General features: G+C 34.4%; 1 protein-coding gene across 3 annotated transcripts; it reads left to right on the top strand.

The window, feature by feature from the left end:
- Window positions 1-29,746: 29,746 nt before the first annotated feature.
- On the top strand, window positions 29,747-63,873 carry B4 (imaginal disc development protein B4). Of its 3 annotated transcripts, none has more exons than XR_001848265.1 (6): window positions 29,747-30,599; window positions 35,450-35,692; window positions 35,812-36,176; window positions 36,261-36,837; window positions 58,172-61,051; window positions 62,417-63,873. XR_001848265.1 is itself a non-coding variant. In XM_017622173.1 (5 exons), exons 1-5 carry the CDS (start codon window positions 30,311-30,313, stop codon window positions 60,799-60,801), a joined length of 4,104 nt encoding a protein of 1,367 aa, XP_017477662.1. In that variant the 5' UTR covers window positions 29,747-30,310; the 3' UTR covers window positions 60,802-61,377. The 3 variants fall into 3 exon arrangements, 1 of the variants encoding a protein (XP_017477662.1); XR_001848266.1 differs by having other exon boundaries at window positions 58,172-61,038; XM_017622173.1 differs by lacking the exon at window positions 62,417-63,873 and having other exon boundaries at window positions 58,172-61,377.
- Window positions 63,874-144,179: the final 80,306 nt, after the last annotated feature.

A 144,179-nucleotide genomic window follows, 5' to 3' on the forward strand; every position in this document is an offset into this window, starting at 1 on the left:
AACTAGAACTAGGGATTTAAAGCAAATGACATGTAAAGATACTCGTATGTACGTATTTATTTAAAATATTAAGCATACTTATTGGCACTTGTGGATATTTAACTTCAACAAGTAAAGAAGTATAAGTTCAGGCGAAACCCAACCTAAAATACCCGGCGCATGTATTAAATATCGGTTTTCAGCAGCTAAACTACTATTAGCGAAATTTTAAAAATTGTGTAATCGTTTAGGGCCATCAGAAGAAGTTCCGCAGATGGCCACTCTATTGGAAGCAGAATGAGAAGTGTAGAACATTATGAACTTAAATCGGTTGTCGTCTATCAAATTGCTTGTCAAAAGCACGACGATGTTTTCAAATCCAAAAGTCGCTACTTGCACCCAATATACGGCGTATTCACTACATACTACATATGTATTAAGGCAAGCCCCTAACACATAGCAAACTACGAAATACTATGCGCTCACACGCCGCCGACACGTTTAAGAGAACTGTTGAAAAGCTCGCGCTGTCAACTACAGAAGAACAAAAGTAATATGCGAAAAAAATTCGACACTAGCAATTGTACGAGTAAGAGAAAAAAAACCCATTACGAACGGGAAATGAAGTAGTGAGAAGAAATTAAAGTTTTATATTTACTTTTCGTTAACTTTTTTGGCAAGTAACAGAACTTTTTCGCACTTTCCGCAAACTAACTTTAACGAGCACAACAACAAGTGCTGTAAATAGTTAATGTGAAAAAAGTAATCAAAGCAGAAGTAACAAAAAAAAACAAAAACAAGTGGTAAAAGCAAGCAACAAATGCCACAGTAAAAGTAACAAAGAAATCAACAAAAATAAAAGTAATAAACTATAGCGCAACCAATCGATCTAACGAGTCATTCCAAACAGCCCACACAAGTACTTGTGCATACACCTATGTATATGTACATATGTATATGTGTACACTAGGGTGGTAAAGTCGGAATTTTAATGCTGTCACTCCCTAGGATTGTTGTATATCGAAAAAATGTACTCCTATATTTTTTATTTTGAAATCACAAAATAAAAACAACTTTTTCTAGAAATGCCATAGAATTCTTGAAAATCAATAATTTTCGGTCCGAAAAATGTGATTCCCTTCAGGAGACTTCCAATAATATACCCTATTATTTGTTTAAAAATTTTTTTATACTAAATAAAGGCATTTTGGTGGACCTATAAAATTTAGTTACTATAAAAAATGGTTAAATAAATAATTGGGAATGATTATTGCGAATCACGTGAAGAGAAACAGAGTATTCCGATCGAAACATATTGGTTTTAGAGAATTCTATGCCATTTCTAGTAAAAGTTGGTTTTTCCCTATATAAAATACATTTGAGCGGCTTGAGCGACCTCTAAATATTTTTTTGATTAAAAAAAAAAATGTTGGTATTTTTTTCGGTATAGAACAGTCCTAGGGGATGAGAGCATAAAAATTCCGACCACACTTTTTCATATGCATTTCCAGACCACCCTACTGTACACACATGTCTGCAATCTGACTTGTCCAGCACACTCAGCGCTTACTACATAGCTTAGTTCAGACATATTTCAAGCCATCATCATTACAGTTAGTTCCTAAAATAGTGACTATCGCAATTTTTCGCACTTGTATGCCAATCTAAAATTAAAATAGAAAAAACTGGTTTAAGAACATGCAACGTAGACTTTCGAAAAATTGCAAAGTTTTCACGCTGCCAGACGGAAAAAATGGCAGGGAGTGGGTTAACATGCAAGAATATGTAAAAAGAAAGGTTATAGGAAAAGTATTAGGAATTTGTGTTGAAATTGGAGCTAGCGAGCACTACCAAAAAAGAAAAGATGACAGTTTTCATAATAAACAAAAAGGAGTAAAATTGGTGGAATTGGGAAAGCGTTTATTGGTAGTATATTGCAGCAAAAACGAGTCGTCTGTCATCTCAAATTGACGGTTGTAAACCTGCTGCTTAAAGCCTAAAGTAGAAATTTTCGCACTTACATATATACAAACTTAGGTGTATATGTAAGTATATGGCAATACGTCCGTTAAGCCTAGAAATGCGCTAGCATAGATTTTGTCACCGTTCGTTTGGCGATTATCCCGAACCGATTTCCAAACCAAGAACCCTAATAGAAAAGTATTTTTTTGTAGATGAAGTTTTAAAAATGCTTGAAACTTACGGCCAAAATCGTTAAAATTTTCCGTATTTGTGTATAGTTGTTGTTGCAACCTGTTCGATTTGAGTTGTTTTAGGATTTCGTTTTACTTCGTAAATATTTGTAATAAAGCTTTGCAATATTGGTATATGTGATGATGAAGAAATGCTGTATATGATAGCGTTTAGGACAAAAAGTGAAGGAAAAATTTAAGATAAAGACGAAAATGAAAATAACGCGAAATACATAAGTAAATGAAAAGGGTAAAGGGGTTTATTGAAATTTTTCGATAGGAGTCCAAATCAACTCAGTCATAAAAAATTTAATTATCGAAAGTTATCCGGTTACCTGAATTCATCAAAGTTTATAGTTATCGAAGTTTATCGAGTTTTGGATGTTTATTGAGTTATCGAATTATTCAAATTGGTCAATGCTTATTGAGCTGTTGAAATTTATGGTCACAGAAAATTAGTTGTCGATAGTTATCGAGCTATTTTAAGGGATAACTATCGACAACTAATTTTCTAAGTTTATAGGATTATCGAAATTATTATCCTAAAAAGACCGTCGAATATATAATAAAGTGTAGTCACGTTTTAGTTCTAAAGAAGCAGATTTTCTGGTAAGTAATTTTGTACCAGGCAGCCGCTTTGGTGGTGGTTAGCGGTGCGCGCTACCACTCCGTAGGGCCTGGGTCAAGCCCTGGTCAAAGCAACATCACAAAAAGAATAAGGAAAAATGTTTTTTTCTTAACAGCGGTCGTGTTTCGGCAGACAACGCAAGCCTCCGGGCGTATTTCTGCCATTAAAGACAGCGGAGGAAAAGCTCGGCCAAATATTATTATTATTATTAATTTTGTACCTTATATATTAAGTGACGTGCTCAGTTAGAAAACCTCTCCAAGGGTCCTAAAAACTCGAAAAACGGTCTTATTTTTACTGCCATTCCTAGAAAAAATAATTAGTCTCGAAGTCTTAGTCAAGCTATATTCCGATAAATAATTTAATTATCTCTAGACTATAGAGCTTCTTACTTTTCTTTGACCAAAGTAAAGAGTGTCCGCTTACCTAAGACACAGAAGGGCTCTGGGCCGATAAAAGAGGTTGATGCGTCTTTCTTTTCCAGTTTATCGGTATATTCATTGATTAGAACAAGATTGTCTTACTTAGTATGCGCCTAAATCATGGATGTAGATGTTACTTGATGATATTTCAGGGCCTTAAATACGGCTTGGCATTGGCAAACCTCCGAGTGCATTTCTGTCATTCTCATAAAAATACAATCGCCGTTCGAAGTCGGCGTAAGTCCATCCACTTTGTGTGACACGGTCAAGGCGCACGCCACAAATCGGAGAAGAAGCTCGGCCAAACACTAACGTATGTGTAAGCGCCAATCTATTATTATTATTATAATAACGGCTTGACCAAAAGGTGTTCTTATTCCGTTAGTTTCACGTGCCATCGAAGTTCCGACTATAAAGGAATTGAAATGTATCATTGTAAATTTGCGTTTCCTACTTCATCCAGCTATAAAAATTGCACCGAATTTAGCTGCATTGCAGACTGATAATTTAAGTTTTGCTCTTCGACATCTGCTTCTCTTCAATATAAATATGGAAATTCGTCTTTGTGTATAGGCCAATTCAGTCCATGTGAGAGCGCAGATGATTATGACCGGTTAGTTAACCGATAAGCAACTTGATGTTGGTTCCATTCAAAATAATTATTTCTTTTCCAGCAAAAGGCTAACTAGCGCAACATATAAATCACATATTCTTATACAAATGAGTCAACTAGAACTTCTGCCATAAATTCAAATAAAACATTCAGAATTTTTCAATATATTCACTATGTCCCAAATGCATTTCATTTCCGTTTTACGATTTCCAATTAAAATACATAAGCTTACATTGCAAAATCGTAACTAAATAAAGGCAAAATGACTTTAATAGCATTCGTTTGGGTCTAATATATAAGTAAGTATGTCTGTATATTGGCACATGTAAATATTTACATTAGCTCGTCAGCGTTGTTTGAATTTGTATGTTTACTTTACTCGGATTTCGATTTCATTTTCACTGTTCCAATCAATTTTGGTTCATTTCATTTAATTACCCACAATTAAAAATCTCTATAAATTCGCTCATCAAAAGCAGCTATTTAGTGCGGTATTTGTCGACAATTTTATTACCAACAACAAGTACATCACTTCCGGCCAATACGCCAAACCGCCCATCTACCCATGCAGGCAGCCAGCCAGCCAGTCAGTCATCCATTGCACTCAGCCGCTGCTGGTAGCAGCTTCATTTGTCGATATATATCTGCTACTCGTGCGAGAGTGAGAAATGGGAAAACACATTTAATTATCCATAAACAGAATGCCTCCAGCTGCGCGACACTTTAACGCGCATTCAGCATTGCCGGTGCCCGTCGCCATCACCCCGAATTGGTGTGATGTGATCGGCCGTAAAGAAAATGGAAATTTGCAATTTTATTGCAATCATCTAACGGTGTAGCTCGCATCACCGCTCCAGCTTTTAGCGTGGCAACAATTCGTCTCACATTTGTATTGGCTCCTATTGATTTTTGGAATGGCCATAGAATTTAGAATTTCATTTTTGATTTGTCGCTTAAAGTTTGGTGACTATGGATGGGCGTATTCTTTTGCAACTGAGCTACAAAATAAAATAAAAATAAGCGACCCGACGCGTTGTGTTGTTAAGTGGAAAATCTGCTCTATTGTGAATCGTTAAATTTTTGTGAAAATTTAGTGAAATTTTTGTTTCCTTATACACATTTCAATTGGTTGTTGTGCATAAATCGCATTAAACTAATCACATGTTTCATAGCAGATACCAACCAGAGATGCAGTTTTTAAATCGATTAAATCAAAGATCGATTTTTTGTCGGAATCGATCCGTAAATCGATAAAAAAAAATCGAGAATCGGAATTCGATTAATTCGGTTTGTCCCGGAAAATCTATAAAAATTTATACAAATTTGAAATTGAGGCTGATTCCAAAAATGAAGGACACTTGGCACCTCCCACATTATGGTAAAGAATTAGGGGTCTTATTTATACTACAACAAAAACTACAGAAATTGGAATTGGATTTTTTGACCTTAAATTTTTATATGAGAATTGAAGTCGGTTTTGTTTTTTGCTTAAAAATTAATTTTTCAATTTCTTTTTTTCGACGTAATTTTGCAGAAATGTATTTTTCCTTCTCAGAAACTTGAGAACTAGCTCTGAGTAACAGTTTAAGTTTTTTTTTGAATTGTACTTTTTCGGATTTTTTGAAAAAAAAAAATGTTTTTTTTCGGCGTAATTTTGCTTCTCAGGAACTCTAGAAGTATTGAAAAGCTACTCAAAACAGTTTTATTTTTACTTTTTTCAAACATTCTATTTTTTTCACTTTTTTGAAAAAATGTTTTTTTCGGCGAAGTTTTGCAGTATTTTTTTTTTCCTTCTCAGGGACTCTTGAACCTTTGAAGAGCTGCTCAGAACAGTTTTAGTTTTAATTTTTTTCAAAAATTTTACTTTTCCGACTTGCAAGTTTATTAACCAGTACGTGTGTAAGCATATCAGTAATTAAGTACTACAAAAAATATATGTGACCTTACATAAGTATATTTGCATGTGCTAAGTGCAATGTGCAAGTGTAATATATACACTCAAGTACTTACTCTAAACAATACCTTAATTCCTTTCAATAATTTCACTCCCAAATGCATTTCTCATTTTCCGCACGCCGATACTCGTTGCCACTAAAATTACGTTGCTTTCATATGCCAAACGAAAAAAAAACCCAGTTGTTTCTATGCATTCAAATTATGCCACCTGCCAAATAAGTTTTCTGTTTTCTTTCAATTCTCCAATTGTGTGCCTCGCCATCTCCGCTGACTTACATACCTACACATGTATTACTGCTTGCATATACCAAATCATACCGGGGTTTCGTTGCGCTCATTCAATCACATTTTGCTATTTATTACGCGCATTTGAACTCATTAATATGCAGAAAGCGTAAGCAGACTGTACATACAACAAAATCGAGTCAAGTCAGTCAGTCGTCAGTCAATCAATTATTTGTTAGTTGTAGTTGTTGTTGTTACTGCTTCCGATGTTCTTATTTCTAAGTATATATGTATGTACATACATTAGACCGACCACCTTACCAGCAAACAAAAAAAAGTTCGACGTACACCCCTGCCGCCGTGCCCGAACGGCCTTGCCTTCCAGAGCCCGAAGGCACGCAGTCTGATAGTGCTGTTAGCAGCTGAGTTTTTGATAGAGATATCTATCGGTAATAAATCAAGAAGGAACTTCGGACAGAATCCCATTGCTTTGTATTCCACTTTGCTTTTTATTAACAACGTAATTCTTGGTAAAGCGTGGCTACCAGACCAGCGCTACATAAGAAGTAGCTGTGTACATCCACTGCAGAATTTTTGATTTCAAACCCTATCTGTTGCCTGCCATTATTTTGAAAAGCATAAGGTCACTTTTCCCAGGTTAGCGCTCGATAAGTCGACTTTCTCCCATGCTCTACGTTCTTTGGAAAACTGCAAAATTTTGTATCTTTTTCCTAATCAAGACCAAACTGATTTACACATGAAGCCGTGTGGTATTTTATATTTATGTTGGCGTAATCCAATAATTCATGCTATTCGTTTCTCTTTTGTGTTAATAGGCGTCAACTGGAAACACCAACTGATGTCAAATCCTTCTCCAACTGGTATTTTTATCCTCTACCATACCACCAGCGGTTGCCGCATTTCCCATAGATTTACAAATATTGTATTTTTTGTTAATTTTTCATGTAAATTATTTTTCAATAATAATTTATTAAACCGCTCCTGAATTTTGAAAAATTAAATTGTCATTTTGAGTATAAATATTCTCTTATCGGATCTCTTTTTCTCTTTTCAACACCGCGGCACTCTGATGTTGGGGAATGTACTTTAAATGTAGTAGCAATATAGAAGTATTACATATATGACTATTTTTTAATTTTAGTATTTTTTTTATAAAAGCAGTGTTTATTCTTTAACAAAGGCCATATAGATCCAAGTCTAAATGTGTGTGCAATATTTAGAAAAAATCAACAAATATTCGTAAAAATTTCGAACATTTCAATTAGATTCCATAAAAAGATTTTGAGTATGTATACATATAATAATTTTATAATTTTGATTTTATTCTGAAGTTTGAAAATGTATTTTTTGCTTTCAGTTCATTTGTATTATTTTTTTTTTTAAACTTGGTTAATTTTTTGGTAAAAAGCTTTAAGTCAATCAAAGGTACAGTAATTTTTTTTGTATTAAAGTAAAATTGAATGTTTAGTGCAAATAATGCCTTTTGAATTATTTTCCTAGGTATATGAGAAGTTGGTAAAAAAATTCAATTGATTAAAAAATAAATTTTTTTATAAAACCAGAATCGAAATTTTTTATTTTTTATTTAGTTGCCCAATACATTGTCTAAGTGCTATCAAAAAATTATAAGATTCGAATGAATGGTTGCTGAAACATTTCAAAAAGTGTAAAGTGCCTGCATAAAAATTTGTTTGCAAATAACTCGTCAAAAAAAAAAAAACAAAATTAGTGCAAAATCTTTGGTGTCAATATTGCACACCATGTTAACTTTCGAAATCGGTCAAAGAAATATAAAAAAATCGAGATGTTAATTTTGGGTGGCCCAATAGAGAAAACTTGACTCTACATTAAAATTGAATGGGTTGGAAAACTGCATACTCAAAATATTTCTAAGAAATCTAATTAGAATCGAAATTTCTACAAAAATGTGTTGTTTTTTTTTTTATATTGCACAAACTTTGAAAGTTGATTTTTATTAAAAAAAAATAAACTATGCTTTTATAACAATCAATATTAAAATATAGTAAGCCAAATATTTAATAAATGAGTTTCCTAAAGTTATGACTACATAATATGCCGAATATTTTAAAGTGACGACCTTTACGTTTTAAAAAAGAGGGTATTCTTCTAACATTGCCTTGTAAAAAAACATTTGATTCGAAGGTGTACGGCGAACTTTTCGTTCTGAAGCGGTCTAATGTACAGACATGTAACGTACCTGATTATATACAATGAGTTTACAAATTTATTGAAATGCATTCATACTCGTATTTTTTTGTTGCCGTTTTAGCAGCAATTTGTATTGACGTCACGTTGTCAGCTGTTTTCAGCTGTCAGGTGGCACAACATACGAACGACCATTTTTCCATTGATTTAAATTGTGGGTTTTTTGCATTGGGTTACTTTGCGTTTTTTATAAACTTAATTGCTGATTTTCTTACAGACACAGCTGGTTTTGTGCACGTTCGCAATTTTAGCAAAAAAAAATAAATAAACGAAAGTGCCAAGCCCATGTTTTGGTTGTTCTTTGATTAAATTAAATTGTTTTATTTTTATTATTTTTTTTTTTTGTATTCTAAAACTGTTATGACTAGAATTTTGCTACAGAAATTATTTCGGCAATTCGTTGCTGATTTAAATAAAAATTTGCATATTGGTCGTATACCTCATTTAAATATATGTACATAGTGTCGAAGGCCTAAAATAGTCAGCACTCAATAATTTTTAATTAGTTATAATATTTTTTCATTGTATTATAATATATTTATAAATAAATAAATATTATTGGTACCTTTAAATCATTATTGTGTGAACTTTTTGTGAGCAAAATTTAACCGGCTATTTTTGCATTTTTATTGTTTAAAATTTTTTTAAGATCTTCAGTATTTGTTCGCAAGAATGACCATCTAGAATTGTTTGCGATTTTTTTGCAAATTTTTAGGAATGCTCGTGATTTTCTCGGCATCTCATCGAAGTTTTTTGATGCGTCGGGGATTTTTTTGGATACATTTTTGGTATCTTTCAGGCTTTCAGGATTTTCCCGGAACTTTTCAATATTTTGTGCCTAATCAGGAGTTTCTTAAGACCATTCTTGTTCTATTTGCCACTTTTCGGTAGTTCGGTAGCAGCTGAATGACCGCCTTCAAAGATATTATAAAATGCGAACTGTTAGGAAATTTCGAACATATCTTGGGTCTTGGAGCCTCGCCACAACGATGAGAATAGATCCAACAAAAATTTACTTGCAGGCGAACTACCTACCACAAAGGTATTTGCTTCAAGACTTTCGTGAATGATATCTTCTTCGTGGCGACATGTAAACGCCCCCGTGGGATAAACGTCATCCTCGCAACACACAAAATGAGAAATATTAATATGCAACTTTTAGTGTAGACGAGAGCGATATTCTAGGATGATTTATATTATTTCACCACATAAATATACAAAAAGGTGGGGGCCATTGTGAAACAAATAAAAGTTGGCGCTTCAAATATTTTACTTGTGCTAGGCAGAGTTTCTCCTCCAATTCAGTTTAAAATTGGGTCGGGCCTTGTCTATATTCCCTCCGGGCTTTGTGAGCCTCCGAAGATCATCTGACCGTCTAGACCTTGTAGTCTAAATGCAAGCCCCACCGGCGGTCTCACCCCCGAAATTCAAATCAATGCCAGGGACTGGCGAATATAGCACGCCGTTGTCCTATTAACTAACCCAGTTGAACTCCTTTTCTGACAATCGCGAACTAGTACGGAATCCTCGTTGGAGGATTTTTCATAGACCTTCAAAACTCATTGCCATGTCGAATTTGTGGCAACACCTGTCGCAACGTTTTATCAATCCCATGTGGCGTTGCATTAGATTGGAATTGCTTTGTCTATAGGTATTAACGCACACTTTAGCGCCAAATAGCAGATTATGCAAATACATACATGCATACATAGTATTCGCATATATAACACAATCAATACGAAGATAGTTTACTACTTGTGGTTTCGGTGCTAACCGCCTTGTGGTAGACACATATTCGTTTATATGTATGTATGTATGTACGCTAATCAAGTCGAAGACATAAATAGTATACACACGTTTTGATGATAATTTGTGTATTTTATGTGGTAATATCTTAAAGACACAAAAACTTGGTAAAATCGAAGTGTAAGAAGCGCGCGGCAGTCTTTGAGAGATTCTTGCGATTGTGGCTTTCGCACGTGGATGACTAAACATACGAATATTTGCGAACAGTTAGGAAAAGGCCGTTCAAGGCTTCTCTAAGCCAGTAATTTCCAAATTGGTCCAGTTGGACTCCAAGGGGTCCACGGTAGACTCGACGGGGGCTACGGTGGCGTGAAAAAAATATGGGGGTTCACCTGAACCTAAAGTTTGGAGTAAAAAGTTTTACGATTTGGTTGTTACAAGTTTTGTGTTTTAAAAATGTGATAGATAAATATTTTTCGCTTCACTTTAAAACTCGAAGGGATCAATAAAAATAAATTATTTTATAAATAGTACGTCACAATAAAAAATCATGTCTATTTTAACAATCTACTTGTTGAGTCATAATTAATTCTTGCCACAAAAATAGGTCAAATTACCTACAGTGATATGGTGCGCAGGCTACGACAAGCCTGCGAGCGTACTTCAGCCATGAAAAATGGTCTCATGAAAACCATTTGCTGTTTGAAAGTGGCTTAAACTGCAGCTCCGTCCATTTGTGTGACAACATCAAGACTCGCGCTACATGTTGGGTGGAGAAGCTCGACCAAATACGAAGAAATATTATAGCGATATTTTTTATGGAATTTTCATAATACTTTTTAGAAAAAACGTTAAATCTAAGTTCCCAACAACGTGACATGTCCACTTTGTAACAAATAAAATTTGATCAACAATTAGCCAAGACAATATTCTAAATTGACGTACGTGTCAATTTCGCTACTTCACTTTGACGTTGGTGCTGCTGTAGCCGTCATCAGCAGCTGAGTTAACAAAAACTTTGCTATAACCATATCCACAGGCATTCACAGTTATTTGCAATCAAACGAACTTTCAACTATTGACAGCGGTAAGGATAGATTAATGCAAACGCAAATGACGGCAACAATGTTAACAAAAAAAATTTTAATTCGCAAAAAAAATGCTTAAGTTACACGTGCCTGTAATTGTGCGCACACACATGCGTATAATTCCAACAAGTACAAAAAAATTACACTTGAAACAGTGTTTAGAAAAAAATTTAATGTAATGGATGTACGTACTTGTATGTAGTACGAGTACTTCACCACCCACAATTAAACTTCTATGTGTAGAAGGCAAAAAAAAAATATATACGCAAATTTAATATGACGTTAAAAATGCAGCAATGCGATTAAATTGCGGCGCAAGGCTCAGCTCTTAAAATGCTAAAAGGTTGCATAAATATAGATATATGTACATTAGGGTGGTCTAAAATAAGTAAAGTCGGAATTTTAAGGCTCTCACCTCTGGGATTGTTCTATATGGAAAAAATTATACCTCTATTTTTTTATTTTGAATTTAAAAAAAAAATTAGAGGTCGCTCAAAGTTGTCCATGTATTTTACATATATGGGGGAATAACAAATTTTCATGGAAATTGTATGGAATTCTTGAAAATCAATAGTTTTTGATCGGAAAACTCTGGTTCCCTTCAGGAGACTTCCAATAACAATAACCAATTGCTTATTTAAGCATTTTTTTATATCATTGCATTTTCTGGCATTTTCTAGGCGTCTTGGCGGACGTATAAAATATAGTTACTATGAAAAGATGGTTAAAGGCATAATTGGGTATTATTATTGGGAATCTCCTGAAGAGAAACAGACTTTTCCGGCCGAAAAATATTGATTTTCAAGAATTTCATACTATTTCCAGGTATTTTTTTTTTCTGTCTAGAAAAATCCTAAGGGGTAAGAGCACTAAAATTCCGACTTTACCTTTTCACTTACATTTTTGGACCACCCTAATGTGCAATACGTATCTATGCAAATATCTTTTGATGTGTAAATATGGTTGAAATAAAACACGCCCATCACATTCAGCGGATAAGGTATTGTAATGCAAATACTTGTGCACACTTATCTACACTTACATACATATGTATATGTATGTACATATGTATGTATGTATGCATTTCTATATAGGAAACAATTGTGTGGCGCACAAAACCTACAAAAGCGATGACATACATATATCAACAACTCCCACTTGCATTGTTTATGCATACATATATATATATATATATTGAACATATAGATATAACAGATATTTGCATATAGTTACGTATAGTATGTATATACATACATACATACATACAATGTATAATGTATAAACATTTGTATAAAATACTCATAAGTATACATTAAGTTTATGCAACGCGTGCAACACTTAAAATGGCAATGACATGTTTGCCGTCATCGTTTGCAGGCATCGCAAGCAGTCTTAGGCGATGCATCAAAATGCACAGTGACATCAGATACCTATAGGACATAGTATAGTATATAGTATAGGTGGAAGCAAAATAAAATGAATTGTGAGCACTAAGCTGCTTTTTACTTTGTAAATTTTTTATAAATTCTTTTTTAACAGGTAAGAAATATTCGGAGATTTATCGTATGCTTAAATCAGAAATTTTTAGTTTCGAGTATCATCCATTCCGCGAAAGCTTAGAAATACATACATAATTTGAGGTCAGAACACGTACAACCTCCCCCCTAAATACGGCCTTGGCATAATGTACGGTTTAAATACTTTAATTGTTTTGTATACAAGGTCGAAGCCAGCCTTTCACCTAGGGGGCAGGAGTTTATATAGAGTGAAAAAATGTTTTTAATAAAATTTGTTTGCACCAAAAAATTCATATTTTTTTTCAATTCTACTGAATTTTTCCTTTTAATTGATACCCATATTGTTACTCTACAGTGTACCAAATCTTTTAAATATTTTTTTATTCAAACATATCCTAAAAAATTCCAAAGTCCTTTAAAAAAATCCTGACGTCAGAGAGAAAAATTAAAAAGGCCACTTTTTATAAAAAAGTAGGAAGTAGTTTTCAAACCCATTTATTTATTATTTATTTTATGGTAGGAGATATAGAAGCAATTTTTTCGATTTAAGTTGTTGAAAAGTAATGAATATCTAAATCACAGGACTAATCCCGGTAACCCGGGATTCCGGGATTGTGATAACAACATCCCGAAAATCCCGAAATCTTAAAATGTTAAAAAATTAACATCCCTACTGCATACTAATTTTTTTAGAAAATCTGAACAGAAAGTTGCAAATTATTGAACTTCCTGAATTTGGGATATGAATATTTCGTCATAGCAACGTAAAGAAATGTCTGTTTCAAGAAGAGAAAGGTATATTCGAAAAGCCTACAGTGCAGTAAATGCTCAAACCTTGTGCATACCCCAACCTTGTTTTTGTATAACGAGATAGCCTTTTTTCAACGCATCTCTCTTTCGTTGGATAACTATTGACAATTCTTACGTTCCGTTTCTTTGCTATTAAATGATTTACTTCTTGCAACACTTTCAACGGGGCGATAATTTTAGGTTGTTTTCTTGATGATGTGCGTGCACACTATATCACATCTGTCAATTCAAATGAAGTTTGACAAGCTGTACTATGTCTGATTAACTTGAACGTGTAACTACAACGCAATCGAATTTTACCTTCATTTGATTGATTGGACGTGTGGCCGAGGGGTTAAAAGTGCCTACTAGTTACAAAGCTGCGTTCTTCATAGTATATAAATTTCTTAACTTCGCTGAGAGATCCTACCCAGCTTATAAATGAACCACTGTGCAATACTGCACCGTTTAGCTTTTACGATAAATGAGTGTTAGTTACCCTGCCGAGTTGATATCAAAACCGCATACAAAATATGTATACCCACAAACGATTAATCAAAGGAGGTCATTTTGAGTCTAAACGAAAAACTGAAATTTCATTAAAAATGCAATATTCGAGTTAAAGTTTGTTAACAAAAGAATTAATTATTTTGCGCAATCACAGCTAAAATGTTCTGAGACTGCCTCTGTATATAGCAGTAGTACAATTATCACGATTGTATTTTTTACTTTTTTGCATATTTATGTACATATAGACGTATATACGTATATAATGCCCAATTAATAAAAACTCACAAGTTTGTGTGCAAGCTAACGGGCAAATACAATAAAATTAAACGTACATATGTATGTATGTAGCCTAAAAAATATTTTCGAAATTTCTCTGGAGTGTTAAAAATTTTTTTATTAACATAAAAAATTATTTTAGGCGCATTTTAAAGATCTTAAAGATGCATCTTCTTTTTTTTGTGTAATACAGACTTTTTAAGATTTTAATTTAAATAAATAGATTTCACGTAAGGCTTTTTGCTGTGATATTTATGGATACATGTCAATATTATATTAATGGCCAATACTGATATGTGTGTATTAGGGTGTTCGATTTTTCCGCTTTTTTCCTAGCCCGGTGTTCGAGGTTTTGGCATAAGGACAATTCGACCACATATTTGCTTTTACTTTTTCCCGTTTGGATAACGCTTACAATTAGTCAGATATGAAAGCTAAAAATAGAATAAATCTATTAAAGCTAAGTATGGCTCTCAGATAATTACTAAATGGAATAAGTTCAAAGTTACTCGTATTTGAATTAGATCTAAAGTTGAACTAATTTTTTCCTCAGTTGAGGCGTTTTTCAAAATTAATGGCTTAGTTTTTAATAAAATCAATATTGTCTTTTTAACCGACTTCAAAAAAAGAGGAAGGCTATCAATTCGTCGGAATATATTTATATATATATTTTTTTTTTGGTATGAATGTATAATTTACTAGTACAACTCATGCTAAGCCACACCTCTTGTTAAAATTAGATATTTTTTTTTAACTACTTGCTTGATAAGATTGTGACGAATTATCTAAAAGAAGCGTGCGTCATTCTATTATTCATAAGACTACGACTTATTTGTCACTTTAACTATTATCGATTTATCAGCCCCAAATCCAAGGTAGAAGAGTGATTATTCTCTTCCAGCAACGACATGAAATGCATTTTAATAGTACCTACTTACTTTCAAATGGTTTCATATGCTCATCGGAGCATACTTCTGGCGTACCGGGAAGAACGACTGTTTCCGAATTAATTGAGAAGTGGCGATTTGAAACATAGGTGCAGCTTTAATTTAGAAATCATTAAGGCAAAATAAGTTCGAGGTGTTTATTTTTGATTACAAATAAAACACAAAAAAAATCAGTAAAAAAAATCACACTTAATGGGGTTCACCGAACTTAACAAGATTTTATCGTTAAAACGAATGCCCTTTTTTCGGGAAAATTTCGAGCTTGTATAAGCGATTATCTTGGCAATGAGAAAACACCATCCACTGAACCAGACCGACTATGCAAATATAGGCTAGATATAATAGATAGGCCATTCACCACCTGAATTCAATCAACGAAGACCCATATCAGCTCATCTATTATCTCTATACCCAATACCAAAAATGTTATAGTTCAATTTTCAATCAAATTTCAAATCACTTGGAATGTTTAGATGCTGGTATGTAAATAAACTGCGTGAAAACTCGATTTCAAAAAAACTGCCTAAGATATTAAAGAAACCGGTTAAAGCCAGTTTGGAAAAACCGAGTCAACCAACCTAGTGCTGACAGCAAGGATGGTGATGATCGGGGCAATCTGGACGGTGGCAGGGATATCGATGATAGGAACTTTGCTTGGTAGTTGTTGCCTACAATGGGTGACCATCATGTCCCGTTTCAACACGCAATAAAAGCTGAAATATCAAGGAACTCACATATATATTAATACCCAGTCAATACTCTTCCGCTCTTGGCTCATATCTTTCAAAGCAGTTAATAACCTAAATATTCTGCCTTTCGAAATTTTATTGATTGATTAGACAGCAACCCCTACTAAATCAATATTCCGTCGTTTAATATCGATAAGGTTTCGCAAAATTAGTACATTTTTATGACTCAATTAATCAATGATTTGATGACAACTAAAATTTTCCGGCATAACTAGAACGCACACTCATACACTGTTGTCCGACTGTAGATTTGTATAGCTGATATGATCTATTGTTGGCATTTACGGATCACAGCATACCGCATTTCCTATCGCAATTCTTACGTACATACGTACCTGATAAGATGACCCACTTCAGAGCACAGTTATCTAACTGACTATGACAAATAATATAATAAATTATGCAATATCAGTAGATATTCTGGGTTGCCATAATAAATAATAAATAAATAAATATAATAAACATGGGAGAATCTTGCGAAAAATTTTTCCGGATAAAAGTGCTTTAAAAACCTTTAGTTTTTTCAGTTTTTGACAATTACTTATATTATTTATACAATTTGAATTGTTTCGACCGGTGCAACTCAACACAAAAATCTTTTATAAATAAAATTTTATAAAACATTGGTTATTGCCAATTTGCATTTAATCTAAAATACAAATGCTGAGGAGCAATGATATTTGATGTGAGCATTTTTTTTTTATCTCGTAAGTGGCAACTCAATTCCAAAAATTATAAGAATATATGTATATACATACATCCGTCTTCTATAAACCCGTTCGTTTGATTGCATCTAATTTCGAAATAACAAATATTTTGGTTGGTGGCAACCCTTTTTTCAAATAGCTTCAAAATAAGTTTTGTATGAATACTTCCTCTTTTGAAATATTTTGAAGGCCTTTTCAAATAAGTTTTTTATTTCATTATACATATATGTATTTATGTATGTACATGTGCAGCTTGCAACCCTATTTAAGTTGTGTCTAAAACCAAAGCAAGTAATTTCATAACAATTTTCAATGAATGTTTTTACTTTACAGATATTGAAAATTTTTTAAATTTTTCTATAAGTAGCAGCACGCCTTAAAATTTGTTTCAAACTAAGTTTTGTTTAAAAATTCTTTTCATTTGATACACCTATCGGAACATTTTATTTAACCGACCTGCCATAAAAGGTGGCAACCCTGTTTTTTTTTATAAAAATCAAGCTGTCTTAAAATCTTTCATTTTCTGGCATTTTTTTTTACTTTTTCCTGTACGCTAAGAATCCTACTCTTTCCTTTGTTATAGATGGCAACTCTCCTTAACATTTTTTTTTAGCTACATACGGTTTGCTTTAAAATACCTTTCGCTTGATACCCATATTGGAACATTTTATTTAGCTGGCCAGACATAAAAGGTGCCAGCCCGGTTTTTTTAAACACAAATGACGCTGTCTCAAACTCTTTCGTTTTCTGATATTTTTATTTTTTTTTTCTCTACGCTAAGAATCCCATAAACTCGTTCACACTCTCTTTGTTGGTACTACCTGCTAACTTCCGCCTGTCCATTAAATACATACATACATACATACCGCAGTTAATCGGCGGTAAATATCCACTGAAATTTAATATTATTCAATCGCCTTGTAGGCTTCCCCTGATAAGATTACGCACCATAATAACAAAAGCAACAAAAACAACCATACCGCCGCATTTATCATCGAATTTCACCCACTGCACTCAATATTCAATTTAATTTGCTTACATATCTTCCTTTCAGAGAATACATACATACATACACATAAATACTTACATACTACTTTACACAGTAGTTCAAAGTCAATTTCAAGGTCTTCTCGGTTGGCAACTAAAATTCATTTCAAAGTAGATCACCAGAGCCCGGCCAGGAAGGAAGCCAACGAGTGTGGCGTATCAAAGGTTGGGGAAAAAATAAACAAAAAATCGAAAAATAAGAACGTCATTCCACGAAACGCAGCCACAGCGACAACGCAGCTATAAATTTCAAATTATTTATTTGCATTTGGGGTTTTTTTTTTTTTTGTTGGTTGTTGCTGCACTCAATCAACTCGCATTTGATGCGATTCATGACGTTGGAATGTTGTGGGTTTTGGGTTATGCGCTGTTGTTGCGGTAACTACATACATACACATAGCGCTGTTTTTACAGAGACGAGTTAACTCTCATTCGGCAGTTAACTAAATTTAAAGTTAACCGCCGAATTCGAGTTAATTCCCCACTGTAAAAACGGCACATATGTTGAAAGCTGATTCAATATTCGATGCTTAATATCATTTGGTTAGTCTGGCAGTTTAGCGCGTCAACTGAATACCCAATTTGCCACAGGTCGAGGGGGAGTTCGAATCGACATCGTTACGACGTCGGTCTGGTGAAGTCGTTTGGGTGAACTCAAAACGGCGTCAAATCGATTTAATTTTTTCCATACAAGTGTACTCTATTACACTAAAATTTAATCAGCTATAAAACTGTATAAAAAAAGTTTAAAATTTTTAGGAATGCTTGCTGATTTGTTTTTTTTTTTTTTTTTTTTAATATTCCACACAATTTGAAACTGGATTTGTATGGTTTTCGTTAAAGATTTTGAGCATCGTTTTGCAATTCGCTAGTATATCGTTTTTCGACGGCGAGTTCACCGGCGAGTCGTTGGCGAACGTGGCCGGCGAACAAATTGTTCAGCAGAACGAGTCGGAAACGACGTTGTTACGAAGTCGTTTGGCAAATTGGGTATTTATTCCGTTACTGCAATGGACTACTAACTGGTGCCATATTTTCTTTGGCATTTTTGGGAGGCCTTCAAAAGTATTCGCTGCTAAGCACTCCAGTACTTATTTATGCCTCTAATACAACACATATACACACATACATTTCTAACTACATAAATATTTTCGTTTCATTGCATATTCTTTGCTTGGAATTAATATCTATTCTTTTATTTATTTTTAAGTATTAATCCATTGAACCGTTAAGTCGCACCTTCATTGTTCACACCCGGTGTACTTTTCTATCTTTCTATCTACATACTCGTATCTACAACAAATATCTGCCTTTACTTTCTTTCTCTTTTGCTCATATTTGCTGCGTTTATAACTGCGCATTGTCATTATATGGCCTGATACTCGAGGTATTTAAATTTTTTTTAAACGTTTAGTATTGCCACTTTTTCTTCGCTTCCCGCTGCTAACCTACCGCCGTTGGCAACTGGCTCTTAATGCGCGCACGTTATTGACCCCCACTGGCGGGCTTTTTTATATTTGTACGTTAAATATTCATACATAAATATAAATATATGTATGCGTGTACATACACTACTAAATATACATATTTCTTCGCTTTTGTATATCGAAATGTGATTCATGATTTTTTTTTACATCGACGACAGTTAATGAGCTCATAAAATGTCTGTTGGTAATTGTAATTATAAAATTTTATCCCATGAAAAAAAATCATATTCTATTAGAATTGCAGCCGTTTTCGGTTCGACAATTCTCTACTCGATTAAGGTCGGCTCTGTTCATTACATGAAAAATAGATTTATGAAACTAAAGAGGAATTAAAGACCAGATGCCAGAAGAAGCCTCTAATAAATTTAGTATTCATTGGGCATTAATTAGCCAGCAACTAGTTCGTCTCGGATCGATTTTCGTCCCATCAATTTTCGAACAATTCTTTATGTTGGGACTTAAAGATTAATTAGTCGGCAACTAGTCATTTAAACATATGAATACTTTGTCATTAATACATTATTTACTAGTTTAATTGGAAATTTATTAGTGCTCAACTAATCTTTTAAGAATGCACTCGGGCTTTAATAAAACTCCAACAAATAACTTTCGATTGAAATTAAATATTAATTAGTCATCGGCTAATGCTTTAAGGGTTCCAACAGACAGCTCTCGAATAATTCATCTCAACTAACCTATTATTGAACATAGGTTTGTTTGTTGTTGATAGTGCAATAGAAGATGGACTGTTCTTCGACTAATTCCTTCCGGACACAATTGGATTTTAGATAATGTTCAACTTGTGTTTTATGGTTCCAGTCGCGCACAAGGCAGTCAAAATAATAACTTACTGTTAAATTAAAGACTGATTGGACTACGATTGGAATTTAAGTGGTTCCATTTAGTTACTTTTGAATACAAAAGCAAACTGATTAGTCTTAGTCCTGAAGAAGCCGCTCAATGTATTATCAATCAGCGCCTTTCGGGTTTTAAACACTGATTAGTTCCCAGCTATCCCTTTGGGTGCAATCGCTAATATTGGAAGTAGTTCGTTCCAATTGATACCTTATATGTACAACTGCGTACTAATTGGGGCTCGACTAAACAGAATATATAAATAGGGTTGAGTTTAACCCACTAAAGTCCTAAACTGGCCAAGGCTTTCGAAAAAATGCTCGTAAAAAATACCTAGGCATAGACAAAGCCATAGACGTAGACTTATACACACATAGCAATAGACATAGATATACACAGATGTAAATATAGTCATAGACATAGACATAAACATAGACATACGTACAAACATACACATAGACATGGATATAGACATAGACAAAGCTATAGACGTAGACAGGTACAGACATAGCAATAGACATAGATATACATATATATATATATATATATATAGATGTAAATATTGGCATAGACATAGTCATAAACATAGACATACATATAAACATAGACATAGACATGGATAGAGACATAGACATAGCCATGAACATAGACACAGACATAGACATAGATATACACGGATGTAAATATAGTTATATACATAGACATAAACATGGCATATACATAGACATAAACATAGACATAGACATAGACATAGACATAGACATAGACATAGACATAGATATACACAGATGTAAATATAGTTATAGACATAGACATAAACATAGGCATAGACATAGACATAAACATAGGCATAGACATAGACATAAACATAGGCATAGACATAGATATAGACATAGACATAGACTTAGACGTAGACATACACATAGACTTAGACATAGACATAGACTTAGACAGAGACATAGACATAAACACAGACACAGACATAGACATGGACATAGACATAGACATAGACATAGACATAGACATAGACATAGACATAGACATAGACATAGACTCTATACGGATCAGAGAGATTATGCGTGGAAGAAGTAAAGCTTCATAGAAAATCCAGAAAGAAGTTTTCAATATATGTACATATTTTTTAATATACTCATTTAGTTGTCTATGTCTTTGTCTATGTCCATGTCTACGTCTATATCTATGCCTATATCTATGCCTATGTCTATGTCTATGTCTATGTCTATGTCTATGTCTAAGTTTTGCTTTTCTTTGAACAGGCAAAGTATTGTATTCAAAGTTCTGCGACATGCTTGAAGTAAATGGCGATAAGTCGCGATATGCTATTTGAAATGAAAACATTTAAAAGTGTTACATACAAAACCAATTTTCACAAATATAAAATACCGAAAACTAGCGAATGAAAAGATTAAAAATTATTTTAAAATGAGGCTATGATAGCGCATCTGTCCGCATTCGTTACGACAGGCCACCTGTTGAATGCCATGGTAATTGTCAAACTGACAAGGTTGCCTTGATCCAAAGATAAATGGTGGGGTGGACAGTAAAATATACATAGTTGCTGAAAGACTGCTTAGATATGTGTGTACCTACTTATTTATATTCTAAAGAGCCACGAACTTTCTATTGCATAGCAAACAAAATTTTATAAGAAAAATATACTCAACTAAGTACTCGAAATTAAAAACAATTCCGTTATTATCTTATTAAATTTGTATTCCTTACACTTAATAACCGCAACCGCCCCCTTATACTTTTCTCGAAAGTCACTCGTATGTACAATTTTAATTAAAAAATCACATAAAGTGAAAATTCTCAAACAAATCATAAAAATCACGTCAACTTAACGTACATGCAAACATGCATACATATGTGCAAACATACATATGCACGTACAGATATATATGTATGTATTTAGTATGTGGATACTTGTATAAACATTTCATAAAATTTGAAAAAGTTGCGATTGAACGTTGAGAAAGGGTTGGTGCGGGCGAAATTTGTTGGCTGAAAAAAAAAACGAAAAACAACTACAAATAGATGAAAAAAAACTACAAGTGGCAACACAAAGAATAATTATTGACTTAGAAGCTATGTATGTAGAAATATGGGTGTATGTTTGTACGTACATTTTATATATAGTTCTAAGTATTCGCTAGCAAATGTACACTCTTTGCACTTAAACTTACTCGACTTTATGTACTTAAAGTATTCACAATGCATATACATATATATATGGACATTAGGGTGGTCCAACAATGCATGTGAAAAAAGTTAATTCCGAATATGAATGCTTTCACCACCTAGGATTGTTTTATGCCCCTCACGCTCACCATTTCAAGACAAGCGGTCAGGTACAGGCATGACTTTTAATTTCGATGAAACTGAATTTTTATTTTTTTTTGGCTGGAATAAATTTGTTGGCCTACTTAAATATAAGTTTTTTTTTGAATAAAAATCGATATATGGGTATTTGTTTTCAAAAAAATAAAAATTTTTCGATATTCATTGTTATAATTTTTTTGTTTATTTTTATGAAAATTTTTTCGAAATTATAGTTTGCAAAAAATTATATTTTTTTGTTCTTTTATACTCTTTCACAGGAAAATAAGCACTTTGAACTAAAATCGGGCTGAATCCCTATTTAGTAGCTAATTTTTTTTTTCGGAGGTATGATTTTCCTAGTTAAAGTACATTTTTGAGGTACAGAGTACAACGTAGGTGTACGACGTTTATGTGCACCAATTTATCTATGTATCTGCCTATTGACTACATTGTACATATTATCTACCTCAAAAAAAAGTACTTTTACTAAACAAAAAAGTCATATCTCCGAAAAAAAAATTTTGCTACTAGGGATTCTGCTCGATTGTAGCTCGAAGTTACGATTTTCTTGTAAACATTATGAAAGAAAAATATACATATATGGTTTCTGAAAAATTTAATTTCGAAAACATTTTAATAAAAAATGTATAAAAATGAAAGTCGATAATTTTACCGTTCTTGAAGTGGCAACATATGAGTGAAAAAATTGTTGAAATCCATTATTCCCCAGATATCGATTTTTATCTAAAAAAAAACTGTTTATAAGACGTCCAAAAAATTTTGACGAGCCAAAATCCCCAACAATGCATAAAAAAATGAATATTAAAAAATGGTTACATAAATTATTTATTATTATAATTGAAAGTCTCCTCAAGGGAGTTTTTTCAATCGAACAATATTAATTTTCAAGGGGTCTATACCATTTCTTCGAAAAATTGTTTTTGTTTTTCCCCCATATAAAATACATTTAAGACTTTGAGCGCTTCGCGCGATCTCTAAATATTTTTTTATTTCAAAATTAAAAAACAGGGGTTTTTTCGGTATAGAACAATCATAGGGGTGAGAGCACTCAAATTCTGACTTTACTTTTATTTTGGATTACGCTAATCCACATATGTACATGCATACATTTATGTGTACATATTTGGATACTTACATATAAACACATTTCAATCATCCACGGCACAAGCTGTTGCTTGCTGAAGGGGTATTTTGTTGAAGTGGGGCACCCCCACCCACTGCCACCTTCTCCGCCAACGCTGCCATCGCCAGCACCTTCACCAACAGCAGCAACAGCCAAAGCGGCGACGGTGACAGTGACAGCCCATGCGACAGTGACGACGATCGCTTGTGATTATCACACTTTAGCAGCTGACGCTCGACAGCGCACAGTGCCAGCCACATAGAGCTTATCGCAAATCATCAAAGAACCGACCTATGTAATATACATAAGTATGTACGTGCATATAGATATTTATGTACATATGTACGTGCATATGTACGTGCATATAGATATTTGCTTATACCTATGTATGTATGTATACATGGAAGTATAGAAACAGTGGGTGGAGGTGCGGATTAAACGTGCTTATAATTTTGCGATTCCTCTATAGATATGAATTATTATTATTATTTTGATTATACTTATTTCAATGTTTTGCTTATCTACTTCAGCGTATTAATTTTGTTTCCTGCTTTGCCGATTCGTAGAAATCAAATATATATTGCAAACATTTCTTTATATAGATTTTGTTCAATTAATATTTTGATCTTTAAAGTATTGTAGTGCAGTTAGCTCCAGAAATATTTAATTTTAATTTTTCGCCGTATGCAGCTGAAGGTTACATTTCTAAAAATTCATGTAGCATGTATGTTTGTAGCTATAGATATATATACATACGTACTTATATCACAAATGATGCAAAACAAAATCAAAAACTGCTAAAAATTGCTTTAATAAGTAGTGAATATGTTTGTAGGTACCTGGTAAATTCAATGCATCCAAATTTTGGCATTCAAAATTATCTCTTTATTCTTTAAAGATCAAAAACATTGAAATATAATCCGCCATTTAATTAAAATAAAACGTCTGTCTAAGTGAGTGAGTGCTATTGGAGGAGTCTTAATACCATCCCCATGGATAAGCGGAACAATGGGATATTCATTCATTTCCCCTTGTTTAGGTTTTTCAATTGATTTTTGGTTTAGAATATAAAAAAAAAAACGTAGTTATTGCATATACATAAGCACACAGGTATGCACTTATGTGCATATGTATGTACTTTTATCACTTCCTGAATGTGCTAAACAAATAATCATCAAAAACAAAGTATCCGCCAAAGAAGTATTGCTTAGTGATAGCCAGCGTTTTCCCTCTTATCGCAATCCCACCTGCGAGGTAGTGTTTATTTATTTCATTGGGTATCATTCATACACATACATATACATGGGTATGTATAATTGAAAAGCTTATCACCTCATCCATTTATAATTTCAACAAACCTTTCTGGTATTTCATAATCGAATGATTGGTTGAAGTGCATACCCAGAAATCAATTAACGTAGTTGGTAAGTTTATAATTGTTTTGGCAGCGGGTTTGTTAAGCTTTTATAGTTCAATAGTATATGTACATAAATTATATACTATGTTTTTATATTATTATTCTTTTAGAATACACAAAAAAGTCTTATTCTCTGGGAAATGCTTCAAATCGGTGATGGGAAGCGCTGTGCTTTCATGTAGAGCTTTTTTGTCTTTACATCAGCGATGGGCAGTGAGAGCTTTACTCTGCACGCGCCTATACAAAATGTATAGAGAGCTTAAAAGAGCTTTGCCCGCGGGCAAGGCGGTGTCCATCACTGCTTTACATACATAAATATGAACATTTTAAATGGAATATTCACCTGTTAGAAGCTCTTCACATATGCCCATGACTGGATAAAATCAGTCATGTTAAAAACGCTCGCCATTTTAAGAAAGCTCTCCATGGGCGCTACCCTCATATTAAGCTTAAAAAAGCTTTTATAAATATTCTCCCGCGGAATACGATTCAGTCGTATCTAAAAGCTCACCTTATTATAATACACAACTTATAAATTCGAGCACTGGGTAAAAGCTCCCTCTATTCATCAATGTTTAGAGCCTCCTTCTACTAGATCAGAGTTGGGCGCTTCATAGCCATGCATGCGAAAGCTTTTAAAAGCGCCCTATAAAATTTTTTTTATGGTTGGTACAAAATTAAAGTTTTCCCTTGGGAGCCAATTTTGGGGGCGCAAAATTCTGGGATGGCCCTTAATTTTTAAATTGCATAACTTTTTCAAATGTGAAAATCGAAAATGAGCAATTTATTCTGCTAAGACTTGCTTCGTAAACTAAATTCAGAAAACTGCAGCTCGCCGCAAGGCCATTATATTGTCAAAAATGAACCTGAAGAAGCACCACAAAGATGTGAATATAAAGTTTATTAGTGTAAATTGTAACTTTCCTCATTACCACTTTGAACCTTTGCCGCTATTTTAACAAAGAGGAAATAGGTAAGTCTTCTGACTAATAGATTATTTTTTAACGTCTCAAATTTCTTGGTACGAAAATTATTTTAGGCCAGCAATATTAATTGCAGGTTAAGACATTGTTTGTATGAAAGGAGCCATAAATAAGGAAGACTCGAAAAGACTATTTGGTTGGGACGGTGGGAAAAAAGGCTGACAAAGAGTCTAAACTTAAAAACCAGGCGCACAGCCTTGACAAGTTCTATATTTTGGATAAAAAGTTAAAACCCTCAAATCTTAGAGATAATCAATGGTCATCTTCATTTTTAATCGATCAATTTTTTCATACTGATACTGATGAAATTGATTCTGTTTCGGTATCTGAAAATCAAAGCGTCCGAAAAACTGTCTAAGTGAAGGAATTTCCTTAGAAAAAGCCCATACTTATTTGATCAGAAGTTGCTTGGAAGCTATAAATAGATAGATTGATAGATAATATAAACGAAGCACTGCGACCAGTAGGTCTATTGTGCCCTGCATATGTACATTAGGGTGGTCCAAAATTGCATGTGAAAAAGTAAAGTCGGAAATTTAATGCCGGGGGTGGCGGATTGTAGGTAGGATTGTTCTATACCGAAAAAAATATACCCCTATTTTTTATTTTGGAATAAAAAAAAATTTGGAAGTGCTCAAAGCGCTCAAAGCTTTTCAGGTATTTGATATGGGGGAAAAACAACTTTTCGTAGAAATATGTAGTGTGAAATTCTTGTAAATCAATATTTTTAGATCGGAAAACTCGGTTCCTATTCAGGAGATCCCCAATAGCCAATTGTTCCTTTAACCATTTTTTCATGTTAACTATATTTTATAGGTCGGCCAACCGCCCCGGAAAATGCAATGGGGAGACCAATAAAAAATATTTAATATATATTAAAAAATAGTTAAATAAACAATTGGGTATTAATACTGGAAGTCTTCTGGGGAGAACTACAGTTTTGCGATCGAAAAATATCGATTTTCAAGAATTTTTTACCATTTCTACGAAAATTTGTTTTTCCCCATATAAAATACATGAAAAGCTTTGGGTGCTTTGAGCACTCGGTAAATATTTTTTTATTTCAAAACAAAAAGTAGGGATACATTTTTTCGGTATAGAACAATCCTAGGGTTTGGCGGAATTAAAATTCCGAATTTATTTTTTTTGGACCACTCTAATGTACATACATACATATGCTGCGTTCGCTCGATCTTGGCGGTTGCAATAAATTGTTAAAATATTTTAAGAAAATACGCCTAAGTAGATAACCAATGTCAGTCGGATTTCTCTAAAATTGAGGCAAACATACGAAAAGACAGGCAGACGGACTTTAGCGATGTAAATTTGTGAGTCTATGCTCTCCTCCTCTTATAACTACAAGTACTTACAAAAACCGACAAAATTTTGTAAAAATGCCTTAACTCAGTTTCGATTACGTCGGATTATAACCGCGTAAAACTTGTGCGGGTGCCGGACGATATCGATATCGCTTGAAACTGTGCGACTTATGAGCTGGCCAGGGGCGGCATCATCGAGGTGTTATCGCCAAGAGAAGAGACAGTGGGAGCTCCCTTGACTACTTGTGGACTTCGATTGGATAGAGGGGCCTGTGGTCAGCGCAGCCAACGGTGGAGGAAAACCAAGGCTTACGCTACTGCGAGTTCATTCTGGCCGGGGTTGGACTGGAGACAGAGAATCTCGTAAGGCTACGGAGCCGGATCTCTCGATTCTGGTAGGTCTTCTGACTGGCCACTCCCATTTCGTGAGATTAAATACCTTTTCGGATTCCTTTTGTCGCAGCTAATGGAGGACGATGACGTGGAATCGGAGTCCGGAGGAGCTCTCCGGGATCAGTGTCTGCCGGCTGCGAAACTTCGTTCTCGGCACGCAACGTTTCGTGCTATAACTTAGTAGCTACCGTTCGCAATGGTATAACAACCAGTTTTGCCACTCCAGAATATTTTTAGGCCGAATACAACCGACACCGAATAAAATTTATAATACCGCTTCATCGTCATAAAATCACATACAAAATACCAAAGTTTTGGTTTGGACGATGTTATCCAAATATTTTTAGTTTTTCCCAAGATTTGCACGTAATGGGTATAAAAAGACCCAGTTGAAGCTCGAAAATACCTGTTTAACCGATGTATAGATATCTACATATATACATACATACATACATACATTCGTATAACTGTGGGTACTTAATAAACGTAGTCAAATATGCTTACCTGCTCAAATACACATATGTTCCCCGCAAATTCACGTGTTACAATGCCCCCTTGTTACGCAGCAAGAACAATACAGAACTCAGCCAACAATCAGTAGGCATACATTACCCTCGCCCATTATCGCCAGCGTCGCAGCAAACTATCTATTGTTATATTACGCTTATTATTATTTATTCATATATACATACATATTGCTTTTATACGATATATATGTGCATTAGGGTGGTTAAAAAAAAATTTAAAATGTTAAGCTCTCACCCCTAGGATTTTTCCAAATGGAATAAAAAAATACCCGTAATTTTTTGTTAAAAAAAAAAAGAGCTACCTCAAAGCTCATGAAAACTGCATGCAATTTAAATGTAAAAAAAAAACACTTTTTCGTAAAAATGGTATATAATTCTTGAAAATCAATATTTTTTGATCGAAAAACTGTATCTCTTCAAAAGAATTCCAGCAATAGTGCCTCGCTGTTTATTTAACCATTTTTAATTTTTAATTTTTTTGTTTTTAGTTCCCCAAAAAATGCAATGGAAAACTTCATGGGCTTTGAGGCAGCTATAAATATCCGTTTTTTTTTTTTTTAATAAAAAATTCCGAGTATTTTTTATTCCATTTAAAAAAATCCCTTGAATTTTCTTTTTTTGGTTTTTTTTTGTTAAAAATTTTTTGTATTTGAAATTCGAAAAAGCCTTTTTAAATTTTAATCTTTTTTTTATATTTAGTTCCACAAAAAACCCCAAAAATTTCAGTAAAAAACTTCATGGGCTTTGAAGTAGTTTTATATATATTTTTTTAACAAAAAAATACGGGTATTCTTGTTTTTCATTTAGTAAAATCCTACGGGGTGAGAGATAAGCATTTTAATTTAGTTTTTTTTCTTACCACCCTAATGTACATATGCACTTACGAACATAGTTATGGTTGTATGCTTATAACCATTATTGTTGTTCTTGTTTTATATCTACAGGTAACCCAGCCCACAAACAATACACTCTGCTACATATAGCTGGCCTCTGCCTTTACATTGTGGTTCATTGTTTCGGCGCTGCTGCTGCTCAACCGAATTTACTCCTCGCTAGCGCTCACCAATCAAGCAACAATCAAACAACTAAAACCATACGACTGTCTGTCTCAGCGATTGACTGACTGACTAACTGACTGGCTGACTGGCCGGTGAGCCGGTTGTGTTGGTGGTTTTATAGAATAGTACAATGTGTCGATGATGACGATGACGAGCAGCAAGCGTGCTTGGATTGACTGAGTCACTGTGGCCACGGCGGTGGGCAGGCAGGCAGGTATTGGTTGGTTCATTTCATTGTGGTGCTCAGCTGACGCAGTCATTCGACGACGACGTGGAGCTGTGTGGTTGCTGGTGTTTTTGGAGCACGAACACAGCACAGAGTGGAGCTTCGTACGTCGCTGGCGTTGACGTTGGCCGGCAGTTGCATTCGACGCGCCATTCGGAACGGGTTGTTAGACGGGCGGTAGTACCTACATAAGCACCTAAATAAGTACACCGTAAGACGAGTGGATATGTACGTGATTGGTGCGACGTAGAGAGTTGGGTTGCGCGCGTCGTTAAGGTCGTCAGTGATATTTTTTTTTCCGCTTAGCGACACATACAACGTTTCCCATCGCGTTTGGCGTCAGCAGCGTTGTCATCGAATTGTAGTGCTTCTGGGCTGTATAGATCATGCCAAATACGGGCCGGCAGTTGACAGGCTAGCACAGTGCGCGAATTAGAATAGAACTGAGCGAGAACGTGTTGGCAAGTGTAATGAAGCTGTAAAAATTGAGTGCCAGCAAAAGAGTGAATAAAAATTTATATAAAATAATTCTGTAAAAAAAATGTGATTTTCAAGCAGCAATTAAAATAATAAGAGTTTAATAATTTTTGCGATTCTAACAAAAAATATCCAAGTGCGGACAGTATACGAACTACAAACATACATATAACAACCGTCAAAAAGTCTCGTGCGTGTACAACATTCCGGTAGCAGCTCTGCACCAAACAAAAAAAACAAAAAAAAAACAAAAAAAAAAAAAAAAAGCAAAAAAAAGTGTGTCAGTGAGTGTACCCGTGTATTTTGCGATTTTCGCTCATTTTGTGTAGCGCAGGCGTGCGCGCCCTTCCCCTCCGACGGCAGCTGTTTAAACAAAGAAGAACAAAAAAAACCCCTTTGTGTCTGTTTTTCGCATTGTATCGCTTTAATTGTTGCCTAGCGAAATGACTGATTCCATAAAATTATCCGAAATGCAACGCAGTAGTATCGAATTCGAACGTCAACGACATTTGGCCAACTGGTTTATCAAGAGTAGCCCGCACATGGCAACACCGCAAACAGCGTCCGCGACGACGACAACAACGGCGGCAACGGCGACGGGCGCCGGCGTTGCACTAACAACAAGAACAACAACAACAGCAACAACAGCTGTAGCTATTGGTGCAACAACAGATAACACAACAGCTAGTAATGCAACAAAAAATACAACAACATCGACAACAAATCTTGGAGGTGAGTACCTAGCAGATATCGGTGCAAATATTTGTTGACAAAGAATGAAACAAATTGAAAACAAAAAATAAAATTAATTGAAATGGTGAAAGAGAATAAGAGGCATTTGGTTGCAAACATGTGCTTGTTACTAGGTAGCACATTATGTCGATGTGTATGTATGTATGCACAGTGACTCAAACAAATGACCATGTGTTGATTTTTCTTAAATATCCTAATGTTTTTGGAGCTAATGTTTATTTTTGTTATTTTTCTATAAAGTACCGTTCAAGCTTTAACCAAAAACAAATAAATCACAGTTTCAAGCTTTAAACAAAATTTAGGAAAATTCAACAATCTTTTTAATCTGAATCATATTTGGCTACGCCGTTTTATAGCCCATACAATTTTAGTCTAATGACGTGCAAATTTCAACCAGCTAAAAAATTCCGTAGACTTATAATTTTTTTTTTTTTTTTTTATATATAAGAAGTGCAATTTACGAAAATTGGCGTTAATTTTTTGAAATTTTGTTGTTAACGGTCTCGCGTATTTTATTTCACAAGAAATTCATGATTATATGGAAAAAGTGCAAAAATCCATCACAAAATAAAACATTCTCAAAAAGCCGTTTGATGAAAATTTGTTGAATTTTCCTAAATTTTGCATAAACCTTTAAACTGTGACTTATATGGTTTTGGTTAAAGCTTTCGAATATAAAAAAAAAAAAAATTAACGCTTGGTCATTTGTTTGAGTCACTGTATGTATCTACTAGCGAGGGACAACCACTTTCAGAATTTAGAAAATATTTCCACTGATGATGAAATGCTCATTGCAATCAATTAATCATTTTAATCGTTCTGGCAATGAAATTGTTGAACTTTTTGCATGACACGCGCTCATTGACAATAAAGCGAGAATGTTTCTAAGTGGATAATGTGATGCATAAACGTGTTTAAATTATTTTGAGAAAATAGCATTTTTTTGTAGTGAACAAATGTGTCCCACGCTCTATACAAAAAAAAAAAATTTGAATTGTTTATTTAACCTTCAATCCGATCACTAACTTAGTCACCTTAACAAAAAACTTTAGACCTTATTGAAAATATATCAAAAAAACAAAAATCCGACTTCAAATTTATGTCCATTTTTTGATTCTATCGAAATGTTCTAACTATGTAAATTAATTTGTTGATGCAAATTATAGAAATTTCAAGAAGTAGTTTGGGAGATGTATATATGTATGTGAAAAAAGTAAAGCCCCTATGATTATATCGAGAAATATATACCTCTGTTTTTTCATTTCGAAATTTATAGAATTCTTGAAACAGTATAGTTTATAGAACCGTTAAATAAACTATTGGGTATTATTATTGGAAGTCTCTTGAAGATAAACAGATTTTCCCGATTGGAAAATATTGCTTTTCGAGAATTCTATACCATTTCTACGAAAAATTGTTTTTTTTTCCACATACATAAATACATGGAAAATTTGAAGCGCTTTGAGTGACCTCTAAATATTCTTTGATCTCAAAATATGGAGCAGGGTTTGGAACAGACCTAGCGGGTGAGATCCTTCTTGTTTCTTCAACGGTGTGGTGTTCTCTGCTAAAAAAAAAACTGTAGATGACGTAACCCGACTTTACATTTTCTTTGTCAAAATGCTAATTTTACCCCATTTTCAAATGGGTACCCAAGGGTCTGTAGAGGACTCAGAGAAATGAAGTGCAACTTTTCTTAAAGTTTGGACGTTGCTCTTTCTATTGGATACCACACCCGCTCCATTCTGCCCCCACCATAAAACCACTATAAAAATAACCGAACAATTCCCAATTAATTTTTTGATTGCGATTTAATTTCACTTTTCAAAACGAATCAAAACCGCGCAGGCTAGTTTCATTTTTGGATCGCGGCCTAATTTCGCTTGTCAATATGAATTATGCCTACGCAGTCTAATTTGATTTTTCGATTGCGGTCTAAATACACGCGGCCAGAATTCATGGAGCTCGTCAAGTTAAGGGCGGAAGGGAAATAAGAATCAAAAATTGTGTACGCCAAAATTTGATAGACATTTTATTTTATTATAAAGCTGGCCATTTCTAATAAATTTTGTCGACGAACTCATCACTAAAAAATATGCACAGCCGTACAGTGCGCTTTGTGAACACTCCATGCGACTTAATCGAAGCGCTTTCGACAGAAGCAGCATTTTTATATGAAACAAAATGAGTTTGAAAGCTAATGTTATTCCCTTTCACGGAAAAATATTGCCATTGAGCCACAATTACGCCTTGACCTTAAAAAAATTGGTCGAAAATAGTGTTCTTCGATAAAAACATGCATAATCCACCGGATTTATAAAAAAAAAGATAAAAATTTGTATTTTTTATTAAAATAATATTATAGAATTTGAGACGAGAAACACGATACCACTGTTTAAAATTCCAAAAATAAGCGTTAACATTTTAATTTAAAAAATGCATGTGCACCCTTCACACAATTTCATATCCCTCGATCAACAAGTGTCTAATAATTAGGAGCCAAAGTATAACGATTCTGAAACTTTTTCACGCGAATTTTTTTCTAATTTCGGAGTAAAAACTAGTACAGCAGTTTAGTTTAAAATTGTTATAACTCGTCGTGTACAACTCGCGGCACAATTCTTGAATTGACCTTCTCAATTTTATGATATTTTCAAATATTGTCCAAGACAAGCCTTTTTCAAGAATATTTAAGAACGTATCCGGAATAGTTCGTGTACGTTCTTAGCAAACGACTTGATAATGATACTCAATTTTCTCCGTAGTCAATGTTTTCTACCCGACCTATGTATGTATTTGGGCGATATCTCAAAGCGGTTCCATTGAAATGACAGCTCTGAAGTAGTGACATGAAATGAAAGATATGCCGATTGAGAATTTCAGAAGAACGTTGGTTATAGAATTGAAATAATAAACAGGAAAGAAGCTGGCTCTCAAAACGGTTGTAAACGGTTGTTAAAATTTGACCTTACTTACTATTCCTCTGCAAATTTTTATTTCAGAAATTTATTTTGCAATTAGCTAAAGGAGTGATATCTATGCTTGTTATTGGAATATTTATGTGTTGCCATGCGGTACTTTCTCTCGTTCTCATTTTGTGCTTGACCAACCTCTTTAGCTGTTCAGCTGTTTTCTAAGCTGGAAAATGCTGCGCTAAAGGCGGGTTCGCCGTTCGTGTCCGGACAACTTTTTCTTTGCTTTCAAAACAATTTTGCCGGAGAGGGCGCTCAAGTACGGTTCACCGTTCAGTTCGACACATTTGATTTTGTTCTGAAACAAACAGCTGATGATATTGTTGCCACATGCAATTCGCTGCAAATCCATATAAAAGAGAACGCGGCAACGCGAATCATCAAGTCGTTCGGTTAGAAAATCAAAATCAATTTGATTCGAATAAAGAGTGTTCAGCACATTTTTGTCGCGCTCTCAGTGAGACAAAGTGGGAAAGGAACGCGTAAAATTACTAACAAAAAGTATCCGGACACGAACGGTCAATCCGCCTTTACATCCCTAAGTTTCAGATGTTTTTCTCCAGGATTTGACGTGCTGAGAAAATCTGGTCAATAGAGAACTTACCAGGTCTGAAGCCACACTGATATGGTCCTTTCTGCATCTGATTTCTTCCTCATGAAAATACGTCTCTCTTCCCTCTTTTCTCACGGTATTACTCAAGTGTCGCGCACATTGCCATTGGCTGCAGGGTAGCTTTGAATGCCGACTCTTCCGCAGCGGTACGAAGTGATTGAGAGATGGAATCCCACTGCTCAGAGGCGCATGCGAACCTTAGCAGCAAAAAGGTAGTCAGTTATCGGAGTCGATAAAATGTATCTTCCGTCTATCACAATATGACCACTTTGGCTCTACGTTCGCGGGCACCCAAGCGGCTTTGTGGATGCTTCGATGCTGTTTGCTGGAACAACTAACTACAATGTTCCGTGACGCGGCGAATCCCATCAGCCACTCTCCGTTGTTGAAGGTGTTGTCATGAATGCTGAATTTTCCGCCTGTTGGACATATTTGGTCCTTCTATTCCCACTCTGACGTTAAAGTCGCAAATCATTAATTTAATACCGTGGCGAGGGAAGCGTTAGTCTTTAGTCTCATCGCCCTTCTCCTCCGTCGGGGCGTGCACAACCATGCGGATTGCAGCCGTGCCGCGTCCATTGCATCTCCTGAACTGCAGTATTATGGTTGCTCAACCGAATACACGTTTATATCGAGAGCCGCTTGCTCCAAGACAGATGCCCGCTTGCAGTCGCACCTCATGGCGAACAGACGCTATATACGTCTGTGAGCCCTTAAATCGAATTAGTCGGAGTGGCCTCACCGAAGCTCCTTCTCTTTCTGCTGTTAACCTAGTCTCCACTCGGATTGGTTACTTGCTTTAAAAATCAACACTTCTTAGTTAGCCGACTTCAAAAAAGGAGAAGCTTTTTAATTCCCAACTTTAGGGATTGGTTTGTTTGTGGCTACTAATCTTGACGCCCTGAGCGAGGATTAGTTTTCAATGAATTTCAGGTCGTACATGAGGAGCCCGCTCATCATTACCTGACTGTACTGACTGGTCATACGTAAAATTCATTGCACCTCTTTTCATTATATTTTAATGAGCTAATGAATGAGTCTTACTTTAACAACGGTTTAATAAAATAAAACAAAATCCCGCAGCAGACTGTCACTAGCCACTCGCAGCTAAGGAAACTTTAGTAAAAACTTGAAATTTGTTCTCCCTTGCTGTTCTTTAGTTCTGTCTAATTAACTGTAAAGTGCATTACTCATTCTGCTGCAATTTATTAATGTGACATCCTCACTTCTCTCTCTACTTTCAGGGGGCCACCACACAAATGGCATGTCGTCTTCGGCAGCCAACTCGCACCACCAGCAACAGCAGCACTCGAGCGCCAAGCATCACAACAGCTGTGGTGGCGGCGGTAGCGGCAATCCACCGCCCGTCTTCTTCTTAGTCGCCAGCAATGGCAATTCAAATGGCAATATTGTGAATGGCAGCAAACACAGCAGCAATGCGTCACCGGCTCCTACAGGTGTTGGTACGCCGCCCAATGCGATAAGCGGTAAGTAATTAGTAAGCCGATTTTCTTCATTTTCTTTTTTTATTTCCATTTTCCTTTTCACGCTTTTGTGCGCTACTGCATGCAGATGACTAATTACTTGTACACTTTGCACATTACAGCTGTCTCCGGCGGTCCGCTAGGCCATTTCGCAGCCGTCGAGGGACGCAAACCCAAGCTGCGACGCTTCAATTCGCACGACACCAGCGCGAATATGTTCTCAGTGGCGGACTTCGAGAATGCACGGCTGGCGCGACGCAATGAAATCGAAATGAAACAGCGTCTGGCACGGCGCATGCGCATGAGTGCCACTGGCGGATACGGCTGTGCGGCTGGCGGTATGGGCGCGAGCTTGATTGGTGGCAGTGGCTGTGGGCTGGGTGCCAGTGGTAATGGCATGGGTGTGGGTACGGGGGGCGGTAACAGCATGTGTGGCGGTGGTGACTACTCCACCGGCGATAGCAAGGCGTCCAAATATAGCAATGAGGTGAGTAGTTAGTCACTAGCTGACGAAATTCAATGATAGCTATTACCAAACACGTAATTAAATTTGCCTTTGAAATGTTTTCAGTCTCAACACGAGCCATTGCCAGCGGATATTTTCCTCGATCGCTACTCGTTGCCACGCGTTGTACGAATTTCGTATAAAACAAAATTCTCCGACGAAACATTGCAATCGTCCTCCTCGAATGGCTCATCCACAGCCACGACGAATACCACAGGCACCAGCGCCAGCGTTTCGAATTCGTCGGTGAGCGCTTGTGGTCTAACGGTGGCTATTAACACCGGCACGTCCTCATCGACGGCCTCCTCAAGCGGTAATGTGAATGCGCACAGCTCGGGTGCTACGAACACGAGCAGCAGCGGTGGTGGCGGTGGCGGTGGTGGTGGCGGTGGCGGTAGTGCGGATAGAGTAGGCTCCAAACAGCACTCAACGCCACACAATACAACACCTCCAGCCACAACAACTCAGTCAAACACAACAATTAATGGTAATAGCAATACGGATGTGGAGAATCGCGAAGATCATGGTGAATTATTTCTACTCTATCGGCTAATACGACAACGCCATATATTTCATGGGCATAATGCCAAGACTGCTGCAGCAAGTCGCAAGAAAGGTGTGCTGATACCGCAAGAGTTTCCAGGTGAGTCCAATGTCAAATGCGCTGACGCAGCACCATTTAGTTATAAGCGATTTTACGGCCTTTAGAGTTTTAAATAGACTCGCTTTGGTTCCATGCACATGACTCATGCTGCAAAGTTCTGATAATGACTAACTGAAAGTGAAATTTGTGAAATTTATTGTGAAATAAGCTATTTCAGGCAAAGAACAAGCATTAAATAAAAAGATTTTTTTGCATAATGGTTCGAAAGTGCAATTAAAGAAGTACATATACATATGTGAAATGAAATTTTAAGCTACTATCTTATGGATATAGCGCCTATGGAAAAGATGCTTTTGATAAATGACAAATTTGTTTTATTTAATTTATTAATACATTCATTTGGATATATAAACCATTTGGTTATATAAAACGTCATAAAAACTTTCACCGAGTCTGAAATTAAAGCTATAACTCTCGACTACTGTTCCTGAAAATACCATCCCTGCACTTAAACCTGATGGTCGCTTATAGTCATTTATTGAATAAAAATAATTAAAAAATATTGGAAAAAAAATTAGTTAAAGTCAGGTTTTGCTGGTCAATAAATGACTATAAGTGACCTTTGGGTCAAGATGCAGAGACGGTATTTTCATGGACAGTGTTCGATAGTTGTAGCTTTAATTCTTTCGTTGCTAGAGCTTCTCGAGTACATATTGTAAAAAGCGCGATTTTTTGACTATTTGACCTCGTTTTCCTCAAAGTGTGGACCAGATGAAAACTTTATACTTACGGATTCGTAAGCAGCACATAAAACTCTAACAAAAACAGTTAGTGAATAATAAAAAAATATTGGAACACATTTTTTTAAGTCACTTTTTGCTTCAATAAATGACTTTGGGTCATGATGCGGAGATGGTATTTTCAGGGACAGTAGTCGAGAGTTCTAGCTTTAATTTAAGTCTAAGTGGAAGGTTGTATCGCCTTTTGCTTCTTTGCTAGGCATTCCCAAATATAACACTTTACAATTTTTAAAAATACCGTTATATGGAAATTGGCGCATTTGAGGGCCGATTTTGTTTATAATAATAATAATAATAATAATAGATTGGCGCTTACACATATGTTAGTGTTTGGCCGAGCTTCTCCTCCGATTTGTGGCGTGCGCCTTGATGTTGTCACACAAAGCGGAGGGACCAACAGTTTTACGGCAACTCCGAACGGAGAAGCTGTTTTTTATGGCAGAAATACACTCGGAGGTTTGCCATTGCCTGCCGAGGGACGACCGCTGTTAAGAAAAAACCTTTTTTCTATTTTTTTGCGATGTTGCTTTGACCTGGGTTTGAACCCAGGTGCTGCGGAGTGGAAGCGCGCACTACTTACCACTACACCACAGTGGCCGTCAATATTTGTTGATTTTGTTTATATTAACACCTTATACTAATATTCACTAAAGAAGCTCGTGTTCCAAATTTGAAGCCTCTAGGTAAATTTTTATTATATATGGCCAGCTTTTTCGTGATTTCTCCCAATGTGCGACACCGTTCGGCGTAAACTAATAAAAATATAAAACAGTAAGAAAAATCTTCAGTTTAGCATAAATTAAAGGAGACTTAAGCAATTTTTTATTCAATTTATGAGCAATACTTAATTTTAGTTTTATGGTGCGGTGCAGAAGCATATATCTCGGCAGCCTGTTCGAAAACGGCCTATCTCATAAAACTTTTCAAGAAGGCCCTACTTCAGAATTTTATTGAAAAACATCCTATTTCAGAATTTCAGCCCATTTTCAATGTATTTTCAGCTGAGATAGGCCGTTATTGAATCGAATTCTGTCAATAAAATTCTAAAATCTTGTTCTTGAAAACTTCTCTGACATAGGGCGTTTCCTAACTGGCTGCCGAGATAGATCGATATTCTACTCAGGAGACGATAAGCTATTCGAACATCCGACTCGTGAGAGTCCGACAATTAACAAAGCATGAGAAAAGTGGGGGTTTTCAATAGAAACCCTGTCACCTTTAATGTTTGACTTTGCGATTTATTTATCACATGCCAAAGCAAGCCTCAGAGAATACCGAAGCCTTTTAAATTCAACTCATCTTCTCCTTTGCCACATCCAGTAATAACTCTTTCTTCAATTATGTATATTGGTCATTATTTTCTTTACTACCAATCTTGTTTCTTTATTAAGATTAGGTGAATTAAGGTAACGAAAGAAGAATAAATTAAATTGAAGTTATGGGTCACGTGACTTATGGCTCCAAAGTTATGGTTCTCTGAACGTATGCCATCTAAGGTGCAGAGGTGCTGCGACTTCTTGCAAACTCTCTTCTTTCTTAAGTTTACTACAGTGCATTGTGTTTAGCTGTCTGATTAAAAATTTTACGCCTATGGGATGTACCACGCTTCCTTGTCAGAGCCCATTTTTTATACCGTATGTTAGGTATGTCCAAGATTACTGTCTAATCATAAGTAAGTTCGAACAGACAGACAAGAATTCTAAAATTGGTCCAACTTTATTCTGTTACATTCCCTGCATAACCTTCAGATATTCTTTTAAAGAAATTTTCAATGTAGGGGCACGAGTTTTCTACAGTTTCATTATAGTGTAGATTAAGGGCCGTTTTCTAATGTAAGCAGTAAAGTTGCCTTTACTAACAGGGCAGATAAATTGTTCCTCAATTTAAAGTGTTTTCGTTTTCTTACCTTGCCGGTAAAAATTAATTTGTTATTCCGTATAGTGAAACTTCACTACATTTCCGGGAGTGAAACTTCACTACATTCGTCATAAAATTTCAAAGGTTGGCAATGCAACATAAGCAAATATAGAGCAAGAGCAACTGTTAGCAAAAACCAAAACCTTGGTTGAAATATCCAATATATCTGACTCATGAACCAAAACCAAACCAAAATTTAAAGTTGGGTACAAATTTTAAAGGTTGCATCGGGTGAGCAACAGTTTATCGATTCGAGAAATTAATGCGCTGATGAGAAAACGAAAACTCGTATATCGAGACGATAAAGTGGCCGGTAAACTAAAGGTTAGATGAGAAAACGGCCCTTAGTAATATATATTTTATCAATTCATTTATCTCAAACAAAGCTTATTTCAAATTTAACATTTTTATTACTTTCGAATTAAAGTTCGATTTGTTTCAAAAATTTCATTGGATTGGTAATTTTCATGCAACTCAAAATACTCTAATTACAGTGTACAACGACTACTTGTAATTCAACTCTACTCATGTACTAGATCAATTGTGGTCTTAATATTTTACACATGACTGTATTATAGCACATAGTTTTCCACCGGCATACATTTGTGCACGAAGTGAAAATTTAAAAAATACTTTCCTATCCCTTCCTATGCTATGAATATCAAAAGACCCATTGGTTTATATCGCGTTGGAATGACATTAGCTTTTGAATACAATTGGCTGTCATTAATATTAAGTACTTTTGGCCAGCAGCAGCGGCAGCAGCAATAACAGCAAACGATGACATAACGGTCGTTACATTAGCAACAACAAATTGTCATATGGAAATATGATAAATATATACATACATTAGACTGTGTCAAATAAAACGTATGTTTTTTTTTTCTTTCGGTCCCATATGAAAATTTCATTGTCGTCACAAAAATGTTATTTTTGCATAATTTCAGCCCTCTATCCTAATTTTTCAGTTAGGGCCCGCAAAAATAAAATTTTGAATAAAAATATTTTTTCCGCTACCTTTTTTCTAATAAACAATTAAATATAATAAACAAAAAAAAACAACCTTGTAGCCAATTCAATTTTAGTATAGATAACACATATAAGCCATTCCATGCAAAATTTTTTTTTGTGTAAAATATTTTTTTACATTCTTTATCGAAGAAAAGAAACGCCTATTTTTTTATTACATCATGATATTCGAAAAACTCGAAAAAAGTTTCGAAATTTTGAGTTCCGTAGGGTATCTTTTTAAAAGTTTTTGTATGTAAATACTTAAGTGCAAGTTTTAAGTTGCTAGGGCTTGCTGTTGATTTTTGGCATTTTTTTTTTGTTCGACGACTTGTTTATATTGGAAAAAAATTAACGAAACCTTCAACAAAAAATTTGCCTCCTCAAACTTGGAATTACTATCTATACTAAAATTGTTTATTAAAAAAGTAGCAGCAAAAAAAAATTTTCGACTACGAAATGGGAGCGAAAGTAAAAAATATTCGTTTTATTTGACGCAGCCTAATATACATACATGGACACATTTATATACATACATACTGTACTAGCCATAACGATATGAAAAATGCAAATGTGGTGTAAAAATGGGCCATAAAGTGCCATAACCAATAATAACCAGAAATAAACAACAACAACAAAACAAGACAGAGGAAGACAATAAGCTTTACAGTAGCGATGCGATCAGAGAAAGCGCTCATATATTTGTATATACATATGTATCCATATTAGACCAAGTGAAAAAAAAATAATCCTGCAATGCGACCGGACTTTGACCAAAAATTTTATTTCATACCATAATTCTAGACTCAGACTCCTAAATTTTTCTTTTACCCAAATAAGGCAAGTTAAATAAAACTGATTAAAACAAGATAAATTAGGAATTTAAAGAATCTGAGTCTGCATAACACTTAAATGGCGTATTTTTTGATTGATTCTAGAAAATTATATTGACATCAAAAGAGAAGAAATCGTCTTTTTCCGTGTTATTCCTATAGGAAAAATAAATGCTTGATGCGGCACCTCTTAGAATTATTGTAGAGAGGGGAGACTTGCGAAGGATCATTACTATACGAAATACTAAAATTTTAGTCAAAGTCTGGTGGCATTTCAGGATTTTTTTTTAACTTGGTCTAATGTTTCGATTTGTTTACCAAAACATATATGTATGTATGTACATACAAACCGTATATTTGCACAATGAAAGGAAAACAATAAATGAAATGATTATGACGGTCGCTCGCTTGCCAATGCCAAATGTCCTTCTGAAAACAGTTGTCATCATTTGCTGTCAACGAGTTCGACAACGACGACAACGAAGCGTTCGATGGCAACCTATCATATACTGATGTTGATACTTATACATACATGAATGTATGTGCATACTCGTACAATCCCTGTGGGGAAAATATTTAGTTCTGAAGTGGTGGGCTTCTAGTACATGTAGGCTGCGTTTCACCAGATTCATCTAAGTGAAAATTACTTTAATTTTCGAATATTTGGTTTCACCAATCAATTTTAATTTGTTTTAAATTTTGATTTAAGTGACCTATGCTCTTCACTTAAATAAAAATTAAATCAGAATAACCACACTCAGAGATGTTACACGTTTAATCAGCTGATCAATATACAAACACCACGACAATTTTGTGTTACTTGTATACCAGTCCTGCTTTTACAACACAGCGTGCCAAAGCTTTCAAAAGCTCTCAGTACAAATGAAAGCTTTCGCTGGCCAAGTCTGTTTTACAACCACTTTTTACTCACTTAAATAAAGATCTTATTGATACTGAAAATAAATTAAATGTAAATTAAATAAAAAATTTAGTTAAAGTTAACTTCCACTTAAATGAGTTTGGAGAAACGCAGCCTTAGACCCAGTACTGGTTCGCGATAAATCTCTTTTTCATGCAAACAACGGGCGAATTTAACATGGCGATGTCCTAGGAAGTGTCAATTGCCCGCCTCCCCCCAGCTGCATCCCTTTTTCGATAGTTCCGAAGAAGTTTTAAATTCGGCAGATAAGATCTAGTTCGTTTTGTATTCCTTTTTTTTCTATAGCTTCGAACCAGTTCTGACGAATAACTTTATATATATATATATTTCTAGCGAAAAAAGTGAAAAAATTAGTACCACTTTTCGCCGATTTTGGACTGGTAGTGATCTAGTTACTATCGCACTAGTTCGTTTTTGGCGATAAAGATCTAGTACGGAACTAGAAATTCTCCAGTCTGCGGTTTCCCTGCAGGGATATGTTGATGTCGTTGTTGCCACCGGTGTTGTTATCTAGTAAATATAAGTAACACGTTCTTATTGTTGTTATTATGGTTGTACGAGTCTACTATTGCCACTAATGTATTTGTATTCGTATAAAATGCGTTATAGTTATTCCGCGTTATTAGCCACGATAATACTATAATGCCAAAGTTTTGGTAAAATGTTGCTGAGCCGATGTTATGTATCTGTGTTGTTTTGTTTTTGGTGTTGTTTTCTCTTAGTGCTGCTTCTTGTTTGTGTTGCTGCTCTTGGCAGCTATTGTTGCTATATTATAACATTATTGTTTACACAATCACACTTTGATATTATGGAATTTATTCGGCTTTGCTGCTGGTCTGCATATATAGCCACATTTGTCGTCATAGACATGGTACCTATGGTATATACACACTGCCATGTACATTTCTATGAACATACACACCGCTTGGGAAAAGTTCAATGACTCAGAAAGAATTCTGGCTAGAACACCTGGTCCCATTTAGCTATATTTGGATCATTCAGTGTTTTTGAGTGTAATTTTTATTCCGCTCCTTGCGTGATACAACTTCTTAGCGATCTTTGAAGCGATACTGCTTTCTTTCCGGAATCATCTTGTTTATATTCGACTTTATGCCGTCACTCCATTATGTTTTATCCCACACACATATAAGTATTAAGTACATTAAAAACTACTAATTTCATATAATATTTTTAAAGAAGATTTTCCGAATTTTTTTGGAAGTCCCGCTTTCTAATTTTTACCGCCCAGCCATGCTATTTTTTAATTTAGTACCGTGGGTCCCGTGGGGTTCGATATCCCGCGCCCATCTCTACTCTAGCCATATATCATCTGCTTCGAAGCCTCGTACCCGAAAGCAAAGAATTTTGAAGAGATTACGAGAAATTTAATGATATCAGCTTCGGCTTGCTCCTTCTCATTCTTTATTTTAGCTCAACAATGCTCTTCTGCCCATTTCGAACCGATACATCGAATTTCCTGTCCACGAGACTTGCTTTAGTTTGTCAACAATCCACTTCTCTACAGGGAATTTTCGCTCGTGCATGTGCACACATATTTACATAGCGTCATACGTTTGTGGTTATTTCGTTGATTCTTTGCACATTTTCGATCGTGATGTTGCAATAATATTTGAGATAAATGCAACGGAAATATAGTTTTTGCCCGAGCTTTATTAAATAAATAAACCAAAAATATTGCATTTGAAATAAATACGCAAATTAAAACTAATGCACCAGAATTTCCAATAGAAAATCCGCGAAATATTTCTAGTGCCTTGTATTTGAAAATATTAGATAAAAATATAAGCATAATAAAAGCAAGATACTGACCGCTGGTTGAGATAGAAAATATTCCTTTATTTAGTAAAAAAAAAACGAAAAACATTTTAGTAATATGTATCTACTTTAAAGGTTTTCGAAATATCAAGAAAATTTAAATGTTATATTACGTTCAAATTGGCCCCATTTAACTTGTTAAATGAAAAAGAGCTTTTTGTAAAACACAATCGTCCATATTGAATATTTGGAGTTAACTTTGACGGTTCTTTAATTTCAAATAAAAATTAAAAAAAAAAATATTCAAAATCAATTTTTTGTGTTTAAATTTGATTTATGCTTCATGATATTAACGCATATGGTTTACTTAGAGACTTCAAAATGTTTAGTACGTATGCACTATTTATCTCTGCGTACGATGAGACCTGATGGACAATAACTAATTACAGCCTTGGCCTCTTTTTTGGCGGGCAGACATGCATACAATTTTGATATTTTTGATAGTTTTTAATTTTTAATATTTTTAAAAATATTAATTTTTTGAACATTGGCGTGTCAAATGAAAGCTTTTGGTTTTCTGATTGGCTGAAGCAGAAAGCTTTCTGATACAACTCTGCGCTGAACTGGTTTTCAAACGAGTTAAATGATTTAACTGGTTCAGTTTCCAGCAACAATTGCATGCGATTTAACTTGTTTACGAACACTGGTTCTAGCTCATTTAACATGTTTAAGTCGTCAATTTGAACGTAGTATTAGTTTTATTTTTAATATTTTTATTGAGCTTTGTACCACGATTGTTTATTAGGAAAAATTGAAAAGCAACAAAGTCTAAGCGGTAGAAGTTATAGCAGCTATTTCGGAGATCACCACATCTCTTCATCAGACTTCTTTTTTCTAGACCTTAGCAGGGAAGTTGAAATGTTAGTTGCTTTTTGCGGCAGGATAAATAGATGATGCATTCTGGTACGAATTTCCCTCATTCCTTGCCAATGCTGAAACCGGTTTGTGCTTAAACCAATATTGGCAACGAATGGCGGTGATTCGTTTCAACATACATCAAAAGTAAACTGAATTCAAATAAGTATTAACAAATTATTTATCTCAGGAATGCAACATAGATTAATAGAAATTTTGATCTGTGATGGAGCAAAAATTAATCCGTAGGGGCTCCTTTCAAATACATATCTTTCAATGCAGGTTAGTGAACACGTTCAAAGTAAAAGTTTCTCTAATCTTCACCGCTTTAAGCCAGTAATGGACAGATAGAAGGCAAAAGCTTTTAAAAGCTCTCTGTATAATTTATCAGCTGGCGCCAAAGAAATGCTTTCGCTGGAAAGCACTTGTATATCATTTAGCATGAGATGCTACAACAGTGGCAACGGCCGAATGAGCAAAGCACAGTTCGAGTCCTAGGTCAGTGGCGTTTTTTTTTTCTTTTTTTACGTTACATTTTTTCTTTTTTAATTCAATTTTCTTAAAAGTTTTAGATTTTATTGTTTTAAAAAGAAAAATATATATATTTCGTAATTTCATTTGATTTTTACAAACTTATTTTTTGTATATTTTTTTTAAATTTAATTAGTTTTTCTGTTAAATTATTTTTCTTTTAATAATATAGTGTTAGAAATAATATTTTTTAAATTTCATTTAGTTTTTAGCAACTTATTATTTTTTTCTTTTTTTTTGCTTTTTTAGAAAATTTACTTTTAATTTTTAGATTTTACTGTTTAAAAAAATGTATTTGTGTTTATTTAATTTTTAGAAACGTATTTTATTATTTTTCCCCCTTTTTAATTAAACTTGGTTTTCTTATTTTCTTTTAATCTTTAGATTTTCTTGTTTTAAAAAGAAATTGCATTTTTTTATTTCATTAAATTTTAAGGATCTTATTTTGTTTTATTTTGTTTCTTTTTTTTTGTTTTCCTGTTTTGTTTCAAAAATAAAAATATTAATTTGTTTAATTAACTTTTAAGTATGTACTACTTTCTTCTTTTTTATTTAACTTTTCCTTTTTCTAATTTAAGTTTTAGATTTTGTGGTTTGAAGAAAAAAAATTAATTTGATTTTACTTATTAGTTTAGTTAGAAAAATATACATAATTTTTTGCTATTTTAAGACCTTCTTGTTGGCAGATTTTTCAATCAGTTTTTCGGAAGACAGTAAAGAGCTTTTAAAATTGGTTCCAGAATTGACAATTGAACTGAAAGAATGAAAAGAGAACATCAAATTGTATACTGCAGCATATATATAAAGCCTTTAAAAGCTTGCCATAGATTCAATCTTGTCGTGTGAAGAGTATAATTCCTATCTAGAAAGCTTGAAAGCTTGAAAGATTTTAAAAACTCTTTTGATTCCCTCCGCTCTCCCAAGCTATTCGTAGATCTGTTGCGTATTAAGTTCTGTTAAGCATTATTTACCTACTTGGCAATTGGCAAGCTTGTCTGTCTCCACATTTCCCAGAGATGAACCTGATGTTGGCCGCCATGGCACTTAGTTTCTCTATCCACTCGAGAACCAATGACAATTTTATTCCATGGAAATGAAGATCGCATTGAAATATTTTCGCACAGGACTCATCCCTGCACACAGGCTTATAACATAGATCTCCGCTTGAAATATATATATAATATACACTTCGTGGTTTTCCCACAGGAAGTCTGATCTTTCAGGCAAATGGGAGCTGCTATGCATTTTGGTGTTTTTAAGAGGTATACACATATATATATATATACCGAAGTCAACCTTATAAAATGAGGAACTATTAATTGATTCTCGGGTCTTTAAACAAATACTAGTTTATTACTTTCCATGTGAAAATAAGGAAACAGACTTAGATGAAACGAAAATCAATGTCCTTACTTTTCTCTCTCTTTCAGCTCTTCACTGGAATACATTCAAGTCCTTTTTCTATTACTTTATATTTCATTATAAGCACGCGAACAATTAAAACGTTTCCATATTATCGCCAACCATAACCACCATTTATGGCTGTAGTTGACATTTCGCTAAAAGCATTACCCAAATATTTATTCCATCACTAATGTGCCCACAACCCGCCCGAACACAAACAAGTATGTACATATGTAACTGTGTGCAGTCGCGACAATGCCACCAACTCTATAATAAATACACACACACATACATACATATGTATTAAAAATGCTCAAGTGTGTTCATGCAACAGCGGTTACTTAATTTGTGCAACTTGCTGCAACTTGGCAAGTGCAGCTGGCCATTTAACACAAGCCGCAGCGCGTCTAATAAACGTTTATTGTATTTGCGCGTTTCGCTTTGCTTATAAGCTTTTATTTGTGCTTACGCGGCATTGAGACACTGAGGAGAGGTGTGCGCTTCTGTGTGCAACTCTGTGCGATTGTGTGTTTAAGTTGCTTTATAATAGCTGTCGTAGTTGTTTGCAAATTGCAATATTAATTTGGCGCCAAGTGTTGGCTAAAGCAACAGCAAAAAAAAAAAAAAACAACACCGCTGCTAACGTCACACGTCTTCTTGAGACTGCAGTGATGTGTAGTACACCCACAAAACCCATCTACTTATCGCATCAGCGTGCAAACTTGCTAACCACCTACCTACCATCTCCGTTCGTCACCTTTCTATTTACTTCGCCTTTGCTGACCACATGCTGTGGCAATTACAAGCCTGCATTCATACTCGTAGCTACATACATACATACATACATATCTACAAATTATTACGACAAATTATGCTTATGTTTATGATGCTTTTAAGGCTCCGACAACGCAGCAAAGGCTTTTTTATTTGTTGCTTGTAATTTGTAGTAGTCTGCCGCCCACTCGTACACACTTAGCCTCTTTCGTAAATTACAAAATCAAACGGTCGTTATACCTAAGTGCAACTGCACTCCTTTTTACTGCTTTAAGATCGCTCAAATACATGTTTACACATACATAAATAAGAACTCGAGCGTTTATTTTTATTAATCTTGATTTTTGTTTAGCATTGGCGAAAATGTTTTCCTCAGACCCTTTCCATATTCCTATGAATTTCTCACTTAAGTCGGAGCTTGTGTACTAGCAGCTTGCTGCACTTACAGAACGACTTTTGAAAAACAATGGAGAATATCACCATAACCCTTATGACCACGGTCTGATTAAAAGCTAAAGATACATGGAAGACCATAATAAGATATATTTGCAATCCTGAAGGCCATGTACTAAGTGGTGGCGACCTTGCGTGTCTGTAGTAGCAGTCAAGCTGTACTGCAGATATTGGCGAACCTTATAACTGCAAGCATGCAAGCATTTCGGTACCAATTGGCAGTGTGTACCCCGGGTTTGTCAGGCCCGTAATTCCACTTACGCGGAATCCCCTGGGTGGTCTTATATGGAGAGCTGGGCATTGACATAAGAAGTGGTGAATCGATTCCTCTTCATCCTTATCCCGGCAAGTTCTGCAGAGGTAGCTTCTTGGTATACGCCATCGATGGAGAATTGGTGCTAAACACAGTGCCCTGTAATGACGTCGGTAAGAAACCTAACAGCAGATTTGTTCAGTGCCAATAGTTCCTCAGTACGACTCTTATTGAGTCTCGGCCACAAGGATCTTGAGATTACATTGTCGTCCCGATTGATCCAAAGGTCTTTGGTTACGGCTATGGCGTATTCTTCAATTCCCCTTTTGCGGCTGCATCTGTTACGAATACTTGTGGAGACTTCAAGTAAAAGACCATGTTCAGCCCTTCTTTTGGTGTGCTTCTCATGGTGTCTGATATACCGAGGCTTGCGAGACTCTGCGCTCTTCCAATTATTATTGCTGCTTTTATCCAACACTGGGAGAAATAAAAAGACATCGAGATAATGGCAGATGCCGGTGTATCCATCTACTCTGAGAGTTGTGAGATGGAGGAACTGAAACCGAACTCTACTCCGAGAGCTGCAGTTTCTTCTGACAAACGGTAGCGGCATCTTCTAGGCTAAGCTTTATGGCATAGTTTATACTATATGGCCTATTCCAGCTGGAAAAGCATCATCCGATAGTTAAGCGGCATTCTAAGTTATACGATCCCAAAAAAAGAGTATTCTACGGGAGTTATGTGGTGAATTTGCACCTCATATGAGCCCTCTCTGCGTCACTCTTTGCTGGCTTCTTGGATGCAGAAATAGACAAGGTTACGAGGCGGCTGATAAGATAGCTCGATGTTGCCCCGAAATGCCCATAGAACAAACAAGATGATTGTGATGAGCTTAAAGTCATTGTGGAAAAGGACGAAACACTTTCTGAAACTCAATGGATCTTCAGCAAGAGCTTAATGGCGGTGGCGTATACTTACGTGTCTCTCTATAAAAACTGCCGCGATGAGAATGAGGAAGAAGAAATCCGCAACTTTTTGTATACATATCCAGCCCTTTAGTCGAGACGACTCGCACATCTGAAGTCACGCTTCTTCACCGGTCTGATAAAGATAGCGGAGATGTAACTTCTGGATCTCCTTAATTTCATTTAGGATAGCAAGTGGTTTAACAGGCTATTACCGTGATTTTCTCGTTGTAAACGAACTCCGGTTTAGGTAATTCCATTCTGGAACACACTCTCAGAGCGAGAACTATGTCTACGTGTGGAGATATGGAATTTTCTATACGCGCCGGCCTAAACGAACCATATATGTATACAATTTTTAATGTCCACTACCACAAGTAAATACATATGTATATAAGTATGTCATGGCAATTATTTGTGAAATAGAAAATACTCATTTTCACAAGCATGATTTATGAAGGCTTTGCATTTAAGCTGCTTACTTTCAACTATTGTAAATAAATATATACATACATATGTATGTGAAATAGGGATTTCATATCAATACTTGCGAATACAGATATAATCTATAATAAGAGTTCAAATGAAAATTTCATAATTAATAATCCCTACGCATATGTTAGCGATGTGCATAAATTAAGTGGACTTTTTTTTTTTTGTTTCTTGTTAAGCTGTCATTTGGGTGTGTCATGGCAAAACAGTGTCGGCAAAGTGACACCTAACAGAAGCTCTACAATTAGAATTTTATAAAATTATTTATGTAAAAAAGCAAACGTGCAGTGAAATTTGTTAGAGCTAACTACATGCATATGTATGCATGTGCATATGTTGGTAAATCTTTACATTTGCAGCGTGTGGCATTAACTATGTTTTTGTGGTTAGTTTTGCACAGCAACTAATTTGATTTATTACGTATGTAACAGATGTAAGCTGAAAGCGTATACAAGCATACTTATTTATATAGTTGCATATATGATTTGATTAGGCAGAGTTCTAAAAACCACAGTGACTACTAGCAGGTACTTAGTTATGTGAATGCATACGATCATGACATAATTTACATAGTATGTATGATGCATAAATCATAAATAAGTACGAAATATGCACATGTGTGTATGACATACATTCGTACCAAGATTGAAACGCAAAAACTGTTTAAGTCGACTTAAGCAAAACTATAAATCACTATGATAGTTGCTGCATAATAGTCTAATTCACGCGTTCATAATTTATTGAGAACTTTGATGTAAAGTTGTGGTCACACTAATTTCATTATATGTATCTCAAAGTGTTCTGGCCTAGGAGAGGGGCAAAGGCAGATCTCTGGCGACAGAGCCACAGCAGTGTACCACGTTTCAGAAATGTACTCTGAATATTAACCCAGCAGGCAAATGTAATGAGTTACAAGCGAGGAGATCATTGATACCCTAAAATAATGTGTCGCGTATCGCTTTATAGATCTATAAATAGAAAAAAAAAAACAAAAGAAGAAAAACGCCCTTGCGCCAGGATTTGAACTCGCGACCAACAGTTGTTAGTCGAACACGCATCCACTCGGCTACAGCGGCTGTTGAGATAACGTGAAGATACGATCTACTTAAACTTGTAAAGTTTTTTGTTTTGCGTGTTGATTTTTCCGATAGGGTGGTAAGATGATTTATTTTGGAACGAATTTTTTTGTGAACATGAAAACCTTCTGCGGATTAAAGGGAAAAGAGCAAAAAAAATTTTTTCGAATTTTCGATCAGAATCGGGTTATTTTTGTACGTATGTTACCAGATAACTTAAACTCTTTGTCTACCGGCCGGGTCCAATCCACCCTACTGAGATTTTATTGTGTTCTAATATCAATATCTGATGCTTTTGAGCTATGTAACTTCTTTACTTTGCTTATTTTTATGCAGTCTATACTTTTTTCATCTTGTAATTTTTTTTTTTAATAATTGGTATTGCTATTGTAAATCTAGCGGAAACTACCAGCTAGAGTCGTCGGACCAACATTATTACTTTATTATTATTATTTGTTACTTAGGGGTACAATGGAACCGAACGGCAGGTAATGCCAGTTTTTTCAGCGCTAAACAAAGGGTTAAACCAAGTTAACAGTTTTGATACATTTTTTTTTTCTTTATTATCTGAAATGGTGTACCTCGAAGGGTGGACCCATACTAATTTGGTTTAGTTTCGAACATTGGATCATGAATAAATTAACGGTATTCCTAAATTTTTACAACTTGTTGCTTTTGTGCTTAAAAATTACTCGTTTTTTTTTAATATTCGAAAAGTTTTTCAAGTTGTTTTTTTTTTTTACTTTTTCATAAAAATATTTTCCTTGTCATAAAAACATATAAATTGAAGTTTTAAAATGTTAACAAATTTTACCTTTTTGCTGAACTTTTAGAAAATTGTCGTGTATGCAGTTTTATAGCCCATTATATATACATATATTATAACGAAGTCTAACGACTGAAAGTTCACGTTGATTTTTATTTTTTTTTGTGCTACTTACCCGAAAATTTTCTAGAAATTTATATTAAAAAGTTGGTAATTTTGATGAAAATTTGTTGAATTTTTTTAAAGTTGAAACTTTGATACTTTTGTATATGGCTCGGATTATAAGGGCCGTTTCCAACTCTGAAGAAAAATTAAAAATTGAAAAGAAATTTTTCCAAAGTTTTTTTTTTTGTTTTTTTTTCGATGAAAAAATTAAAAAAAAATTAAATTTGAACGGGGAACAAATTAATAAATAGCAAATTTCGTGCCAACTTTTTATATTTTATATTTGTTTTTTTACAAAAAAAGCAAGCTCCTAACGAAAAAAAACCAATGGATAAATAAAGAAGGAATGAGGGGTGAAATCAAAATGCGCAAAGATGTTTTGTATGAAAAATGAGCAGGAAAGAATGTTACTCATACGCCAAGTACACTTGAGTCACGTTCTATTCTGCTCATATTACATAAGAAAAAATCCTTGCAAATTTTCATTTGATCACCCATTACTTTCTTATTTATCCATAGATTTTTTTCATTGGTCGCTTAATTACTTTAAAGGAACAGGTTTTCAAATTTTAAAACCGAACTGTGATCCAGTGTAGCCAATTACCCTAATTTAGAGGTACCGATAAGAAAAACGCCAAATATTTTTTTTTTCATAACAAATTTGTTACGCTTTACAGAGTTCTCTTTTAACATATTTTTCCACGGCTATTGCGCTTTTTAATTTATGCAGTGTGAAAAATATTTTTGTTTGCATTGTTTGCAGAGAATTAACAAACTTCTATTGACATAACAAACTGAAATACACATACATATTTAGACATACAGATGCAGAAAAAACCAGAAAACTGTCTGAAATGATGACAAAATTTTTGCGTAAAAAATTCAGCAAGCGAAAATTGCGTAATGTTTGCAGTGACAGTTGCACAACTTTCTGTCTGTCATCGTTTAAAAAAAGTTCATATTTCAAGGGCGAAACTTTTTAGTAGTAAAAAATTTCGGTTTGGTTTTTAAGGCATTTCTCACTCCAAGTGTTTTGCTTTGCATTTAAAAAAAAAAAGCTCCTCGTCGAAAAATGCTTTCGTGTTTGATTTTGAATGGAGTCATCCCTCGCAGGCAGCTACATATAAATGCATGCGTACTTACATATGTACATACATAGGGATGTACTTATTTAACCAAGTGATTCTTCTTCTAGGGAGCGTGCTAAATGTCTTCTAAAAACTAGCTGCATTTAAGTTTTTCAAGATTATTTTTCTCGGTTCAAAACTAACAGCATCTGAAGTTGAAGTCTTTTTAAGTGCCAGTTTTAATACTGCAGCAGCCCAGTGAGAATGGCATGTCCTTTAAGGAAGGGAGCGTACTATCTTCGGAAGATAATCTTCCAATGACCGACTGATATTCTCGCAGCAGCAGCTTTTTTTTTTGACACGCAGCTTTCTCGCATAAAGCGCTGCAATTTCACTTTGAGAAAAAAGCGACAAAGCGCAACGCATCATTCCAATCTTCATTTGGGCGTATCATTTACGCCCGCAGTCATTGCCCATCGTTGGCAAGCAAAAATCATTGTGCAAAAAATGCAATTTCGCAACAATATAAAAAATAAATGCACAAATGGAATCTCTTTGGCATTCATTTCCAACATTCTTTGATTTTATTTTCGCCACTTGCCGCAATTTTTCCTACCAATTTTCAGTGGCATTCTATAGCTACGCATTTTTCTTGCAATTTTCGTTGCTCAGCTCTATGCGCAGTTCATACGCGTATTTATTTGTCATTTAAAAGTATGAAATAAAGTGGAAAAGTAAAAACGAAGGACTTCACAAACTTATTTAATGCGAAAATGTAGAAATGAATGCATGAAAGGATATCAAAATATGTATGTGTGTATATGCATGTGACATGCAGTAAAAGTTGAGTATCTCCTGACTGCTGCTAGTCTGGCGCTTTGTGCGGTTTCTGGTTTCATTTACTTTTTTTTTTTTCTTAATGCAATCAAATGCAATTAAAATATTATTATTTATGCACTTACTTTGTGTGTGAGTAAGTGCCCTGAGCGAGAAAGAACGTAGAGAAGTATTTTAAGTTTCTTTTTGATGCACTTTTATTTGTGCTATTCTGCATAAATATTTAAATAAAAATTTCGCTGTGGAAAAACGAAAAAATAGTGCAAGCTTTCGGTCGCGAGGAAGGATGCGTGACTGTAGCTGATTTGAATTTCCTTGCATATGTGGGTACATATACTGAGCTTTTTTGTCATATCAAATTAATATGCAAATTAAAAGCTAACAAGGGAAAAAAAATCTTTTGAACAAAGTACTTCCTGACCTATCACTATGATAGTTAAATATATTTTGTAAGACATAGTTTGAAAGTTTTGGTTTATTCTGGCACAAAAGCCTTACAGAATAAGCTCTCTTGCCAACTTTCATGGTGAAAAGCTCCTTTGACCGAAAGCACTTGCATATCATTTTCCTCACGCTGTTCTAACAGTCGAATTGGCCGAGTGAGCACCACTGGCGTGCAGTTCGAGAGATCCGAGTTCGAGTCCTCGAGCAGCGGATTTTATTGTTAAAAAAATTGACAGTTTTTTAATCCAATAAAATTTATAGAAACTTATTTTATTTAATTTTGTTTTTTAATTTTTACTTTTTATTGTTAAATTTTTTTTTAATTTCACCCAATTTTTAAAAACCTTTTTTCTTATGTATTTATCAAATTTTTTTATCTTTTGTTTAAAAAACATATGTACAGTTTTATCTAAAAAAAAATTTTTATAAACTTTTTTGAAATTTAATTTTTTGACTTTATTGTATTAAAAGAAATAATATTTTTTTTAATTGTAATAAATTTTTGAGAACTTGTTTGTTGTTCATTTTTTCTCTTTTCAGTAATTTTTTATTTTTTTTATTTTAATATTTAGATTTTGTTGTTATAAGAAGAAGCATATTTTTTATTTTTTTTTTTTAATTTTTAGAAACTTATTTTATTGTTCCTTTTTCTTTTTTCAGTTGAATTTTTTGTTTCCTTTTTTAATTAAATTTTCTTTTAAATTTTTATTTTAAAAAGATGTATATATTTTTAAATTTCGTTTAATTTTTAGAAAACTTATTGGTAAAACACAAACAGAAAAACGCTAAGACGCTCGTTAGCAGATTTTTAAATCAGTCTTTTGAAAGATAAAAAAAGCTTTCAAGATATTTGCCAGAATTGAAAGCCAGTTGCTAGAATGGCCCTGCTAGGCATAAATGTTTACATCTAGAACCATAAGAAATGAAGTTATAGTCACCACATAACCTAATCGCCTAAAAGTATGCAATACTAAGCCAAAATAAGCAAAAATCTTCAATTTCTTTGCGCTTCATTGTGGGTGTTCACACTTGCCTAGTTGTCTTGATAAAATTTCTTAGTCTATAATAAATTTTTAACGCTAAAACACACTTTCTTCAGTTTCTGTTTCTTGGCCCTCTGCTCACGCTTGAGCGGTCACGACGCTTTGCTATGAAGCACTGGAATTTATTTTTTTGTGTTGAGTCTACACTGTTCTTTGGTTCCTCAAAGAAAATTTTAAGGATTAAAATTTACCTAGCGAAACTCGAAATCGGTGTATACATTGCGGTGCTACTTCCAAGTGGCTCCTCTCTACTGGCATCTTCCCAACGGTCAATAAGAGTGTGGCAGCAACTGTGCACTAGAGCTGAAGGGGACCTATTTTCTCATAAACTTTCCTTCAGCCTCAAGCCTTGACTTCCAAGCCTACTTCAATTAGACGTTCTATTTTGATAGCCAAGCGACTGGCCTATAGACCTTATACTCACCTACAGTGAGATCAAAATTTATCGGAGAATGCTTGACCCCTCCCCCGGCCGTCTCTGTATACTACAAAATACGATTGAATGTAGGAAGCTGGCTGGTTGAAGAGTTGACAGTGGTGTACTTGCGAACACATTTCTTCTGCCATGGTGGCCATTTTAAGCTTACCACTTTCCCCTGAAAATAAGTAGCACCATCAAGAATTTACGCGCACATTATTTATTATATACACTGGCGAAAAGTCAGCAAATGTTTGAGCAATTAAATCCACCTCGTTAATTGATATAAAATAAAAGTATATAATAAGTCTGTACATATAATACTCGTATGCAACGAGTTGATACTCAACGATATACCGATTCCTTTCAGCGGTGGTTAGCACTTCAAAAATATCCCAGAGTCCTTATCAAATATTCTCTGCGCTACATGCCGCACGCACGTACAACAACTACAACATAGTGCAACGTAGTAAATACTCGTATTACATTCGTATGTACGTGCACGCATATACATACATACTTGTGCGGTGCGTACCTCTTCGTAAACTTTGAAACATATTGGCTCATTAGTGACATGACCCTCCATTTGTACCAACGCGGCCTTAAAGTTTAACCAACAACTGTTCTTCCCGTACTTACTACGAGTAAGTATATATTTATGTACATTAGGGTGCTCCTTAAATATAGGAATAAAATTTTTACATCAGATTTCCTAAGCCCCAAACACTAAGTCGATGCTACTATAGTCGAGGATAACTAAATTTTGGTCTCTCTCTTTGGGCAAGGTTCAGATTCCTGTATGGAGACTCAAAAAATTTAGATAATTTTTTTTCATCTTTTTAACCGACTCCAATCGCAACCACTGGACTATGTTAGTATCGATTTTGAGTACTAGATGAAAAAAAAGTTAATTTAAATTTTTTGAGTCCCTATAGAGGAATCCGTACGACGAAACGCCTTAAGCGTCTCTAATTGGGACCAAAACGTATATGTGATATTTGTGACCGTGGTATTACCGATTGAGAGGGTGACACTGAAAAAAGTCGTTCAATAAATGTTTTAATGACCATCCTAATGTACATACATATTGTTACTAATTTTAGTAGTTATTGGCCCGTAGGCAAGCGGCTTAAAGTTACCCTTCCCCTTCAAATATAATCTCTTTGCTCCGGTTCTTTCATATTTCTGCCCCATTAAACATTTCCATTTTACGTGCTAATTGCAAATTACTTAATGCAGTTCAAACAGCAGCCTCATATTTAATGGAGTTGTTGAAAGGTCTCCCCTGCATTGATAATGGCATATGGAGTCTTTGGTGAGCTATTAAGGAAAAAATTTTACCAACAAATTTAACTGGCCAAAAAAAATTACAAAATCTAAAACTAGCAAGCTGAAAAAATTTCCTGATATGATACATATTCTTGGATACCCGTATTACTGACTAAAATACCAAAGATACCCGCCCTTGAGTCGCAAAACTTGTCGGTTGTAACTAGGGTTGCCAACATTTTCTAAGATATTTATAGTACTTTTTCAAAAAAATTGGAAGAAATATAGCACCGTTCAAATAAATATAGTATTTTATTTAAAAGAAAAATTAAAAAGGATTTTTAAGTGCTAGACAATTTCTTCCCGTGAATGCCAAATTTGTTGGAATAGAGAGTAGAAATGAAATAATTTTAAGTAGATTTGTTAATTCTTTCTCAGTTAAGTTATGTTTTTGATTATAAACTTAAGACTTAAGTCTATCTCTGAAACCTTTGCGAAAAATCGACACAAAAAATTTAACTTACCCTCCAAAACCATGCGTATGTATGTATGTATGCTGTTCATTACAACACCGACCGAAGCGAAAAAAAAAAAACAAGTAATTGAAAAAAGAATTTTTTTAAGGCAAGCTTTAATTAGTTGTTAATACAAAAAACAAATAAAAAGTTAACAAATGCCAAAATTTTTTGTGCAGTTATTCGAATTTCGGAATCTGAATTTGGAGTTTGCTAAATTTCGAAAATAGATCTCTTAGCATTTTGCTGTAGGGTCGTAAAAAATTCCTTAATTTTGTACAAAAACATGCTATAAGGGTTTTTTGGTATGAGCAATCCATTTCTACATTTATATTTTTCGCAACAGCGCAACAGTAAACATTTTCACATTTGCTTCGAAACCTATTTTGCAAAGGCCCATACTTTCTTCAGTAAATTTGCTTAGAATTAGAATCCTATACTCGCATAGTAAAAAAACTGACCTGCCCTAATGTATGTACATACATGTTTATTCTAAATATAAACTAAGTCGGACCATTAATGCAGGTTTTCAAACTTTAGATCTTCGCGCCACCTACCGGCTAAATTTTGTGTTTAGGTATTTCCTTCAACATTATCATTTCAAAAGTTGAAAAATTCCGCCAAGAAGTTTTTAGTACACGAATTTTTCTATCTTAAAACACCTTCTTGTAGAGCATCACATTTAACACTTTCCTCATTTCTCTCTTTTCAGGCTACTTTTCTCTGCTCAATGACAAGGGCACAGCAACGGCGACCCTCTACACTTCCTTAATACAGCTCGTACGCGAACGTGTGTACAAATTCGTTTCAGTCGACAATATGCCCGCCTTTACCGAGTCCCAGCCCAACGTCAATAACCCACCCGCTGAAAGTTGCCTACCCATGTACACCCAACCACCGCCACCACCGACCAACAATCGACCACAATATGTGAAGACTACGGCACGGGGTGGTCAAGTATTCCGACTGCTAGCCGTTTTCGAGGATGGCAAGCAAGACCACTCCAATACGATCGGTTGTACCGGTAGTGTGACCGCAAAATCGAATAACAATCATGGCCGTGAAAAAGAAAAGGGCCGCTATGCACAGCTGTTGAACGAGAACCGGCAGGTGTTGTACGTCTCGCTCTCCACAAAGGGCAAATTCTATGAAATCGAGCCAGGCATACCACAAATATTACAAAAGCTTGGCGGCATCGGAAACGAGACGAATAAAAAGGCCAATCCGGATTGCGTACATCGCATAACGGCGTTGATAACGCCACAGCGCGAATTGCCGCTGACACTGCGCTACATTTCCGGTCCACATGGCTGCAATAGCGCGATACCCGAAAATGTGTGCATCACACACATAACCACCGAAAATGTGGTGATTGCCTGTCCCATTGAGGATGTGGAGGTGCAGAGTCCACTACACTTACGCAAGCTGCATCTGTCCAAAGAGATGAATTTGTTGAAGAGCTCACTCGGTTTCGAAAGCGAACAACGCATGCTCGCCAATCCCAATGTGCAAAATATACTCAAATTTTGTCAATTTAATTGTGATCAGTTCTTAAAGATGATTGAAGTGGAAATATTGCACCGTCCGGAGCGCTCGGGTTCCAAGAGCCGTGGCGAAGGTTTGAAAATTCTCAAGCCACTGCATTTGCCTAAGCTGTTGCGACGAGAGAAGACCACAATTCCGGCGCATGAGAAGGAAGACTCAATTATATTTCTTAGCAAATCCGACCTCGCCAATCTGGAGGCGAAAGAAGTTGCAGCGCAGGCAGCTTTCGAAAGCGCGGCGAGCAGTGCAAACCGCATTACCGAGAAAATGAAAGTTTTCCAGTCGACAAAGAAAAAGTGGTTCCGCAAGCAAGACAAGCACGCTGCGCACACGTTGACCTCCTACGAATTGGACGTGCAGGCGAAGCGCATGAGCATGGAGCGCTATTCGGATATGTCAAAGCTGTTGCAGGAACGTTTCGGTGACAAGCCAAATGCGCAAACTCATGATGCGCATGAATCTGTTTCCGAACCAAGTGGTGGCGCTTCGGATATCGGCTGCTCAGATACGGAGACCACCACATTGGCAACCATTGATGAGAAACTGAGAAAGGTAGAGACGAGTGGCAATAAAATGATAACAAAGTCTATGTCGCTGCAGGATATCGAGCTCATTAGCGGCGGCGCTGCGGCACGCAAGCCCGACTTGCTGCCAAGCGATACCATCTCCGAAGCGGGCACCGACCTGGAGGACCTTGATAACCAGGACCTGATACCACAGTCATTCATAACTGAGAAGCTATACAATGAGTTCCACGTCAAAACGCGCCAGTACAGCAAATCCTCCTCGAGCCTGCATCAACTGCTGAACTTTTCGTTGCCACAAAAGATGCAGCTACATGACAACAAACGCTCGATGGCGCAGCTAAAGCACAATGGCAGTAGTAGCGTAGCTGGAAAGCCAGCAGCCGTCGCTGACAGGCGTCTGGACTTCAACATTGGCGAGCCGGTGACAGGCAGACGCGCTGCCGGTGGACTTTCACTACTCGCTGGTAACGCCGGCGTTGCCAACAGTCTTGGCATTTTGGGCCACCATTCGGCGCTCGCCTCACCGCTCACACCCACCAGCCTGATCGATGATCTGCCCTATTCAAGCGTGCGCGATTCGCTGGTGCTCTCGAGCGACGAATCAGCATCGGACAATCCAACAGGCAACATCTGTCAGGCGCTCAATATGATCGACTACAACAAAGAGAATATCTATGCGGAAATTTGTCACGACAATATTAGTCATCACGCGGCGGGCATAACATCAGTCTCAGCAGCAGCGACCGCTGGCACCACCGTCTCGGCCATGGGTGGCATTTGCAGTTCAACTACACGTGACACCTTCTCCGGCGATACACATTCCACGCGGATTTCCGACGACTACGGCGACTATGCCTCGCTCACATACACAGCGATTGAGCGTACTGCTCAACCGAACAGTATCCAAACCAGCGGCAGCGCTCTGAGTAAGTCAACAAGTGGACAAACTGTTGTCAACGCTTCGGCACCCACCGCCTTGGCGATTAGTCGGGTACAAGTCAATTGCAACTCTGTCAGTCCAGTGAGCTATCACACCGTTTATTTGGGCGACGAGCCGCTTGGCAACGAAAAACAACGTGAACGTGGCAAGCGTCACAGCAAGGCGGGCAGTAGCAAGAGTCGCGAGCATGTCACTACAGTGGCACTGGAGGGTAACACACCGACAGCCTATGAAACGCACAATACCAGCGGCAATATTGGGGCTACAGCTGCTAGCATCGCCAACGAACTGGAGGAGGTGGCCGATAACATTTACAATACATTGAAATGATGACTAATGTGATTTAGTTGGAAATTGGGTGCAACGGTGTTGAGTATGGTGAGCAGCGGCAAGGGGTTCTACTGAATCAATGCGGCCGCTGACGAGCATTGCTCAGCAAGTGTGCTCAGCTAGGGGTGCACCAAAAGGAGTGATTGAATTTAATTTACTATTACATAAGTAAGATTCGAACTGCTCGAAAGATTAAACAGCATTGTGATGTTTAGGGTTTTCTAAATGACATGAAAGGTGCGTTTGAAAGGTACTTTTGATACAGTTAAAATAATAGCTCATAAATATGGCTTTACTTAAATGTTGTTGGTAAAGAGTTGAGTTAATTCTTGTACTGTCTGGTGTCTAATAGGATAATATAATTTTTAATATTTGTGTGTCTTGAGAAAGTTATTTACTTCAAAAAGTCATTTTGTCGAAGGTCGCAAATCGAAATTTGTTTGAAAACTATTTTAAATTGTTTTGGACTCATATGTATATCAAAAAGTTTTCAGAAATCTTTCAGAACCGACAAGCATTTTTGCCTGAGAGTTCATCTTGGCCGCGGCTTCGCGTCGCAAAAAAAAATTATATCTTTATAGCGGTTATGGGCGCTGCCTTGCCCGCTTTAAGCTTTTTATACATTTTGTATAGGCGCGTTCTGAGAAAAATCTCTCTCTGCCCATCGCTGCTTTATAGCAATACCGCTCCTTTCAAGGTAGATTTTTAAATAGTTTTGTATGTCGTTGGAAAATGCCCACTTAAAAGCTTCAACCTAAAAAATCTCCGATTCCAATGCATAGACATGGACACCACTGTTGTAGGCCAGTGTAGGGCACCTCATAGCCACCTGTGTCGAGCTTTTTAATTTTAAACTTTCTATATACACAGTGTGAAATGGAAAGCTCTCTATACTAGCAATGAAATAAGTGCCACGTTTCGAAAGCCTTTTAAGCTTGAAGCACAAGGTTCCAAGTGTGCTCATTTATCAAAAGGTCGCTGGAAGGATTTCTGAATTTCTCACATACTCACTGTTATTCAACACTCTTTGTTTAAAACAGTATTTCAATTTAAAAAATCATTTCAAAAAGCCACAGCACGAGTAAAATATAACTTTACAATAAACTCTCAAAAGCATACAACTCATAGAGGGCATAAACGCCAATCAAAATGAATCGCGCAAATTAGTATTAAAACAAAATTTAATGAAATATTCATGCAAATAGTATTAAGCTTACTTCAGTATAAGCAACAAAAAGGCATTTGAGTAAATTAGAAACAAAAATTAAAAGGCATTACTAAATATTAGTATTTCAAAAATTAGCAATTAAAAATTTACGTATACATGCAAAAATAAGATTTCACTAAGAATATACTCATACAACTCACTCACTTGCATTTTAAACGATTAATCGATCTACGCAACAGTTTTTAAGCAGTCATATTAAAATAAACCGGCTATCATATTTGTTGTAAATCGTCGAATCACTAAGTTGTGTATTCATCAATATATCTCAGTATCTCAGCTAAAACGATTAATCGATTAATCTAAGAAAACCGATTAACATATCTCACACTCACAATTAGGTCAGTTAATCGACTTAAATTAATACATAAATCAATTGAAATTTTACAGGCTCATTGGTACAGATATTAGAAAAACAAAAGCACAGCAATCAACTTCACCTGCAAAAAAAAACAAATATTTGTAAATAAATACATACAAAAATAATTCACTAATTTGTAGCAGCACAAAAAATGTATCAAGAACAAAAACCATTAATCACAATTCACTTCATCCACTAAATAATACGAGCATCAACCAGACAATTTATGAATACTTTGCACAAAACTCTAATTTTTCGAAATTCAAAAATCTGCAATCAACACAATTTTCGCTGACCTGTAATGAAAAATTAACAGTTTGCTTAAGTTAGTCAAGAAAGTGTAAAAGCCTGATTTAACCAGAAAGGTAAGTGAGCTTTTTTATTTTCTGTAGTAATAACCAGGGGGAGTAGTTTTTGAGAGTATAATTTTGGAACTTTAGTATTTGATTGAAAGCTTGGTTTCTTGTGAAATCTTTCAAAAAGAGCTTGGGCAAGGCTTTAAGAAACTGTACGTAATCATTATCTTATATTTAAAAACTATGGATTTGGGTGAAAGCTTGTTTTCTGGTGAAAGCTGTAAATAAAAATGTTTAGCCATGAAAGCATTCGGGAATCACGTAAAGCTTTCCGCAGCTTTTAAACACGTTTTGACAATTTTAATGAACTTTCATTCATTTCGATAAATTTTCTGCTACCTTGAACTTAAAAAATTCGTAAGCTTGAATTCTTTGGAGTGTGTCAATGCGATTCCAATGCCTAATTCTAGTTTTCAGGCATTTTTAGACTCTTTTCGAATTTAAGCATTCACTTGATTTCATATTTTTGTAAGCTCTGGGCTTTAGTAAAATCTGTTCATATACCAATCACGACGAAAAGCTCTCTCTGGTCGTTGCTTACTTTCAGAAACTGAAAATCATTTGAAATGACAGATTTTTTGTGAAAGCTTTTAATTTTGTGAAAGCTGCATATCATACGAGCGTATGTTTACGCCAAGGCTTCCAGTAATGGTTGAAAAAGTCATTCACCCCTATTGCGAGTGTTGACTAGTAGTAGATAAACGACTGTTAGTTGATTATCGATTATGCATGGTATTTTTAAACTCGTTTTCTCGTTCAATAAGTGCGTGTGAATAGTTTATAGTCGCTTATATATATTAAGCTTTCTATACATTTTGTATAGTCACGTGCAGAGTAAAAGCTCTCTGCCCATCGCTGATTTTAAGGTTTTGTGTTTAGGTTAGAGCTTTCCAAAGGCTTTCTACTTTTCAAGTGTTTTTAGGCTCAGTACAACCGAAATTTCTGATTTGTCTTTTTGTGTGGTGAAATAATGTTTTCATTGAGTGAATTTTATTTCAGAAATTCTAATACTAAATGTTCAAAAAATAAAATATAAAAAAATACGTATTTTCAACTGTAGAACCATTACAGGGCAGCGAACAACAGATAATCTTTGGAATTTTAAAAATCATCTAGGATCGAGTACTATAGTAGAACGCTCATTACATTTAAGAACACATACAAGAAAGCATTTGACATACATAGACTAAGAAGAGAAAAAAAGAGAATAAAAGAAGAATCAAACAAAAGTATTACCGAAAGTGCAGAGCACGTTGAAAGCAGTCATTTCATCTCAACACGAATCGAATAGAACAAAATCAAATTTGTAAGATAGAAGAAAAGAAGAAGAAAACAGCGGAAAAGACATGAACAATCCAGCTGAGGAAGAAATAACGGTGAAATATTTCTGAAAAAAAAAATCCGAGAAATATTTTTGGTTTTGCTGCAAACTTACTAAGAAAAAACTGAATCAAACAACAAATCAGCTACATTCAAATGTAGATTGTGTAAAGTATTAAATTAGTGTAGAAGAAATAAATTTTTAATTTTAGCTGTAAATAAATATTTAAGAATAAAGAGAAAAGGGTGATTGAATGTGGAAATGAGGTCAAGTTTTGTTAGCCGCAGCAAATGCTAAAGCAATGTTGGGTGTGAAAAAAAATTTTTAAATAAAATTTGCAAAATAATTAAATTTGCCAAAAATTTAATTTAGTATAAGAAAACCTAATTGAAAAACACATAAATTTATTAAATTCAAAAACATTTGTATCCAAGCAAGAAATTTGTTTAAAATTTAGAAACAATTTAACTTTTTTATTTATAATTTTGTAAATTACGTCAAAGGCCGACGAAGAATAGTAGAAATGACAACTCAAAATGTAATTTTAAATAAAAGCAACAAGAAAACTAATGCAGAAAAATAAATTACTCACAAACATAACCTTAAACGAAATTTGAGTATACATTTTTTGCTGTATATATAAAAAATTAATATGTTTAAGTTAAATTTCCTGTAAAAAGCGGTGATAAATTTATGAAAAATGCAACAGAAATTAAATTTTACGTCGATTTCAAATTGAAACGGAAAAATTTAAAAGTTGAAAGTAAAGCGAATTTTGGTAAAAAAAAATTTTTTTTTGTAGTGAATAAGTAAAATCGCAAAAAAAGTCATTTTAGTCTATAAAGCAATAGAAATTAAGTGCGTTCAAAAGCTCTTTTAATTTTAGAATTTTTTTAAAGTTAAACTTTTTTTCCAAACATTAATCTTAAAATATTTTTGTATTCAAATCAAACTTTTAACTGTTAATTTTGATGGAAAGGTATTGATTTTCTTATCGCCGCTAAGTTTTTATTTTAATTTGCTATATCTTTCTTTTAATTTCAAAATAAAAATTTATTTAAAAAGTTGCATGCAATTTTAATTATTTTCATAAATATTAATTTAAAACAATTTTTTATTAATATATGTATGTATGTAAATACTTAGCTTTTAAAGAAATATCGTTGGCTTTGTAAGATTTTTTTCCATTAAATAACTTAATTTCTTTCTTAAGTCAAACACAAACGAATTTGGTTCTATATAGTTTTTGTTCATTATTACGTAGTATTTTCTTTTACTTAAGTATACGTATACGATTTATATATATTTACATTAATTTATAACACAAAAAAGGCAAAAGGAAAAGTTCTCAAATATACAAAAGTGATAAAAATAAATAAGTTTTTGGTTTTATTGAAATATATTTTTGTTTTTAAAATTAGCTCAAGGAATTTTTAGTTCAAAATATGCATGTTTATGTTTGAGAATCTCAGGCGTCCCCGTTTTTATTTGAAATAATAAAATTTTTTTTTAATTTATCTTTGTATTTTTTGGTTTTATTTTTTAATATATATATTTTTTTATTTTTTAACAATTTTCTCAAATATATTGCGGTATGATCTTTTACATAAAAAACTAGAACAAATCGGTTTTAATAATTTTCTCTATACGTAATTTTGAATAATTAGTAAAGACTCCATTTTCAAAAGTGATAAAGAAAATTGTAAATAAAATAAGTGACTTACGAAAATATTCAAACGCACATTTATAAAATGTATAGCTAAGTATGTAGTTTATTAAAAAACGCTATAAAAAATATAAATGTCTATGTGAAATACCAGAATCAAACATACCCATACAGAAGTGGCCATAAATACGAAAGGAGCCTATATTTAAGAGATATCTACACGACTGGAAGAAAATGCACTTATCGAGCGGCAACTTAAATTTGATTAGCATAGAATCGAGGTGAGTAAATGGCCGCACAAGAAACATTAAAAATAAATTTGAAAAAAGTAGCTATGAAGTTTTTGAGAAATAAAATTTATATATTAGAAATTTTCTTCCAAGTACTTAAATCGAAATAGTTTTATTTATTTTTTTTTTTTCAAACACTTCCATAAAATATTTCATACCAAATTTTTTTCCAAAACTTCATAGCTCCATTTTTGATACTTCCGCGCGCTCTTAAAGTAATAAATATACGACGTTTCAAATTTTATTTTCAGCCGCCGAGGATACAGCAAGAAAATGATGGATTGGGCCTATCATAACATATACTCACTTATGTATACTCATTTATGTATGTATGTATGTAGTAGTCAACATGAACGTCATATCAAATGCACCAAGGATAACAAAACAAAAACAAAAACATAAACAGGAAGACATACAACAATAACTTCGTACGAATGTAGCATTAAAATATAAATTAAAGTCTTTTTAAAAGTATTCAATAAAAAATGTAAAACAAAAAGCGTAAGACATGACCATTGAATTTCATAAGAATACTTAATTAAGCACACATACACACCATCCATAAAATATTGGCAGAATGAGTGCTACAAATGAATACCAAAAAAAAAAAGGTAAAGAAAACGAAAATATGCGATTTAAAGGCAGCTATTTTAAATTTCTTTCCAAAAAATAATAAAAAGAAAAATTCATAAATTTGTAGTAAAAAAAAATAAAATAAAGACATTGTTTAATTTTAAACTACGAGCAGAATTAGAAGCAATGTGAAAATTAAAAAGCAATTAGGAGCAAATAATATAAATTTAACTATTTAAAATACAATAAATATAAACAATTTAATACTGAAAAATTAAATTTAAACAAAATTCGCGTAAACTTGTAAATATTGTATGCAGTGTAATTAATGTAAAGATTTTAATAAGCAATTTTTGGAGTATACTTAAATAAGGAATTAGACTTTCAAAAAGCAAGCAAATAAACGAGTTTCTAAATTATGCGTTTGGCACATGTAGTCGGACGAAGCGCAGAATTTATCGTTTATTTAATATAAAATTTAAATTTTTAATTAAACTGAAATGTTTGCATTAAATAACAAAAACTTATGCAAACATTTACTAAGTTTTGAGAATGAAGTGAAGAATTCATTGGTTCGCAGATTGTGCTTCATCACGTTCGAATGGAGAAATCATGAATCTTATTTATTATGTTTATAATGATTTCAAAGATTGGCAATTTCAAATAATACTCAAAAGTTGGATCAAAGCTCTTCATCAGCTCAGAGATTCACTGTTAAGCTGAGTTTGAGTGCACACGAATCAGATGTATTTTCAGGCAAAAAACATCCTTGCTGCTTTGGTTCAAAAAGCTGAGTGAAAATTATTGCAAATGAGTTCACCTTCTGAACGCTTTAAGACATACATATGTATAACATAGCGAACTATAAAAGCTTTTGACCGAGCTGAGAGCACAAATATCTTTTCTGGATGAGACTTTTATATCTTTGAAAACAGCAGAGAGCTTTCACCATAGCAGAGAGCATTAGTACATTAGTTGGTTAGCTTATTCTTGGGTGCATCAAGACAAGGGCCACCGCGACCTGAAAGATATTGTGTGTCCCTTAAAGAGAGAGTCCCTAACCCTGTGTGGCCAAGATACCTTAGGTTTCCCTAGTGAATCCTAAAAGGGTTCGACCACTGGAGCTTTAAAGTCCATAAATCTTTATCTGGCCAAAGTCGAATAGTGACAGAATATGCTATGAAGTTATTATTTATCTTCAAGGCAAAGCCGGTAAGTGGAATCGCAATTGTTTTGTGACCTGTCAGGTACCCCGAAAATAGCCTGTTGTCATTTCCATTTTCTAAAAAAAATTCTCTCTTTTTAAAGGGAATCCAAAGAGCATGGCCTGTCTAAAGGGCCCAGATGGCTGCTTGGCTAAGTGAAAAGATATCTAAAAAAGCGCCTTTCAAGCTCTTTTCAAGGTTAAATTTTTCGCAGCTTAAAACTGTTCATGGGAATTGCAAGTTTGATGCTAGGTCCAAAAATACCTGCACCTGCACTGTCCTCCAGCCTTCAACTGGCCGTGTACCAGTGATCGTATCTGGGATCAAGTGCAAGGAGGCCATTTTCCCAACCCTGGCATCATTCCAATAATATCGGCATGAAGCAGAGGCTACCGCGTACCCCACAATAGCGTAGCCACATTCATGTAGTCTGATTAAGAGGCCAAGGCTCTGATCTTCACTTGAGTATTGCCCAAGGATGATGTAATTTCAGTCTCATGAAGCATAGCGTCGATCCAACCAACAGTAGTAGGAGCTAAGCCACTTTGGACTAATGCCCTCGATGTACAAGAAGTTACATAGAGCGATCTGCTTGACCTCGAAGGCACTTTCGATTCTACTAACCGGATAGTGTAAGCCCGAATCCGTTGATTTCACTTTGACAAAAGCAAATTGTGTGTCATGTAAGGGAGTGCAAGTGTTAAGTTGCTCTCTAATATGGTGGTCTAACAGTCTCTCTAAAATTTTGAGAGTGAAGGAAGTTAAGCTATTAGGTCTGCATGATTTATCTAAATCAAGAGGCCTGTTGTCCGATTTGGGAATAAATAACACGGACAAATTCCTCCAAGAATACTGTATGTATTGCCAGCAATAACTAGCCCTAAATATACACGACAATGATGGAGCCATGTCTGCTATGACTTCTCACTCTAGAGTACCTGTTTTCCCAGAAGACAAGCTCCACCGAAGAGCCTGGGGTATGCACTCGAAGCAGGGGATTTAGAGTCTCCCTGTTATCGTCCGTAATGGCAGACAGCATACTCATGCGCTATATTTTAACTGTTACTGTGAACCCCAACTAATCCTCGTCATAAGCGATTTTATGTAGACACCAAATAGAATAAGAGCTCTCTTTAGTCGACACTGTCCTAGTCTAGACCGAGGGCTTTTCCTTTATACGAAATTATATCAGCAAAGACCCGAGAATGCTTCTACTCTATACGCAACCACATATGTAAAATAAATTGAAAGCTTCTAAAGGTCTCTCCCGTGTGATATGTTTTGGTCCAAATTGATCTACATATATAGGTACTATATACATATAACTTATAGCAAACTTAAAAAAGCTCCGCTCGTAAGCAACATTGTGTCCAACACCAACTCAAAGTATAAATGTAAAGTTTTTACGACTGCCAAGTCATTGTTATCCTGGTTTCACGTTATTTCCGAAAACATTGATGAATATTGTGGCGTCCAATCATACGTAAAATTAAAATTTGTATCTAAAAAAATATCTCTTTGAACAGAAAAGTAGCATTGTGATTTGCATAACATACCAAGAATTAGTATGTATGTATGTATTTATGTAAATTAGCTGTTAGGCAGCGTTTTGCGCTGAACAAAAAAAAAAATCAAAGAAAAAACGAAGAATCCTTGTAAAAATACAAACGATACTCACAAAATAGCTATGATATTAGTATTAATATGGTAGAATATGGAAAATAAATTCATATATATATAAACAAACCAATTCTTCTTATGCATGTACATAGTATGTGTGTGTAGAAAATGAAAAATACATGCGCATGCATTTGCATTTGAAGCCATGCCTAAATACATTCTTATATACATACAACTGCGATAAAAGAAAGTGTTAAGTCAAGACAAAATGTTATATTTATAGAAGGAATAATATGAAAATGGAAAAAACATTTGTAAATAAGTACTAAATGTACGCGTATGTATGTACATATGTATCGTATTATCGATGAACAAATTTTTTTATTTCCAAAATGCAGTCGCGCCACAGGCGCCTGCAACTCGCTTTCAATGTCAGCATTTGCCGTCGTCTAACCTCTTCTAATACTAAATGTGATAGTAGTGAAGTCTATTTTTGCAAATACATACATATGTAATAAAAATAGAATAAGACAACAACAACCACAAAATAATCATAAAATCATCAAATGCAAATAGATTTTCTTACTCAATTCGTAATAAAGAAATTAAAGTGGTACACATTAAGTAGAATATGTTGTAGTGTGATAAAGATTTGTTTAAAGTAAAAACTAAAATTTGCAGATTTTTAAATAAAATAAATTTTGTCACGGTATGAGTTATATTATATACATATATGTAGCGAGGTTTTACATACTAAATCAAACACTAAAATATGTATGTCATTAAAAACTATTAAAATTTCTCTCAAACGAAGAAGTTAAAAAAAACACTGATGTTTTTTTTTTTTTTTTTTTTGAGGGCACTCAGTGCGTTCATCTCACAAGTAGGCATTTCAACTAGCGAGCGGCAGATTTAAACTCAACGAGCACAAAAGCTAAATTCGCTAGCATACATTTGAACTCGTGAGTCAAAGAAGAAATCTAGCCGCAAATTAACCCTAGTGTGCCCAACCGGGTACTCGGATACCCATCGACATATATTGTATCAAATAACTTTTTTTCTTGGAACAAATTTTTAAAATCCTCTCGAATTCCCACGATTAGACTGATTTTACATGTATAAATTTCAGATATTTTATATTTCTTTTCATCCTAGAAAATTTTTAATTTTAGAAAATTTACACGAATAGTCCGACCGGGGTACCCACATACAAAATAGACGGAAAGATGTATAAATAAATAAGGTATAACAAATAAAACTTAATTTTTTAATTGTTTATTTATTAAATTAAGCTAATATAAGACATAATAAAAATAGTATTTAATTAACTAAAATAAAAAATATATATTTTTTTTTTTACTTTTCGCTCAATTAAAATAAAAAAAAAAAAATATGAACCATGAAAAATTTTATAATACAATTAAAATTAAAAAATTATCAACTATGAAAAATTGTACAATAAATAAAGCAATATACATCTAATACCCAGAAATACGCTAAGTTACAGCCGGTTTTTTTGGTATAAATAGGTACCCCGTTTGGACTACACCGCTAATTAATTTGGTTGGGCACAAAAGGGTTAAGTAAACTCACCGAACGGAAAAATACGTTTGCCAATTTGAAAATTTGAACTGAATGTAAAAGAGCACTCTAACTACTCTCCGTAAAAACTTTAATTCGCGAGTAAAAATAATTATTCGCTAGCTGAAATTTTCAATTCGCGACGTCACATTTTTGAACTCGCCAGTCAATGTGCACAAGGCGAAAGTAATTATATGAAAAAAAATGCAGTTAATAAAAACTCTGCTGCTAATTGAGACTAGGAAATGATTAAATATGGCGTGGCGCTCAATATTATATGTACCGATTATTATTTTTATCAGTGTCTAAAAATAAAATCCAAAAAACAAAAATACATACATTTGTGCAGCCACAAATTTGCCACTGACTCATTTGAAAGAAGTGTCTGCAGTTAGTATTAACCAGATATTGAGGAACCGGCACTTAGTAGATAATTTTAAAATTAGGTGTGTAATGGACGAGCTATGAAATAAATCAGACAGCTGGAAATAAACAGATGTTCGAAAAGGTGGTATGATGAATTTTTTTCCGCAGTAAATAATGAATTATGAAAAAGCAAATATTTCCTTTAGCGACGTACGAACAGTTTACTGCTTCGGAAAAAAATTTATTAAAAATCATTTAGCGTATAAACTAGTTATTTGTGATAGTTGTGAAACAATCGATAAATATTATTTATAAAAAAATTGTCATTATATTAAAAAAGTATCTACTTTTAACTGTAAACAAATTTGTGGTCTAAAATTCTGGAGAGTCTCTCTGAACTAGCAATTAGTTACCTACTTAGTAAGCCATAGAATTCGAAAATATATTAATTTCTCATTTAGGAAGGATGAATAGTATAACTAATTACAGAGAAAGCACAACTCAACGATAGGTGATAGGAAGTATATAATTGAATAAAAAATTATATGCATAGTACATATAAAAAAGTATTAACAATAAGAAATTTGCAAGTTTCATTAAAAAGAGACAGAGAAATTGAGAGAGAAAGCAAGGTAAATGAATATATCGAAGCAGTATGAATAAGAAGTCTGAAGAACAGAAAATGGTAGATTTAAAGTGGCTAAACTATAAATATTTCTTTAGCTTTTATAGGGGCGTAAATAGGTACGGATATTAAATTGAAGAAGAAGTGAGCATAAAGTCGAAATCACACGATTGCGACATTTCTACAGATTTGCGCATTCTGACAGTTACTGAATGGTGTTGTTTGGATTTTTTTTATTGAGCTGAACTTATACTCGTTAAAAGTTTCGAGACCACACCTCTCTGCAATAGCAATTTGAAACATGCATCAGCTAAAAAAAAAAATAATCGAAAGCATTTTGAAAGTATTAATAATTATGATGACTTCAAAAGAAAAAACAGGGTTTTTCATGAAAATTTAAAAACATTTTTTTTTTTTATTATTTTTTTTTTTCAACTACACTGCTCAAAAAAGTTTGTCGAGTTTGGTCTCGAAAACAGAGCTGTATCTGTTCTAAACATTTTTTGATGTTGATTTCAATTCCGTTTATGAAATTTTCCCAGCACATTTAGTTTTTCAGAATACTTTTGAAGTGGCGAAAACGGCAAAAAATAGCCATTTTCTGGAATTAAAATAAACGCGCATTTATGAAATTATTATTCGTCTGATGGTTATTTTTTTAATATTTGAAAATGGCCATTTTGGTAATTTTTCGACATTTCAGCAGCTTTTTTCTCGACAACTAGAGGTGGTAGAAAAATTTACTAAATGGACTTGAAATCAGCATAAAAAAAATAACAAAATGTTTGAGCATATGCTAGTTTTAGTAGATAAAATTAAAAACAATAATATATATATATATGTATGTAGTTGCTAAATTATGTATTCTAAACCAAAAAATAAAAATAAATTTTCAGAAAAATAAATTTTTTTATTTTACTTTATTTTTTGTTACATTTATGTATTCCACTCAAACTATTAATAACTTACTAAAATGTTTGAAAAAAATTTAATTTTATTTTTTTTTTTTGTTCGGCCTTAAGTAGGCGATTTATTTTGCATTCATGGAGCAATGCTTATAAAATTTTCAACCACAGAAGTAATTCCGTAATTAGTTGAAAATAAATAACAAAAAAATATAAAAAATTATTTAAAAAAAAAAACGAAGCAGACAAAGCAAACCTCCCCGCCAGCATATATTCAAATGGTGTGATAAAACTTTACGATATTAAAAAAAAAAAAACTAAACTAGATAATAAAAAACTAGGTTTAACAAAATATTTAACTTAAATGTACTTAAAATAATAAGAAAAAAATTAAATTTATTGCATACATACATACTTATAGAAATATAACACAAATAAAAAATAAAACCACGAAAATGTTAAAAATTAATCATCAATTCACCATCAAATTAAAACCATTTTAAATGCTAAAAATAGTATTGTGTACTTTGGAAGCCTATGTATACTTAGATGTCTTATGGCAGATGAGGAACAAAAAATATATATATGTATATATTTTTTTTTTTTACTTTTTACGCGAGTTTTTATAAATACTGCAGAAAACATATTCAACGCGAAGTGAAAAATAGGTGAAGTTTGAAAACAGTGTTGCCAGATGCTTTTTCAAATAGCTGTAAATTTCTGGAGAAAAAACCGTATTTTCGACCAAAAAATTGTAACCTTCAAAAATGCTTTTAAAAAATTAAGGTTATTAAATTATATTAGACATAAATAACAAAACACGATTTATTTACATAAAAAAAAAATAACATAAAGCGTTTAAATTATTCATAACTAAACAAGAATAGAGTTTATAAAATGGAAGATTTAAATCACATGCCGGAATGCAGTTTCAAATCTTTAGTTCTTAAAATACCGGACAGTGTTAGAATTTCTAGTTTATTTTTTGTGCGTTATTCAAATTGATTTGGGAAAATATTATTTCCACATTTGACTGGAATACAAATGTCAGCTAAAACCATTTGTTTCAAATGAGGAATCGCTGCTCCTTCATCGGTCCCCTTTTATCTTATAAATTTACTCAAAAAAACCCAAATTTTAATTAATTCGTTCAAATCGAAAATTTCGAAAAAAAACAGTAATTTGCCCTAGCAGGTAATTTGAACACTTGCAAGCTTGTTTAGAAAACTGTAATTCAGAGATAAAACTATGTATCTGGCAACATTGTTTTAAAGCCTATTTTCTTTAGAAAACAAAACATCGCGTACAAAAGTATGATTGTAAGACATCGGAAACTTTCCCAATCCTTTCTTTTACATAAATTCGATGTCTGCATAGCTCAATACCTCTCAGTTCAGCCGTGAGATATATGTGGCTGTTGAGTTGGCGGCACCACACGGAACGGAGCTGTGCTACGGTATGCCGAGACTTTCTCGACAGTTCGACCTACTAGCTCGATGTAGTCTTTGCGGATGATAAGTTACTTGTCAAGCGCCTCATTCGACAAACAGTCCACGTACAGCTCCATGTCCGTTCGCCAATCGTGCAGGTGCAATCGTCTGCATAGCTCACTGAAATTACACCGGCTGGCGTTGGATGGAGTTAGGTCATATTGAGTTTAAACAGTCTCGGGAATAGTACGACGGCTTGCCAAATATTTAGTTATCCGCCGTTTCTTCCGATTTGGAAGTATGCGATAATAGCATGGCTTAGCAAAAATTTGCATGGTTAACCCCGACACGCCCACACCCGCATACTAATTCTGATGACTTTGATGAAATAATTATTAGGTTAAAAGGTTTAGGTTTAAAGATATCTACATACATACATTTGTATGCAAAATCGCATTAGAAAGACAACAATAAAATTTTTGAAAACTTTATTCGTATGAAGACCAGAATAATTTGTTTTAAACCATAAACTGAAAAAAATAAAATTGAAATAAAAGCAAAAATAAAAGTAAAAATATATGCTACTCATCCACACATACATTTTTAAAATTTTCGATGTCTACGTTAAACAAATATTATAAAATAAAAACTAGCATACAAATATATACTTATGCCTACATATGCAAGTATGGTAGTGAAAGAAATATAAGTCCTCTAAGGAAAATACAAGCACAAATTATTAAATGCAATTTAATTATGCAATAAATATTTTAATATTATAGGAATTTCAAAACAAAAAACAAACAATCAATACCAAAGCTAGGTTTATAATCAATTGAGAATAAAAAAAAAATTTAAGTTGTGATGTAGCAGCTTGAGCCAGGCCATTGTTAGGAGTCGACAAATGTTTACACTGGCTAACTTGTGTTATTTGAAAAACAAAAAGAAAGTTTAATCTAATGCATTTATTGTAGGAGGATGTGAATCAATTCCTAAAAGATAAATTAACAACTAAAGATATGCACATACGTTTATTATTTATGTGATCACCACTTATTGCAAGAAAACTGCAAACTGGTGAGCGTAGGCTCCATACAAATTTCGATAATTTGGTGAAAGTAACAGGCTTTCGAAATTTCAAAGGAAAATCCATAGAGGGTACTTTTGTAAACTCACATTTCTATCAACTAACCAAAGCTGCAATAAATCTCATAGTACATGCAAACAATAGTCTATATGAGCACACCGATAAGCGAGCCACCCAGATAAACAGTACAGTAATTTTATTTAATACACATACTATGACTACCAATTCGTGGGCTTACATTCATACACAAATTGAGAGCTAACTGCCGAACAAGAGTTAGCCTGTCACTGTGTAAACGTCACTTAATTGCATAAATAAATATTAATTTATAATTTCGCACCATAAAGTCATATGCAATAACTAAATATAACTCAAAGCTGCGTTAACTAAGGAAACTTTCTTGTGGCAATTGAAAAAATATATTTGAATTTAATTACTATTCAAAACAGCCTTATGCTTCTTCTCGGTGAGATCAAGGTTAATCATAGCCTTATATTTTCCAGGCAGGGCTCACTCTTTTTTTATCTAACAGCTACTTGAAGTTCTGAGCACTGGTTCTGCGCACCCTCGCCAATTGATTTTCTAGAAGATGTATTACTTACTTCGTGGTTTTTTTGCTCATGCCCTTGCTGTTCTCTAAAAGGAAAGACCAGCTTTTTCTTGTAGAAATTTGGAGCGCAACATTCCAGATATATAAACAAGGAGAACCGCAGAACTCCTTCACCCCAGTAGGCTTAAAGTAAGAAATGTTACAGGCTTTCTTACTCGCCACTTAAGGGTAATGCAACACTTGTCAAACATAGAAGTTCTTAACTCTGATCAGTGTAGGTTGTGCAAAGATGAACAGGAAAGAGCAGAGCACATTATGTGCCACCGTAAAGCCCTCATTATGGACCTAAATGGCATACAGCCAAATAACCTCGCGATGTTCTTTAGAAAAAAGTGGATTAAAGAAGGCCTGTAGTTGAATAGAGGTTTGTTACAGTCGCAGTAATTAGGTGTCCTGCTCCCTCCTCTAAATAGAATACAATCTAATCTTATACACTATGTTTTTGTATGATCTTAGTTCTTAAAACAATCTGAAAACTTAGATATATTTGGGTACGAGTTTGTCTTGCTGCATAGTTCTCATTTAGAAGCTAACTTTGACGAATGGATCTGTTTGATATGATTTGGGATAAGTGGTATGGCTGTAGGGAGAGGCGTATTAGATAAGTTTTTGAGTGGGCATGTGAAGAGGTGGCTAGTAAGTAATCGGGGTTGATTATGCATAGGATAAGCAGATGCTGAATCTACTATAATATCCAAAACGAAGTTATATCGAGCCCCTCGTCTGTGAATGCTGATTATTGGAATCCGATGACAATATCAATAGGTTTGATGGGCGTTGATAAAAGTGTTATTTAGTTCTCAACGAAGGCCATTGAAAGCTTGTCGATAGTCAGTTTGGGTCGGTACATTGCTTATGTGTGGCTGAACTTCGTGCTTGAAATATATGATAGTACTTCTGACGGAACTCGTAGCAGTCCTAGCTTGAAGCAAGATCATTTAGGGATATTTTTGCGGTATAATATTAGAGAGCATTTAGGCCATGCTGTGTAAGTGATGTTCAGCCGATATCGTAATACATCACTTATTATCTCTCAATGGCACAAATTTCTGATTAGATTGGGTTGCCTCATATGAAAATTTCTTTCGCTTTACAATTGACACCATTATATCACCGCAATTATATTTTTACTGATGACTTCTCCTACACTTTTAAGGAGCTACTAGTTATAAAATAGTTTTGCTATGCAAATGAATATTTTCCAAATTAGCCATTTTCAGTTGCCCCATAAATAAACTACATAGAAAGTATTGAAGTAACTAGTACATTAACCACCAACTCACCTAATCAAAATATGCAACCGAATACAATAACCAAATACAAGCAGATAACTGCAAACTTTATTTAAAAAAGATAAAAATTTGTGTGTATTTCATTTAAAAGTATCTAACAATGAACAAAAAAAATTCAAACTTAAAACTAAGTTTCTGAAAAATGTATTTAATTATTACTTGAGATCTTTGAAGAGACGCGAAAAGGAAGCAGTCATAAATAAATATACGAAATAAGAAAACTTTGCAATAAAAAAGGGCATGAGCAAATGCTCGGCTGGTGACAAAAACTTAAAATAAAATTGAAGACACCTCAAACTTTTTGTAATTTAAAAAGAAAACAATAAACAAATGTTTTCTTAAAACATAAAAAACTGAAGAAAACAAATAAACTCTTATCTGTGCTAATACAAATATTTCGAGGGTAGTGTTGCGATAAAAATTTTGGCTATACATTTTGGAAAGACTGAAACGAAATTAAGAAAACTGAAATTCGAAATTTAAATTGTTGAAACTGTTAAATAAAATACTTATATAAAAATACAAGATCAAAAACAAAAAAAAAAAAACAGTAATTAAAAAACTATGGGTATGGAAAAAATCCAAAGTAAAAATATTTGTCTGATGCGAAAAGCAGCAAAATATTACAAAAACTAAAATTACTGCACTGAATATATTTAAAATTTAAATAACTCTGCTGAAATTAACTAACAATTTTTTGAGTTTTCTGTTTCACTTTGCCATTAGAAAAGAATATTTCTGTAATCGTTTTCAATTCTCCCGAAACTACATACAATTTTCGAAGCAAATAATTTTTTTTTTTTCTTAATTTAAGCGTAAATCTTCCGCAAAGGTTTCGTCTTATTTGCATATCATCAACTAAAAAATAATGGAAAAATATAACAAAGAATTACTTGATGTATGGATGAGAGCAAAGATTGAGGAAAATACAAACAAATAGCGAGAGTATATGAACTAGTATAATTAAAAAAATCAGCATTCTTTTTAAAAGAGAAATGAAAAAGTAAATGATGTTTGCACAGCAAAAGTGGCAAAGACAATGAATGATAATAAAAAAATAATAATAATAATAAATAAACAAAATTTTGGTAAAAGCGTAGGCTGCATGTAAACAGTTATTTAATACCAAAAAAATGTAGGATAACAAATGAAAACCAAAAATAAAAATACATACACATAAACAGGAAAACATAACACAAAAAATACAAATATTTAGAATAAACAATTTAAGCAAACTCATAGAGTAAATAGAAAACACAAAAACAAAATAAAATAAAAAATACTTAAGAAAATACAATTTTTTCTCTCTCTTATGTGTGTGTGTAGTTTATAGTTTATAACTAATGAGCAAATAAAATAAAAGATATTAGTAGCTGAAGAGGAGGAAGAGTTAGCAAACGAATTGCAAAAGCTTATTTGTGAAAGCAAACAGCAAAAGTAAAAAAAAAGAAAAGAAGCAGGACTATTGAAAAAGCTATCAAAATTGGTTCGTGAAATGAGTAAACGCAGAAGCACAACATTTTTTTCTTATGACAAAGTGAATAAGCTGCAGATTTTTAAAAAGCTGGCAAGTGGCATAAATTAAATGTGGATAGTTTTCTATTTTATAACAAATTGTTCCTTTGTTTAAATAAAAAATTGTTGGTGATTTTCTAAAATATCCATTGCAAGCGCATGTTATAAGAAAGACCACAAACGGTTTTGGGAAATGCTGCTGGAGTGGTCTCCGCCATTTTTGAAATAGGTATGATCGGAAATATTCAAACAGAGTTATATTTGAAAATTTCTAACTATTAACTAAAAAGATGAGATGAGATATTTTTCTTTTAAGTGGATTTTTTTATCTTACTGCCATAGTTCTTTGGGCAAATAGCCTAAGTAAAGAGTTAAACAATTCCAAATGAATTTCATTGAAGATGAAAAAAAAAATTATGAAATATATTTTAAACACGCTAAGATTCTGAGCTTAAAACCAAAAAATTTCTTATTTATGGATATAGAAAAGCAATTCCAATAGTGAGCAGAGAAAGCGACGAAAATGTTAAAGCAGCTCAAGAACCAACCAAAACGAACTTTGCTTAAGGTAAAAAGAAGACACACAAATAAGCTATTAACTCGAACCAGATACACGAATTATTATTATATGAATAAACAATATATAAAAACCAAAAGCGAACACAAATAAAGTGAATAAAGCATACAATTATTGTAAAATTAAAATTTTGTGTATTAATTTTCTATGTGATGTTCGGGGATGGTTTATCTACCGTATTTTGGAAGGATAAGGACTGGCTGAAATGCATTTCAAAATTTAAGCTTTTATAATACCTCAGGAATTAACTGCGGTTGATCCGGACTAAGTCCTGCAGCTAATCCTTAACATTAACGCGGATCAGGGAAATACCAAATAAGAAAAATTAACAGTGGCCTTTTATGTTTTTAGGATTTCTTATTACCAGTCTGGAGCCGGATTTTAAAAATTCAAAATGGCAAATCCAATATGGTGGCCAAAAAAAATTTAAATCGTTATGAGTCACTTTAAATAATTTCCTCGGTCGTTTTCGTCTTCGTTGATTACAATTCGGAAGTCAAAAATTCGGAAAAATTCAAAATCGCAGATATTCGCTTAAAGCTTTACAATCTGGGGCTCTTTAGGTCGCTGGCTACGAATCTAAAATCAGATTTTCAAAATTCCAAATGGCGGATCCATATTGGGGCTACCATTTATCACGGAAAAGCTAAAATCGAACGTGCGTACATGGCGTATGAGTTACTTAGACCAGATGATATCGATCTGCAAATGTGAATTTTTAAAACTGCCATTTTGAAATTTTAAAAACGCCCAACGACACTTAAAAATATACCCTTTACAGAAACTTTTCCAAAAAGTTTCGAATTGTTTAAATCAAACCAAAAATAGAGAGATGAAGTGGACCGTTTGGCAAAGAATGTACCATATCTATTTGATTTTACTTTATTTACTTTTCTTTTGTTTTTTTGTCTTTTATTTCACATTATGTATTTTTTTTTTTTTATTAGTACATTAAAATTTTTAGTGTGTTATTTTAATAAAAAAGTCGACAACAACTATAATTACATTAAAAAAATAAATGTACTAATTGAATGCACTAAAAAAAATTTATGAATATACCACTGGCAGTGCGACTCAAACCCATGGCCTCTTGGCTCGCTAAGCCCCATTACTGCCGGCTGTCAAGGTACAATTTTGATCAAATGAACTGCGCCGTCAACCCGGGTCACCGTTGCCTTCTGTACGTGCTTGTAATTCTTTGTTTTATTTTGCTTCTATTTCGTAATATTTATTATTTTTTTGTTATTAAAAATTCTTATAACCCATAGCTTTCTTATGTTTTAACTAGTGAACCCGCAAGGCGTTAAAACGCTAGCATTCAATTTAAATGTTTAAACAGATGGAAACCCTGTTCAGAAACCTAAAAAAAAAAAAAAATATTCCAAATGTTTCATCTATAGCCGTCTAGCTTTTTCTGATCGAAGGGTGGTCTTCGATTTTATGGAACTTGCCCTTTTTCTGCTAAAGAGATAGAGGATATTCGATTATGAATGTCCACGATTTAGCTTTCCCTGATGCCATATATACACATTTGATGTTGCCTTTTTTAAGATATTTTCCTTTTTTTGCCTTTTTTAAGATATTTGCCTTTTCTACCTTTAAAAAAGTTATTATAGCATTTATAATTTTTTTTTTTAAGATTAAAAAATATACACATGCCCATGCGGCTTATAGAAGCGCAGGGACCTCTTGCCAAATTGGTGTTGAAAAAATTCTAAGCCGTTTTCTCAGCTAACGTAGGCTTGGAGACAATAAGATAAAAGATGGATAAAATTGTAAACGTTCCATATTTAAATTGGGCTCCACTTGTATTAACTTACGTCGAGCGCACATTTAGTACATTCAAGGCTTTTCTTCTCGAAAATTGAATGAAAATGCTGCCAGAAAACTTCAAAACTATGCAGATTGAAGTTTTATGAGTTAGCAACTCGAAAGGATAAAATAGTCAAAGATTCAAAGTATAAATTTTTGCATATAATGAAACTAGTTGTTAGTTTTTCTCTTTTTACTTGTAATATAAACGTTTCTAAAATAAATGTATTTGTTGGTTGTTCTTCGTATTTTCTGTCTTTTTTTAGTGCCTTATTTTGCTTTTTTTGCAATACCAAGTGCCTTTTTCTGCCTTTTTCGCTATTTTATTTTGCCTTTTTTAGGTCCTAAAAATCCGTTCCCTGCTTATTACCCATCTGCACGGCCAGTTCTTTAATTTTAAATCTCATTTTTGAAATTGGAAATAACGGTGTAGATTTGACCATCACAAAAAATGACTTCGCGTGTTTTATTAGATATATGTATATATTGTGGCGAATACTGCGGCAACACAAAGCGAACAACGAGAAATAGGCAGAATGTTCGAAGAATGACGTAGAATGTTCCACAAAGAGAAACGTCAAGTTGGATGAACACTGCGAACAGCGAGAGAAAGAGAATGAGCGATAAACTTCAGAATGTTCTAGAGTTGCCATAAGTGCCGGCGCAGGTATATAAGGGCGCCGCCACCGCGAGGTGAGACAGTTACGAGTTACAAGTCAGCAAGCTACAAGTAAAGTGAGCGGAGAATCGAGTTGCGAATAAGCAAGCTATAAGTTTAATTGTGTTAACCTGTTAACAAGCGTTGTTATTGCTTTAACAAGTATTGTAAAGTGTTTTTACTGTATTAGCAAGTATTGTAAATTGTTTGTTGTACAATAAAGTTAATTGTACTACAATTCGGTCATCGTTAGCATTCATTTAACAATCCAGCGATACGAGCCCGAGTATATTTGGGTAATCCCTCAAGGTTTCGGGGATAACCGTAACAATATGTTGATAGATATTAATTTTTGAAGAGATGGCAACCCTAATTAAACATATTTCAACCGTGCAATTTTCTTAATTTTTGTTGTTGATTTTCGTACATTTGCACACGAATTTACTGTGTGGGATACCGGAAAATTAGCTAATACACAAACCGATACAGGGCGTCTCCAAAGAATAATGTAGTAATTTTTGGCAAACATTTGAAAATTCCCTTTATTTTACTAGTCGGTACAATTACCCATGAAACGGTTGATTCCGAAAGTTTGTGCCTGGTTCTAACATCCGTTATTTCTGAGCGATTTAATTTCTCCTTATCCTACACTGTTTTAAATATGTATGTATGCATGTGTGCTTATTTTTAAGTTGGACTATGTAAATAAGCGATTACTACCGGATGAGTCCGTATTCAGTCGCTAAAGCACGTGACTTACATACATACCTCTTTTGAACTCTTTATATGGACTGAAATGTTTCCTTTCGTTCAAGCACATCAAATAAATAAACTAATTGCAGTCTTTGATACCCGAATGTATATGAAAAGGAAGTAGCCGACATTGAAAAAAAAAGTAAGTGCGCCTCGGTCACACTGGACAAGTGAAACTTACAATACATACATATCTATTTTGTCTCATAACCAATATACATACATATGTATGAACATATATAAATCCGCTTTTTCTTAAGGTTATATTTTTTGTCTTTTTTCTATCTAGATTCCTACCTCTACCCCTGTTCGTTCTAATTACATTAATATTATTCTGTTTTCCTTTATCTTCATTTTTATCTTTATACTCTATCGATGACAAAATCGATAGTAACATCCAACAAAATATCGTTAACATACCCGATAAAAATATCGATAACAAAACCGAAGACGAATGCGATAAAAATTTCTATAGCAAAATCGATAATATTGGTAGCAAAATCGATTAGAAAATCGATAAAACCATCGATATCAAAATCGATCACAAAAATCGCTTAGAAAGTCGTTAAAAATGTGGATAACAAAATCAATAAATTATCTATAACGAGATCGATAAATAATCAATAACAAAATCTATAAATAAGCGATAACAAAATAGATAACAGTATCGATAACAAAACCCATAAAAATATCGATTATTTTGTCGATAAGTGTCGTTAATCCCGAAAATCTTTAAAATCCCAAATAAGTTCCCAGATTGAGTCTTTGTGTCTCTCTCTATATCGTTTCCTCTTTAATTACCTTTATGCCAATCTTTCTTCCCCTATCTTCGTCTTTACTTTTATCGGTATCCTCATCCTCCTCTTTCCTATTCCCCTCCACCTTGGCCCTTATATATATAAGTAAAGTGCTTAAATTTACCTTGGTCTTCATTTTTGCTTTTATCTTTATGCATTTTTGTTTTTGTTGAAGTGAAACTTCTTTAGCGGCGGTTGGTTGATTGGGAGTAAATTGGCGAATTCGGCGGAAATTGCACACGGATCTAGTTGGGACGGAAATGATGCAACGGAAGTGATGCAACGGAAATGATGCAACGGAAATGGTGCAACGGAAATGATTGGGGCTGAAAAAAGTACTTCTTGTGTATATGCAACGGAAATGAGGCAACAGAAATGATGCAACGGAAATGGTACAACGGAAATGGTTGGGGCTGAAGTAAGTGCTTATGTGTATGCATATGGTATCTATAAATTTAACAAAAATTTGCTAACAAAAGGTTAAAGAATAACACTTAGAAAAAGACCAATACAAGAATGAAAGTAAAGGTGACTACGTACATGAATGAAGAACAGGATAAAGGCAAAGGTAAAAATAACAACAAAAACAAAGATGCGTAAGGCAAAAATGAAAACCAAGGTAAATCTAAACACTTTAAATATATATATAAGAACAAATGTGAAGGGGAATATGTAGCTGAAGAAAGTGATGAACATAAAAGTAAAGACAAAGAGGAGGATGAGGATACCGATAAAAGCACAGATGAAGATAGGGGAAGAAAGATTAAAATAGAGGTAATTAAAGAGGAAAGGATATAGAGAGAGACCCATACTACGATTATACGCATGCATAAGTCGCTTTAATTCATTTCGCCGCGATTCAAAACATGTGTATAAACTGAATTTCAATTCGCTTTGAAAGAACGAAGTGTTTTGGCTCACACTCCATTTCAAATCGGTAGTTTAATTCTCCAGACAGTTAGAAAGAGTGTATAAACACCGCTCTCGAGACTCAATCTGGGAACTATTTTTGGATTTTAAAGATCTTAGGGATTCTCGAGATCTACCGATAAAATAATCGATATTTTTATCGGTTTTGTTATCGATATTTATCCGATTTTGTTATCGACATTTATCGATTTTGTTATCGATATTTATCGATTTTTTATCGATATTTATCGATTTTGTTATCGATATTTATCGATTTTGTTATCGATATAAATCGATTTTGTTATCGATATTTATCGATTTTGTTATCGATATGTTTATCGATTTTCTAATCGATGTAGCTACCAATGGTATTATCGATGTTGCTATTGAAGCTTTTATCGAATTTGTCATTGATTTTGGTATCGGTATTTTGATGGACGTTATAATCGATTTTGTTATCGAAAGAGTATAATGATAAAAATGAAGATAATGGAAAAACAGAATAACATGAATGTTATTAAAACGAACAGTGGTAGATTTGATCCCTATTGATAGAAAAAAAGCGAAAAAATATAACCTTAAGCAAAGGCAGATGTGTGTATGTATAGATAGATAAGTAACGTAAGTTTCACTTCTACAGTGTGGCCCAGGCGCACTTACTTTTTTTTATTTTTACCTTTGCTTTTATCCTTTTCTATCTATTATCTATGTACGTAGTCACCTTTACTTTCATTCTTGTATTGGTCTTTTTCTAAGTGTTGTTCTTTAACCTTTTATTAGCAAATTTTTGTTAAATTAATACCATATGCATACACACAAGAAGCACTTGTTTCAACTCCAACCATTTCCGTGCACCATTTCCGTTGAATTTGCCAATTTACTCCCAACCAACCAACCGCCGCTAAAGAAGTTCCACTTCAAAAATGTTGCTAGATAGATACGTTTCGAATCATGATTTACTTGGCAAACCGATACTCCGATCTATGGGATTGTTCTTCTTGATTAGCGCTGTAACCGCCTAAGCGATTTTGGCCGAGTCCAACAAAGCACGCCAGTTGTTTCTCTTCTGTGCCAACTGACGCCACCAGCGGGTTCCGAGTTTCGATGGTGGGGCGCCCGTGTTCATTCGATCAACATGGCCAAGCCATTAGAGCCGCTGTATTTTAATTCGTTGCGCTATGTCCCTGTCGTAGTAAAGTGCATACAACTCATCTTTAAATTGTCTGTGGTAAACGTCTTATAAAACGACTGCTTGTACGGCATCATGCCCTTATACCTCCATGTACACGGCGTCTTATCAGATATGTAGTGAAAAGGTTTCGTATTGTCCAAAGAGAATCTGATGTTTGATAGGCATCTGGTCTTAGCTGCGATCGACTAGGTATCTAACCGTTCTGATAAAATACAAACAGTCACATCTCGGGTGAATTGAGTATGGAAACCGTCCGCCACGGAAAATTCGCCATTACTGACTGAACCAAGCTTGCGTAATTTATTTAGGTACCCAAGTAATGCAGCCTATTATACCGGAACGCAAACACTGTACAATGGGCACTGTCCGCCTAACACGCACGCAAAGCCTCCGACTCGCTAATTCTGTGCTTGTACGGAACAGCGAGCATTATCGCAATTCCTTTAGATCTTATCTACATAGTTACCGCTCTGGAAATCCAGTGAGGCGACTGGATTATGTATTACCAATGTGCACTCTCAAGGAGGGTTCAGTGGTGGATTTTTTTGTTTGCTATGAATTAGTCAAAAGACTGGGAAGATCTCATTTCAATGCAACGAAATGTAAAATACTTTCAGACATTCCTCGGAGTTAGAAGCCTATCTACTATGCTTTAAAATTTCTCCAAGTATTGGTGGAGCCAGTTCCTAGGTTTTTGTTGTCCTCAGGATACAAAATATTTCTGAAAGTAGGTTATATAATTATTACTAGTTATGTATGTATGTATTATGCGTGAAATTCTCATCCGTTTTTTATGTTAACTCTCTTAATCATACTTATAACGATTCTCAAATTGCTTATGGCGTTATTTCATTTTATTGCATATTTAAATTAAATAAATCCCAATGAAAATTAAAATTGGGCAATGAAGAAATGTAACCAGGAAACTGTTATTACATTTGTAAGCCAAATGGCGGGCAATCCTTTTATGAGGTGGGATTTTCATATATGTATGTATGTACATAAATACACTAAGTAAATGTGCATAAAAATGTTCGCATGTGTCTGTTCACCGGCATGTTAACCGCATTTTATCAAACCACAATTTATGCGTTTTGCGTTCGAATGTGTACAACAACAGCAAAGCAAACAAACAACAGCAAGGACAATTCGATTTGTTACACAGGCTTTTGGTCACGTTACCGGTAGCACACCAGCACTTCAATACACAAATACATAAGTGGGTATCTATATACGTAGGAATATTAACGAAATTCATATACAGGGTGTCCACCCCCTCTAAAATGGCGGGAAAATGTTTTTGATTGAAAAACGAAAAAATATTACCTACAAGTCGGTTAAACCGGAACCGGAAGTCCATTCCCGAAAAAAAGTTTTCGACAAAAGTTATGCCCGTAGAATCCGAATTTGTGGTAAAAACATGTATATGCTATTTAAAAAATGGAGTTCCGGTCAATTTAACAACTTTCGGTCGAAACCGGAAGTCGGTAGTACGACGAAAAGAGCATCGCCGACTTGGAAATTTATACATTTCCGTTTTCCAAAAAGACTTCTCACTCATTTAAGAGGTCAAGGACGAGTTGAGGTTCGAAAGTCAAGGACGAGTTGCGGTTCGAAAGTCATTTAATAGTTGAAGAGGGCGCTTCCGGGAAAAAAATTTCAAATAAAAATTACGTATTTTTATCCTCGTAATTTGAATCTGTAGTAAAAACATGAATATATAATTTAAAGAAATTGACTTCCGTTCAGTTTAACTCACTTCCGGTCGAGACTGGAAGTCAGTAATACCGCCAGAAGTTAGAAGGGGAATTTGGCAGGCAGGTCATATTTTTGCGTAAAAAAAAAAATCATTGGTCTATGACACCCTATATACATGTATATTTGAGTACTCAAAACTCTCACATATCCTTTCGCCCATTTCATTTGCATCGGAGAATCCACTGCTCATCCTTGTCTGCCTTCGCATAGCTCCATCACTCTGCCGTCGGGAGGAGATATGGCTACAGCGCAGCGATGATCTACTCGCTTGTTTTACTCGTGACTGGCCGTTGCGGTTGTTGGAGCTGTTGTGTCCATTGCAGCTTTCCGTTCACCTCCTGTCCACACACACACACACACACACACACATCCTTGCACATCGTTTGCATGTCGCATTTCAATCCGACTCTTTGGTGTTTGCTGCCGCTTTTCATTGGTTAGCTTGTGTATTTTTGTAGAACTTTTGTTGTTGCTATCGTTGTTGTTGTACATTTTGAAACTGTGTTGATTTTAATCGTCCGTTATGCCACTTTGTGTACATACATAAGTATGTACATATGTACATCTGGGCTTTTGTAATTTTATGGCGGGTAGCAATCGACCTTTGTAAGGAAATTTCTGTTTTAAAAATATATTTTTTGTTTTTGCAATTTATCATTTTCACATTTTGTGCCCTTTCCGTTGTGAATTTTAAGTGCCTGCTTCTGTTGGAATATGAGAAAAATCATTTTAATTGATTTACGATATTATTATGACTTGCGAATATCAGCGATGAAATAAATTATTGCCCTTAAATTGGTGTGGAGGCTTGGGTGTTGGAGCGGAAAATGGAAAGAATTAAATGTATGAAAATTAATATTAATGTAAGATGCGAATGAAAAAATATTTGTATGCACTTTTCTTGTACAAATTTCTAGTAAATCATTAAAGTTCCAGTTATTTCACGAAAGTCATTTTGAGTTAGCGTAGAATTATTTAGTGGGGTTAAGTTCTCAAATTTTTTGTGGGTATGTAATTATGTATGTATGTATTTCAGAATTAGAAGGCTTCAATACCGTCTTTGGAATATTTAGTACGAATTGTTAAAGGCTTACACAGACACCATAACTAAATATTTCAAGAACAGAGACAGGAAAGAGTAAGTTTTCCGACTTATGCTAAATAAATATTTTTGATATACCTATAGGTAAAGATTTTTAAATTTTTTGTAAAATTTGAATATATTTTTTTACGAAGTTTTTATAAAATGTCCAAAATTTTCTAAATTATATTTTTACAGATTTCTGCTAAGCAAATATATGTCTTCGAAAATCAAAGGTTTTTGTATTTTTTACAAGATTCTTGCAAAATTTTTTCTAAAAATTTGTGAACATATTTTTTTTTATTCTCTTTTTTTTAATGACTGCCTACATTTTTTCCATTAAACCCTTGACTATTTCTGGAAATTTTCTTTTAATTAAAATATACCATCATACCTCCTTCTTCACTCCTTCTTCACTCCTTCCCAACAAATATTATACAGCTACCCGGTTTTTCCGAAATTTTAATTTTCTGTATATTTAATTCTTACCATTCATGGCTTCGTTGCATTGCATGCCCGTGCCCAGCTCAACACTTATTAACACTCTTAAACACTTCCTTTTGTCGTGCTGACGCACACCCAAAAATCACACCCATATCCGTCACGTGTCAGCCACGCGGCAATAATCCCAACAACATTGCGCTTTGACATTTGTCATATTAATGCTGTTTTCATAACTTAATTTACATTTTAATTACAACTTTAAAGTGTTGATTTACACTAGAATTAGGCCAAGCGTTCGACACGTAAAAATATATTTGTCTTTGGGCAAACTATTTAAATCGTAATCAACCACTTTTGGCACGCTATGCATAGACCATAAGGTAGGGTTGGGGGGGGGAGGGGGGATGTTTCGACCCTATTAAGCTGGCATTTCAGGGTACTATTTTATATATATACATATAAGGAAAATTTGAATGTTAGGGGGGGGGGGGCTCAAGCACCCCCCTAAAGCTATTCATAGTCGNCTATAAAAAAACTAACCAAGATTACATAACATTGAAAAGTTAAGATTGTTTTACTTTATTTTACTTTGTTTTATTTTATTTTACTTCGTTGTGTTTAACCAAATTTTTTATGCAATTTGAATGTTTCATCAAATCACACTAATCTTTGGTTCTATCACTTTTTTGTGTATGACTCTCACTATTCTGCACTTGTATTATTTCCTTTAAATGTTGTGGGGGTTTTTCTGTTGGTAGATGGTATTAGGGATATGGCTAATTAAATTAATAACACTTAAATGCGTACATGGAAAGTGCAAGGAAAGGACGTTGAACAGCTAATTAGTGTTGAGGAAAGATGGTAATTACGATAAGTGTATGTTAAGGGTTATATGTATGAACATTGAAACTGCATTGCGTAATTTAAAGGAATATTGCACTTGTAATGTCAACAGGTATTTATATACATATACATATATATCATCGAGCCTTAACCGCCAAAATAACGTAAGCGACATTATTTTTCAAAATTTTATTTTTGATGCAGAAATATTCCTGCAGCATCTAGATGCATTTCTGCATCAAAAAGAAAATTTTGAAAAAAATTCGCTTACGTTATTTTGGCGGTTAGGGCTCGATATGTACAAAAGCTGCGGCAATTAGAGGATTTTTTTTTTCTTTATCCAATCACCAATTTACACAATTTTCAATGAAAAACACTTTAACTTCTCTTTTTAGAACGACTTTCTAACAAAAGGATTTTTCGAAATTTACTTTGTAAGTATATATTTACTTGCACGTGTGCTGGCATTTAACCCAAAATTGCTTTGCATAAATAAGGGTCACACATGCATGTATGTATGTACATACAATACATATGTATGTATGTATGTAGATTTTCTGGGAGATTGGTAAATCGCACATAACAACATTTTATCGCCGCACACACAGTTGTGCTCGTACCATAAACATTGTGAATTTAAATGTGGTTAAACGAGGTACAAACAAAAAGGATATCAAGATAAGCAGGCGCACAAGGATATGCGGAGGAAAAGCTTTAATAATATGTAGCCACTTGAGTTGAATTTTTCCACATGCAATACTTAGTTAGTACGTAAATTTATATGTACACAGCTATGTATACATATATATTTGTATGGGTCTGCACATTTTTATGCATAGAATCCTTTCATATTTGATACGCCCACGTCTGCTTTTATTGCTTTCCAATCAGTGTCGACAGTAAAGGCGTATATTTGCGTGTAGAGTTAGGGAACCGTTTCTTTTCGTTTTACCCTCCAGTGGTAAAATTTAAAAATCCGTTGTTGTTGTGAAGTAGCATTGTAAACTTATTGAATTGTTAGCCCATCGCTTTATATTTGATCAAGGGGATAAATTCGTATACATAGTAAAAGGAAAAAATATTTTAAATTATATTGGACTAGCGCTTAAATAACAGTTTAACAAAAGTCAATTTCAAAATAGTCAGCAACCGTCTTTAAAAATATTTTGGAGAAAAGGCTTGCTATAACTTCTTTCGTTTGATAGCCGTAATTTTTCATTAAGCGTCACATTAAATTGAACTGGAAATTTTAAACTGGTGGCAAGCCTCTTCAAAAATATTTTATAAATAAAGCTCTTTCCAATTAAATCGATTTTAATTTCTAAAGAGGTGGCAAACCGCTTCAAAAATATTTTCGTAATAAAGCCTTCTTCAATCGCTTCCCTTTGATGCCCATATGCAATTAGTTTATTTCACTTGTTCATTAAAATTAATTTGAATTTCTAAAGAGATGGCAACCCTCATTAAAAATAGTTTATAATTTTTTTTTAATATTTCTTAAACCGCTCTCATTTGATACTCACATTAAAAATTTAACATTTTAAATTAATTTTTAATTTCTAGACAGGTGGCTCTTCAAAAATGTTTTCAAGATTAAGCTTTATTAACCCTCTAACATTTGATTGCCATATTTAAATGTTTCATTTAACTTTTTGATTCAATTCACTTCGGTGTAAAAAACCCAACAATACTATACTTAAATATTGCGCAAGACTCAGAGCTACCATTGTGATTTTTTTTTTGAGATGGCATATTTGCAAAAACTAATTTTTTATATCAAAAATTGTGCATGTGAAAAATTTTTCAGGAAAATTTTGTTTTTAAATATTTCTTTTCATAGAGAATGATGTGTGTATGTGTGAGTTTTTTCAAATTATTTCCTCGCGCCGTTCTCGAAATGTTTCAAAAACTATTAAATCGATTTGTTTTTGTTTTTGTACTGTTAAGTTTTTAAAAATATATTAATTAAGCTCAAAATTCATATTTATTTATTATTTTCATGCATCAACCCTAAAAATTTGAAACAACCACACCACAAATAATTGCATTGTCACTCTCAAAATTTCTAACTCCAAAATTCGCAGGCACAGCAAAGGCAAAAAGCAAAAAGCAAAGCCCATCGCAAAAACAAAAACAAAACGCAGTAAAAAATCCTTTTTCAAGCATCAATGTCAAGGGGTCTCCAAAAGTCAAGAGCAAACACACACACGCGCAAAATAAGCTCACGAGCGATTGAGCGCCAACATTGTTGGAGTTCCTTGCGCATCGCTGCTAAATACTCTCCCACAAATTACACCCGTAATGTGGAGAGCACAACAACGGAAGCAAGTATTCATCCAACCAACCAACCAACCAACCAACCAACCCACCCACCCACCTTGGGGTGCTGATTGCGAGTGATATTTAGCATGCCGACAGTGAGCACCGCCGTGCGCTACAGTTTCGTTTCGGCATTCGCGTAGAAAGGTTGTGCGGAAAAATCGCGAAGTTAGTGAATTGTGGTGGGAGGTTAAAGTATGTAAGTAAGTAAATGGTGGATATACATATATATGTGCATACAATGTTTTGTACATGAACGTGCGTGCGCTAGTGAAAAGGTGCATCGATGAGGCGTAGGCGGTGGTTAAATGCAAAACCTGCTGAAATTATTTTTTATGAAATGTGAAGAAGGAAGTGAAAGGCCAATGGCAAATTGATGTTGTGTGAAGTGTAAAATTCACAACATTGCATAGTGAAAAGAGAAAATATGAAATAAAAAAGAACAACAACAAGCGGCGATGCTGCAGCATGCGATGAGACCAAAAGTGAGAGTGTGAAATCAGGTGTAGTGCAATAATAGTAAATATGAATTGGAAAAAAATACTTGCACATATATACATAGAAAAGGCACGCGAAAAGGAATTGAAATTGGAATAGTTGGCGAAACAAATTAAGAAATTGATTGAGAGTTGGGCTGTGAGATAAATTCGAGCATCAAAAATATAAATGTGTGTGCAATAATTAAAAACTGTGAGTGATTATAGTTAAAAAAAAAAATATTAAATTTGCCATAAAGAATACAAATGTTTAAAAGCAAAACAATAAAGGAACGTGCAATAATGAAAGTAATTAACTTTGGCATAGATAAATTTTTAGTTTTCTACGAAATTCAGTAAAATGTGTTACGATTTAGTGACAATTAATAGAAAATACGATAGTTAAATGTGTGGTGTAATAAAAATTTATTGCAAAAGCAATCGTTAATTATTCGATTAGCTTATCGATTCATCCAAAATACTTATATCATCAAGTTATAATGCAGCTTTAAAATATAGCCCCTTATATAACGACCTAATCATTTCCCTGCTCTTAAGGCCGGTGCTACAAAGCCTACCTACTAAGAACTGAGTGGACCCCAATCAACCTCCTAAAAATTTTGCATATCTTAATTGAATCAACTGCGTGCATAACACGTCCGATTATCTTTGAAATTTACAACGTGTCGCAAAGGCACGAACCTGCGTGCATACGCTCCAATGCATATCGCTCAATCTACATACATACATACATACCATCGCACTTCTATGTTTCTATGCTAAAAGGCCTCCTTCCTTCCTTCCTTCCTTCCTTTCGCCTCTAATATGTCGCGTCGCGCGTTTATCTTAAATCGGTTTAAGCGTTTTATGTTTGCGTTAATCGCTCAATCGGTGCACGCAATCCTACAATAACAACAGCAAACACAAAAAAGGCATCGCAGCGATAGTAAAAAGTGCAATAAGTGGAGCGAAGCGTTGCTATATTTTCGCTGCCTTTCACTGCTTTGTGCTGGCAATCGATTTGGTGTGGGTGTGTATGTGCATATCGTGTTTGAAAATCGGAACCACCACCCCCTCTATAAGAGCTGTAGATTCATTGGCTTGTTGCTTATTGCGTTATCTCCTGGCTACTAATTGGCATTGCAGTGAGTGACATAAGGATTACAAGGAGGATGGTCATAATCGCATCAGTGCTTTGCAGTTATGTAAGTCGTTTTGCTACAAAAAAAAATCGTCTATTTGTATATAATGTATGTATTTCTATTAAGATAAATATGTGTTTACATACTCGTATCTAAGCATGAATTTGGAGTCAAATATAACGGCCCCTGTTTATTACCTCGAATGTATTTTCCCCTACTAATTGCTTAGTTGAAGTGAAATATGCTAGTTTTGAAAACAACCACACTAAAAGCCGTTTTCACAGCGTGGAGTAATCGGGCATTCTGAAGATCTTCGGTACAAAAATTTAGAGAGCCGATTGTGCGTTAAGTCCCAAGTTAAGTTTCCGTTTTAATTTTTAACAACACGTCAACAAACCCTTTTAAGTTTCAGTTGAGAAATATGATCCGAAAAATTGTAGGTCCTTTGGTTATAGAGCTAAAGAGTAATTCAATGAAAATTTAAAGCGGTTCGTTTTACAGTTACATGTGAAACACATTCATTCAACTTTTTTTTTACCCTCGATTGAGGAGGTGAATTCCCCGCGCTTTTATTTTACTTAAAAATTATATTAAAAACCGGTTATTGAGGGTTTTTGTTTCTTGAAAACAACCTTTTGCATTATTGAATAAAAAGATGTGCAAACAAATTTATAGGGAAGCTTCGGGTATTATAGTATAGTCGATATCTTCAATTCTGGCATGTCTACAACATCTGTTATTACTTTAACATGTGATGACTTAAAAAAACAAAAACGGAGTTATAACACGGACATGAAGTAAACCCAGTTGATTTTCTGTAAGTATCACAAAACATGGGATCCAGAATTTTAAAGTTTTTTTTGACTGCAAGAAATCAACTGTATATATTTAAAAAAAAAAATTGGTTTAGAAAGAAAAAAAATGTTAATATTGCAACAGTAAGTTTTGTATTTCGTTTATCATGTTTCGGATAATAAAAAATTTATGTTTTGTATATTTTGTATGAGCTTGTTTAGAAATTTTGAAAATCGGTCATTGTGGTATACAAGAGGTCGGTTGAAATATAACAAAACCACATTACCCTCCATACGTAAATTTTTAATTACTTGAACACAGCTTTTATTCTAGATGCCAAAAATAGGGGAAATCCGAAAGTGGACCCAAGACAATATGATATAGGCGATAACAGCTGCGTTATCGTACTGTCGTACAGTACAACACATTATCCGAACCATATATACCACATTACCCAAAAATTTTTGAAGTACGTATTTTTTGGGTTATTTTAAATTTTTTTTTCGTTTTTGTTATTTATGGCCTTTTAAGAATTATATTCAACATTTTTTATTGACCTATTGTGGAAAAGCAACAACGACTGGAAAAAATCCTAGAAGTGATAGCCATTTCGGAAATCACCACATTTCCTCATCAGACTTCTTCAGCGGGATTCGAACCGACGACTCCAGCTGACTCAGCCAGTTGCCTACGCACTGTGCTAAGTTCTCCTTATAAACTGTTGTTGCTTTTTCCACTGGTATGATGTTTTTTAGCCCATTCAATTTAGTATCATAAAATGCAAGTTACAATAGGCTACAAAATACCGTTGATTTTTAAGAATTTTTTTTTGCTGACGTTGTCACGTATTTTTCGCCAAACAAAATGTGCTCGACAATTTTTATACCCAAGCGCACTTGTGCACAAGGGTATATTAATTTTGTTCACATAACGGTTGTTTGTAACAGCCAAAACGAATCGAGATAGATATAGACAAATGTATACATAAATGATCAGGATGAAAAAAGAAATCGATTAAGCCATGTCTGTCTGTCCGTCCGTCTGTCCGTCTGTCCGTCTGTCCGTCTGTCCGTGTACACGATAACTCGAGCAAAAATTGAGATATCTCAACGAAATTTGGTATGTAGGTTTCCCTTAATCCAAGGTAGGTTGGTATTGAAAATGGGCGAAATCGGACAATAACCACGCCCACTTCCCATATAACGGTAATTTCCAGAAATACGAAAACTGCGATATTTTAGTAACTACTGAAGATAATTCACTCAAAATTGATATTTACAATAATTTTTAGACGAAAAATAAGAATATTATAAATTTTTGGAAAATGGGCGTAGCCACGCCCACTTATGGTTACATGTGTATATCTTGGTAACCGCTACACCAATTTCTTCCAAACTTGGCACAGTTGTTGGTCCTGGTACAGCATACCAACTGGCCGAAAATTTCTAAAATCGGACAATAACCACGCCCACATCCCATATAACGGTAATTTCGAGAAATACAAAATCTTCGATAAATCAGTAAATATTGAAGCTAATTTATTCAAAATTGATGATTGCAACAATTCTTTACCAAGATATACGCTTGTGATAAAATTTTGGAAAATGGGCGTGGCACCGCCCACTTGTGATCACATATATGTATCTCGCTAACCGTTCTAGCAATTTGTACCAAGCTCGGTATGGTTATTGTGCTTGCCACATAAAAGCAAACCGTTGAAAATTGTTGAAATCGGACTAAAATTNTAGCTTTCGGAAAGGTGAAAAAACATATATTTAATACTTGCGCCGGGTATTTAATGTTCGGCTCCGCCCGAACTTAGACTTTCTTACTTGTTTTATATGAAAGAGAATGCATCGTCAAAAAAAAAAAAATTGTCAAAAATCAACGGTATTGTCTGGCCACTAGAAACTTGCACCTTGTTGTACTAAAATTGAATGGGCTAAAAAACTGCATATCAAAAATTCTAAAAATTCTGACTAAAAAGTTTGAAAATTTGGTGAAAATTTGTCGAATTTTTATAATTTTTGTATAACGTTTGAAAAGGGGATTTATATAGTGTTTGTTGTATAGCTAGCCAGGCTTTTATAAAAAAAAAAATATTAAACATAAAATAAACCATGGAATAATAGCCAAACTGTTCAAAGTAAGGCGAGCCTATTTTTTCTGCCGCCACTGTATGTGAGAGTTTTCCCGAGCTTCTCCTCCGATTTGCGGCGTGCGTCTTGATGTTGTCACAAAAAGAGGAGGGACCTACAGTTTTACGCCGTTTTTCATGGCAGAAATACACTCGGAGGTTTGCCATTGCCTGCCGATGGCCGACCGCTGTTAAGAAAAACCTTTTTTCTAAATTTTTTTGCGATTTTGGTGAATCGCCTTGTTTAAAACCTCGTTTGGTCCGCGGAGAGGTACTTCTCAAATTGAACGGAGCTGAAGGTTGTGCTCAACGCTACTCTACATAACCGTATTAGATCCGCGGGGATGCAGAGTCTCTTTTTGCTATGACAAGCGGCTTTAAAATGGACGAAAAGATATTTTCGATCTGCATATCTAGTGTATTTTCCAGGATTTGACGTACTGTCTGGTCAATGTTTAATTTACCGGTAAAGTACAATAAGTTTGTCCATGAAGGCGTATTACGCGATGATTCGCGCAAACGGCAGGATCTTCCTTGTTGTGGATTCGATAAAGTACATACACTGAGATTCTAATCATTTTTTGTATGCATGTAATCAACAGACTAAATTCTGCTTAAGATCAGATACTTGCGCTCGACCAGCTCTTCGTCGCCGTCTTTGAACGGCTCAACCGGTATACCGTCGGCTCCGGCAGCCTTGTTGTTTTTAAGGCGCCTTGTTGCTGTTTCACCTCGTCTTGGTTCGGACTCCATTTCATCAAACGCACCTTATTTTCCGGAAACCAATGTTTTTTAAAATGAAATTTTTTGAATATATCGAAAACCCGGTTTGTACACACAACCTGTCAAGTAGAGCGCAACTGCATTAATAGCTTTAAATTCCTCAGCACAAACATTTGACAAAACTTTTTATGCGTAATTTAACCGATTTGCAGGGTGAGAAAAATGCGCACATACACACATTACGCCCTTAATACCCTTCCAGCCTTATTAAGCTTTGCCTCAAAAAAATCTTACGCACTAAAAGGCATTCATACACGCTCAACTCTGGCTTGGGATGAAAATGAATACTTTACACTTTTATTGTGCTGCGAAAGAAACAAAAAATTAAAAGCCGAAAAAACGAAAGAGCCTAAACAAATGCGCTACAAAGTTGTCAAGAAAGGGAAAATTGAATTCTGCTTCCGTTGCATAAAACGTGTATTAAAAATAAAGCAATCTGGCAAAATAAAGCAATCTGGCAAAAGGTGGCAGTAATACTTTACCGGTGACGATGCTGCCAACTAGCAAGCATATTTTCGGGCGCTCGAAAGCTGCATGTACATACATATACAACGGTAGTAGAAAATGTGCGCGTGTATTGTATGCGAGAAGAAAAGTCTATAAAAATATTTACGAGTAAATATTACAACTACCCGGGGAGAACTCCCAGGTGGCATAATATTGCTTGCATTATATAGAGCAGAGACTTAAGTCAAATTGGAACGTGAGTTGAGTGCGAAAACGGAGGCAGCATGAAAATGAGAGGTATTACATATTTAAGTAGCTGAAGTAAGATGTTTCACGCAATGCGAAATAGCACTTTAAAGTTGTACTTGGCAACCTAAATGAAATGGAAAGAGCGATTGTGAGGGAGATAGAGAAAAAGTGGCTGTAAGGAAGAATGAAGGAGGAAGAATATATTGAATGTAATGTACTAACTAAGTATATAGAACAGCCTACACGTGCTATGACAAAGCTTGCAACGTCATCACTGCAGTTTATACTCATGCTCATATGTTTCTTGCTATACTCTCATTTTCTGTAACTCTGCCAAATGATTCATTCACATTTTTATTTATGACTTTCTGTCACATGAAGGCATATGGAATTATTATGAATCATGCGAGAATGAGTTTGTAATTTGATCGCCCCAATGGAGGACGGAGGATAATAGCTCAAGTATGTTGTCATGTGAATGTCTGTCGTGCAGGAAGCATTTAGCTCAAATTGTGTTCATTGCAATCTTGCAGTAGTTAATATAGTTATTTGTTTATGTATAATTACGGTGACCAGATTTCTATTGCCAAAAATCGGCACATTTCTAAAGCATCGAATCCGAGCATACATACAATTTTGTTTTTAGAATGGGGAAGAGGTTTAATACAGTTTTCTTTAAAACAAAAAAAAAACAAAAAAAAAATGGTAAAATATTTATTATTTTTTTATGAAAACATAACTTACTATCTAAAAATATGTAAATGAAAATTTCAAAATTTGTAGAACATTTATAAAAATTCGACGAATTTGAATAACTGTTCATCGCAATTTGAAACATTTTAATCAGACTTTCTAGAATTCTTTTGAGTATGCTATGCTTTTTGAGGCTTGGACTTTCGTTAATTTTTGGCAATTTTTTGTTTGCGCATTTTCTTCCATACACAGTATGTTCTAAACTTTTTTGTATGGAGAAAATGAGCAACACCTTCCACAAACTTTACCAAATATCAATGGTAAGTCCTAGCTACTTAAAATTTGCACTTTTGAATTGTATAGGTTACAAAACCGCATGCTCAGAATGTTTCTAAGAAATCGAATTAAAAAGCCCAAAAAACAAAGTCGCAAATTCTGACTTACATGGTCTTTGTTAGATAACGAGCCACACTTTCATAAAAAGGAATAAACATTAAATAAACGAAAGGGGAATAGCCAAAGAAAGCCAAAATGTCTCTTCCCTATTTATATTTTCGCCACTCTATCTATAGCTTATGTTTTTCATATGCACAATTTTTTTGAGGGTATTAGTATTATTTTTTATAATTTAAATTTCTATTATTAATAAGAATGCTGGCTATGTTTAAGGCGTACTTATCTTCATTCTATGTCCTTTGTGATAACGAAAGTGCTGCCTCGTTTGTACAAAATATTGTTTTTTGGCCAGAGTACAGGGAGAGTCTTAGTAAATGAATCAACTGAACACTGAAAATCGTGACTTAATCGGTACAAATATGAAAAATCGGGACACTTATACGTCCCGATTTAAAAAAAAAATATTCAGCGGGACAATTTTCTCAAAATCGGTACGAATGGTCACCGTATGTATAATGTAAGTATGTGTGAGTGGATACGTTTTTCTAGTATTGTTGTCATTTTCATCTGTGCTTTTATTACTTTCTTGCGCCATTTTTATTACCCTGGTATTACCAGTTTTGTTTGTATTGTTTTCCAATGTTCTTATTTTCCGCCAGCAACGCTGTTGGCGACAGTATCCACTTATGTATCTTCTCCTCGTGCATGTGAGTATGTACATACATACATATATGTATATATATATGTGCATTTATATATGTGAGTTTTGTTCGATGGTGATGCAATAAATAAATGTGTTTGTATTAAAAAGCTTCCTGTTAATATAATAATGGCATATTAAGAGGCAAAAGGTACAAGCTCGTACTATTCGTATTACTATGGCATAAGACTGGCTGTGCTGCTCATCAAGTGTGCGCTGAATTACTTTGTTAAAGTCATCAGTGGGTGGTAAATTAAAGTATAGTGGGTTTTGACCTACATATGTACTTATAATGGTAAACAAAATAGTAATTTTATGCAAGCATTGACATTCACTGAAGGGAGATAAGCCACAGATTAACCACCACCACCACCACATGGACCTCAAAAGAAAATCTGTTTCTAAGGATGAAAACCTATAGACCACGGCCGGACCAAAAAGCTATTTTACTTTATAAGGAATTCCAAGCTTACATTTTCTTGCTATTCTTTTCTAAATTTCAATAAACTAATTTCTAATACGAGTATTTTTTGCCTATTTATTTCACAGGGTGCAACGAAATTGTAATCGAAATTTAGAGAATTTATCGCGGAAACTAATAGAAAGATTTTGTTTTTTTTTCATATGAGAAAACTCGCAATTTTTTGTTTCTTGAAAAAAAAAACTAAAAAATCAGAGCCCTCGAGAATTTGGTGATCTCCGAAGGACAGGTAGCGTTTACGAGAAAATTCGAACGTTTGCCTATGCCTTTATCTATTGTTTGGTGTTCTGTCCATCTTGGTTTGAACTTGTGTCGTAGGTAAGTAGTAGTAGGACGCACCTCTAATGAGAGCACGAAGCAATTTAGGCTTCTAAGTACCAGCGCTATTGCTTTGGGTACTATTAGGAGAGGAAAATAATTTTCATTTTATGCAAAGCGTATCTATAATTTTTTGTTGAAATTTCGAACCCCCCATTACTGCAGCGCCGCCACGTTGTCTTATATATGCCATCCTTATTGTTGAACCTATCCTTAGGTATGAATAGGACCCGTTTAGTCATGATCAATGGAATCCTTCCGCTGCTGCACTTTCTTTTCACTCTCATATCCTTAGGAATTCTATATAAAGTAGATCTGGGAATTCCCTCGCTTTCAAAATGATTAACGGTAAATAATTTGGCAATATTTTAATTTATATTTATAGAATTGATGGTTTGTTGCATCGACGGAATTTTCCTGAAATTTTTTTCCTGTTATTTTTTTTCTGAAAACTAAAACTGCGAAACTATCCATGTAAACGACAGAAATCAACGTTAGTTAAAAATATATTGCATTGTGTACAACAAAACAATCTCTTCATCATTATCTGGGCAACAGCCAAATGCTTAGCCACTTAAAGTTTACACTAAATGCGCTTATTAAGTCTACTAGTCTTTAATAAGAAGATTATTAAGCTCTTTTAATCTAATCATCTCTAGTACCCTACATACAAACAGCAATGATGGCTATACATAATTTTGTGCTTGGGGTTATACTCGTACGTATTTTCCTGCCGGAGTATATACATGAGGGTGGTCGAAAAAAAAAATAAAGACGCAATTTTAATGCTCTCACTCCCTGTGATTGTTCATGCCGGAAAATATATACCCCCGTTTGTTTTCCATCAAAAAATATTTAGAAGTCGCTCAAAGCACTCAAAATTCCATGTATGAAAAAACATTTTTTCGTAGAAATAGTAGATACAGAATTTTTAAATAAAAAATCAGACAATCCTAGTAGGAGGCGAGCGCTTTAAAACTTCGACTTTACTTTTTCACATGCACTTTTGGACCACCCTAATGCACAAGCTTTCGGCACAAAGTTTCACCCATCTCATTTCTAGCCAAAATTTATTTGGAATGAGTACATCCATCCATGTAAATGGCCTCCCCTTAATACCTGACACACAATTTGAGGGCGCTTAGTTGCAAACCTTTCTCCTTTGTAGGCTTGATATCCTTTTGGCCTTTTATTTGTCAATCATTATCATTTATTTGAGTAAAGTATCCGTACGCGTACAACTACCCCTCTGTTGTTGTTTGCCCACAATACATGCCGTCTACTTAACAATCGTCTCCACTAACTATGCGCTTCTCTGCATAACCCATTCCAACGAACAATCCTCAAGTGCCTAACACCATGTTACCGAAGAAAGTTTTCTTCGCCAAATGCTTTGTGGTATGTTTCTTACTGTCCTCTCTTCTCCTCTCTTGCCCGGGGCCTTTTTCATTTTGGTTAGTGGCATTGGTGTCAATGCTATCAGCGTTATCATCAAGTCACTTGTCAGCCGCCTTCATGTTTACAGCGAAATTCCTCTCAACTTGAGCATTGTTTAGATTAGCATCTACAGTACGAAAGTGTGCGCCTCTGCACAATGTAGCTTGTCGCTGCTGCGTGTATGTACATGCGGCTACTTTGGTAACTCTGTTTTTCCTATTCTAGTAAAGCTATCATTTCTCGAAGTGTTTGCCTGTGCTGTCGCTAGAAAGGTATCTTTGGTTGTTGACTGTAACAATTTTCCAAATTGCTGGCTTGGTTAATCTGTTGGAAAACATAAATGCATATCTATGCTAATCTTAGTTAGAAAGAAGATAGTGATGATGCTGTCTGGATTTTCTTTGAATCGTTATTAACGACGCATGTTGTTCTAAGCTAGTTAGGGAACACTTACACTCATATATGTATGGTTGCTTTCAAGATGGCCAGATGGCTTTCCTGAATCCAATTTTATTTTGCAACCTACCATATAGACATTCACCCGCATACACTTTTCAAAATAATTTGCTGAATAACAATGATATGCCGACCACATAATAACTTTTAAAATTACTTAACATAATCACGCCTGGTTATTTATTATTATCACTAGTAAAGGGACATTTTTGTATGTAACACCCACCACTAGACAACAGAGTAACAAAAATCCTATGTCTCGTAAACCACAGAACACACGTCCACACAACGGCCGAAAACCTCGCCTTATGAATTAGAAATTCTAACAAGAGCATACACCCAGCCGCACTAATGACCCATGACTTACATACTTGTATATATTGCATGCATGTATGTAAATGCTAGAGGATATTGTTCTACGATGAGAAACAAGATATTCCTACCCTATTAAATAATCATTTGCAATAAAGACAAAATGTCAATGGCATACATGTAGGCGCACAGGCAAGGAGGCCGCAATGACTATATATGTATGTCATCTTATAAACGGAAATGACAAGTCAACACTACATATAACACACAGCGTCATACGCTTACTCACTAACACAGCTGCAAATTCACTCACTCACCTAGTCATTCCAAGACATTTATGGGCTTTGGTTACCCTGTAGGGAAACCCCGAACTGGTAAACCAAATTTTTAGTTCCATACTAGATCTTTATCGCCAAAAACGAACCAGTCCGATAGTAACTAGATCGCCACCAGTTCAAAAGCAGCGATATGTGGTACTTTTAAAAAAACAATTTTAGAAATCTATATCTAAAATGACGAATTTAGAACTGGTTCAAAACTATAGAAAAAGGGATGCAGAACGAACTAGATCTCATCTGGCGAATTTTGAACAATTTCGAAACTATTGAAAAAGGGATGCAGCGGGGGCTTGTTTACTTTAAATAGATTTTTGCTTGGCGGGTTTTTCGTTCAAATACGCTTTCAGTCTGCACGTCGCAGATGCTTTTTCATAGTTTGGCAATACAAAACTAATATTTGTGTTAGCATCTTAACATTTTGGGACCTTCTGGAATATAACCAATAACAGTCAGCAGCTCTGCAAATTCAGCTACAGCCAAAGGTATGTAAACGTGGTAATGGTAATGCAGCGGGGGACAATTTCCAATTCCTATGACATCGCTGTGTTAAATTCGACAGTTGTTTGCATGCAAAAGAGCTTTATCGCGAACTAGTAGTGGTTCTAAATGAACTAGAAGCGCAACAGTTCAAAACTAGAGATTTTCCCTATAGGGTATGCATAGGCTGGGGACTACAAGTACCCGTACGTGTATTTTTCTCTCGGCCTGTGTCTCATTTGTATTGCAACATAATAAAAGGAAACTATGTATATTCAGTTGACAAGCAGTCCAGCTTTCACTGTTTTTAGTTTAGCATGTTTGTAGTGTTGTATTTATTATTCATATCTTAAAACCGCCACAACGGCTATTTGTGCTTTCATTTTTCCAACCATTGTTATTGTTATTTTAAAATTTATTTCATCTCCATGCCTAATGAATTGCCATGACATCTAGGCAAAGTGGTCTTAACAACGCAATGTTTGTTTGTAAGCACTTATCTTACACTATGTTTGCACATATTTGTCTTTATTGTTGAGCCACTCTTAGCATGCCACATGCCACTTGGCTTTTGGTTACTTGCTGCTCACACCTACACTTGACACTTAACGGCGTCAACACTTCAACGCCTACACGTTTCTAGGACACTTAAGAAAGTTAACACACACTTTTTTTTGCACACACACTTTTTTTTGCAGGGATTTGTTTTGTTTACGCATTTTTTTAGTTAAATAAGTATGCCGACCAGGACGAAAAGATATAAAACTGACTGCATAAAAAATTTACGTAGATGCGTTTAGTAAGAAAAAGCCTTAGTTAGTTTTAACTTGTTCTCCAGTGTTATCTGCTTGATTCACTCGTTTATTTTTTAATATTTTTCAGTAATATTTTGATTTTTATTTTCCAAAACGCACCTCATGGTATTTTAATAACAAAAACCCAGCTTACTTACTCATCTATAACGAAATCCGACACTTTAACGGAGGAAAACGGGTTGCAGCGAGTTGCAGCGGGGCAATATCTCTTATAAATTATATGGGTGGAAAATTGAGTCAATGTGTTAATTTACAAAAATTTATGGAGTGCATATACGTTAGCGAAATTTGATATTTTTATGGTGGATTCTAGTGCTATAAACTATACTCTAATATATGTCAAAAAAATGCATTACAATTTTGCCAAAGAACCACCGAAAAATGCATAAATTGTGAATTTGTTTCTTATTGACTCAATTTTTCACCTAAGTGTATATGGAGGTAATGGCTCCTAAATGTATGTTCTAATATTGACACTGAATTGACGATTTATGTAGGTTAGCCGCCCTATTCCTAAAACACTTACAAAATTCATCGTGTGACTATTGTCACAATTACTGCGCCTAAAACACTATATAAACATTGCTTCGCCGCTGTCACGTACTCAGCAGGTCATAACAATAACAATGACAATTGTCACCATTAGAGAGCTTAAATAAATTTGCCACATGGTATTAGGCGCAGTAGTAAAGACAATAGTCAGCCGCTGAGTTTTGTCATTGGTGTGGGAATAGGGCTCTATGCTATGTTATGTTGTGTTGTGTTGTGTTGTGTTATGTTATGTTATGCTTTTCACTGCATTTCACCTCAACTCATCACTGCTGCCTTCAAATCGCCTCTACTTTTCGTCTTCTTACCTCAACTAACCACACCTAAACTGAAGTCACGTCACCTAACTTTAACTCACCTCAACTCAACTCACTAGCTAATGTTTTTTCATCTCAACATACCCCAAACTAATGTTTTTTCACCTCATCTCACCTCTCAACTTATCTAAACTCACCTAGTACTAATAGAAAGCCGAAAGATTGGTCAGGCATTCCTTTCTTATCTCTGAGTACAACGTGAACTACATCAAAACCCTTACTGCTGTTGGGCCATCCCGAAAGGTAATTACCCGCCTTCTTCTGCCTGGCGAATACTACACCGCTCGCCGCGTCGCTTCTGTCGGCCTTAATCCCTGCGTTTAAAAAATGTTTACTGGTGCATCTTTCTAAATCTTACCTCACACCATCGGCCAAAAATAGCTTGCGGCTCCGATTCTCGCCCAGAGCTCGCTAAGCTGACAAGAGGCACATTTTTCCGAGCGTGCCCATCCAATCCAACTCATCGGCCATGCAATATACATATATAAGTCTAATGAATAAATAATACGTCAGCATAGTAAGAGAAGTAAGGAACTGCTCAACAGCAGCATGAGCGATTTGAAGGCCTCAATTGTCTCTTGATAGAGAATTCGAAGCTTCCAAGAATACTAGAACATCTAAATACTGTGCACCAAGTTCCATTAGTGTTCCCTATAACAAGGATTTCAAACTATATTTTAGGCTTTACTATGATCACAGAGTTAGTATAAGTAATTGACTATCACAATCGCAATATCGTTTACGACCATAATCTCGACAAAACGTAAGAAAAATCGACCCTGCTTACTCTACGCTGGATGTAAGCACTGCCTCCTTTGCAGGTAAAGTTCTGTCAGAGAGAATATGGAAGATAAACCAGACTAGGTCGGCCTTAACATCAGATTACTAATCGGATAGTTTGTTGGAATTTAAATTTTTGTTCGGGCTAAATTTCTAACATACAATTCGTTTGAAGTCTTAAAATTATACACATGTGCTACAGAAGGACATAGGAGCATATTTTTAATGGAATTTTTATAAAAAGTGCTTTAATTACGATTTGACATTTTTTAAGTAACTGACGCAAACATTTGCCTTTCCGTCGTTTTTCCTCCATGATTGCATACATGATCGCATATGCAGATATTTCAGAGTCTTGCTCGAATACTAATTTTAAGGAGACAAGCATTAATGCCACCAAGAAAAAATAAATAAAATAGCCAGGGTTGCATTGCTTGCGTATACTATATAAATTAATTTACGTTCAACGGAAACACTCAAAACAACCCAAATCAAAATTAGCGGCTAATAAAACAAAACAATAATTAACACCCGCCGGGCAAAGCTTTCAAAAGCATTAACAAATACAACATTACAAATGGATTTGCGCACGCACAGATACATATACCGTAAGCTAAGTATGTGCTTAACCATTTCTTTATGGTACATAACTTCATTAAAGGACAATTTAATTTATTTTCGCTGTGTCCATTTGTGATTCTCTCGAGCGCAAGGCTTCAAACGTGTACAAGTGCCAAGAGGAAAAGAAGGAGTAAAAAAAAACAGAAAATCCCTCAAGCTGGAGGGAAATACCTAGTTAATAATATTCATTGTGAGTCGTAGGTGACCAAAGCAACAACAAAAATGCCATGTAAATATTCTACTATGCTTCAATGAATGGAATGCATCCAGCTGGCGTTGGCAGATTAACATGTCCTTTTTGGCTCGTAAAATTGCCAACGCTAGAAGGTGAAATGTGAAGCGAAAGTAAAGCAGCTAATAAATTTTGTTTGTAGTTATACATAAATATGTATGGGTATGTAGGAATGTATCAACTCATGGTATTAAGAGGCAGCAGTAAATGCTGAAGCTTGTGGGAATTGATGAAGGACCTATACGGGTCGGTCTGTGCTTGAGTGTGTTTATGTGTGTATTTGTAGTATTAGTATGGCTATAAACATTTTGCGGTTAATTTCATGCAGTAAAATGTGTGCAGACTCATGCTGATCTAACTACTTGAGTATATTTATAATCACTACAGCTGCTGCATGTATGTAGTTTTATGTATATTTACAGAAGAAATCTAGGCCCAGTGTTGGCTTAATTAAAGCTATACAAGTAGTGCTGTATTTTGATACAGTGGCATACTTCTAGGCGCAGAAACCTAATTAGTCTCATATTCTTATGCGCAAGGCATTTTAGAGACTTATGCAGCATTTCATGAATATTTATATACACATGTACATACATATTCAACTGTTTGTAAATCATTTGTATGTCAAAAGTCATATCAATAGCCCCAACATTATACAAATGTACATTAGGCAAACGACTTTTTTTAAATTAAATATACCTATGAGGCGAGGATGAGGAGTAATGACATTTTTGTTAAAATTTTGTGGAACGAAAAAAAATATATGGAAAATTCTATACCAACCAAATTATCAAAAATTGGCTTCCAATTATTTTTTTTTCCGTTTAATTCGAATTTTCCATGTATAAATTCCATATATAGTATACAGAAGATTCCAAGTCAATCGATCGCGTTAAGAATCGGATTGGCTTAGCAAAATTTTTTTTCTTTCTCGCAGTTCACTGTGGGAACTTTTTGTACCAAATTTTGATAAAACGTTATTTTTGTTGGTTTTTCAGCATGAAGTATCCTCTCCTCATAGATATATTTAATTTAAAATAAAGTCATATGCCTAATGTACATATCATATATACCTCGGAGATCTCATACATCATCACGACGGGTTTTACAAATCCAAAAAAATCCGTAAACTCTACACTTACTTACCTCTTTGCCACACATCCATTTCAGTGAATATTTTTTTTTTACTCTACTTTCATTCTGCAGTCCATCACACCTCCACCAGCTACTCGCTGTAAATTTCATTGTTATCCGCAAATCCGCACTTGCTGCAGCATCTGTCTCACCTTTGACTGAGAGACAGCCACAAAATAAAAAAAAACACCCTAATGCTATTTGACTTTCATGCACGCCCTGCTATTTGCCCCAACTTATTGCTTTTACCAAAAGGATGCGTATATTTGTTTAACTTACACACACATATCATTCTGTAATTTGCACTCTACAAATAGTGGTGTTGCATGTAGTACTTACATATTTTGGTCTGCGTAGTGTGGGTGGAAATTGCGAGGCGTTCGCAATAATTTGTGCTATCCCTTTTGTTTGAAGAATCCACCCTTTGTAGATACTTTGTTCGTTGCGTTTCAACTGTCGGACGCATATGCAGCATGCAATTCGTTATCCTTAAATAAATTATCGCCTCATATGGCAATGTTGGTTCCGAGTTCGCTGAATCACTTTGTAGAAATATACGTACATATTTATTGATCGCTGATGCCATTGAAGCGTATACACAATGTCGACTTTATCAAATCGTTGGTCAAATATTTGGAAAGTAAATGGCATATTGGCAGATTTATTTTTCAATTTAGTGCCACCAAACAGACACTGAAAGGGTAAAGAGTCATTTAAGTTATCAGAATAATTTCTAGTCAGAGGTGTCTGGGAATTTAAAATAGTTGTTTTAAAAACGATACGCGAAAGAGTCCCGATTATCCCCGAAATAGTTCCGATAATCCCAAGAGTCCCGAGATAGTCCTGCAAATACCGAAGTGGCCCCAAAAGCACTAACTTGTTCCTAAGAAGTCCCGGATATTCTGTAATAGTATAGAGAATTCGGAAAATACGAAAATAAGCCCGAGAGTCCGTAAATCCCGATATAGTCTCGAGAATCCAGAAAATCCCCTAGTACTTGGGTATTTAGTATCCTGTTAGATACATAAAAAATTTGAGTACTAGAGTAAGCACAATAGTGCTGTCTGTTTCGAAAAAGACGGGATATTCAAATCGTAAGTTTGATTTTTATTAAATCCTGAAAAATAAAACGTAAAAATTAACTTATTATTTTCTGTGAAAAAGATCAACAAACCTTTCGAGGTAATTTTTTTCAAAAAATATTAAAAAAAAAAATGTTTTTATTAATAAAAAACTAAATATTTGGAGGAATTTTCAAATCGATCCAACTAACGTAAATCTTCATATTTCTGCGAGATATTTTGGTGAACGTCTCAAAATATAATGGATTTTAAAATTCCAGTGGAAAAACAGTACCGATTTTTTTTTGTATGGGGAGTGATGCAGTCTAGTGTATATATGTTTGTAAAAATCGATGTATATATCGATGCTATTATTGTTATAATAATCGATATTGCTTTGATATATTCATAGATTTTGTTATCGGTATATTTGTCGATGGAAATATCAGTTTTGTTATCGATGTAATTAACGATACATCTATAGATGATTAAAGATTTTTCTAACGCGGTTTATTTATCGATATTTCTAACGATATGTTTGTAGATTTTGTTATCGATATATCCATAGATTTGGTTATTGATATATCTACCGACTTTGGTATTGATGGTATATCTATCGATTTTGTATCGATATATCTATCGGTTTTATTAGAGACATATACACCTCTGTGAGAAATAATAGCAGTGCGATATTTCGACATATTTTGACTACTCTTTTCATTGATAAATGTTTCAAGTTGCCAAAAGATCCAGTTGTGCCCTCACTTAATTGTAATTCTTTTGATATAGTTGGTCAATATCGAAATTTTTTCACATTAAAAGTTGCTATCATTTATGCGAAACATTTTCCAGTCGGCTTAGTAGCTTAGGAGCTATAGCTGAATATATTCGTTGATTTATCGTAAATTTTGCATAATTTTACCCTAAATGTTGTTGGCTAGAACTGAAAAACTGTTCCAAACACTTTCATACATTCTGATTTCATATTCAGATTCACCGGGAAATTTGATATTGTAATTCATAAAAAAATTTTTTATTTCTGTAAGCTTGTACTATTAAGTTTTCACTCATAAGTAGTCATGTAAAGGAAAATCGTATATTTTACAAGTAAACCAAAATGAATTCTTGGGACCTAAAGGAAGAAACTTAACTCTAGTTTCAGTATGTTTCAAATTTCAGTCCCCGAAAAATCAAGAAAAAATTAAAAGCTTCTAACACGAAAGAGTTTGTTTAGTACTCGTACTTTTCAAACTTCTTTCAGAAAACTCTTCACATGCATTACGCACGAAACACTTGTCAAAGCAGGCAATCAATACTCAAGGGATGACCGACCACCAGACTGACATGAACATTTTATTCACCCTCCATTTCACATGCACCACAAGACAAGTAAGTATTTATCCCCAGCCGGACTAACTTCAGCTACATAGCTGCCTTTCACGAGCTCCACCACATGGAGCGCGCATATTGTCCGTTTTCAAGTGGTGTTCTCGCCTGCCACCCTATTTTTTTTTAGTAAACTGAACAAATACATTGAAATTGAGGAAAAAGCACTCCAACTCTATATTTAACCACTCACTGACCGACCATTTATTTATCGAATTATAGCATGACGGGGATCCACAATTGATGGAACTGACAGGGGAGCACCGACCGTGGTTATACATCAATGATGATCGGCTCGTAAATTTTTTATTTGCCAACCTCACCCCAACAACGAACGCTTCAACTGCCAAACAATAATGCGCGCCACCAGCACGTGACCGTTACAATTACAAATTGCTGTTCGTGTGGCGCTGGTACGATTTGAAAGGTGTGTGCGTGTGAGTTTGGCGCCATAAAACCACTCGTATATGTATGTATATATGTACTTGCATAAGCATTCCCCAATATTCCCCAATATGTTTAGCATGCTCGTACAAGGTGATATAGCAGTTAAATTTGAGCAAAAAAGCAACACTTGTAAAAGTGGAGAGTTCAAAAAGTCACAAATCAGTTGTCTATCCTTACGTAGTGTTATTGCGGTTATTCTCCGTCTGTTGGCTGTCGAGTAGTTGATTTTCGACTATAAATCAAATGTGCGAAATCCACAACGAAGCTTGATTTATTATTTCATTCAGATCAATCTACGAGGATTCAAGGTGATGTTACACAGCCTTAGCCTTCACAGCTCAAATCCACTTCCAGCGCACAGTGGTTCAAAACTGGCATTTAGTGTTCACAATTCACTGGAACCTGCATATTTCACTCAATAAAATTTTCAAGAGAGCGGTTGAGCGCAATTTTTGAATTTTTCTTTGTATTACATTTTTTAATGCAAAATACAGAAAAGGTTACAATTTTGGAGAAAATCGATTCTCCTGTACCAGTTAGTAAATGTTACAGAATAAAAACTAGTCGAAAACAAATAAAGAGTTCCCCCGAAACGAAAAAAAACTTCACAAAAAAAATTTAAATTAAAAAACCAAAATTTCCGCCAAATTAAAAATAATTTTTTTTTTACTTTCTCGAAAAATGTTTTAATATAAAAATGCAATTTGGCACTAACTAAGAGGTCACGTTGATTTTTAATAATTTTTTCGTTAACATTTCGAGCACTTCGGCATGCTAAGAGGGAAATAAAAGCGTTTGTTATATTATTACAAATCAACACGAACTCTTCGAAATAATTTTGGGGAACATTTTTTTATAACTTTGAAAATTTGTTTTTTTTTTTTAATTTTTTCGTTTTGGGAGAAACCCAAATTGTTTTCAACTAGTTTTAATTATGTAACATTTATAAACTAGAACATGATAATCGATTATCTTCAAATTTGCAACTTTCTCTGCTTTTTGCACTGAAAAAATTTTAGCAAACAAACAAAAATTCAAGAATCGGGCGCAATTGCTGTCTTTAAAATTTTATTAGGGTTAATTAAAAAAAAACTGAAAAAAACTGAATCAAACTGTGTGAAAAATTATGGCTCCAGTGAATTGTGAATACAAAATTCCAATTTTGAACCACTGTGCAGCGCTCTTTGGTATATGTTTATCTACTGCTGCTTGGCTTGCGACGCTTGTTTGCTAATTGACTTCAAATTCAATTTGACAACGCAGACAGTTTTTGCGCCAACAGCACTGTGTCCGGGGGACGGCGTCATGTTGGTCACGTGTCACAACAATGCTGTTCGCCCATCGACTCATTGGGTTGGCTTGCTGGGGTTTGTTGGCTTGCATTTATTACAATTCAGGCATTTTAATAACACCCGAATTTGATGCGCTGAAATTTTACTTAACCTCAAAAACACTGACCCTTAAACGGTCCAAAATTAATCGTTTTGTTGCGCTAATTTCTGGCGCTATAAAATAAAATAGTAATTTTCATGCCGTTTTCATTGGTCATTCTGGTGCTTAAGTTTTACAACTTAATTTTCACTCGCACCAACTTTTGTATTGCTTTTATTATGACGCCTTCGCAAGTGTGTCCTTTTTATATTGGGTGAAAGCTCCAGTGCAGCTGCGCGCTTTGGCCGGCCCTTTGCAGTGTGCAAAGTAGCTTGTTTGCGACATTGATGAGGGTATACATACGCAAAAGTGTTGCCATATGTTTTTCTGAGAATGCGTGAATTGACATTTCATTTGAAAAATAAATCCTTTATAGGGTATACAAAATATTTTTGAAATACAAACTTGCGGTGCAAATATGGCTGGGTTCAAATTTGCTTTAGCCTCTATTCTTTTTAAACTATAATTATAGTTGTATAATTGATGGATTGACGGACATACCCAATTTGCACAACTAAGACGCAATTTGGAACTCTGGGTGATAACAGAACGTTAAAAAAAAACACAGGTCTACAAAAAAAAAGTTTCCGCATATTGAACCAAATCTCTATATCCCTATGTTATTCGAAGCCCTGTATGCGAATCCGAGGACTGTTAGCCTCTATCACGTCTAGTTTGAGGTCATTTGAATGTCAACTAGGGGAAAATTCATCGAATAAACCTGAAAATTCAATGCCATTCTTCTGACCATGAGTTGACCTTGGAATGACCTTTAGATGACCTTGAAAATTCGAGGGACACCCATATTCGGATTAAGCGACAGCAAAAACAAAAAAAAAGGATTGTTATTTTCATTGAATTTTTTATCATTTGAGCCACAAAAAACACTTGAACCTGACCATATGGAGGTTAACGGACCTCGGATTTAGGCTAAGCGGGGCGTAAGCATCATAAATATGAATTTTCAGTCCATTTTTCCATACTTGACCTTCAAATGACTTAACTTAAAGACACGAATATTTTCTAGATGCAACTAAGCTTTAGGTTATTAAATATTCACCCACTTGCTTTTAGCGTATGCAGGACACCAAGATGCTTTGTGCAGTTTCGATATGTGTCCTGTAAAATCAGGTGATAGTTTAGCCTGGAGTGTCCTGTCAGAACTCCTTCAATAATTCTTAATTTATTCTTGGATAAGCTCATATAAACCTTTAAGTCTATTAGATTATATGTTTTTGAAAGTGCTTTGGGCTGCTCTAGACCTGGTAGATTGTCCCAGCCGCGATTCCTTTAAGCATTTTCCTTCAGCCGAGTCAGGGCAAAGAGTGCCCCATTCTTAAGCAGGTTTTCTTTCAATACCGACATGCCACAGAATCCAGAGAATCCAAAATCGATTGTTCAGACGAAGAATATCCAGCTTATCGAGGCACTCTGATCTGAGCGCCTTAATAGCCGCTTGGCTGTCAATAAAAATCGCAATGTTCTGACCCCGGCTGCCTCGCTTGATATTCGTTATCTTCTTTCTTCATACACCTTTCTATGGCGTATGTTTCAGCCTGAAAAAATTACATATGCTTTCCAATAGTTTCCGAATATCTGAGCATCGATTCAACTACACCTATCCCGGTACTCTCTTGGGTAAATGAACCATCAGTGTTCCAGGTTATCATATTTTGATTTAGCCGATATGTCTCGGATATACCTGCCCAGCTCTTATTACTCACATCAGTTTTAAATCTATTTGTAAAGCTCAACTTTGGATGCATGGTATCCCTCGGTATTGAAATTTCTGGGCAGTTCTTCGACAAGATATCGATATTCCTAGCATTAAGAAACCTTTCTGCCCAGATATTGGTACCAGTGCTCTTTAGTATAGCTCTTTTCGCCTTAGTTTGCATATGAATATGAAGAGGTCTAAGATCTAAATGAACTTCCAAGAATGCGGTAAGACAAGTTCTCTTGGCCTCGCTTATGCTGACACATGCCAGCCTTTGTTCTATCGACCAAGCTGTTAGCTCCATAAGTCACCACGGGAAGTACTATCGCTGCGTAGATCCATCTCAGTATATTTGGGGAGCATCCCAAGATCTTTCCTGCCACGGACCTACACGCCATAATCGATCTTACAGCTTTCTTCGCCGTTTCCTCTACATGTGCTTTCCAGAGTAGTTTTTGGTCCAGATTTACGCCTAGGAATTTAACCTCCTTTTCGTATATAATGTTGGTGCCATTTAGCTATCTGTGAACAAATCTATCATCATTGATCTAACGCGAATGTATATATATAAAGCTCTAGAGGTAACCGGCTTTACATCAAGGTTTATATAGAACTCAAACTCACTCAAGTTCTTTATTTACCTTTAGCTTCAATAAAATTTATCTAAAAATTTTTCAGTACCTACTTTCATAGTTAGTTTTAAAAAATCGTGTACGTACTCTATCACCTGTCTTGGTTTCAATCAAATCCTAACGACTTTGACATAATTTTTCCACACTGCCAATTTTCGCGCATTATTTTCAGAAAATTTTTAATATCGCCTACTTTCAAGCCACTCACCAGCAATTCAAGTATCATTTAGACGGCGTGGAATGCTGAACACAAGTCTCGGCCGATTTGCCGAGTGGAGTCATCACCAGCTGGTGCGCCGTACAAGCTTTGCCATTTGTATTGATTTCTCATTTACGGCATATGCGGAGTCATATTGTAACAATGTTAGAAGAATAAATTATCCCTTTTTCAAAGCATATATGTATGTATGCTCAATGAAAATGAAAGGAAGCATATAAAATAAGTGAAAAAATTCATATTTTCCTCTTTCAAAGATCATTAAATTTATGAGAGAAATATTTACGTATATATATTTAATTTAAATTTCGAGAAGGGCGTTCAATAAGGAGCGTAAATTTACTCACTTTCACTTTCTAAACAGGATGTATGAGAAACGCATGCTTACATCGTTCCACAAATGTACATAAGTGCTTTAAGTCGCACGTACCCACACATATATCCTTTTCCGTGCCGCCCTAAAAATCAGCACAAATTACCTCACCATAGTTAGAAGCGAAGCCAACATTCAAGTGAACAAACCAGAATTAAGGTCAAAACTCATAAGGCCACAAAAAGTATGGGGGAAATATTTATGTGAATAAAAAAAATGCGTGAAAACTATGTTGGCTGATTGCAACACCATCTTGCCTTTTCCTATTACTTCAAAACTATGAACCCCAAAGAAAGCACGTGCCATTTGCAATTTCTTCTTGGTTTGGTGGCTAGGGAAAGAAGTAAGGAAAATATTTCGTTTACTTGTGTGCGTATCTGAAGCGTAAATTAGCTCATTTTCCGGTTCAACAAACTCACATGTTCGCTTGCGTTCGCTCCGTGTCGCTGTATTAGTGAGTGACTGAATTGATGCCGGCAACTAAAGTCACTGAGTGAATACAAAGCAAACGGCAGATAAAAGTGTTGTTACGAGAAAAGTGTTCCTCACTTGGCATGTTCCATTGTCTACTAAGTAAGCTCAAGAAAAGACAGTTGTTTGCCAAACGTCTTAGATGTCGAGTTTTTCGTGCTCATTTTCGCATTGAAGCCTCAGTAGTTGGTCGGAAATATATTCGAAATGAATTTCCGAATAGGGTAATACGGAAAAGAGAGGTGTTATAAAATTTCGATTTACCAAATACCTGAGCATACGCCTCGAAAATGTATTTATTAACAACAAATTCCAATGATCCGTGAGGCTGTGGCACCTTAGAGAAATGAGGAATCAAATATGTAGATTTTTACAGGGAAATTCTGGCAACTGTCTGTCAACTCACCACAGTCTTTCGTAAAATAATTGTCAATTCTGGCAACTATCTTGAAAGTTCTTTACTGTATTTCGAAAAACTAGTTGAAAGATCTGATAACGAGGAGGTCTTAGCGTTATGCTGTTCATCTTCACCTTTTAGCAATAATTTATTTTTTTTAATTAAATTAAATTAACAAATTATATACATATATTTTTCTTTTTAAAACAATAACTACTAATAAATGAAAAAAATTAAATAAGAAATAATAATTAAAATGAAAATAAAGCAGAAATAAATAAAAATATTTTTAAACCAAATTAAAAAAAAAATTAGCAAAATCTAAAAATTAAGTTAGAATGAAAAAACAAATCAGTAAAGAAGAAAGTAGTAGGTACTCAAATAAAATTAAAAAAAAATATATATATATATTTTTAGTTCACAACATTTTGTTTATTCATCATTTTTATGTAAGAATATAATCGTATATAAAATATTTTTATTTTTTAAATAACAACTAAAAACTAAAAGAAGATTAAGTTAAAAAAGGCAAAAAAATATCATTCTAAAAATTAAATGAATTTATTATTTTCTTCTGACTTTGAACATCGAATTCGCAGGTTCGATCCCTGCTGAAGTCTAGAAAAAAGAAGTCTGATGAAGAGATGTGGTGATCTCCGAAATAGCTGCTATAACTTCTACCGCTTAGACTTTGTTGCTTTTTCAATGTTTCCTAATAAACAATCGTGGTACAAAGATCAATAAAAATATTTAAAAAATAAAATGTTTATAAGCCACAATAACATTGACAATATATATATATTTTTTTTATTTCTTTTAATTTTTAGGGACTTATTTCACTTTTTTATTTTTTAGTTCAAATATATTTTAATTTTTAAATTGAATATTAACAAGTAATTTTTAGCAAAAAAAAAAAACCGACTTCAACTCTCATAAAAAAAAAAATATATATATATATATCTCATGATCCACTTCTCGGATCTTAACCAGATTAGTATGGAACCACCTCTGAGACACTACCTTTCCGATGAATTATCGAAATCGGTTGACGTGGTCCAAAGTTATGCGGTAACATATGTACATAAAAAAAAAAAAAAAAAAAAAAAAAAANAAAAAAAAAAAAAATATTCCGACGAACTGATAACCTCCTCCTTTTTGGGAAGTCGGTTAAAAAGAAAAAAATAATAAATTCATTTTATTTTTAGAATGATATTTTTTTGCCTTTTTTAAATTAATCTTCTTTTAGTTTTTAGATGTTATTTAAAAAATAAAAATATTTTATGTACGATTATATTCTTACATAAAAATGATGAATAAACAAAATGTTGTGAACTAAAAATATATTTTTAATTTCATTTGAATACCTACTACTTTCTTCTTTACTGATTTGTTTTTTCATTCTAACTTAATTTTTAGATTTTGCTAATTTTTTTTTTAATTTGGTTTAAAAATATTTTTATTTATTTCTGCTTTATTTTCATTTTAATTATTATTTCTTATTTAATTTTTTTTATTTATTAGTAGTTATTAGTAGTTATTGTTTTAAAAAGGAAAATATATGTATATAATTTGTTAATTTAATTTAATTAAAAAAAATAAATTATTGCTAAAAGGTGAAGATGAACAGCATAACGCTAAGACCTCCTCGTTATCAGATCTTTCCCTACTAAAACAATAAAATATAAAAATTATAAGAAAATACAATTGACAAAAGAAAAATATTAAATAAACAAAATAAAATTCTAAAAATTAAATTATATTTAAAAATAATATTTTTTCTTTCTTGAACAATAAAATTTAAAAATCAGTAGAAAATTAAGCTAAAAAAGAAAAACAAGTATTTAAAAGAAGAAAATAAAATAAGTTATAAAACAATAAAATATATACACTAAAAGAAGGTTAAAAATTTATATTAAAAAAAGAAAATGTAAATTAAAAAAAAGTTCCGCTGGCCGAGGACTTCAACTCGAATCTCTCTAATGGTACGCCTGTGATTTGCACACTCGGACATTGCGAGCTATTTTTCTAAGACTTTTGTGCTGGAATAGCAAAAGCCTTTCGAACTATCTTGCCATCTGTCTTTCATTTGTCTTAGGAAAGACGTTTTACTGTCGTAGCCAGAATTGCACTGTAAATATAATAATTTTTGAAATAATTCAGTTCGAATAGACCAACTTTGTTCTGCATGCCGGACTTCATTACAAAGTTTAAGTGCCCTCTCGTACTGCTAAAATGGGATCAAAACCCCTAACTCAACAATATTCGAAAAGATCAGTGTCTGAAATGGAGGGTAGTACAGAGAGATAGAGAATAATATATTTTCATCACATAAGAGACTGTGAATCCTGTCTTTCAGATGGCCGCTCTTGCCTACTTAACCGCCTTATTTAAGTTTTCTTTGAAATAAGGCGAAATCTCTTTTTGTCTAATTTTCCTTCTTTAATACTAAATAGTTCTGCGTCAGTTGACTTTAAAAGAAATACAAACCGAACCTTGCTAGCTCATGACAATGAACCCATGGGGTCGTGGAAAGTAATAAATTTAGTCCAAGCACGTATCTTAACAACAAAATAGCAAAATTCTGCTACCATTTCATCTTGGCAACAAAGTCAACAGGGAATGAGAGTGAGTAACGATGTAATGAGACACACAGGCTGTCGTGACAAAAATCTGCCATAAGAAGATAAAAGTAAGATGCATACGGATATATGTATGTACATATTTAGTATACAAATGTATTATACAGCCATACATATACATATACGCACACTTATGGCACGTGCATTAGGATGAAATATTTCTATATACCAGCATCCTATTTCGTACTTACGAAATTTGAAGCAAACGGATCCACATGATTACTAATGCTGTACTCTACCATTTTGGGAAGATAGAAAATAATTTTTGCACTTTAACTAAGTGATAATTTAGCTTCGGAACTCTGTTATATTTACGGTGACCATAAATATGGATTCAAAATGAAGGACAATTTTTTAAAAATATACCTACATATATTTACGTAGTATAAAAATATCAAAAGTGCATTTATGATTCTAAATTTTTAATACATTTTAAACTTTAATAATGAATCACGTTTTCTTCATCGATATTAATCTTTTTTACATGAATATTTATCAAAGTATAGTAAAACATATTATAATTACAATAGCTTGCACGAAAAGTGAAAATCTTTAAAAGATTATTTTATAGGCAAATGTTGAGTCGTTCAAAACGAAAACAATACCCTTCTTTTGTTTTTTTTTTGGTACTTTTCGCAATTATTTGTCAAAAATCGACATCATGAATCGACGTAAACGACGAGTTACAAAGTGCCCTTTACAAAAATATATAATTTGTGCAGGTTGCGCTCCATAGCATCTACATTCCTAATCCGATTTTTATTATCTTTGGCTCAAAGTTTACTGTAATGATATATCTTCATTATCGAATTTTTAAAATAATGAAAAAAATAATCAAATCAAACTGCGTATTTGATTGAAAATCTCACTTTTTTCGACTTTGAAGACAAAATGCAAATGGTCGCCTGTAGCACTAATAATTTTCATTGAAGTCGCCACAAGTTATATATTTTGGGAAGAGGCACATCAATACCCTTCCAGCTGTAAGTCGGCATTTGGAGATGTTTTCATGAGATATTGAAGAAAAGCTACGAAAAGTACCAAAAAACACTTTTTTGAAAAAATCCATCCATTGTCCGATAATTTTAAAATAACGAATAAAATGCGGGACAAATGCAGGACACTTGGTAAAAATCAGTACATTTTCAGGTTTGAAAAACTACGCAGGACCGACCTTCGAAAAACAGTACGGTCCTGTAAAAAACAGAACGGATGGTCACCGTAGTTATAGTGTTTCTTTAGACTTTGTATGGATCTGCATGCCAATGTACGGTACATATATGCCATGGGAAAAGCTGGATATGCGCAAGGAGAGGTTGAGGATATTTTCCTTACCACCCTCGAGATTGCAGCTGCGACATTGGATTTAATTGGTGACTCGTAATAGTAACTGTTGAATCTATATAGGGCTTAGCTAATTCCCTCAACTGGCTGATAGCCGTCAATCAGTCCTTTCTTGAACGCCGTGCAAAAGACTATTTTAACTCGGCGAGTAATGCTAACTTTTTAGTAACTCAACGCTGTCAGACAAACTATCAGATGCGCTTATTATTTGTGTCGTATGTTAAGATGTTAATCTATGGAGTTAAGACACAAAATATAAGTGCGTCTGAGTTGGGATAGTTTGTGTAACAGCGTTAAGTTAAGATAGTCTAAGGTACGGCATTCAGGACAAGAAATATCTGACTGAGAAATATCTGAATAGCTGTTAAATTTCCATTACGATTAGTAATCATTAATTTTTTGCATTTTTTAATTAATAATTAAATATAATTAAAATATAATAATAATGATATTAATAATTAATTATAATTAAAAATAATCAATCAAATTGACATAATTGAATTGAAAAAATAATCAAAATTCATCAAATTATTTTATTAATTATTTGATTATTTTTAATTGATTTGATTGATTGGATTATCTTAAACTAATTGACTATTTTTAATTATACGATCAGTTTTAATTATTTTTCCAAATGGATGAAGCTGTGTTTGGCAGGCATATTTTTACAAGTTAGTATTAAATAACTAAAACTAAATTCACTGTACGAGTAAATACTTGTACTGTAGTTTACAAATAAGGAATGACTTCTTACAGACATTGCCAACTATCTTCGCTATTTATTAATATTTTGTAGAGGCAATATTGGAGATCTTACATATAGACATACGTAGGTATGTGTGTTATTACAAGGTATTATCCAGAAGTTGAAATAAATCATAAAATTGAAAACAAAAACAAAAATAATTGATTTAATCAAAGAATTATATTAAGTAATCATGCAATTTAAAAAAAAAAGCAAAAACAATATAAAATAGTCAAATAATTATATTAATCATGCAATTTGAAAAATCAAAAACAGATAAAAATAATCAAATAATATTAAAATAATCATGTAATTAAAATTAATTAATTAATATTTTTTTGAAAATAATTAATTATTAATCATTATAAAGATGCAAATAATGGCATGTAATCATTAAACGGTTACCTAAAAAATTATGCTTTAATTATTAACCATTACTTAACAGGTGTGATTACGGCTATCGACCAGATAAGTTGAGATAAAGTAGCTCGGGGCCATCGAAGTCTTTAGTCTAATATTTGCCATACTTTGGTTAGTTTTGCGTTGCTATTTCACAGCAACATTTTGCTTTGCAACACTGTATATCTGCTTCGGATTTATGAACAGAGGTTTCGTAAGCTTTTCCCCTTCCGTGGGCCAAATATGGTAAAGCTGCGTTTTTAGTTTTTCACACTGACGCCAGGATTTTTTCAAAGGTCTTTGAAATTTTAAAGATATGATTAACTATTTCAAACGATTATTTCAAAAAATCAGTGTAACGTACAATAACAATATGGGTACAAAATTAAAGAGAAAATTCTGTCTGATAAAATTTTAAAAGTAAATTTTCCATACCCATTCGTCCTAATGCACCAAAAGATTTAATTTTTCTTAATTCTACATGATTTTCTCTTTTATTTGATATTTAGCCACATTGTTATTCTACATTACACTGAAATTTTTTAATAATTTTTCGAATTAACCATATTTCCTAAATACCAAAGTTCTTTTAAAAAAAACTCCTGACGTCAGAGTGAAAAATTAAAAACGCAGTTTTACTATATTTTGCACATATTTGCGCGAATATATACATTTTTGTGTGTATAAAATTTACTGTCGCCCGGTGTAATCTAAATGAATTTTTTTTAACCAGTACCTCTTGAAAGATACTAAATACCATGGTTAGGTAGTAAGTACTAGAAAATGGCATCTAATGTCTCAGAGAATTAATTTCGGAACTTTCGGGGCGGGGCGTTTTCTTTTGAGCGTATAGAAGGAAATTTGGCCTGCTACTATATATACTTAAATCTAATGAATTAAAGATATCAACTAATCTAAGCTCAAAGGATATTGTGAGCATCACCACGTCGAAGAAAGAGATTTTAAAATTCGTAATTTTTTTCTCCTAGTAAACCGCTCGTGCATTTTTCTAAAATGAAAATTAATAAATTTAAATTTTTTGCATTCATTGCTATAATTGAATTTTTCCCTTTTTTCGAATTGTACTCTCTGTGAAATTCAAGCTAACGAAAGCGAATAACATCTTCAGATGGCCATTTGTAGCCATTTGGCTTGATGTAATCCAAAGCCGGTAACCCCACTGTTGACAGCTTGCTTTGGGGAATTATCAGCGCGCGCGAAATAGAAGCGCAAAGCGCTGTGCACAAAGGACAATAAAGGACGTTGGCAATAATTCATGCGGGTCTTCTTACAAAAACTTGTACATACTTGCATACGCACACCCAGGCAAGTGCCATTTGGCGCACACAAATTGTATGCGTTGTGCTTTTGAGCAATGTACATTAGGATGGTCCAAAATTGCATGCGGGGGGGAAATTGCAATGCCAAGCTCTCACCCACAAGGAATTTATTTATTAAATGAAAAATAACAATATACGTACGTATTTTTTTGATAAAAAAATGATATTTCGAACTGCCTCAAACCCCATGAAGTTTTCCATGTATTTCTTATGGGAAAAATACACGTTTTCGTAGTAATGGTATAGACTTCTTAAAAATCAATATTTTTTTAACGGAAAACTCTATTTCTCTTTGGAAATCTTTCAACAACAGTACGCAATTTTTTATTTAACCATTTTTTATTACTAACTATCATTTATAGGTTCCCCAAAAACCCCAAAAAATGCAATGTGCTTAACATTTTAAACTCTTTTGGACCACCCTACTTTACATACATATACATAAGTATGTATATGAAAATATTGTATGTCCTTTCAAATGTACACAAGTTTGTGTGTAGCGCGCCACTTCCCGAATAAGTCAACCAGTATCGTAAGCTGGCACATTTTCAAATTACTTGTACTTGATATTAGATGATAAGCCGGCGGATTGAAATTTGAATTGTGCTCGACTCATGGTTGGAAAGAAAATCCATGTAGAATATGAAATATTATTTCTCTTAAAAAGTGTTGGAGAAATGTTAAAGGGTTAAAGGAACCGTAGATTTTCGCATTTTCGAAGGAAGTTGGAGATTTTAAACGCTAAGCAGACACCGAGACTTCATTCAACATTGTCTGCCTCTAAATAGCTAAACAAATTTAACCATGAAAAGTGTGTATTTCTTTCTAAAATTCACAGCTTATGAAAATCTAACGGGTGATTTTTTTGAGGTTAGGATTTTCATGCATTAGTATTTGACAGATCACGTGGGATTTCAGACATGGTGTCAAAGAGAAAGATGCTCAGTATGCTTTGACATTTCATCATGAATAGACTTACTAACGAGCAACGCTTGCAAATCATTGAATTTTATTACCAAAATCAGTGTTCGGTTCGCTTTACGTCCGATTTATGGTCTACATAATCGACCAAGTGAGCAAACAATTAATGCGATTGTGACCAAGTTTCGCACTCAGTTTACTTTATTGGACATTAAACCAACCACACGAATGCGTACAGTGCGTACAGAAGAGAATATTGCGTCTGTTTCTGAGAGTGTTGCTGAAGACCGTGAAATGTCGATTCGTCGCCGTTCGCAGCAATTGGGTTTGCGAAACACATTTCGAACCGAACACTGATTTTGGTAATAAAATTCAATGATTTGCAAGCGTTGCTCGTTAGTAAGTCTATTCATGATGAAATGTCAAAGCATACTGAGCATCTTTCTCTTTGACACCATGTCTGAAATCCCACGTGATCTGTCAAATACTAATGCATGAAAATCCTAACCTCAAAAAAATCACCCGTTATTACCCTTATTCTTATATTTTCCGCTGCCATTAAAATAAATATTTTACAATACACATTTTTCTTGTATCGCACAATTTCCTCCTTTCAGACTATCTCCTCAGCAAACGTAATTTTTCGTACACCTGCCATGCGATAAATTCAGTCGTCAATTACCGCTTACGTGAAACGGAAAACAATAACAAACACAATCAACTTAAAATCTAACTACACCGTATATGTAACTTTATTAGTTTCGCGTCGCATAAAAGTGAAAAGAAAATCGTTGTAACAAAATGTGGCAGTCAAGTGCTTTAATACACACCACGATATACTCAGATATTCGCACCGATCTTAACCTGCTATTATTAATCAGACCAACGAAAGTCGCGGCGTACTAGAGGAACGCATATGCGCGTCCTTTAGATACATATGTATGTAGCACTTCGCAGCAACAACACATCTATCTGCCCACCTTAGTTAAGTGCTAGAAGTATAAGTACCAGCCAGCAAAAAAAAAAAAAACAAAAATGCCGCACCATCATCATGTCGACTACAATCGGAAGTATTCCGCCCAGGAAACAATACAGGTAAGTAAATGTTTTTTTATTTCATATATAACTGAGCCATTTTATATTAAGCCATTTAGAAGGCGCATAGCTTGTATCTGCTAGTCATAGGTGTGTGTGCGCGAAGGAGAGTACGTGTGTACTTTTGTGTTGAACCACTTGTCCTTGTGCATTTCCAAGTTGAAGTGTTAACGCGCGCCTTGCATGGTTGCGTATAATAATTTATTTCCTGCTTCCGGGTTGGGTGTTTTAAAAAAAAGCAAAACAACAGCAAAAGCAGAAAAAAGAGTGCAGAAATAAGTAATAGCTTTATTATCTACGCAAAACTATGTTTATTGTACTTCTCTTTGAAATATAAACTTTTCAAAGTTTTTGTTCTACTTAGGAAAAAATTGCAGGTGTTGCATTTTTAAGCCTTTGGCTTTTGTGTTTACATTTAAAGTTATTAGAATCCCATCAACTGTATTATTTGTCGATTTGTTGCCAAACGAAACCTCGCATGGATTGGCGTTAATTCGATCCAAGTTCCATCAGAAAATTTGATCATTACTTTTTAGGGTACTTTAAGCCTTGCTACTCCAAACCTCCTTTGGAGACTTGACTTGGAATGGTCTCTCCATGAGATACAAACATTTCCCTATAGTTACAAAATATTATAAAGGTATTGCATTTTGAGCAGGTGCCGAGAGCGAGTTCTGGTTTTGGTTAAGTTCTGCCCGAGAACAAAATGTAATGTCAAGAATGTTCCCACAAAAGAACCTAAGGGGAAAAAAAGTATTGAGAGCAGTTTGAACGAGAACCAAATGAGAACAAAAGGTGCGAAGACGTTTCTTTAAAGAACGAAATGCGAACAAAACACTCGGGAACGTTGTCAAGAAAAACAGATTAGAACGAAACTTTCGAAATCGTTTTCAATGAGAGCAAAATGAGAACGAAAGTATCGAGAACACCTAGCAATTTCACTCATATTTTCAAACCTGAAGTTGATAAAGATCTATCGGTGCTAGGTAAAAAGAAAATACTCGCGTCGTCAAGCCACTAGATATAAATAATTCCTAACGGTAGATATTTTTAGAATACTCTGTATAATCCCGGATACTGGTTTTTGTACAAACTTAGGAAGATCTTTATAAATCTTTTATCAACGCCAACACAATTAAAATGAAGTTCTTATTTTTTTATCTAAAAAATTTATCAATATTGTATATTTTTTGAGCTCAAGGCCACATAAAAATCAAAACACAATTTTTGATTTTGCTTTCGTTTTTATTTGCAGATATTTCGACTTCAGTCTGAAGTCATCATCAGGAACATTTGACAATGTCAATCAAACATGACTTCAGACCGAAGTCGAAATATCGGCAAATAAAAACGAATGCAAAATTAAAAATCGTGTTTTGATTTTCATGTGGCCTTGAGCTCAAAAAATATACAATATCGTTTGAAACGAACGGCCAATAAATAATAGGATAAAATAAAAAAATTTATCGATATTGTTATCGATATTTTCAAATTTTCATATGATATATTATATTTATCTTTATCGGTGAAAATATTAATCTTTCCTTCGATACTTTTATCGATATTTTTCAGATATTCATCCTACCATTATTACCATTATCCGTCAAATGTTTATGTAATTTCGGACAACGTTATAGATTTTAAAAAATTTTATATTTATGATGGTCGATATGAATATCCGTAATATTATAAATTTTTTCATTGATCGATTTATCGATGCCATTAGAAAATAGTTATCGACATACTTATCGATTTTTTCAGTCCATTAATATTCAATGATGCTTTCATTTGCCGATAATTTCTTCGTAATCGATCACTCAACATCGTTACTTATATCGATAGTTTAATAGTCTTATATTCGCTTTTAAAGTTTACTATACAGCGCCTAAGGAAACGGCCAAGAAAAAATTGTCATTTGGTCTGCTCCTTGCAACTTCGAACTAAAACCTGTGAAACTGTAAAAGCAAAATTTTACTCTCTCAAGTGAGAGTAAAAGGAGAACAGATGCAGGAGCACTATTCCTGCAAAAACGCCATTAGTTATTAAAATCTATCCAATAAAGAATAATTTTGTAACACATTTAAAATTCTTTGCGTTGCAACCCTGCCTATCGTTTAACACTTTTCATGAATTTCCAGGAAGAAAAACTCCAAACTAAATCATGCAACTTCTGACTAGGAAGAGTTGATCAGTTACTCTCTCAGAAGTGTTCCCAGTTACACGTTTATAGGCACGACTTCCCGTAAGTTCTGACTAAATCCTGTAAACCGAACTCGTATAGGAATAGACTAATTATTTCGTTTGTGTGTCTAAGGAATTTTGACATCTGGTATTTAACAGCCTGTTGTCTCACTCTTTCCTCACTAAATAAAGGAACGAGCAAAATTTTCTGTTGCAAACATGGGTTTGCTTGTGCCCTTTTTAGTAAATTTCTAAAGAACACCATATCCTAAGCGCTCTTTTATATGTTATGGAGTTTTTGCTTTTCTTTTTAGCTGGAAACTAAGCTTAAATTAGGCCTATATTGACTTTACTTAGCCTAAATTTCAATGGGAATATAAAGTAAAATTTCGGCCTACTGAAACCAAAATGCTTCAATAAAGATCTAAATCCAGGTTACATCCTTAACACGGAGGGCTATCATCTTGTAACTCCCTTCAACAAAGAAGCTTATCAACGCCTATTTTTACAAAATTTAAGAAATATTTGACAACATTTCAAAACTTTTCATTGTCATTTCACAAATGATCAGTTAATTACAAACAGAATTACTAATTAAAGCACTTGTACACAAATACATAAATATTCGCTTATTGCGCCCAAATGAGAGACATTAAAGCCCCGCACGTAATAGTAGCGAATATTACAAAACAACAAATCAACGCATAAATATTTTTACTAAGCGTTTTCCCTTGAATTTCTCCAACCGAGAAAGTTTGTTCTAATCTAATTTAGCTATGAAAGTTTGGCAGTATCAAAAGCAATAAACATTTCATATCCCGCGCAATAAATGTCAACCCACACCAACACCACTTCAATGCCAACTCTAAGCAGGCAGGCCGGAGAAGTGGTAAAGATTCCCAGATAGCGCACTGGTTGAATGTCAGCAGCCAGTAGGGCAGCAAAAAACAAGCATTTAAAATTTCTCAACAACGACGTTTCATTAGCCTGTCAAATTGCGTCAATTCAGAGCAAGCGTTGAGCGCGAAAAAGTGGCATTTATGCGGGCGATGCTTTCAGTTGCAGTCTGGTTAGGAATCTATGTAAGGAAGAGCAGCAGGGCAAAAAGAGTTTTTGTTTTGCTTACATTTGCTTCTTTTTTTTTTTTTTGTTGAATCTGCAGACACAATGGCAAAGCGGAAGTGCGAAATAGATACAACCATATAGTATTTACATGTTCAAACACTTTATAAAATTTAACAGTGAGATGCGAAAAAATAAACAAGTATAGAAAATAGAAATAGAAAACAACATGACGTCGCTGATAGCTATCAAATAGAGTTGGCAGCTATAGAGTATATCGTTAAGTGCCTTTCTAAGTTCACCGTCCACATCATTCTTGGAAGCTTTTAATAACTGTTCTCTATTAGCTTTTTTCTTAGTCTTTTGCACTATGTAGTTATCGTTTGGTTTATCTGCTATTTCTTCTTGCTTACTGTGACTTTTTTATCAAATAATTATTTTTGGATAGTTTACGCTTTCCTTCCTCTATTTGACTAATTGTTTTCAACCCTTAGTTCCCTATATTTTTGCTTGGTGTGTCAGTTGTTCTGGGGATCGTATAGGAATTCGGTTATAAAACATTTGGAAGTCAATTCACTGCTCACTATTTATTTGTGCTGTTAGAATCGTAATCGTTGTCGGCAAGTACACACAAATTAGTAAGGAAGTTGTCCGCTTGGAACTACTAATTTGTTCTAACAGCATACAAATTTTCCCAAAAATCTAAAAAAAACTGACATCAGTATATTCTCCAGAAAAACGAAGAGATAAAACTTAATTGAACCAGATCTCCAAGGAGTAAATATAAAACATTTTAAGGAAGGCTAATATCAGAGCGTAACCCTTGACGACAGGCTATAATGGAACACACAACGGATAAAGCCATACAAAAGGTTATGCACAGAAACTGGGGCATCAAACCCAGGATGGAGACCATTCTAACATATGCTGTCTGGTGCAAAAAAAACGGAGGTGAAATCCACCCAATCTTAGCTTAACTTACTCCAAAGGCTGGCCTGCATAGGTACTACCGTCACTGTGGGCATTGAGCGGCCTTTAAGAATACCTCCACTGCAAATTGCCGCGAAGAAAAATGCTGTCGTTCAAATTTCACTTTAATAGACCACAAGTAGGACCTTATTTCAGCTTTGTTGATGAATACCTTCCCAGTTGCAATTTTCAACACGATTTTGGGAGCTTCTTATCAAGTAGACTCAACTGCGAAGACGAACGACCTAAACCTCGGAAGGACATTCATATCTGGTATACTGACGGCTGCAAGACTAACCAGCGCGCAGGTGCAAGGGTTTACCTTTTACTAATCCTTAGTAAGAGCAATAACCCATAATGCATCTATTGACCGACATGAGGAAGGACAATCTCGTATTCCAGGCTGAGGTCTTCGCCATAGTACAATGTCTTAGTACGAGGACAGTGATAAAATGAGTTCAAGTATTAATAGGCATTGCCTGCGAATAGAGTCAATGTGGATATACTGGCAATGAAATGACTGATATTCGTACATTTATTTAAGTTTTCAATTTAACATATGGTTGGATACTTTAGCCCTATAACTGCTTTTTTTAATCAAGTTCTTAAAGCAAGGGTCAAAAAGACTCTTTATGGAAAAATTGCTGGCTAAATAGTACTAAATATGTGTTCTGAATACGCTTTTCACTTTCATTCAATTTTTGAAATTTTTTTCAAAAACATTAAATCGTTTTTCAATACACATAAAGAAGTCTTAAGAATAAAGAAGTTTTCTTAAGCGTATTTAATAAAAAGTTAAACTCTTCGCCATAGGAGAAATAAAGAACTTGGCAACACTACCTTTCTATTAAACGTCTCTCACAAATACAAACGTAAGCAGCAGTACCTGTAGTCATTTCGTCCTGCATTTTATGCTTTCTCAATGGCGCGCTCTCTTCGCTGTTGTTGACATTCAAAAATTCTCTCCACTGTATTTTGTGAGCAGCAAAGCACGTGACTTAAACGATGGAATTTCAAGCAAGCATTTGTCAAGAGAGCTACTGGCACATTTCCGGGCGGCAGTGAATTTTTGGAGACCTGGAGTAAGCTGAATTTTTTATGTGTCAAGCATAAAGAGAAACCAACAGAATTGTACAAGTGTATAGAGAGCGCGAGGATATGAATGAATTTTAAAACCCTCTACAACAAATGCCGGTTCTTCGTGGGCAGCTAGCTCTACACTACCGTACTTGGGCTCTTTCCGAGCGAACGCACATTTTGTTGCATTTGACAATTGGCATTGTTATTTTACTATTTGCAGTTTTTGTTAAAAATTCTCGTTTCGTTTCACTCCATAAAACGCCAGACACATTTACACAACAACAAAGAGTAAACGGAGACAAAAAAAAAAAAAACTGCCACGACACTGAAATTTCGTCAGCTGGCAGCTGCGAGACATTTGCGGCAAAAGCATCCTAATTGTGTTTTCTTTTTTTCTGTTGCTTCTCTTGCGAAATTGGTTTTGCTCAGACGCGGGTATTTGTGTTGAAGGCAAAGCGGGCGGGGGGTTGTAGTATTAGTGGTGGTGGGGGGGTTTTGTTGTTTTGTATGTATGTACGTGTTGTTCTTAAAATTAAATTTCGTTGCATATCTCAGGGGGGGCAAGCGGCTAACTCGACTAGCTAGTAGTCGATAGCTGGAATGTGTACATAGTGGTTATGAATGGCTGTAATACGAGTGTCGAAATGCTGGTAATACAACTGCTATTGAACGAGGGAGGGAGGCGGCGAGCACTGATGGTGGTAGTGCTCTGGTAGTGGATGAAATTCGAGATGAGTACGTGTTGAACTGGCGTGTGTTTTCCGATTAGGCACAAGTGCACATTTGTATGTATGTACGTATGTATGTTTGTACAATCATAGTAGCATAATGGAGCTATGTTGTGTCTGCAAATCTACCACTTTTGCGTGAGGGCGACGCCACTGTTGGCCGGTATTTGAATCTGACATTGATGTTGGCGGTAGTTGTTATTTGTTTTTTTTTTTTTTTATTTTTTTTTTAATTTTACACTGAAAGAGTTGTCGGCAAGGTTTGTAATTCTTTAACAGAGAACCGAAGGCGTCATAATTTTTCAAAGATAGCATTATCTCAAAAAAATAAAAAAAACATTAAAAAATACAATTTCTAAACTTGCACAAAGTTCAGCAAATTTTCATGCAGATTTTCAATTTTTTAATCAGATTTTTTATAATTTTTTTTTGAGTATGCAGATTTGTAGTCTAGGAATTTGGCAATTTTTTTCACGCAGTCTCTTCCATACAGAGATTTTTTTCTAAAATTTTTACTAAAATTTAATGGGCTGCAAAACTGCATACTCAAATAAATTCTAAAAGATCTGATTAAAAAGTTGAACATTTGCTGAATTTTCGCGAGTTTTGCACATAGATTAGGAATTGTATTTTTATGTTTTTTTTTTTTGTAGAATGAACCATATTTTTATACAAAATTGGCGGAAAAATTTTAGAATAAAAATTGTTGCATACATTGTGAAAAATTTGCTGTGCCAATACTTTGTTCCGGCAGTGTATAAAAAAACCGGTGTAAAGTAAAATAACAATGCGGGCATCAAATGAAAGATGATTTAAAAAAGACAAAAAACGTTAAATATTTTGGTTCACAAGGACAAATAAGCATTGAAAATGCACTCTTAAATAATTTTCTTAAGCTATTAAAATTATAAGGATGAAACTCGAGGATGCATTAGTATTTAATATCTTTTTAGAAAAAATTCCAATTTTCAAAAACATCTAAGGATAAAATTTCAAAGGACATTTTTAATACCTACTGGTCGTTATGCACCGAAATATTTGATCTTTTTAAATTCTATATAACTTATCTTTTATTTGATACCTACAGTGACTCAAACAAGTGACCAAGTGTAAATTTTTTAAATATTCACAATATTTTCAAGTAATTTTTTTGGTAGATTTTCTATAAAAATATTAAGCAAACTTTAACAAAAGAAAAATAAAAGAGATTATGCAAAATTTGGGAAAATTCCACAAATTTTCGTCAAAATTTCAAACTTTTTAATCTGAATCTTAAGAAATTCATTCATTAGTCGTGAAGTTCAAAATTTATACGGCTAAAAAATACCATTGACTTTTAAGATTTTTTTTTTGTGATAACAAGTGCAATTTACAAACCTGGTGGTGATATTTTGAAATTTTGTTGCGAACGGTCTCCCGCATTTTACTTTATAGAAATTCATGCTTATATGGAAAAACCCCTCCAGCAAAAAAAACATAAAAAATCAACCAGCTTTTTAGCCACTTGAACCTTCATGAGACTAACAATTTCACGAAAACAATTTTAGTGAAAAATGATTTTAATTTTTTGAATTTTATATGGAAATTGACAGAAAATAAAAAATCATTTTCCATTTAAATTGCTGGTGAAACTGTCTAAAAACATCAGATGATAAAGTTCGAGTTTTGATGAATTTTTTTAAACTGTGTATAAAGTTTGAAACTTCTATTTATATGGCTTTTGTTAAAGATTGGGCAATATTTTTATAAAAGGATAATAAAAAAAATTGAGTTGAAATAGATTGTGAATATTTAAAACAAATAAACCCGTGGACATTTGTTTGAGTCACTGTACAGTTTTACAGTATAACGTCACTGTATAACATCAGAGAGAAAAACTAAAAACTCAGTTTTTCTATTTTAGGCCGCCGGTTTCGCGAATCTTTTAATTTTTGGTGTGTAAAATTGACTGCTGCACGGTGTATCTAATAGTTGTCGAAGTTTCCCTATTACTGGTCTGTAGGATTCCCTCCTGTTGCGAATATAACAATAGCTTCCATATCCAGAATAGTTTTCAGTAGGGATGTGCTATTAATCAGTTAATCAAACAACTGATTAATCGAAACCTGATTAAATAATTAATCAAAGAATAATAATCTTCTATTAATCAAAGTGATTACTATCTCGATTAATTGCATGTTAATTAAACAGAATCTAATTAATTTAATTAATTATTCACAACCTGATTAATCAGAAATCTGAATATTTGCTGCTATTTGCATATATATTATTATTATAATTTTATTGATAAGAAAAACATTTTATTATGTTATCTACTTATAAAAAAAAAATTTCATTTGCTTTGAAAGCAAAATGGAAATAAATGAACAAATTTACTAAGGTTTCAATTAATTTTTTATGAGTAAATAAATAATAATTACTCAGGATCTGATTAATCAGAGTTACGATTAATTAAAAAAGTATTTAGTAGATTAATCGCACATCCCTAGTTTTCAGATTCAGTTTTTCTTATTTCAAAAATTTAAAAAGTAAGTATGAAAATTGAGTCAGCAACGGTAGCTCTTTTTCTCAGTGCAGTTTTTCAAAATGCCTTACAAACATATATTTCTTTTAATTTTTATTTTTTTTTTGCCGCACTTTCTAATCTAACTTTCGCTGCTGAGGTTGATGGGCTTTTGCTGTCCAAATACCCAATGGCTAAAGGCAATCAACTCGTGCATACTTTCATATCTACACTCGAAAAGGGATACCAGCGTATACACCTACATAAGTAAAACCTTACCTTATCCTCGTCTGTGCTCAGGTTACAGCATGGCTTTCACTTTATATTTGTCGCTTCTATTTTGCTCTTTCTCATTCTCATTCTCCTTATAACTTTTCGTTGCCGGTGTAAAATTTTGTATAACAACAACAAACAACAGCATAACAATTTGGTGCTGACGATAGCCGCTAGCGAAATCAAAGCTCAGAAAAAATGACTAACCTTAAATGCATAGAAACAAAAAGCTGAAAAAAAACAAACAAACAAACAAACAAATAAGCGAATAGCTGTAAGAAAAACGCATTTGTGTAAAATGAGAAATGTTAACAAAGACGCAAAGTGTAAAAACTTCACTACACAAAGCTTTGCTACACTTTAACGCAAACAACAGACCACCTTGCCGCAGGAACGCTTACACAGTGTGCGATCCTGTGGTACGCGACCATACAATGCAAAGTGGCTATTTAGCATTTTTTATGCTTTGCTCTTACCCTGGACTTTAGAAACGGCAGTGTACGCCAGTTTTTAACAACCGCAGCTGCTTTTGTGCTATGCTTGCTAACTGTTTTTACCTTTCGTCCACCTGTTTTACCTTCTACATATTAGTTACCTGCCACTCTTGCTGCTTGCAAATGGCAGTCCAAGCTGGCCAAGCTGGCTGGCAACCTTTGCTATTTGCCATCGAATTGACCCGCAGGTGAATTTGTGGTTGGGTCGCGCAATTTCGTAGGCAATATTTACCAGCTTGTTTGCTGTTGATTTACTTGTTACTACCTACTAGCTACTTTTGGTGTGCTGTCTAGGCTTTTTACATTTTATTTGAGTAAGATTTGCGCATTCGAAAGGTCATCAGTGGGGTTGTCTCATAAGGACACACGGAAATTTGGTTAGAATAAAAATGTTTTTTGCTTTGGTGCGCTCGGCATAAATTAAGGCAACTTACTTCGTTATACTTTTGCATAAATCAGGGCGTTAAGGCGAAATACTTTAGTTTAGCTTAACAACCATAGCCAAGAGTAGCATCTCTTGCTTTGTTTACGTTGAATTTCGGCGAAATTAATGGCGGCTGTTGAATATTTTGTAGTAAATTACTTGTAAATTGTGTTGCATAAATCAAGGCGCTAAGACGTGAGATGAACTCAAATAACTTGCGTATCTTGTTGCTTCAGTAGCTTTTCAACACAACAAACAGTTTGTGCTTAACAATAGCACCGAACTCGTATCTAAACTTAAAATCACTGCCTCGTTGCATAAGTCCAGGCGTAATCGATACAGCTGTTGCGGTGCAGTCGAGTTCAATAGAGTTTTCTAGTACTTCCAACTGCATACAAACTTGTAAGCATTTTCTTTTCTATGTAGTATTTCTGCTTTTGATTTCACCTACATCCATTGCTTGCTTGCTTGCTTTTGCCATTGCATACTTTTGGGGTTACAAGTCAATCGATGGCTACACTTGAACCTGAACTTCAGTTATTTCATTCTTTCCTTACGTCGCTTTATGCATTAACAATAAATTCGAGTTGCACCCTTCGCCATTGGCGCTCTATTCAGCCGAAGTGAGGCTAAATATATTTCTATGCTTTCGTCTGCACTTTTTGCGAGTGCAATTGTAAATAAATACACAGTTATTTTGATATTCTGCAGCAAACGGAAATGTGTAGTTTGTCGTGGGTTGCCGACATAAATACAGGAATACATAAATTGAATTTTGTCTGTATGTGTGTGTATGTATAAAATATTTATGCCGCCGGTAAACGTCGCCTGAATTCGATAAAGGGCTTGTCAATTGCAAGGACAATTATGCTCGACCCTCCTGTTGCGATATCGCAGTATGCCAACAATTGCCGGACAGCCACACTTACATACAATGCTTTCAAGGTACAACGCCTGCTTTGGCTCTCTTAAAATAATAGACTATACAAGTGAAATGTTTGCGGTTACGATAGTTAATGGGAAAACGTTTATTTTCCGCTGGAGTGGAATTTTAAAAGGTTGTCCCGTTATGGCGCCTAAAAGAAGACAATGCCAAATATGGTGAAGCAATGTTGTTGGCTAAAGCAACAGCTTTAAGCGTCCGAAGAGACCTATGAAAATAATTTAGCAAACTTGGCAAAATTCGTGAAAATCTGAGACATTTGATACAAAATCTCAACCCGACCTCAAGAAGTAATAGATATATATTTTTGTTATAATCAGAATTTCTCGAAAAGTGAATAGTATAAAACGAAAACGAAATTCGAAAGTTTCGAGATCATTTTTAACGAAATATTAGCTAATATATCCACACGTGGCTTGCATCTTCGTTTGCTCAAATAAGGCATTACTTTCTAAAAGTGAAGATAACGCAAAGGTATAGCCCATTTCCACCAAAGGCTTAGTTGCAGTTAAGAGCACAGATAAGTGCCAAGTAATCGGCAAGGTTTATTTCTTAATTTTTGCTTTTTTTCGTTTGCTTCTACCTAGTAGGTGGAATTACCACCATCCAGTTGCAATCTCTTTTTTCCAGTAGCCATAAATTGCAGTTAAGGCTTGGTGGAAATTAACTATTAGTCCGCCTGGGGACTCTCGATACCTGCAGGCGTGGTATCAATACTTAGAAAAAGTCTCCTGCTTCTGATCCAGTTTTAGGCTTCAGTTTGGTGCAATCACAATGTATAAGACTTATGATTTAGGATTTATGAACATACAGTTAAAGCTGTCAACGTCTTTATCGATATTTTCATAATAGATTTATTGATATTTACCTATTTTTAAATAAGCTCATATACAAAACTAATCACTGCCAAATCGCGTTCGGTAAATAATGCCACTAGAACTTTTTATAACTTTGAAGACCTTTAAAGGATTTTGTCAGGTAGTGGACTTGACCCGATAAATTCAGTTTGTCGATAAGTTCCGATACTTTGATACATATCGATAATGCGATGAATTTCAAAAGCACTAAAATCCGATAAGTCAACAAAATTCGATAAATCGACTATCGAGGGCTTAATAAGTCTCGATAACTCAAAAATGTATTTATCTCGAAATAAATCGATAACCCGATAAACTTTGGACATCTCGATAAATTTTGAAAACTCGTTTAATTTTGATAGCTCCATTTTTCGAAAGCTATCAACAAATTTCGATAGCTCGTTACACTATCTTAACACGATAAAATTCGATAAGCTGTGATAACTCGACAAACTTATATAACCTTGAAATTTCAATCACTCGATATATTTTGAAAATTCCAAAAGATTCGATTCGATAATACTGTGGAACAAATTCAGGTTAGCAAAAGCTTGGCCGATTCTGAGAGTGAGGGGTGAAAATGGAGGCCGTATCGCGGCGTTTGTTTATGTTAGTTCGATTTTTTTTTTTTTTAATCGACCTTCGAACTTTGCAGTCAAATGCTATGTTATATGGTTTTTTGGCTATAACTCGCCGACTAATTGATATTTTTTCAATCTGTTAAAGCCAAATTATTGCTGTGCAACAATTAAAATTAAAAAAAAAAAATTGATTTAGAAAATTTTTGTAGTGAAGCAAAATGTTGGAATTTTTTTCATGCTTTTTGAACATATTTTCCACAAAACTAAGTATTTTTTGCTTTTTGTTTGATCTATAATATGCTTCTCAGTTTCTTCAATAAATTTCATTTGAAAAGAAAACAATCATAATACAAAACTTGCGTTTTCCAGCTTAATATTAATTTACTTCTAATTTCTTATGTACCAATTTTTTCAGTGTTGGTTTTGAAGAAACATTGAAAAAGACATTATAAAAATATGGAAAAAAAAAATAATTTTGAAATGTTAGTTATGAAAAGTTTTAAGTAAAAAAATTAAATAAATTAAATTAATGATTCGGCCAGTGTTGCCGTTTAGCAGGCGGCTGCGGATCAACATCACTGCTCATCATCAGAAAGGTCGATAATTTCGTCCAACAGATATTCTGGAATTTCATCTTTGTCTTCCTCTTCTTCTTCCTCTTTTTCCTCGTCTTCCTCTTCTTCAAAGCTGTTTTTATACCACCAACAAATTTCAGCGAGTATTGCATTTGGAGATTTCTTTCCTCTGTACCTGAAAGGAAAATAGTTTTCAATCGTTAACATGTTTAAATTGTGCACTCTGACAAAGATATTAGAAAAATCTAGGAATTCAAAATATGCACACTCTATAGTTACCTTATTTCAAATGGAAGCGCAGTTTGGTGATAACGTTCGCCTTGCTCATCAGATTCAGTTGGCAACTGTTGAGCGAGTTGATCAAGATGCTGATGCAAGAGATGAATTTTGTACGACATATTAACCCCAATTTCATCGAAAGCTGCCAACATGTTTGCAACAGATTACCTGTAGTTGTCTTTGCGCTCTTTACCCAAAAGTCCTTTAATGACTGCTTTCAATGCGTGCCATGCATTTAATTCTCGGTCTATCAGAACTTGGTCAAAATCTTGACGACTCATTAGTTTCCGTATGTCGGGACCATTAACAACCCGTGCCTGAATTTTGGCGTTACTTAGTCTTAGGAAAATGTCTTTTAAGCGGTTGAATACTGCTGGTCTTTTTGCGATACATTTCAAAAAATTTTTAATTTAATTTATTTAATTTTTTTACTTAAAACTTTTCATAACTAACATTTCAAAAGTATATATTTTTTCCATATTTTTATAATTTCTTTTTCAATGTTTCTTCAAAACCAACACTGAAAAAATTGGCACATAAGAAATGAGAAGTAAATTAATATTAAGCTGGAAAACGCAAGTTTTGTATTATGATTGTTTTCTTTTCAAATAAAATTTATTGAAGAAACTGAGAAGCATATTATAGATCAAACAGAAAGCAAAAGAGACTTAGTTTTGTGGAAAATATGTTCAAAAAGCATAAAAAAAAAATTCCAACATTTTGCTTCACTACAAAAATTTTCTAAATCAATTTTTTTTTTTAATTTTAATTGTTGCACAGGTCTCTAGCAATAATTTGGCTTTAACAGATTGAAAAAATATCAGTTAGTCGACGAGTTATAGCCAAAAAAACTTCGAAGGTCAATTAAAAAAAAATTCGAACTAACATAAACAAACGCCGCGATACGTGTCTTTTAATTTAGCCTCTATTTTCACTCCTCACTCTCAGAATCGACCTAACTTTTGCTAACCTGAATTTGTTCCACAGTGTAATTCAACAAATTTTTGTAAATAAAAAATGAAAGAACTCGATACATTACGATAACCTTATATATTTCGTTAACTTTATAAGCAATGATATTTTAATATTTATCGATAACTTGATAAATTTCATTAACTTGGCAAGTTTTTACAATTCCCTATACTTTTATAGCCCGATAGCTATCCGTAAGTTTCGACAACCAAGTTTGTGTATCTATAAATTTCAACCACTCCATAAAAATTGATCAATTTGAATAATTCGATAGGTTGGCATAATTCCATAAAAATAGATAACTCGATAAATTTCGATAAACATAAACTTTGATGATTCGATGAATAGCAACAACAATTATACACAAGTACGACAATTTTATAAAAACTCACCACATCTACCTTTCCAATGGTGTTCTTGGTTTTGAAATCGATTCGGTACAGTCGCCTTTACGAATGCGGACAAAGTTTATGTTAGCGTATTGATATATAGATTTTAACATCTTACTAAAAGTTTATAAAAGCGCCTCTCTTCCATGCTAACGCTCATTTTTGTTTACTTACACATTTGGCATTTCTCCTCCTTTTCGCAAAAAAATCGATAACTCTCGATTGCCCAACGAAAATTTATCGGTTTAATGTTTAATCTAAGATTATGTCATAATTACAGATTTGCGGCGACGAATTTTGTGTGGCTAATAAATTTTTTTTATTACAAATTATGGAGCAGAGATTAGGGAAGCATAAAAGCTAAGATTGTATCGAAGTTTACCGATATTTATCGATATCGGTCGCTATGAGTTTATCAATATTTTATTTATTTTGAATTGTTCTTTGCCTGGTTTGTTTACGTTTTAAATATTTTTCATATGTGGCATAAATTGCAATATCTGATTTTAAGAATTATTACCAGCTACTACAACAACTTTCATGTGTGTACGCCTAAAAGCCTACCACTTATGTAAATCAAAATTCATTGTTGGCTCTCTTTGCATTTTGCCAATTTGATACAGATGGTGTTTGGTGTACACAAAAATCCAAAATATAAATCAATATTAAGGAAGATTAAATTTCTTTTGCGCTTATATATTTGTTTGCATAAATTTTGATTTCTCTCGTAAATTCGCTTAGCGTGCCAGTGCATGTTTTGAATATTAAGACAGTCTACGCACATGGCAAAAATAAAAATTCCAAAAATATGCCGATGCCGGCTAAAATGCTGTGCTGAAAGCGAGCAGGCACAAGAATTACCAATCGAAAAGGGAGGGAAGATGAAGCTGTTTGTAGGCCACTAAGAGGCTGATATGGATAGTCAGCGGTATATGTATGAGGCTGGAGATACAAATGTCACTTTCCTGAAAGTATAGATTTGACTTTCCCTTTTTTGTTGGTATATACATATGTACGCATATGTAATGCCTACTCATCAGTGTGACATATTTGTAGGCGTTTGACATGCAAATGAAAGATTAATGATGTAACTGATGAACACACAAGCGATGATAGAGGAGAGAAAGGGACGTGAAACGCGAATGTAGCGAATGAAGGGGGTGTTATTGGTTTCCTTAGTTGCCTACTGATTGGTGCGTGTTTCTTTAGTTATTAAATTTCAAGTAAAGTTCTTTAGTTGATACAGAAATTATTGCTTTAAAAACTTAACAAGAATTTTGGTTTTCGTTTTTCTTTGCAAACTTACGAGTTTTCCCTCAATGCGCCTCAACATATGCTTCACCTTACTCAACCATGGTGCGGGCCCATCTAAATCGCTGTGGCTTTGCTACCGAAAAATGAACTCGCTCAACAAAAATCCTACTCAATTCAAAATCTTGCCAAATTAGCTGCCCTCAACCTTGAGACCCCTTGTTGCTGTAGCATGTATGCAGCAGCTTACCACAAGTGTGTGTGCCTGTGTTGTGCGCATATTTATCCTTCGACTTCTTTAAGTGCATGTAAAGTAGTAAATTTACATAAAGAACATAAAAAAAAAAACTTTGCAAAGGTCGTAACTTTTTAACCTTTTTTCCCGCAACACTGCGATAGTTGCTTGCATAGGCAAAATTTGCTGGGCTGTAAAAAAGATAATATTGCCAAAGAAGCAGCTCAGTCGACACGGCGGCTAGTCAAAGTTTTCCTCAAATAACAAACAAACAAATAAACGAGTAAGGCTGCAACGAGCGAAAAACAAATAAAAGCGGAAAGTAACTAGGAAACTCACATAAACATAAATCGGAAAAGTCATTTTTGGTTTCTAGTACTCGCGACCCTGTGTGTGTGTGTGTGTGTGTGTGTGTGTGTGGTATCAGTTAAGTTTGTGAGTTGTCAGAGCTTTGCTTAGTACTCGCCAATCCAAAAAGGCGGGCAGACATCATTAGAAATTCCCATACAAAAGGCAGTAAACGTGAAATTGGAAGGGTACTCATGTGAGACGTGTGCTAACTATAAATATGAAGGCTATAAAGCGAACATTAGATGTTGAGTGAGGCGCTTTAAGTATCCACACTCTCGCCACTTCACTCGCTCGCAAACAAATTTTGCTTTAAATTTAAAAAAAAAACTAATGCGGCGCTCTACGAAATTGATAGTGTCGCACATAAATGCTGAGTGATATTCTGCTTGAAAGTATGCAACATATTTTATGCCGCCTGTAAAGCTTAAACGAAGGCAGACAAAACCTTTCAAATGCCCGCAAATGTGCCAAAAAAAAATATGCCGGCATGCCGGCGGGTTAATTGCAAGCACACAAAAAGGCACCCTCACTTCAAAAACATACGCATTTATGAATATGCCTATGGGCTTAGACACGAAGTCTACCTTTGCTTTGCATACTTTTAGGCTTTCAACAAACATTATTTGTTATTCAAAATATATTGCATACTTTGTGGCTGTATAAGTATGTTTTTACAACACATTCGGTTGTGGTTGAGCACAACAACAACTACGAATGAAACTAAGCAGTAAATTAAAAAGGCATATGTTTATGCATGAGCAATGTGTTATTTGAACCTGCCACGCTAATGGGGTCTCACTTTTTGTAAACTTCAAGAGGCCAAGCATGAAATGTGATTTTGTTGCTAGCAATTTTGCGGTTATTATTTTTATGAGATATTGAAAAGGAGGCACTTTTTAGCTCGCGCTGTTTATAATGTCTTTGCCTTGTAACTTTTTAAGAACCCGCTCGCTTGTAGAGGTAGAGGTTTCAATAAAAAGAGTAAACAAACTCTAAATCATATCAAGAAAAAAAGGCTTGAGATTCACTTTTTCGTTACCAGTACACTACTTTTTCATAACCACTTCGTAAATAGTTCAAAACTATTTCAGGATCATTTCGTGACTATTTTCGAACTACCCTGAACTAGACGCAAAATTGTTCTGAGGCAGTCCGGAATTGGCTTTGAAAAAGTCGTCAACTTCATTCCGAACTAGTCCCGAAATGGACCTGAAATAGTCGTAAGCTAACCTGAAATGTTGCTTAAATAATCCTGAACCAATTGCGAAAATGTCCTAACCTAGTCCAAAATGGTCCTGAAGCAGCCCTGAAATGGTTCTGAAATCGTCGTGAACTCTTCCCGAAATGGTCCCGAAATAACTACGAAATATCCCTAACCTAGTCTCAAACAGTCCACGACTAGTCCCGAAACTGTCCTTAAGTAGTCCTGAATAGATCCCGAAATAGTCCCAAAATGATCCACAACAAGTCCCGAAATGAGTGTGAAATAGTCCTGAACCGGCCCCGAAACGGTCAAAAAAGTCGTGAACTTGTCCCGAAATGATGTTGAATGAGTCTTGAAGCGGTCATGGTCCCTCATTAAAACCCGAAAGGAGCCCAAACTAGACCCAATGTAGACATCTACTAGTCCCCAAAATGACCTACTCCCAATATAACCCCGAAACGATCCTGAAATTTTCCCGGAACGGTCCTAAACTAGACGCGGTCTAGTCCCGAAATGCGCCTAAAATAGTCCTGAACTAGTCTAGAAATGTTTATTTGTACACACAAGAAGCAAATACAGATCTTCTGCTGAAAATTTTACCCATACCTAGAGCTAAGTTGTTGCCCTGCCTAGATCGGCTTGTCCTTCGATCGTTGTCGTCAAGCTCAACTAACCCAGGGAGACCCAGGAGTTGCGCAACTCCAACTGGGTTTATCCATATTGACAAGGGCTTTAGCTGGGTGGGGTTTTGGGGGAATGCCACATGCAGTGGAATATGCGCTGCTACGAGTTTATCCTGCTGCAACATCCAAAGCGAAGCTTGGTTATTGTGGTGCGAGTCTCCCGAAGCAGACAAACTCTGTCCCGTTCATTTCGGGTGGTTGTGTACCCAGCTCGGGATTCGATGTACGTCAAGACCATTGCATTGTGCTATGATCTTTGATGGGTCCAGAGTGCCGTGTTATGACATGTCTGTAGCTTCGTGCACTGTGTCCTGCTAGTCCATGGCGACCACAAGAGCACTGCGTACTTTATGCTACCCGTCGCGACTAGTTATGGTTTTGCATTGCTGCCATTAGTTGTAAGCTACTAAAGAGAGTGATTTAACTTGGATTGTTATAGAGCTTTATTTTGGAACTTTTGAGGATCTTTGGGCAGGACCTACCTTTTTTTCAAATATTTTCTTAGAATATTTTTTCCATTTTTAGCTCTAAATTTCCAATTGTTTTTTTGGGTAAATTTTGGAATTTTTGTTATTCCCCTCGGGCGTTTCATGGATCGTTTGAGACATCGTCGTATATTTGAGCTCAAATAGACCCTTATCTGTTTTTAAGTTTACTGATTTTAAGTCATTAACTAATTCACAAAGATTAAAAAATTCTTGTCGATTTTTGATAAGTCTGAAAAAAACATAAATTTGTAAGTCCGCTAGAGGGATAAAATTTCCTAAAATTTCCACCACCGATTTTTTTTTTAGTATTCCATTGATAAACCGTCTTGGGCATTTCCTGCCTTTTAGCGCTCTATATGGAGACTAACCTACAGTTTTTTCGCTAATCGAGATATCACCACTTCATTCTTCTTCTCATATAAAAATCTCCTATTGTTTTTTATATTAGATAGTATTTAGCATCCGGGAATAAACTAGCCACTTACTACACTAGTATACATAAACACTTCTGTACCTTCTGTTTAACTATATTTTCACACTAAACAGCTGCCTTTAAATTTCATAGCATAACTCAAGGCGCCTCAACCTGCACGTCACTTCACTTATTCGCATACACATCAACTTAAAGCGCACGGATAATTTAGCACTTACTTTCGCTTAACTAAGCCACAATATGATCCCTTTTTTGGCGCACAACACTCTTCAGCACTTCCACACAGACAACGCCCATCACTGCCATTCACCGCCTGACTTGCGCTATGCTTTGTATGCTTTGGCTGGCAGCTGGCTCAGTTTGCTTAAGTGTTGCGCAAATAAGCACAGCCTACTTTAAGGCTTAGGCTGGCGGGAAATATTTCAAATACACACAAACACATACGGCGATTTATGTATTTCATGCGAATGTGTTAAGCCGACAACGATTGTTTTGCAATATTTTTACTTTCTAAATACTTTTGCCACTTTCGCTACAAGCTTCAAGCGCCTA

This window comes from Rhagoletis zephyria, unplaced genomic scaffold (assembly GCF_001687245.7).
Source record: "Rhagoletis zephyria isolate East Lansing unplaced genomic scaffold, Rhagoletis_zephyria_1.1 Rzeph_scaffold_00046, whole genome shotgun sequence".
NCBI lineage: Eukaryota > Metazoa > Arthropoda > Insecta > Diptera > Tephritidae > Rhagoletis > Rhagoletis zephyria.

Excerpts from the sequence above, each read along its gene's own strand:
- B4 (XM_017622173.1), top strand. The coding sequence starts at position 30,311 with ATGACTGATTCCATAAAATTATCCGAAATGCAACGCAGTAGTATCGAA. Across the intron at positions 35,693-35,811 it reads GCCGCCCAATGCGATAAGCG|CTGTCTCCGGCGGTCCGCTA; the intron begins GTAAGTAATTAG and ends TGCACATTACAG. Across the intron at positions 36,838-58,171 it reads GATACCGCAAGAGTTTCCAG|GCTACTTTTCTCTGCTCAAT; the intron begins GTGAGTCCAATG and ends CTCTCTTTTCAG.